The following is a 144,179-nucleotide window of genomic DNA, read 5'->3' as shown; positions in this document are numbered from 1 at the left end:
GGGGAGGCAGGCTAGATGAAACATTATATATTATTTTCATGCAAAATATATTTTTTACAAAATTTTTATATTTATATTCAAAATTATAAAGTGAAAATACATAATCCAAATTAAATATTTCAAATCACTGGGAGCAGAATTCCCTTTCTAAAGTGGATCTTAGTCTTCCTTTAGTGTGTGACCCACCTCATCTGCTGAGTTTGCCAAGAGCAGGACGCCGTTACCCACTCCATATGTAGCACAGGAATATGTAGCCAGGCCTTCCAGCATCTCTGTGTGAGAGTAGTTGATGGCTCACAGAACAGCTACAAATTGTGCTCTATTATAGAGCTTCAAAGACTGTCAAGATCATGTGTAGTTTGTCTAAGAGATAAAATGCATATGGTATTTTTCACATCAAAGCAAGTCTTATTTGTTCCCTTTAATTTCCAAAATAAATATATATGTAGCTACATATTTGTATATTGCATTATTTTTCCTTAAAAATAGACCATTATCAGCTAGTTAGTCTCAGTTTTGACCTCTGTGAAGTCAAAAATCATATGTATTTCTTAGAATACATTTTTGTGTATACTTTATGAAAGTATTTTGTTCTTATGGAGTTGATAAATTCATTATACAGAGACAGCTTTGAAATAAATTTAGTAGGGAACTCTCTGTTTATTACTACATAGATTACTTGCTGACAGTAAGCAAGTTTTTTAGATAAAAGGACTTTCAGTGAGGGTTAAAACTAATTGACTTTTGTTTGGTTGGTATTTCATTGTATATTCTTAGGAAGCTTGAAAACATTGCTTTAGTCAATTTGCTGAAGAAGGCTTTCATTAGAGATATACTGAGCAGAGCTTTAATCAGTACATAAATCCACCAATTTCAGATAATTGGTGCTAATCATCATTTCTCAACATAAAAGGACTCAAGCAAGGACTTTTTGTCAACAGCAAAGTTGAATGATGCACAAAGGCACAAGGCCTTTCATTCACCTTGCAAGCTCACCTTCACATGTAGAACAGAGCTGTTCACTGTGCTGAATTTGTGCTAGGTATACCAAAGGTCACAGGCTAAGAAAAATCACATACCTGGAATTATGCATTTTGGCCATCTTGCAAGAAATCTCTTGTCCAGTGTGTCCAGTGCCCATATGCATTTTCATAACAGGAAAGCAGGGCAGGTAGCACCAAGTGGCTTGTGTTCAGGCAACTATGCTTACTCCCTCCCTACCAGAGCAGGATAATTGCATCCAGTCTGCTTTCTTTTGGATTGTCCTCAGTTTCTCCTCACCCTTGAGCAGTGACCAAGAAGTGTTTGGAAAGCATATGAATTTTGACTGGCCACAGTTTTGCCATGGACTCTGCCAGCAGTTCAGCACTGTGTTTTGTGTTCTATTACTTATGTGGCCCCTTTTCACAAAGACCAAGGTGCCTGACAACTACTGTCCAAGATACTCCAGCCATTAAAAAAAATGGGAACTGAGGAGAAACTGGAATCTGTTCTCTTCTATCATGGAGTAATAAGACATAAGGATAAGAAAGTCTTTAGGTTTTTTTAAGAAGTACTGGCTATCATGTTTGAAGATATACTTGTTATTTTGAAGACCCTTTGCTTGAAAAGAATACTGGTGAGTTCAGTACCTTTGTTAGCCCTGAAAAAACTCAAAGGCCCAACTCTGTCTATTAAAGACTATGCTTCCCTCAGGTCATTCTGGAATGAAAAAAAAAAAAAAAAACCAGACTGGATTATCTTGCCTTGTTCTCACTAAAAATGGTCAGTTGTACAGCAAAAAGATTTACTTATATGCGACAGAGGAGAAAAAATTATGTTACTGCACAGTGGGACATCAGATTGCAATAGGACAGCTGTGAACTAACCAACAGTTCTGGAATGCAGCCTTGCCACCCACTCACATTGAGAGCCAGAACAGGAGGCTCCAAGAACACCTTGTACCTTCCTGCACACCTTGCTCATAAGGTTTGGGCTATAATTGTCTAAATGGTTCTCCTCATCTGACCCAAACAATAGGCTTTTGGTTAGGATTCTTACCAGCCATGGAAGTATTCCAGGTTTGAATCCTTTCAAGGCTGAAAAGGGAATTCAACTCGTCTCTTTTCTTCAGATAAGTGCTTTAAATCATAGTTTATGATATAAAAGTTAGGAACAGTATATTTATGTTGTTTCAAAGGTAGATCCCTATAGTGAGTTTTTCAGCCAACTCAATCAAATGTAAGTTTTCTAGGACAGGTAGAAGAGGTCTCAGCAGACTTGGTAAATGAATGCCCAGTTAGTAGACATGTCTAGTCCATGAAGCTGGATTATTGAAAGCAGGTTTTTGAAAACAAATATGCTAGATTTTAAAATGGAAGTAATTTTTCACATGGTTGAGTATTAACTTATTTCAGTCTGGCTTTATACCTCTCAGATGCCATCTATGAGAAACAGATGGCAGAAGTCTAACAATAATGTACAAGACAGTCTCCCTTGTTAAGTAATTTTAAAAATTTCAATCACAGAATTCAAAGACTGGCAAGTGTTGCACCAGCATTTTCTAGTGCACCAACAGTTTCTAGATGTTGTTTCACAGGATAGAAAGCATTCTTCAACCAGATTTTAAGGCATATTTTAATGTTAAGATCAGAAGAATCACCTTCTTGGAATAGATCAGTATTCCATGCTTTCTGCCAGGGAGCAGTGTTAGAGGCATAATGTCCCAATGTTGCATCTGAAAAATCAATGCATAATTATTACCAGTGCAAAATCATTTGATTTTGACTATATAGTAATCTGTCCAATGTCATATTCCTCTTATATATCATCTTATATGTGCTTCATTTTTTAGTTATCCACTTAAAATATAAATTATCCATTTAAAGTATAAATCTAGTTTCTGGGCGAAATACCATCTTCTCCAGAATCAGCTATTCTTCTGCAAAACGAAGTAATCACCTCTCCACTGCAAATATGCCTGAAATGCTATGGTCAGGAAAAAGATAGGTCAGAATAGATGGCCATTGTTGTGTTTCCTGGTGTAAAATCTATGCTACATAATACTGTTCCCATGCATTGTGTGATCTCAAACTACCTGAAATCCACATGGGCTTAGCTAAATTAATGCACTGGCTTTACAGCCTATGTCGTATTCCATTTTGTAAAGTTCAGCTGGCAAAATATAACAGGATGAATTTAGGGCTTTGTTAGGCATATCTGAATGGAGAGAACATAATGTTTCTGAAGTAGAATGTGGAGCTTTAGCCACCTGTCTCCAATTATACTCAGTGTGACTGCAAGATTAAAATGCCATCTAGCTCACTGTGAAAATATGTCCCATAGCATCTCCTTTTAGCTCAGGAGCATTAATGCTAATAACAGCCCAACAGAGAATCAATTTTATTTTGATATTCTCAGTGATTAAATATTTTATACAGAGCTCTGGCAACACTTTCAAAAACTCTCAAACACAAAATTGGAGTTGAAAACATGTACTGGCACTGACAAAAACTGCACGTGAAAGCGTTTTTGCTAATTGAATGACTAGCACAAATGGTAGCCAAGAGAAGTAGATTCACCTGAAAAATTCATATGAAGCAGAATACTTAATCAAAAATGCTGTGAAAATCAAAAAACAAGTATTGATTTCAAGTTAAATTATCAGATTGGGATGGTATTGTTGTTGTTGTTATTTTGAATGCATGGCTACTTTGCCCTTTGAAAGATATATGCAAAACTGGCCAGTTCTTTGGTTACTATTGTACATAAAATCCTATAACTGGTATTGATTACTTTCTAGATTACTTTCTAGACTTCCTCTATTTTTATTCTGAGTTGCAGGGCTCCAAGGTCATAACACCCTTGAGAAATCAAGTGCAAGCCATAAAAAAAGTCATTCACAGTCTTTCAAGTTGATAGCTAAATATTATTTCTGACAAACTCACAACCTGAAGGTAAAAAGATTAGCAAACTTGGGCCATCCTGACAGAAATGTTAACTATGGAGATGCTGCTGAAGGTATTATTATTATCTTTAGAGTGTTTAAACATGAATTTCCATTTTAAGTTTCAGGTGTTTCATTTCAAAGTACAAACAGGTACATTTGCATTAACTATAGCTGTTTAAGATTTTCTGCATTCTTTAACAAGTGTTCCTGCTTAAATTCCTTTATAGAAGAAAAAAAAGGCCAAAATAGACTCTGAAAAGAATCAAACCCAGAAATTTCTACCTCACATTCTTCATGCAAGATTCTGATCCTAAACAGGGCAATTTGGAATGTCTTTACTACCTCATACAGTAATATACTTTTGAGTTGTTAATTCTGGAGAAGGTTAACAAGCCAAATTGTAGACTTTTTCACAACAGGGATCTTTGAATTACCTTTACATCAATGCCCTTTTTTTTAGATAATAATTCATAATCAGTTTATGGAAGAAATCTAACAGTCTGAATTTGTTATATAAAGCACTAGAGATGCTAATTTTATAGAAGCACTTATATTAGAAAAAAAATATTGTTTCTTTTTCTGCTCCTTAGCTGAATAAGAGATTAAATGCTGAAGCATTTAATCTCTTATTGTCTTTGGAAAAATAACATTTTCCATTTGCAAGTGGGGCAGATGAGACATGCAGAACTGAATCCCTGAGTGTCTAGAAAGTACAAAATTTGGCTTCAGATCTTGTGATGCCCTGTTCCAGTTCTGCAAACAGCAAAGACCATAAATTACATTACATGTTGAGAGTTACAGTATGTAACCTCCCCACATGGTGCAAAAACACTGTGGCAGAGATAGAAACAGACCTCATATCTTTTCTATACCTTTACATCATGTTTCATCCTTCAGCACTGTACTCTACATAAAAGAATAAATTTCAAAAGGAAAGGACACAAATGGTCTATTTTTATTACCATTATTTTGCACAACACCAGAACCCCAATGCCATTCCCTGTTAAAAGGAAGCCTATCATATAAGCCAGGACAGTATTCAAACAAATTGATCCAAATGATCAAGTATATGAAATACAATTCAATGCAGCACAATTTAGATCATTGAAAATATAAAAATATAGACAACCCTGTAGAGACAACTAGCACAGCTGTGTTCTGACCCTGATGAATGAAGGAGTTTTCCATATCTTCTAAATGTTAGTGGTGCTGTAGAATTGCTCTTAGTACATTCCTTGGCATTTTCTTTCAATATGCCTTTCTGTTTTTTGGACTTTTGTCCAAAAAAGTCCAGCCCACTGCCACCTCCTCTGCTCACTCTGACAGCTTTACTCTTATCACTCATCACCTGAATTTTTCAGAGAATCATCAGTACTGGTAGGATTCTCATACTCCTGTTGAGGAAAGGAACTTTTTATTCTTGTGCACCTGAACATTTTTTTGCCTTTCTTTACAGAAGATTTATCTCAACTCTGGAAAATATAGACACACTCCAGTTAAACTACATAGGGTCATAAAATATCCTGAGTTGGAAAAGACACAGAAAGATCATTGAAGTTCAACTCCTGGCCCTGCACACCCCAAGAGTCACACTATGTGCCTGAGAGAATTGTCCAAACACTTTTTGAGCTCTGTCAGTCTTGATGCTGTAATCACTTCCCTGGAGAGCCTGTTCAGTGCCCAACCACCCTCTGGGTAAAAAACTTTTTCCTGATCTCCAGCCTAAACATCCCCTGTGTCACTTCATGCTGTCTCTTTTGGTCCTGTTCCTCGTTAAATAATACAGTACTGGGCACTGGGCGCCTTGAGTGCTGTGTCCAGGTCTGGCCCCTCAGTTTAGGAAGGACATTGAGACACTTGAGTGTGTCCAGAGGAGGCAACGGGGCTGGTGAGGGCTTGGAACACAAACCCCATGAGGAACAACTGAGGGAGTTGAGATTGTTTAGCCTGGAGAAAAGGAGACTCAGGAGTGACCTTACCACTCTCTACAACTTCCTAAAAGGTGTTTGTAGTCAGGTGTGGTTGGTCTCTTTCTCCAGGCAGCAACTGACAGAATGAGAGGACACAGTCTTAACCTGTGCCAAGGGAAATTTAGGTTGGATATTAGGAAAAAGTTTTTACAGAAAGGGCAGTCAAGTACTGAAAGGGTCAGCCTGGAGAGGTGGTGGAGTCACCATCCCTGGATGTGACACTCAGTGCCATGGTTTAGTTGAGGTATTAGGGCATGAGTTGGACTCGATGATATTGGATGTGTCTTCCAACCCTGTGATTCTGTGGTCACCACAGAGCATAGATCAGTCCCTGCCCCTCCTCTTCTCCTCATGAGGAAATTGTAACTGCAATGAGCGCTCCTCTTCATCTCCTCCAGGCCTCACACATCTTCCCCTCCAGACTCTTCTCCACCCACATTGCCCTCCTTTGGATGCTCTCTAATATTTTTTTGATATTTTGCACACAAGGATTGAGGTGAGGCTGCATCCACATAGATGAAATGGTTATTTTGGAAAATATCCCATTATTTTTATTAATCTGATGGTTTTGCTATTATAAAATTTTCAATATCAAGTGCTCAAATGACAGAGGTAAGAGGGTTACTGTGGTCCCTCTTATGCTCTTTAGTATTGCACCATTATTTTTTGTGAAAGAGGACAATTTCCCTGGCGTCTGTGCAACTTTTGTAATTGAAAACTTAGGTAATAGTTGTGAGTCTGGACTTATGTATCATGGCCCTGACTAAGTCACTTCACTCTTATTTATCCCCCTGCATGACATGAAGAGGAATTTTTTTCTCCATTAATTCGATATACAGGAGTACAGTAGAATATTTCCGTGCCACATATACTGACCAACATCTGTGTCACTACCCTCTTACTGGAGGAATTCAAGGAGTAAATGTTATTAGTCGACAATACCCAGACAATAAAAAGATGCACTATTCACCATCCTTCTGTTCATACCATTTTTCCACATTCTTATTCATTCTCTGTCTAATCTCATATTGCTATTTCTCATTGCACTTTTGAACAATGAGAACCAAAAATTCAGATTGTCTGCTTTAAATATTTATGAGTTATGATAATATGAGGCTTTCTTCAGCATAAATAGAAGAGCAGCCTTTAAGAAAAATTCAAAGCTAACTTTAGATGAGAGTCCATACTGCTGGCATCTTTGCAGAATTTCAAACCTACCCTTGCTACAAGTCACTGGGACTCAATGCCATGATCACTTCCCTGGAGCTGATAAGATTTGCTTTGTGCTTTACCTCACAGTCACTGGCTTCTTTACATGCAACGTCTTGGGGCATCCAGATGTTTGGGAAGTAGCTGGCTCACAGATGTCTGGAAAAATGTGTTCTTTGCAATGATATATCACCAAAACCAGGCAAAAAAGCTGTTCAAGTTCCTGCACTGAAGGGCCTTCAAAAGAAAGAATGGAGTCTGTAAGCAGGCTGACCAAAATCACCTGCAAGGGCAAGGACTGGCTGTATAAACTCGTATCTGACCTGTTAGACAGCACTGACCTGTTAGAGAAGAACACATAGTAATTTTTTTTATTTATTTTGAAGTTCTTTTACTAGGATACCTAAGCATGATGTATAATATATGTGTCTGGCTTGCCAAAAAAAGGGACAAAAGCAGAAATATTTAACATTTTGCCTTTCACTTTTTTTCTGGACTTTTGCTTCAATCAGTTTTTGCATTTACCTGGAAATATCTTGGAAAACATTTATATTTAGTATTTTAGATGTTCCAGTTTTAAAAGGGGTAATGAACCTGTGTGTCAGGCTTTTACTGTTATCTTCAAAATTCTGCAATCTCTGCTTGTGGAGTCTCAGCTGCAGACATGGGGGAAATGGGTGCAGTCCAAAGACTTCAAGAAAGTTACAGGACAGCTGGTTCTGGGAAAACAAAACAAAGTCTTGTTTGCATGGTGGTACATCCAAGGAAAATTTGTAAAACCTATTTCCAGCACCACGGCACCACATAGATGTCAGAGTGGGGTTGGTTTGATCTTGTTGGAGCAACATTGTGCACTGCAGATATATTTCATTCTAAAAGAGCACTATGACCATTTTTTTACCTTAAATTGGAGGAAATTACAAGAACACAGAGAAAAGGTTGATATTTTAGCTTCTATAGTATTATACGCTTTTGCAGCCCTCCTACTGTGAATAAAAATAGTTCTGCTTTGCTCTCCAGCAGTTACAACCAATCATTCATTTTTTTTCACTCAAGGAAAATGGTAAAAAAATAGTAACCTTTTCAGCAATCAAGATGGCACTCTGACACAGGTTCCTTTTGGTAATGCCATAATCCTAAAAGATTCGCCTCATTTACAGATAAATATAAAACCAAATAAAAGATAATTTAATGTCTGGAAAATGTATCAACTGCCCAAAGGATATTTATAAAATAGACAGGCAATGACAATTTTGGGATTTTTTTCTGACTTTCTGGGCTTTTAGTCATTTACTTTTTTCTGCTTTCCCTGCATATTGCTGTAAAGTTATATGTGCCTCAAAGTTGGAAAGGACTGCAAGGTGCTCTTGAAAGAGCTGTGTCTGCTGATTTTGAAGCTGAAGCTAAAATATCAATTTTTTCTTCCTCAGAAAGTGACATGCTAGTAATGATACAGTTGTTTTCTTGAATCTAAAAATAAGAAAAAGAAATGGTAAAGCCTACTGTTGTAAATTTTGGTGACCATAAACCCCCATCCAATTAAAGAGGAGACCTCACTGCAGGGGTCAGCATTTATAGCTGTCAGTAAATTCACATATGAAAGGAAACCATCAGGTCAGAGTTGGCCACTGTGTGGAGGATCACTGCTGGCAATAGGACAGGAATAGTTCTTTTTTTATCTGTAATGCAACTTGACTTACATCAATAAATTCAGTTGTAATGTTAAGACTTAGTGTCCCATTGCTTCAGAATGAAATAAATATTGTGCCTCATGAAACATCTCTGTACAATATTATATTTAGAGATCTACTTATTCCCTAGGCTCAGTCACTGATCCAGGGTAGACTTGCAAAATGGATTATATCATCTGTATGTCAAGGGATCAGGAACAATAAAATACAGGTCTTTTGTCACTTACTTTCTTTTTCTCTGAAACTGAAAGATACAAAACATAAAAAAAATATAGACAAACAAGTGAAAATACCTGTAAGCAAGTATATATCATAGTAAAATGCACAAGGTGAGCTAAATATAGAGGGAGATGACTTGAATCCCTGATAACTGGACAGCCATTCCATCCCATTGGAAGTTCTTCTGGTCTGAGCCTCACACCAGAATAAAGAATCATCAACTCCTTTAACTTTATCTAGGTGTTTTCTGATTTATAATTTAACTCTTCTATGTTTATTGATGCATTGATGCATTGGCAAGTAAAGTCTTGCTATTTTGCTACTTTTTATATCGTTTATCAAGAATCATTTATGATTCATGAGATGTTTTTGAAAATACAATGTAATTGAGTAATTAAGGATTTTCAGCCTCTTAAAAATAAATAGGCAGCTTTTGCTGCATTGCATTTTCAAGTTCTAAAATTTGCAAACATGAAGTGAACCTTTATATATGGAATTGAAAATTAATGCTATTGAATGACCTGAGTGATATAGCATCTCAAGAAAGGGAGATTTATAATAATGGTTAATACTCCAGTGGAAAAAGCCATAATGGAATCTAATGATTGAAAAATGAAGCTACAGGGATTCAGATTAATATTGAAACATAAAAGTTTAATCAAAGACAATTAATTGCACAAACTAGCCCTAAACCATTTGTTGTAGTTTTAAATCAAAACTGAACATCTTTCAAAAGTCTACAATGTAGATACAATATTGCAATTATGTGCCTGAGACAGATATTCATCAGTTCTTCTGTCCAGAGAAATCTAAGAAACCACTAGTTTTTACAGTGTTTTGCAATTTAAGTAATTAAAACTGTCATTGGTATTTTGATTGATGGAGATTTAAAAATTTCATTAATGAAGTTGCATTGTTAAACTTTGGAGGCCTCAAAGCTACAAAATGTCAAAACCCAGTTTGCCAGCATAGATTTGGCAAAACAAACTGGGCAAATACAGTTACATTTTTGTGTCAGCAGTCAATTATATCCCTCAGGCTAACTAACACAGTGCAATATTATATAGCTTTTCCTAAAGAGGGCAATAGGGATTGATTAAAACCATCTTGACTGATTTATATGTGTGTGTATATATATATATATATATATATATATATGAGGAATGGAATATAACATTGTAAATTTAATTTTAGACATATCAATTTTTTCTTGGTTGAAACTTCAAAAATATTCATGGGAAATTTCAGCTTATATCATTAAGGTGAAAATGCATTTTTTACAGAAGAAAGTCTTAATCAATCTTTAGATAAGCTTAGGTGCAAGGTTTTGCTATTTAACATCACAGAAATTTTTCTTAATTCATACTGAAACAAGACTGTATTTTAGTCTACCATGTTTGCTCATTTTGAGAGGGATTGGTCTTACCCACCGTGCTCTCTCAGGCAGTCCAGTCCAAGCAAGCCATGCACCCTCAGCAGGCAGTGATAAGTAGTAAATGTCTTCAGTGATTGATTTGTCCTGTCGAGGTCTAGAGATCAGGGTGACAAATATACAGCTTCTAGAAGAGCTTCTCCCTTGTTGACTGTAAAAACAGTATCCGTGATAAGCCTAAATTGAATTCCAGCTTTTAAGTTGCAAAAGTGATATGTGAAATTCCAACAGTTTATAATCTTTCTTAACAAGCCATTCATAAGAAATATTTGGCAGATCACAACCCAGGCCTCCAACATATGTTTATGTGAATAAATTCTAATTCATGCAAATGGTTATGTACATGAGTGTTTGCAATGGAGCTGTTCCTTCTGTAGAGGAATGACAGTGGTTGGTGGCAGAGCCAGGACTGTAGCACCAACCAGTCCTCATCTGCCCTCTCAGACCCAACAGAAGTCCTGTGATAGAGATCAGTGTTTGCTTATATAAACAACTTTAGATTTTATGTGCATACTTCTCTATGAACAAAGTGGTGATACAGCACTGAGCCTATTTTACAGTAAGTTCAACAATAATGACCAGCATCAGATTCATGGAGGATTCTTGGTTTGCTGGTAGCATATTGAGCCAGATGCCCTTCTAAAGCCAAAATAATTAATCTACAATGTTTTCAATCTACCTATGTTGCTTTGAGTTATCCTGCAATTTTGCTGATAAACTAAATATTTGAGTTCTTGAAGTAGATTGAAAAGATAATTAATAGAGTCCCTCATTATTGTACTAGCAGCTTACACACATATATGCATTTGTGCAAGTTGTCCTTTAAACTTTTTATAGCACCAAATAGAAACTAATTGTCATCTAAATTTCCCACTGACAGCCACTTTATAATGCCAATTCACCTATTAGTATCCTCAGTTATGCATGAACAAAATAACAGGTGGAACACTGCAAATGTTAATTTAGGAAATATCAAAAATGTTTTGTGAACAGAAAATATTGCAATGATTGAAACCATTCACTGATTAGATGATGAAGGAAAAGGTGAGAGGCATGTTAACCTTGGTACCTCAAAAGTATTATTTCCCTTACTGAAGGTGAGTACAAAATAGCCATAAAATCCTGTCCTCACTGAAAGGTAAACCTGTCATATCCTAAAGAGAAAATTAATTAACTTTGTATCAAATATTTGTCAGCAAATGAACTAAAAATTATAATTCAAATCAATCAGCAAAGTACAGAAAAATAAAGGAGTAGGGTGCAATTTTTTCAGTACGTTCTGATCAGGAATTACATTTGGCAGTGATAGGCAGTCTCAGGGCTTGCCTGAGAATAAGACAATTACATCTCCTTCCTTCCAAACTGGTTTTTCTCCATGCTAAATGTCAGATAAGCTTAAAATGTCTTAGGAAGGAATGGTAATAACTGGGGGTTTGCTTTGATTTCTTGGTCAGCATTCAATACAATATCTACTGATATTCTTAGAAGCTCTGAAAATTAAATATGACTACTTTTCCTTTCCTCTGCTAGCATATTTTTGGTAGCTACTAAATTAACCTTATTTTTTTTCTTAAATCTTATGTTTAAAGTTTAATTTTACTCTGTAAATGTATTTTTCTTTCATAAATCTCAAGAGTCTGAGAAGCCATCCACCTCAGACAGTTGTCCAAAAGGTGGTAAAACCTCAAAGTATGTGCTGTCCTACAACATTAGCTGAAAATAAAAAACTATCATCCATGATCATTCCTGGGCCCTGGTCAAAAAAGACTGCTTCAATTTTTGATGTTGCCCCAGGAAACATCAAAGAACATATTATTCGTTTTTCATCCATTCTAAGCTAGTGAGGAGCATTTATAATATAAATGCGTCTGCAGTTCCTATAGGTATATACAATATGCCTGTTCCTGAATGGGATATTTCCTGAAGATAATAGTTGACATTTATTTTCTAAAAAAAATTATTTGCCCTGTATGAAGTGAGGGGAGAGGATGCATGATCACACAGAGAGAGATACTGAGATGTGAAGTAGTGAGTATGCATTTGGCAACAAAAATAATGCAGAATTAAAAAAATATTTACTTTATCCTGTGGTGTTGTGAATGAGGGACTTACAGAAATAAATCCAGGGATGGAAAAATAAGGAAGTGAGTAATTTATATTTACGTAGGGGGAATGATGAAAGGGATGATGTGCATTACTTTGATGAACTGCCTTAGCAGATCTGTTGAGTCATCTGTGTGGTACCGTGTTGAGTGTGTTTTTAGGTGGCACTGCAATCACAGAAAGACTTACTGAGCAGAAGTAGATTACATAAGAAAATTAACTAAATCCCCATTAGAATTCTGCCTGAGACAGAGTAAATTCAGGTTGTGTGCTCACTGTTTGGAAGACTCTCAAGTGACTGACAGCCTTGGAGTGTAATGCAATATTTGGGGTGTCTCAGGACTACTCTGCTGGGGATATCACCACTGCAGGGTGCTCAGCTGCTCTGTGTCACACAGCCTGAAGTGGGGGCTGGCTGGGGCAGTGAAAGCTGCCCTCCTGGAAATCCCCTGCTCTCCACACACAGCACAGCAGAGCCACAAGCACTCACGATGTTCACTTGCAATAGTGAGTGAACAAAATAAAGCAGCAGGACAATTTATGGTATGTGTTGTAAACCAGTTTAATGCACTACTACATTGTCTACTGAAAAAAACAAGCACGGTTTTTCTTTTGTTTATTATTAAATGTGGATTATAGGTTAACTGAGATGATGGCATGAAGGTCAATGGCTGGATTTGGACTAATTTTCAGTGGGAACAGAAGCACAGAGGAAACCAAGCTATATGAAAACTGTAGGCATACCTGCAGCTTTTTATCCCAGGAAATCAGTGATTCCTTATGAATTAAAACATTTTTACTGCTTTCCTTTGAGCAAAGATTTTATAGAAGATTAAGTAGACATGCAGGCATTGCCTCAACTTCTTTGAGGGTAAATTTGAATTCTGACAGTATAGTCAATGCAGTTTACCTGGTCTAAGGACAAGACTTCCTGTTGACACTAAATTCAAGATCCTTTGTCTGGATAAAGTAATAAATTATTTCAGTAGAGAAAGCACCTTATTCTTTAATGAAACAGACCAACAGTAGTGGGCTTTTCTGTTCTTTGGTTTCAAAATAACTTTGTACAGGCTTTCAGAATAAAACCTTTAAAATCTTAACCATGATTCAGGGAGATCACAAATCAAAAGGAGTTTTGTCTGAGTTAGAGTTTAAGCTTTAGCATTTATGTTTCTTTCCTGTATTATATTACTTTCCTTCTTTTTTAGGTTTGGATGCACTGTTACTTGACTGCTGAACAAAATTACCCTAAAGGTTTTGCACATTGAGAAAAAAAGATAATTAGCTTTTTCTGGCTTCTCTACTCACTGAGCTCAGTTGCTATGACAACCAAAATTTTACCACTTTCTTAATATCAGTTCTTTTGATTTCTGCAGTTTAAATAAAATACCCAAACATTTAAACAGTGTAAAAAATTTTATCATTTCAAATATATAGAGAAACATTGTTCACCTTCATTAATATTGACCATGCGTAAGAATTTTCTTAATGTCTTCTGAGAGTCAAAGAGGTCTTCTAAAAGTCAAGGAGGTCTTCCAAGGGCTACTGATAGCTCAGTGAAACAAGTGTTAGTAGCTCACCCTTGATCCTATGAGCTCACTTATAACGGGATAATACAGACACTACAGTTGAAATAAATAATTGCTGTAGCTCTGATGTCAGAAAAAAGCGTGCAGCACATCCTGGTTTGGTAAATGGGGAGCTTTCCTTATTATTTTGATTGCACTTGGAAAATACAAGTAATGAGGCATTTTTGTGATGGGGTGACATGACGCTCTTTTTTTTTTTTTTCGATACAGCTTTTCCTGGCTGGGAAACTTTCAATTTGGTTCCAGCTGTTCTTCACACTACTGTAAAAGTAAGTTTCATTTCCTATTTGAAAACAAAACAAAAACAAAAACAAAACCCTTTTAGAAATAATTAGACCATATTTTCACAGCAGACATCATGTTAGAGATAGAAAGGAGACAAGACACACTCTTGTTTATCAACATGAAAAGGTCCTGTCTATTCTTCCTCACAGCTCGGCCATCCTAACTCCAACTCTTCACAGACTCCCACTGCAGGCTTCCCTTGCAGACTCTGACTACAGGCTCCAGCTGCAGACTCAGACTGACCTCACAGCAAACCCCTCATAGCAGCAATTCTCTCTCCTGTTTTGTCTGACCTCTCCCAGCCAGCTAACCCACTCTTATCACACTCGTCCTTATTGGATATAGCTCTGACTTATCAGGGGTGAGGATGCCTGTAATCCATTCTCCCACACCATATTTCTCTTTTCATTTAAAGAGAATAAAGCACTTATGTGCCAATGGCTAGAAAATAGAGGATTGAGTTGTTAATCACTGGAGATTTGTGCAAGATCTTGTAGATTTGTGAGGTCCAAGAAAAAAAAATAAAAAATTAGAATGGGCATCATTCTACTCCCCCCAATTAGTCACATGGAGAGTAAACCAAAGGTTGATGATTCCATGTCTGCATTCCCTAAACACGGTCTGGACAAAATCAGGTACTTCAAAGTACAGCTGCATTGAAGTGCATAGAATCATAAAAAAAATTAAGTTGGAAAATACCTTTAAGGTCATCAAGTCCAAGTGTTATCCAGGCAGCACCAGGTCCTCCACTACACCATGTCGCTTAGCGCCACATCTACACACCTTTTAAATCCCTCCAGAGACAGTGAATGTATCATTTCCCTGGTTGAAATTGCTCTGCTAGAGAAATATCCATGAGATATGCCTTTTAAAAAAACTTTTAAGTAAGTTTTAGGTTTTGAAGTATGGTAGCCCAAAAATGATGACAATTTGGCAGAACTAGATATACTGCTCCATCTCTTCCCATTCTTGTTCTGGAAGAGATGGAACTGTATCAGGTGGAACTTCAGGCAAAGCAGCTCTTTGTGACTTTTTAACTGTGTGGCAGTAAATTGGATTCAAGTCCAATTTTGCCTGTGAAGCAAGGGCACACTTGAACACAAACATAATTGTACATATTGCTTAATTTGCACCCAGTTTCTGTCACAGTTTTGGCCTTTGAATGATTTCCTCTATTGTGTTTTAATCATGGCAGTCACAGAGAACATAGCTGGTCCTTCTCTTCACTCATCTTTCCTGTTATTTTCTTTCTGCCTCTATACATGGTTTCTCAAGCTGAAGGCTGTGATATTTAGTGAACAGCCTCAATGCTTTGCTGACAGAGAGATCAGACTCACTGCAACCTTTCCAAATGCATTGCTTCTTCATTTGTATGCACCACAGCCACCTCCTTCTCTCCAGACTAGATCAATCTCAGTATTAAGGAGATTATACTGCTGTCAGTAAGGCCTCAGCTTTTGCCTCACATTGCTCTAGCATGAGGCTACATACTGAAGACTAGATGAGCTTGTCATTTCATTTTACCCATTCAATATACCAAAAAGGAATTTTGCTTGAGGAAAAAGTGATTCCAGTAGAACCTTGTGTAGTTTGTAGGGAACAGTCCCTCTTCTTTGTGATCTAGTTAAAGACAAAGGTCCTCCTTGAGTACAGGTGACCAAGAACTCATTTAGTGTTTAGCAGAAAACAACCTGCAAGTGTTATGGAGTCCTTTAGGGAATATTTGGTAGAGCAATGGAAAAAATGGGGAAATACAGTCAAGATTTCTGAGTTCTGATCCTCTCTCTGATTCAGTCTATGATGTGGCTTAACCGGTCACAAATATTTCTTTCTCTTCCCTTCTAAAACTTCTGAGAAATTTGAAAGCCTTTTATTGATTTTTGATGAAAGCTTTACAAGTATTTTGATATCAGTGATGTTTTAAAAACTACAAAGCTACATAAACTTACCAAATCTTTCTCCCCAGCAAAGCTGCATAAACACTTACAGCCTTCAGATTTCTGGTGCCTATAGTTTGGAATGGATGATACAAATAATAAATTTCAAAAGAAACTTCAAATTTGTAAAAGCACTTTTTTTCAAAATAAATCACACATTTACTCAAGAGCTGCAGACTAGATAATAATGTAGGTCTGTTCTTAGTAATGGCTTAATGGTTGTTAAACCTTTTTTTTTTTCCTTTTCACTCCTGAGGGGAAAAGAATCTAAACATTAATAATCTCAGCTATGTATTTAGGGAAGAAAACCCTAAAAAAATAGAGAAAGAGCAATGAGAAGAATTGCCCAAGGTAATAAATGGACTGGATCATTTCCAGTGGGATTAAAAGAGAATTTAGGATGTAATCAAAAGGGAAAACAACACTTAATTTAGAGATATTTATTCTGTAAGGCAATATTCGTCTATCTTTCACTGTCTCACAGCATTCCTAATGCCTTAATTTTCCCACTTGGCTTTATCATTTTGTTCTTTTCATTTAAAAAGTAGAAGTTGGAAAGAAAAAGTGACATGCCAGTAGCCTCTCAGAGGATTTTTGGCTGCATCTCCTGAAATCATGTGTAATCTTTGTTTATGTAAGTGGCTCAATTGCTTTTTTAATGCGTCCATTTGAATGTGTAAGAATTGCCAAAGTGGATTCCAGTTACCAGAACTGGCAGTAAATTTTGCATTCTTGGTTATTTTGGGTGACTGTGCTTGGATGTGAAATAAATCCAGAAATCTGGGGCAAATCAGGGTGGGCTGTGGACTGAGGAGCACAAATGTATAATTAAAATTGTGCTGAAGCCAGAGGATACCAACAGGGTGTTCAGGAAAGGTTGTGAGGGGCCATCCCTGAGCTTGTGTAACTGACAGTGCTGTTAGACAAATTATTTTCTTATATTGAGATTAATATTATTAAATGTCTTTACATTTCTTACCAGAAGGGTTCCAAGGAAGATGGAGCACACATCTACAGTCAGATTTATGATGAGGAATATTGCCTTTTGTTTTATTTTCTTTTGTGGGATGGGATTGAGTTCTTTTTCACCACCTTCTTTTTACATTTTCTGTTTCACAGCTTCTGTTAGTTCTGTCTCACCCCAGCACTTCCTTCTCTTGAACAGTTCTTCAGCCTTTTGGATGTTCCTCCTACTTCTTGTTGATTTGTGTAAGGGCAGCATTTTAGTAATGATTGATAGTTAAATTCATTGCTAAAGACTAAATGAGGCCACAGAAATCTGTTGGCCAGATGTCTGACCTCCAGAGCACCTGTCATGTGAAGGGTTTGGGGTTTTACTTCTTTGTTTTGCTGCATTAGAAAGTTTTTAATTTGTGGTGAAAATGCGGAAAGAAATGGGAAAATTTAATCTTATCTTCTCCATTGGTATTTCTGGCAAATATGAATGGGAGTAGGGCCCTATTATAACAAGGAAATTACTGTTTCTGTCACTTTTTCCAGATCTGAACATGGAATAAGCAATGGAGCAGAGCAGCAAGACCACAGAGGTTCAGGCACAGCTCTGGAAGGCTGGTTTAGCCCTGGAAGACAAAATGTGGGCTGTTCTTTTGCCACACGCCAAAGTGAGCAGAGCAGCAAAACCCAAGCCATGTGTACAGGAAACAAGCAAGAAGGACATTTAAGTGGAGACAGGGTTGACTTGCCAGAGGAGTGAATTCTCTTCCCATGCACTTGGTCTCACCTGTAAGGCACATCAGTTCTTTGTCCTTGCCTTGTCCTTTCTATTGACTGCATGTGATGAGTTTATTGTTAATTTTATTTTAAAATATCTGCAGAATTATGTGATTTTTAATTTTGGGGAGCTGCATATTTGGTATAATTTTTGAAATTATCATTAGTTTATAAATGGAAATAACTAATTTCTCGGCAAATTTTTCCTAAGTGTCTATGAAATATAAATAGGTTAAATACTCCTTCGAGCTAAGGAAAGAGGAGAAAAGATGCCAAACCCAAACTGTAGACATTAGGAAATACGGTATGTCAGGAAATTTTGGAATAATTTGATTTCTGTGCCAACTTGTGGTTTTTTTTCCTGTTTTTATAGATTAGAATTTGATCTAAGAAGAGCTGACTGGGTACTGGCTATTTATTTTTTAATTACATACACCTCTTGACTTGAAAATAAAACTGCTCATTGAATAGCTTACACATGCCTTTTCTCCTTTTTACCTGCAAGACATTCACAAAAGCATTTAACCCAGTCATATTTCTTCCAAATCTGCAGCACTCTGCAAAAGCCTGGCTTCACAATCAGGAATTGCAGATGAATTCTCAATTCCCATCCCTGAGCTGGAATGTCAGAAGTTCTAAACCATGATTTTCTCTTTAGACTGATGATTACACAAGGCAGGAGGTAGCTGGGGAAATCTGACCAGTCATTGTCTGAATTCAATTACTTCCATGTGGACTGAACTCTGCCAGTTAAAAGATTTTTTTTATCGTAGGCTGTTTTGGGGTTTTTTGTGTTGACATTACAACCCATGATAATAACATTACTTATAACAGGCAGAAAAAGATATCACAAAAAAAGCAAAAAAATAATTTCAAGAAATATTATCAAGATCTCTGAGTTAAATGTGTTGCATAGGTCTGACTTTCAAAAGAATGGGGCAGCATTGTTTGTTTTCCACAGTGCACACCTGTGATAGTGATGTGGAATTAGAGAACAGTCTGTTGAAGTCACACTCACATTGGTGACTCACTTGTATGAGAAGTCCCATCAAAATGAACAGGGCCCATCTGAAGTTACCTCTTACCATTATTTACTAATAATATTTACTAATAGCGCTTGAGATTTGACCTGAGCTTTTTTTCCTTCTTTTTACAAGCAATCGGCTCTTACCCAGATTTCATTCACAGCATCATCCTTTGAAAGTAGTGATGCCAAATGCCTTCTCCTGTTCCCCTTTTAAACCATGGCTACAGAGTACAGGAGCATTTGCATAAGCTATTACACAAATACAACTAGGACATTTTCAATTTAAATGTATATAATACATTTGGCTTATATGAGCCATTTCAATAAATAGAAGAATTGATGCCGTTGCAGCTGTCAATAAAGCCACTAGCTTTAGGGAAATTACTCACTGAAGCAGGATGTGTTTTGGATTCCACAGAGGAAGGGAAGATATGAGCCACTGGTTTTTCACTGAAACAGCTCCCCTGATACCACTCCCTAAGCTGTTCGTATTAAGCTTGTGTTTTGAAGCACTTCAAAGCTGCTGGGCTACTTTGAGGAAAGCACATGCTGGGAATCAATAAGTTATACTACAGTTAATAATGTGGTTTAAGTTTTGAAATATATACCAGAGATATGAACTCATACAATTTTATTTTTTTTTCTAATGACAGACTGTGCTCCCACAACTATGAAGTGATGTTCTTGCCTTTGGTCCAAACACAGTTTTTTCCTTATTACTTTAACATAATTAGGTGCTAGTCAGTATAAGAAAAAATCACAGATTTGAGTCTACTGGTTTTGGAGAGGAGTACATAATCTCTTGTTTTACTTGGAAACGAAAGAATATTTATATCCAGAGGCCAACCCTATTCCCTTTTCAGCTTTGATTAATTTACTTACATATTAACTTACAGGTTATCCCTTAGTGGGTCTCTAATGTCAGTAGCTGTTGCAAATACTAATCTTGTGTTGTACTCTACCCTGTGCTGATGGATCTGACTGCCACACACAACATTGTGGCCTGAATTCTTTTCCATAAAAGTCTGGGCATAGGATGTGGCTCACCTTGGAGCTCCATGTGGATCATTGCTGAGCTGCACTACCCATGCTCTGCAGGAGCCAGGCTGAGGGCACTGCTGTCACATTTTGGGTTTTATCAGCATTTTGGAGATGGCTGTAAACCTGCACAATCTCATTAAGCTTCTTCCTGTGATACAACATGGGACAACAATGCTCTTTCCTTGCCACAGGGGGAAAAGGAAACTGGAACATTAATTAGTGCCTGAGAGTATGCTTGCATTGTGGTAGATTCATAAGCAGCAAACTTTACCATGTCACTACATAAGATCATTACAATAAAGTGACAAACTCTGTATAAATACTAAAACATTATTTGCTGTAACACAGCTCCTCCTAGACAGAAGTAGAGCAATTGTATTTTTGAGGATAGATACTTTATAATTTCCAGAAACTTCCAGTATTGTGAAGGGAAAAAGGAGTTCTGTAAAGATTAAATAAAAAAAATAATAATAAAACCACCCCAACTTATTACTGTTGCTACTATGGAAACTGAACAAAGAACAATAACTACTTGCCAATTTCTTCTGGCTCCTACAGTGAATAAGCCTAAAATACTGACATTTCAAGGACAAGAATTGCTGTCAATAAACTAAATATTTTGCTATTCTAAGACTTACCAGCACATTACCTTGGAGGTGGTTAGTTTCTAAACCTTTGTGAAATTCTGTTTGTTTTTTTTTTTTTTTTTTTTTCTGAAGTACAAGACATTATAAGTAAGTGATGCATGTTGTTATGGAAAGGCAAATAATTTTTACATGGGTAAATCAATTAAAGGGTCAATCTAGTCCTGAAATTAGGAATGAATTCACTACATTTTATTTATATTTATGAAGGACAATGCTTTTATAAAAAGAAGAAAAGCATTAAATCTGTAGGTGTGCCTAGCCCTGCACATCTGGGAACCTAGAAGGAATGAAACATCCTTGTTCAGATGCTTATTGACACTTAGTTATAATATGCTCAGTGCAGCTGTATCTGTATAAGAGGCTTCTGCTGAGACTCCCTTCTGATTCGCGGGTGGTTTTTTTTCTGTAAGGAGGAAGTAGCCAAGGTATTTCTGCCCAATAATAATATAAGGTTTACAATGTATTTTTAATATTCTGCAGTTTGGACTTTATCTGGAAATGAAGGTGCAGTTATTTTAGGGCACAGAATAAGACCTTCAGTATGCTTTCACTATGTTGTCCCACTTCAAAAGCAATAATTGAATTCTAAACTTACTGGAATGAAATGGCAGCATTCTTCGCTTGGCTTGGTAAAAATTTTTACTTGTTAAAATTTAGAATAGCATAGGCAAAATTAACCACAGAAAAGTTTGTATCTGTGGGGGGAAAGGTATCTAGACTCTTCTGGCAAGTAAAAGGTGAGAGAATTCACTTCTGTTCTCCTTCGCAGTGGGTGTTCTTGTTGAAAAATATCTCTTCAGTGAGAGATGGACATTCTTTTATTCAAGTTCCTCAAAATATTCTCCATCTTCATCTTTCTTGGTCTGTGTTTAAGGCATATTATATTCTTCCAATTCTCTCTGTCAGATGTTAATTTGAGTATCCTCCTATGTGCAACAAAAAGAGATATAACTTAATTATCTTTCAACTTTATCCTACAACATCTCAGTGACAGGAATATTCCTGATGTGAGTTGGAGAGAAAAAGAAAAGTGATGAGACAGAATGGATGTTGAAGGTCTTTCAAACCTGAACAACCAGATGGGATCCATCCCAGGGTGATAAGGGAGCTGGCAGATGAGCTTGCAAAGCCACTCTCCATCATTACCAACAGTCCTGGTTCACTGGTGAGGCTCCAGATGACTGGAAGATGGCAAATGTGATCCCCACCCACAAAAAGGGTGGGAAGGAGGATCCTGGTAGTTATAGGCCAGTTAGCCTGACCTCAGTACCCAGTAAGATAATGGAATAGTTTATATTGAGTGACATCATGCAGCACATACAGGATAGCCAGAGTATCAGACCCAGCCAGCAGGGGTTTAGGAGGGGGAGGTCATGTTTGGCCAACCTGGTCTCCTTTTATGACCAAGTGACCCACCTGGTGGATGCAGGAAGGGCTGTGGATGTTGCCTATTTGGACTTCAGCAAGGCCTTTGACACTGTTTCTCACAGCATACTCCTGGAAAAGCTGGCAGCCCACAGCTTGGACAGGAGCACTCTTTGCTGGGTTAGGAACTGGCTGGATGGCCGGGCTCAGAGAGAGGTGGTGAACAGTGCTGCATCCAGCTGGCAGCCAGTGGCATCCCTCAGGGGTCTGTGCTGGAGCCAGCTCTGTTCAATATCTTTACTGATTATATGGATGAGAGTTTTGAGTCTTTCATTAGTAAATTTGTGGATGACACTAAGCTGGGAGTGTGTGTTGATTTACTGGAAGGGAGGAGGGCTCTGCAGAGACACCTGGAATGGTTGGATGCATGGGCAGAGTCTAACAAGATGCAGTTTAATAAGTCCAAGTGCTGAGTCCTGCATTTTGGGCACAATAACCCCCTGCAGTGTTAGAGGCTGGGGATTGTGTGGCTGGACAGTGCCCAGGCAGAAAGGGACCTGGGGGTTCTGGTCAGCAGCTGGCTGAACATGAGCCAGCAGTGTGCCCTGGTGGCCAAGAAGGCCAGTGGCACCTGGCCTGGATCAGGAATGGTGTGGCCAGCAGGAGCAGGGAGGTCATTCTTCCCCTGTACTTGGCACTGGTGAGGCCACACCTCGAGTGCTGTGTCCAGTTCTGGCCCCTCAGTTTAGGAAGGACATTGAGACACTTGAGCATGTCCAGAGGAGGCAACGGGGCTGGGGAGGGGCTTGGAACACAAGCCCTGTAAGGAACAACCGAGGGAGCTGGGGTTGTTTAGCCTGGAGAAAAGGCTGACCTTATCATTCTCTACAACTCCCTGAAAGGTGTTTGTAGTCAGGTGTGGGTTGGTCTCTTTCTCCAGGCAGTGACTGACAGAAGGAGAGGACACAGTCAAAAGCTGTGCCAAGGAAAAGTTAGGTTGGATATTAGGAATAAGTTTTTTACAGAAAGGGTGATCAAGTACTGGAATGGTCAGCCTGGAGAGGTGGTGGAGTCACCATCCCTGGATGTGTTTAAAAAGAGATTGGATGTGGCACTCGATGCCACGATCTAGTTGAGATGTTTGGGCATGGGTTGGACTCAATGATCTTGAAGGCCTCTTCCAACCTAGAAATTCTGTGTGTCATTCTGTGTTTGACTCCTTAATTATGAACTCTACAAAAATTTATACAATTATCCAATACCATTTCTTAAGGATCTTTTCAAGCAGAATGAATGTTAAAAAAAACTAGTCATGAAATCACAGATGATAGGGAAGGCCACTTACTGTCAGCAACATTCTCTAGAAAGAATCAGTGATTTTCCTACAGTATCATTCCTAAATGGTTTTGCAAGTGCACTTCAATCATAACGGGTGTGATAATCTGGAGGAGGAGATGCTATGTTTCAGAATACTATCAGCTATAAATACCAAAACACTCAAAGTTAACACCTAAAGTCCCAAGCACTTCCAATTCAATTAAGTTTCTTTCTTACAGAAGAGTTTCATAAATTCATTTCAGGCATTTACAGGAGCCACTGGACTTTCTAGTATGTCCTTTAATGCAAAATTTTCCTGAATATAATATAAGCACAATGCAGCATCTCCAGTTGTTACTCTGTGCTTTTATTGCTTACTTATTTTTAAGACAGACAACTTTAGACCATTTTCCTGTCAAGAGTGCATAATTCTGGAAATCCCTTGCTGCTACAGTATATGGCATCAGAAGCTTCTGCCTCAAATTAGAAGGAGTTTCCAGTTGTATTTTTCTTCATCATTTCCCCAGTATAGCAGTGAATGCAAATGACATTTCTGCCTGGGGCAATCAGTGCAATCTGCTTATGACACAAACCTGCCTCTCATTTGTCACTCTCTGTCCATAGACAGCAGTCAGTCCTTCAAATATGGAAATTAAAATGATCTATAAAATCTTAGAATTATAGCATTGCAGAACCACTATAGTAAGTGGGGAAAACAATGTTTTTAAACCACAGAATAATTATCTTATTGTTTTAACATAACTGCAAAGTATCTATCACACATAAAGTTATATTTTAAACAAATTTGCTTCTATAGCTTATCTTTGTCTTGTATTTCTTAGTAAATTCAGTTCAATCATTTTGACAGGATGAAAGTACTAGTGGATTTTGTACACTGAATAAAGATTCTTTCTTGTCTTTGCTCCAATAAATAGAGCTACTTTTAAAATTTCTGATAATTTATTTACAAGTTAATAGAGAGAGAGTTAGGAAATATTTACAACTCAGTTCACCTGAGTTTTGCCATACCATGAGTGGAAGGGAATAGATAAACTCTGCAATCTTAAATATAGGTCCATTAAAGTTGTCTACAATTACATCAAGGCTAATTAGGATTTTGTCTATTACAAAACTTGTCTATTGCATGGTAGCAGCTCACTTCAACACTTACAATACAACAGGTGGATTTTTTTTGCTGTATGAAGCTGAAGGGTAAAATACTTGTTATTTATAAAGAAGCCAAGATTACACACTGCATTTTTAGATGTTTGCAGAATAAAGACATCAGGAATGTTCATCTGCAGGAAGTGATTTCCCTTACACCAGACTTCCTTTAAAAACATGTCATAGCTTGAAGTGAAGTCAGAGCTTACAGTCGTGTAAAGTCGTGTTATTGAAGAAATCATTAGTACCAGACTTCATGGTCTGTAAAATGAGTTCAGAACTATGTCAACATATTACACAAGTTGGTGTCAGCAGTTTTGAATGAACTTGAAATTTGATGCATATCCTACATAAACATAACACAAATAGGATTTTTACACTATAATACCCAAGAATGGCCATTCCTTCTCCCCAAATGAGAAGTAATATGAAATGAAGCAGTAATGACACTTTCAGTTAGAAGTGTTCAACAGTTTAAATGTCACTCCCATTTGCTGGATGACCCCTCCTTCCCTCTGGAGCAGATACAGTGGAACCATGGAGGAAACCCTTTAACTGAGGTCTTAAAGGGTTAATAAAAACGTAACAAATATTTTTCTAATGAAAACCAGGGAGTTTTGCATAAATGTTTCTATTTCTATGCTTCTACAGTGAATGGGAAATACAGATAATTCTAGGGGGTTTTCTGACAGAAAACACAGTTGGTCTTGTTGCTTCTGTGCTGGTAAACTGAGCAGGGAATGTACCTGAGCTCTGTCACTCTGTCATGGGATCATTCCAGTTCTTAAACCAGTAGGATCCATGGCATGGGTCTTGCTCCAGCTCACTAAGGCTTCCTCAGACAATGCCTGGATGTGCTGCAAGCTCAGCCCTTGCCAGGACCATGAGCAACAGAAAGTTTGGGTTTGAACCCCCTGTTTTGTGGAAATGAGGAAGATCAGCTGTAAGGACACAGACTGCATCATGATCACAAATGTGCCAAATCCTTTTAATTTGCACAGATGTTGCAAATGAGAAGAGAAGGGAAACCTTCTCCTGGAAATGTTTTTTGTAGAAGAATACTATTCATTAGGTGAAAACTATACTTCTGTGAGAAGACTTGCAAATATTTCATTAACAGTAATCAGGTTTTGTATAAGATTAAACTGAAAATCACTAGATCAGCCTCTGCTTTTCTGCCATGTTTGCTCACTGTGGCCTGAAAGAAATGAGGAATGTTTGAGCTACTTGCAAGTGGGATCAGAAAAAGACACTTGGTCTTCTGTTTGTATGTGAAGCCAAAAAAAGAAGAATGGTAGTAGGGGTATGTGTGCTGCTAGAGGATAAATTTGTCATGTCAAATAGGTAAGAAAAAAGGGGAATCAAGAACAAAAGGACATTGTTGCGTTGTAAGTAATTATCTATTTATCTCTTTTCTTTTGTTTGCTTGCTTGGTTTTTATTAGTTCTTCCTAGGCACTAATTTTTCAGCTCTACTTATTTTTTTCTTTTTTTTCCTCCTACCTGTTGATTTTGCCTTTATCTTTTGGAGGGAAGCTGTGAAATTGTTGCTTTCTTATTGGCAAGCATGAAAGCTTGGTATTTTATCATCAGTATTCACTGCACTATTCAGATAAGAATTCACTTTGAATATAACCCTGTGTGAGGAGATTTACTGCAAATTGCTGCTCTCTGTGCAAGGTTACAAATGCCAATAAGATACTGGAAGCTCAGAGATAGTGCTCAGCCAACACGTAAGGGTCAGCTAGATAAGTAAAAGGCAGATTGCTTTCCATCACACTGATAATTTCTATTTCATTTGGCATTTTGTCCCTGCTTAATTATATACTTTATCTTAATCAAGTAGAATCTGAGAAACTTTTTCATTAAGATTTTTGCATTTAAATAAAAAATAATTTAAATCATTTCTATGCAAATAGTGGAAAATTTTGAGTTTGTATTGAACAGATCATGCTAATGCAAGCAGCCACATGAAAAGATCTCTTTCTCTCAAAGTGCAAGCAGTCACAGTGTCAGCATATTTCACTTGCAGATTCCTCACTCAGATCATAGCGTTTTTCAATAGCATTCATCTCCAAAAAGGATCAAAGTGGTGAATAACCATCCATTTCCTGTCTCTAAGCTCTTAGAGCTTGAAGTTGTATTAGATTTGCTTCCACTGACTCCTCTTCTCCTACATACATCAGACCCTGCAAGTGTCAAACATCAACATAAATAACCATGTGAAGAGTAAATATATTTGGGTACTATAGCACTTAAATCACAGATATTTTCAGTTTAATTAATGAGACGACTTCCCCAGGCTATGGTGGAGATTGTGCAGTGGGAGAGAGAAACCAGTTAGGTTAACATGGGTACACAACCTTTTTCTTCCATGTGAGAGATGGCACAGTGCTGCTGGGAGTCTTGGCAGTGAGCACAGGTTCCTGCTAGGAGGCTTTCATGGGCTTCTCCCTGCTCCATGAGTCCCCTAGATGGAGAGATGATCCCCAAACCTGGAGCATGGCTGGGGGACTTTCCTCCCTAGAGCTATTTTTCTGACACTTTTGGTTATCCCAATACCCCAACACACTTAAGTGTCCTTATCTTTATTACTGGCCAAAGAAAACCTTGCTGATGATCAGATTGTTCAGTTTTGATTTGCTGTTGGTTTCTGATTTGCTTCACTATTGCTGGCACTCATGATATGCTTGTTCTGGACACTATGAGTGGGACTTCTTGAAGACCTACAAGTCGTTTTGCCAATTTGGCTACTTCCTTGATCACAGCAAAACTATCCTGCTGTCTGAGACAGGGGGATGATCATGTATTCGATCTCAAATATTAGACCTCTGATTGATGAAGAATCTGACTGAGGTTCAAAACATAAATATATTTTATCCTGTTCTGGAAGGAGATCTAGAAATTCAGTCTGGACTATATTAACCTGTATTCTTTTAGTCTGTACTTGACCTTCAAATACTAATGCCTTAAGGAGAGAAATCTGTAACCAAGGAAACAAGAATTATTTCCTGTATTATTCAGTAAATTTGACACAAACTACAGAAAGCATCCATCCATTAGCACTCTAAAGCTAGAATGTTGTCCTACTTCCTTTCCTGTAATTTTTTTCTGTCTTTGATAAATTACTTATAGCTTCAATGTCAGATATCATGGATATACAGACCATAGTAGAAAAAATAAAAAGAAAAAAGCAATTATGCTCCTTGACATATATGAAGAAAGATTTATGATTTCTCTTTCCTCTGTAGATGAAATGTTTCTTGCAGAAGTATAGAGCATTACCCAGCAGTTCCCTCTGAAAAGGGTCGTGATGGGAGGGGGTGGCGGTTGTGTCAAGGATCCCAGATTGTTATGATTATCTCTGGTTTTAATTAACAGTTTTGACACCTTTCAGACAGAGCTAATTCTGAGAAAGTTCTGATAGGAATAGTGATAATGTTATGATTAATGCACATAATCAGGACTAGAAAGACCAAAGTTAATACAGAATTGGCTACAGAATTCTCTGCTCTGTTTAAAACAATGTTCAAGATTTTCTAAGCTTAGTTAGACCCCAGCCAGGCTGAGTATTGGAGAAAGTATGAACATGGCTTTTTAGTAAAAGAGAAAAGGTGATTAGAAATAATCAGTTAATGCCAAATGAACTCTTTGGTTTCTACTGCAGAAGTAAAAATAACCCTGCATGGTTTTTAAAGATAATACTGAATTTTCCATTCTTTGGGGTTATATTTTCTGGGTTTCTTCTTTCTCTGTTCACAGCCATCTAAAGTGTACCAAATAAACAAACATTTCCTTTCACAGAAAGGAAACTTTTCTGTGAAATTTCTAAATAATTTGAGTTGTAATTCAAGGTGGCAAACTGTGAAGGTGAAAACAGCAATGAAATTGTTTCAGAGCCTTTTACTGTAAGTACACAATTTATTATTATCTGTCCTAGTACCAAAACAATTGGTGATTGGGGAAAGAGAAGGAAACTTGACTTGGTATGCATAGAAATGAAGATTAGTTTAAAGCCTTCCAGTGTAACTATATCAGATTGGCAAAATTATATGATTTATGGACTGTTAATTAAATCTCCTTTCTCTGTGTCATTATAAATATCTTTATCCAGACAAACCATGATTATCTGGTGACTGTACATGGCATACTGATGAAAAACTAGACTCAAACAACTCAAAACGTATCAAATATGACAATAAAAGACAACCACAAGCAGAATATTTATCAGCTATTCACAAATAAAATTGAACATACAATCAATAAGTAGTCCTTGCATTTTCTGCAATCATGTAATGAAAATACTTTTATAAATATATTGAGGGCAACCTCAGCCAGTTTTCCAATGACACTGACACCAGGCTGTGTGATGTGATTGACCACGTGTGCAAACCTCATGAAATTGAATCAACAAGGCCAAGTGCAAGGTCCTGCACCTGGCTCAGGCCAATCCCAAGCACAAGTACAGCCTGGGTGGAGAATGGATTGAGAGCAGCCCTAGGGAAAAGGACTTGGGATTGTTTGTGGATGAAAATCTGGACATGTGCACTCACATCCTAGAAAGCCAACCACTTCCTGGGCTGTATTCAAAGATTATATGGTTCAGATTAGATAATGGGAAAAAAAATCACTAAGGGAGGGATTAGACACTAGAACAAGCTGCCCAGGGAGATGGTGGAGTCACTATCTATGTAAGTCTTCAAGAGGCATCTGGATGTCACTTTTGGGAATATAGTTTAGGGGTTGACAGTGGGACTGCATTATCTTCCAGCTTCAATGTGTCTGTGATGAACACTGTGACCAGTGGGTCAAGGCTCTCAGGAGCCCTCACCTGGAGTACTGTGTCCTGCTGTGGAGTTCTCAGCATAACAAGGACATGAATCTGTTGAAGCAAGGCCAGATGAAGTCGCAAAGATGCTCAGAAGGCTTGAGCACATCTCCTATGAAGACAGGCTGAGATGGGGTTGTTCAGACTGGAGAGAAAAAGGCTTCTGGGAGATCTTATGGCACCTTTCAGTACCTAAAGGGGCTTCTAAAGAGAAGGAGGGACTTTTCAAAAGGACAAGTAATGATCAGATAAGGAGAAATAGCTTAAACTGAAAGAGGGCAGGTTTCCATCAGATATAAGGAAGAAATTCTTCATTTTGGGGTTGATCGGACACTGGCACAGGTTGACCAAAGAAGTTGTGAATTCCCTATCCCTGGCAGTGTTCAAGGTCAGGTTGGATGGGGCTTTGGGCAACCTGGTCTAGTGGAAGGTGACCCTGCCCATGGCAGGGGGTGGAACTAGATGGTCTTTCCTGTCTCTTTAAAGCAAATCTATTTTACAGTTTTATGATTCCACATTCAAACTATTTTATTAAGGTAAAGCCACCTATGGTAGTTGCTATAATAATATGAATTCCTTGATTCGATCTGGCTGATAAAGTTACCAAAGGTAGAGTTTTTATTTGAGAATAACTTTAAAAAATAGCTAATGTTTGTTACTATATTATGATTGATCAATCTAATGACAATTATATGGGAATTAGCTTTGCTCAGCAAATAAAAGCTGTGTCTGTGGCATTCAAGTCTATATATTATAATGTAGGCAACCTCTTCCATAAAAAGAGTTGTGCAAGAATGCATTTTTCATCAATTGATCCATAAAAGGAAAATACTTTCATTAAATAGTTTTGAGCTCTAGCAGCTCTAGATAAAAATTCAGTACTCTTAGAACAGAATTGGGTTTTTCTATACAGTCTCATCATCTGGTCCATAATTTCTAGTATACATAACATTATTGGACTCCTTTACAAGAAGCATTAAAATGAAGCACTAGAATATTTTAACAGCTAACATGCAGAAGAATATTATAAAAACCTCGATTTTTCTGCCTCTGTAAGTGCTCACTAAATCCTGATTAACTTATTTGCTTGAGTAAATAAATTTTAATTGTTATGAGAGTTCAGACAGCTGACTTCTTTTTGCTGTAGTATTCTTTATTTTCATAGACCCTCGTCCTCTAAAAGGGTGACTACATGTGACAGGTAAGTATTGCTTATATTTCTGTCTTTCCTTTACCCTTCAGCCACATCATCTTGGCCTCTATTTCGTGTTGTCTACTATGTTACACTCTATTCAGCATTATGGAAGGCCTAATGCTGATGGCATCGCTATTTTACTATTTATCAACAGACAATAATTGTGAAATAGTAAAGGATAATAACTAAATGTCATAATAAGGGACAGGTGAAAGCATTCTATAGTTTTGATATTACTGACATTACATTTTTATGAAAAAAAATGAAGAAAACTCAAATTATTTTTCTTCACAATATTCACTGGTTCCAGTGCTATCACAATTTCTTTTGTAAAAAATTACAAATAAGCACCTTAAAGTGCTCAGATAATTAATTCTTGAAAAAGTACACGGGATAGAAAGGGGAGTTTTGTCCGTGGTACAAAACTTTTATCACATCTACACAACATCACCATCCATCACACCAATTTCACTTGGTTCTCTGTGAATTTATTTGGATTTATTTTTTATGACTTCTATCTCTTTCTGTGGTGGTTTGGATGCCCATCAAAGCCATTCTATCAGTCCCCTCTTCACAAGGGCAGGGGAGAGAAAGTAAAACAAAAGGCTCATGGTTGAGATAAGGGCAGGGAGAGATCACTCCCCAGTGACTGTCATGGACGGAACACACTTAGTCTGGGAAAATTAGTTTAACTTATTACCAATCAAAAGCAGAGCAGGATAATAAGAAGTAAAAAAATCTTAAAACATCTTTCCCTTACCCCTCCCTCCCTCTCTGGCTTAACTTTATTCACAGTTTTTTATTCCTCCCCTCCCAGCAGCTCAGTGTGGAATGGGGGTTACAGTCAGTTCATCACGTCTTGTTTCTCCTGCTGCTTCCCCCTCAGGGACAGGAGCCCTTCCTCTGCTCCAGCACGGGATCCCTCCCACAGGAGACAGGCTTCCAAAAACTGAGGCCTTCCCATGGGCTGCAGTTCCTTGTGAGCAGATCCATCCCTAGAGTGGATCCCTCCCATGGGCTGCAGTCCCTCAGGAGCAGCCTGCTCCAGCCTGGGTCCCCATGGGGTCACAAGTGCTGCCAGCAAACCTGTTCCTCTATGGGCTCCTCTCTCCATAGGCCACAGGTCCTGCCAGGAGCCTGTTCCAGGGGAGGCTTCCCACAGGGTCACAGCCTCCTTCAGGCACCCACCAGCTCCACTGTGGGCTCCTCCATGGGCTGCAGGTGGATCTCTGCTCCCCCATGGTCCTTCATGGGCTCTGGGGGCACAGCTGCCTCACCATGGGCTGCACCAGGGGCTGCAGGGGAATCTCTGCTCCAGCACCTCCTGGGCCTCCTCCTGAACTGACCCTGGGTCTGCAGGGCTGCTTGTTCTCACCCCACTCTACTCTTCTCTGACCAGTTACTTCTGTCCAATAACTTTATTTTTCCTTCTTAAATATGTTACCACAGAGCTGTTACCACCACTGCTGATTGGCCTGGCCTTGGCCAGTAGTGGGCCCATTTTGGAGCCAGCTGACCTTGGCTCTGTTGGATGTGAGGAAGCTTCTGGCAGCTTCTCAGAGAAGCCCTCCCTATTGGACCCTCTGCTAAGAGAACACTGCCATGCAAGTCCAAAACATTTGCTCTCTACCCAAAACAGAGAGACAACAGACAATTCAGTTGTCTGAACATAAGCATTCCTGTCTATCTGAGTTAGCCTAGAGATGCCTCCAGCTGCTGCTACAGAACAGTGAGAGACTTGCCAAGAAAAGTGTTTCATTTGTCAACACCATGCAGGTGTTTGGACAGAGTGGGACATCCCGAACCACGTGTTTAAGGGTCTGAATTGAGACCACACATATGCACATTTTCATAATATAACTCATCCTCTTTGTTTGAACCATGTAGCTCATAATGATGAAGTGCATTAAGAGGACGTACCTACCCTTTCCCTGCATTTAAAAGAGAGAGTTCAGGGAGTTCTTTAAGTTGGCTTCTGTGGCTATGCTCACCACTAAATATGTGTTCATCATAACTGACAAAAATGGAAAAAAATATTCAAACTAACATTTCATAATATAGCTTTAAAACTTGAACCCAAATTAGAAGCACTACCACCACCCAGTCTCCCCAAAAGTGGCAGTAGGATGTTAAGGTTATCCTCCTATTGTGAAACTTAATCTTCTACTTGGAGAAAGCCATTGGAGATTAATTAGAAGCAATGACCTATGAGAAAGTCTTTAAAAAGAAAACTAGAATATTTTTTATGTTGCTATTGCTATTGTCAGATATGTCAAGACAGAGTATAATGAACTTTTAGGGAAGAAAGCTCTACTGGATATTTTTGCAAATATGTTAATAAACCACACCAAATGGTATCTTCCATGAAAAACTGGCTGAAGTCCATGAAGTCCAAAACTTCCATGAAGCTGGCACTGAAGTGCCAGCAAATAAGTAGTTCAAAAATTAGAAAGTTAGACAGCTTAATTTCTTCCTCCAGTTTAGGCCTTTTTCTTTTTTTAATTTGCAATAATATCTTGACGACTAGTATACAATATCCTTCTAATCTTTCTTCACTGATCTGTTCAGGTTTGTACAAACATATCTTTATAGTCTTTGGAGCCTGGATTAGAAAGCAGGTATTTGACTTCTCAGGGGCTTGTCCTAACCCCCACCCTGCAGAGTTGGTCAGGTGCCCCATTGCAGACTGTGGCTGCTTCCAAAGATGCTCCAGAGGCAAGGATCCAGTACAGTGACTGAAGGTAAACCCTATCATTATTCTTTTAGGTAGTATGAAAAGAGGGAAAAGAGTTTCATCATTATGCTGAATCCAAAGCAATTACTCAAACAGCTAATAATCCATTGCTTATTAGTACAGCATGTTTTTTTTCAAGCATCTGGATGTGGGTGTTAAATCCCAAACAGCTGTTAGTGATTCCCTGCTGTATTCCTGTATTTTTATTATTGTAATCCATGTATCTCTTGAATATTAGAAACATTTTAACACATAGAGTTACCAAGCAACTGCTCAAGATAGCTTTATTATAGGCACATTTCTTGCATGCTTCATGAGGCTGCTCTGTGAACAGAATTATCAAAGCACAGGAACAGACGACTAAGCTGGAGAAAGACCAGCTAAAGGAGACAGCAATTTTAGAGGACTAATTCTATGAAACTCACTCTATTTAATAAACATCAAAGACTCAAAGAGCACAGAGGCTGTTAACTTTCTACAGCTCCAGGCTTCACACTCTGACAAGTGAGGCTGGCTGCAAGCTTCTTGCCACAATCAGGATTTTAAAGACTTAAATCTTTCTATCATGGCCTTAGAATTATACTTGTGTAGAGCATATTCTCAAACATTCAACCTTGAGTATAAATCTAATGACCCCAACATAAATGAGCAGCTTAGTATGACAGATTGTATGCAGTAGCAATGCTCCTACAATGCAGTGTCAGTATTCCTCGTTTTATTTAGTCTAGATTTTGCACCCTTTAGGCTGCACCTTATCATATTTTTAGGCCTTTTCTCCAATATCAAAGAGCTCAGACTTTACATCTTTTATAAAAGCCAGATACTTCCTGTAGTCACATGATTTCCCAAAGCTGCAGTGCTTGGAAGCAAGCACCTATATATTTATTTTATATATTCATCAGCATACTTTGATTATGGTAAGATTCTAAGAAACTGTCATGCCATGGTGATTTTAGTAAACTGCAATTTATATACACATTAATGCTTAAACTACCAAATATACAATTTAATTAGAGATATGAGGAGAAGATGGTAATGTTCCCTTCCAGAAAATCAGGTGTTTCTGAGAATGATGATACCAAACTAGACTAGAGCATTAAAAAAGTGGGAGACATGAAATGTTGTTCATTAAAAGGATTTGGGCTTTAAGGCTAAGTACTTCATAAGAAAATATGATTTCGTTCAGTCTGAAAAATACAAGCTGTTTTTCTTTCCTTCCATACTTCTAACTCCAAGTGTGCTATGGCATTGTAGAATGAATTTTCTGTAATTTTTTTTTTCTAGCTGTAACACCCACAAGAGGATCTGCAGGAGTTAGCACATCTCCTGCAGAGCTTGTGTTCAGGCAAAATTAAGAAATCTTTCTGGATAGCAGCTGACATGGAATAGAGCTATTTGTCTTTTCCCTGTAACCTTGAGAACTCCAGCTTTCAGGAACACAGCTTACTGCTATGCTAAACAGGTCTGTTACTGACAGGCAGCTGTCTTAGGCTTTGCTGCTTGCCTTGCAAGCAAAATAAATGCATTTACTGGCTACTATGCTTGGACTCATATTGAAGTTCAAGCAGAACAAGCACCAGTGTCTGATCTACAAGTTGAATAAACTGTTTCTGTATAAATGAGAGTTTTCATGTAGAAATGCAGCATGCTTTCACATAGCTAATCAAATGGGATGAAAATATGTTGAAAAGCTGTAGCATCCATATTTCCCATTAAAAGGATGCTCACCTCAGAGTTAAAGAAAGTGAAAAGTTCTACAGGATAACTTGAAAAAAATAGTTGCACATTATTATCAAGGCAAATGTGATAGTTTTTCCAAAGTATACTTTGGAAAAACTGATTTCAGATTACTTGGCATGTGAATCCACATCAAAAGCTGTGGCAATCCTTTCTTGAGCAAGTCTCATACCAGCACTGACGTTGTGGTTGCCATAAATTGTCACCAGAGAGAGGGAGCACTGAAGAAAGGGTGGGATGACTTTCTATCCCACACCTAAAACCATAGTGGGAACCATAGCAACAGCTGAGCATGAGACTACAGCATGTTTCATATGACATAAAGAACATGATAAACCAGGTAGACTCACACTGGGAGTTTTTAAAGTGGATTATCACAATATGCAAACCCTATTTTATGTTGAAGAAGAAGATTTGCTTTTGGGATGCCTTATTTGGTTCATTAGTAACTGGCCACACAATTTCAGACATTAACACCTGCTTCTCTTCCACCAAGCAGCTGCAAAGTTAAACCTGCAGTTGTGTGTCATAAAGCATTAACCCCTCAACATTATCTGAAAGACTCACCTTTGTTAGTAAATAGGTCCACTGATTTTTGAAGATGGACTAGCAAAAGTCAACACTAGTAATATGGAGGATTTTTATGAATATAAAAATACAAGACTTTAGAGGCAGCTTTTGGTGATTTTGTAAAAGTAAAGAAACAGCTTGTACTGAGAACACATAGAAGATGAGCTATTAAGCTGGGTTGTTAGGTAGTTATAGTTAGAAGTCATAGGTAACATGTATAATGTTGAAACTCAGTAAAGTGGGACCTAGGTATTTGTCAAAAATCAATAAAGCAGAACTTCATGGCTTGAATCCAGCAAAATCAAGCTCCTACTCTTTGGCAAGAGCAAAGTGACCTGAAAAACAGCCAAACCTCCACTGTGCCTGCCCAGAAGCAAAGATCAACCTGAGGAAGACATTGGCCTTCCTCCCAAGACCCCAACTCATGGGGACTCATGACAGCTCATTAGAACAGGAAGTGAGAGAAGGCAGGGAGTGGGCAGGTGTGGAGGTGTGGGTTTGTGGGATCAATGTGTATTTACAGAATCACAGAAGAATCACAGAATCACAGAATTTCTAGGTTGGAAGAGACTTTCAAGATCATCAAATCCAACCCATGCCCAAATATCTCAATTAGATCATGGCACCAAGTGCCACATCCAGTCTTTTTTTAAACACATCCAGGGATGGTGACTCTACCACCTCCTCAGGCAGACCATTCCAGTACTTTATCACTCTTTCTGTGAAAAACTTTTTCTTAATATCCAACCTAAATTTCCCTTGACACAGCTTAAGAATCTGTCCTCTCCTTCTGTCAGTCACTGCCTGGAGAAAGAGACCAACCCACACCTGGCTACAGCCCCACTTCAGGAAGTTATAGAGAATGATAAGGTCACCTCTGAGTCTCCTTTTCTCGAGGCTAAACAACCCCAGCTACCTCAGCCATTCCTCACAGGGTTTGTGTTCCAAGCCCCTCACCAGCCTCGTTGCCTCCTCTGGATGTGCTCAAGTGCCTCAATGTTCTTCCTAAACTGAGAGGCCAGAACTGGACACAGCACTCAAGGTGTGGCCTCACCAGTGCCCAGTACAGGGCAAGAATGACCTCCCTGCTCCTGCTGGCCACACCATTCCTGATTCAGGCCAGGATGCCATTGGCCTTCTTGGCCACCAGGGCACACTGCTGGCTCATGTTCAGCCGCTGCTGACCAGAACCCCCAGGTCCCTTTCTGCCTGGGCACTGTCCAGTCACACCATCCCCAGCCTCTAACACTGCAGGGGGTTATTGTGCCCAAAATGCAGGACTCAGCACTTGGACTTACTAAACTGCATCTTGTTAGACTCTGCCCATGCATCCAACCATTCCAGGTCTCTCTGCAGAGCCCTCCTCCCTTTCAACAGATCGACTTAAACCTGGACCTTGTCTTGACCAGGTACACATGGTTAGGAGGAGGTATCCTCCCGTGTGTCCCAGCTGGAAATAAAACATACCTGCTTTATAATTTCTAATTGTAATTCTGTTTCAGGCATCTTCTCTGGAAATACACTCACCAGCCTTTCCCCACTCACCTGAGGAATTATGCAGGATAATAACGATCATTTAAACTTAATTTCTTCACACTGCTCTATTTCAGCTGTAGAAGGCACATGGCATTGTTGATAGAATATGCTTCTACTAAACTGCTTTTTTGTGTAATATCTGGAAAAAGAAACCAGCTTTGTATTTCCTTTTGCATAATACATTAACACCCTGTCACCTATAAATACTCAGACTCAACCTCCTGTCAGATTCCATTTGTATTTCTATTTAATATTTTCTTCCCCTCCTTTCAGCACACTCTTTGATACTCTTCACCCTTTTAATGGCTTCTTGGGAGCTTGTCTGCACATGAAATTAATTTAGCAACTCCTTTTGAATATTCCTGGGTTTAAATCTTATTTTTAGATTGTTTTAATTTCTGAAGTAATCTTAATAGGTGATAAAATATCCTAATGAAGATTTCCAAATACATTAGTACTCAGGAAAAAAATACTGCAGATTACAATAATTCTCCATCTTAATCCAGAATAACATTTTACTTCTGGTTTTAAAATAAAGTCTATTGCTACTGAGACTCTCCTTAGTGAAGTGAGACTATGATTGATGTTGAAAATATAATTAAATGAATAATATAATATAATGTAATTTGTAATTGTAACATAGTTCTACCATAGCAGTCTTTTTTAATTCTATTTTAATCATATTTGATATAGTTCCTGGAAGCTATGAATGATTCTGGGAACAGAAGAATTCTCATCTGATAGACTTCCCACTTTCTGCATGACCATTGCAATACAGAAGGGTCCAAAGATCTTCTACATTGAATACTTTTAATATGATTAATATGGTCAGTTTAACTGATTTTGTTTCATCTACTTGTTGTACCTCTCATCACTTTGAGCCACTAACATGGAGGTCCCCACATCATTCCATTGGCTATGGATGGAATCTGGAGGGTTCAAATAAGGAAAATTTGTTTCTCAATTTCTGACTCTTCTTTTATCACGCAGGCTGCCTCATCTGGACATCTCAGCTCTGGTGGATTGACCTCATTGTTTGGATATTGCATCCACAACTGCCTCCTCTTCATTCTTGTCCTTCTCTTCCTCCTCCTCCTCCATGGTGTCTTTATATATCTGCACTCCAGAATAAAAAATGTCCCAAGAGGGACACTCAACATTGAGAACTCTTTCCTACACTCAGCACTGTTATGTTCCCTGCCTGTTTCTGGAAATTTCCAACAATACATCTCCAAGACAAATCCCAGGGCAATCTTGGGATGCAGTCTACCTGCTAGGAGGCAATATCATTAAATCTACCTGTTTCCCAAAAGAAGGCATCCCTAACTCTCACTCATGCTGAAGCAGCAGGCAGGTTGCACCACACCTGCAGAAAAACTACAAAAATGTTTTTTCTGGGCCATAAGGTCATCAAATGTGGACATGTGGGTTAGTGCTGTGTTATATGGTCACAGGCACTCTGTTACAGAGGGAGCTAGATCAGGACTGAAGGTTTTTTTAAATAATGAGTTTAAATTATTCATTATTCTTACTTCTTTGCCATCACCCCTCCAAAACGAAGAAAAATTTTATTATTATCCACTTCTACCAGTGAAACACTTCTTAGGATTGGCCTCAAAGAGATAGATAATTACCTCAGTGCAATTATATAAATTGTTGATGCCAGTCCCAGAAATCTTAACATTTCTTTTTGTTTGAAAAGTACATATGTGCTTGTATATATATATTGCAACTGAGAAAAGCTACTGCTTAGCAAATAAAAGCATATTGTCAATGGAAAATTTGTCAAAATCACAATTTTCTACAGGCTCTTACAATGGTACATTTTTCTAGCAGCTTTTTTATGTCACCAATGCACTTGCTGAGAGTAGACAGATTCTGGGGGTTTACACAGGTTAAATTACCTTATGACATTGTATGATTGCTTTGGAACACAGCAATATATCTACGGTATACAGTGCTTGGGTTCTAGGCACTGGCAACATTATTTAAAGCAAGAAGCTGTCATGAAGATTCTGCACTTGCTCTTTGCCCTAATACAGTTCAAGAGGAGCATACAGCTGCTTCATGCTTCCAAAGATTTTAGCAAAAGATGTATTTTTTGTTCATCACATTTTTTTGTTCCATGCTTTTTATTCTGCTTCTGCTATCTACATAGTTAGGATACAGACTGAAATAAAGATTCCTTGCATTTAAAATGTAGTGAGATCTGACCTCCTACTGAAGGGAGAGGGGTCAGGAGCTGTAGTTTTATTATCAGTAATTTTGGGCATCTGCTCCTGATCTTTCCCTGGGACTAGAATTATTACAGTTATTTTCTTTGTTGATGGAGGAGGAAAAGGAAAAGAGGAACAAATGTCAACACAGTGATGTGTTTAAAAGGTCAGAATTAAACATGAAGTTAATCTGCCATGGGACAGGACAGCAGTGCACTAAAAAGGGAATGACCATCCCTGAGGAAGTGTCCTGGCAGTTCTGCACCAGGGCAACAGCCACGAGTTTTCACTGTTTGCCAGCAAGGATGCAGCTCCCTCCACAGTGGCATCAGGGACAGTGAAAAGCCACTTTCTGTCCTCTACATGGACTCCACAACTCTGCCCAGCTGCCTCTGCACTGCCCCTTGGGCATGGAAATGTCACAGCTCCAGCCTCCCGAAAATCTGCTAGGGGGTTTCCAAGCCATTGTCAGATCCCATTGACAACAGACCTCAAGGCTCTTCTTTCTTGTACAAAAACAAAACAAATATCTGATATATCCCTGATTTTACTTTATAATAACTGACTGAAAACATATCACATGTAAATATGGAAAATATTTGACTTAATTTTTATTTTAATCAACATCTCAAGGCATATTCCCAATGATTTTTGTTAACACTGTCTTTAAGCAATTAACAGATGTGATTCTTCTGCCAAATGTCAATTAAGGTAGTATAGGGAACAATCTGTACTAGGACTAGATCTCTAAAGGATGTACAGAAATTCTCCTAAAGATCTGGTGCTTTTCCACAGCAGTTAACAATCCTTTCCACTCATGTTATGATGAAGCCTTTAGGAATTTTTAGGAATTTCAAAGCAGTCTGGACCTCAGAAGAGCCATTAGGGAGCTTGAAGAAGACCTGCTAACAACTAGTCAATACTCCCTCTCACCCATCCACCACCTAAAACTAATTATGAATAAACATCAGTGAAATTATAATATTTGCTGCAGGATGATAAATCACAAAAAAAAAAAAAAAAAAAAAAAACCACAACAACAAACAAACAAACAAACAAACAAAAAAAACCACACAAAAAACCCCACAAAAAAAAACCACCAAAAAAAAAAAACCACAAAAAACAAAACAAAACAAAACAAAACAAACAAAAAAAAAAACCACCACCCAAAACAAACAAAAAACCCTCCAAAACTAACAAATTTTAAAAAACAAATAAATAATAAAAAAAGGAAAAAACCACAACCACCAAAAAACACCCATAAAACCCACCAAAGTATCTGTTAGTCACAGGGAGATATAAACAACAACCTTTCCCTGCATTTTTTTTCCCTAATATATTTCATTTTGTTTGTTCTGAGCACCATCTGCTGGATGTTGCCAGCTCGCAGTAATATCCCTCCTTGGAGTGAGAACAGGTTATTCACACACACAAGCTGAGTGAGGGAGATCCTGCTCCCACATACAAAGACACCACCTTTTTTGTGTAAATATCCTCCCAATCCTCATAAAACATAGGCAGCTGACTTATGTTTTATCATTTATTTTTAAATACATGAGAGGCACTCAGTGGGTCATGGGTTGTATCATTTTTGGAAGTGCTAAAATAAATCAGTTGGTCAGTGGTACAGCTGAGTGCTCCTGTATCAGGCATTAATCTGCTCCTACCTCCAGACAAGCAGAGTATGCCTGGACAAAGACAAGCTCTAATCCTAATTATCAGACTCATGTTTACTTGGTGTTAGAAGGTGTAAAAAGAGGGGTTTAACCTTCTGCTTTTGTTTTAGGCTTTTTACCCTGCCTTGTGACCACAGTCTGATGGGTTTGCTGCTTAGAAAATCCCAACTGAACTTCTCCAAATGGTCTCACTGACTCTGGTACCTCCCCATTAGAGCCTATTAGACTTGAATAAGGAAAAAACTCATCTCATCTTGTAATTCTCAAGGCACCTACTTTCAAACTGTGCATGTAAGTTGTGACACTAAAGTGTCCACACTAGTCTTTATTAGCTATTGCTTAAATTTTTTTACATGAATTTTGCAAATGTAAGAGGATTTTGGCAGGTATTCATATAAATCTTGGGGAAAAAAATAGCAATATTATGAATTGTTATCTGAGTCACTAACATACACTTATTATCTGTGTGGACCTGATATGGTTATGAAGAGGACTATACCAAACATTTTTGACCAGAAAAGTATCCTTGACTGAACTATACTTTGAAGGCAATGGTATAAAGAAGGAACCACTCTTCCAGAATTGTCTTTTATTTTTTGCCACAACCCCCCTGATTTCTTCCTGAAAACTGATAAGAAGTGGGGATGTTGCTAAAGGCAAGGCAAAACTCACTAGTGCAGAGAGAAGGAGCAAAATAGATCATCTAGAATCAGATTTGAGAGAGTGTCTCTCCATGTGCCCTAAAATGCAAACCTTTTACTCTACAAAGAACACGTCAAGCTGAAACCACTTCATATATGTAGATCAAATTGAATATACCATCTACAGTGTTTACAATAAATAAATTCCTTCTACCTTGAATTTTATTGTGACTATATGAAGAATATGGGAGTCTACATAATAGTATGTGTCTGCAAAGAGTAGATCAAGAACCATCATTGTGATTGTTAAAGCACCCTCATAATTTCCTTAGAGACTTTCTTTTCTGAAATGAAAAAGACTCTGAAAAAGTTGTTGTTTTTTTTCCTTCCTTAGTCCCAGTGCAATTGCTCTAGCATTCCAAAAGATAATATTCAGCGGTTTATAAGCAAAGAAATAAAAAATTTTTGGGGGACAAAATAAAAAAAGTGAGAAATATTTAATGCCATAATCAAAATACAAAATCAATAGCTCTATAGTTAATAATTTACTCCACATGGCACAGCACTATTGCCACTGTGATCCAATTGAAGTGGAAACAAAAATATTTAAGATTTATGGAAAGATGGAGGAAGCCGATGTTCGTTGCCTGAGAGTGTTCTTGCAATGTCTGATAACATTAAAACACATTTACTGAGGTAAAATCAGGGAGTTGTGCCAAAATATAGGTTGAAATGGATCTTTAGAAGTCATGTATCCAATTCTCCACTCAAAGTAGAACCAGTAGCAAAGCTGAATCTACCTCTGAAACCATAAGGTTGTCAGGGCTTTGTCAAGCCAAACTTTGTATCTAAGGATCAAGATCCCACAGTCTCTCTGGGTAACCCATTCCAGCGATTTATCACCCTCATTATAGTAATTGGCTTTGTCTCACTTCTTAATTGGGATTTTAACTGTCTGCAGCTTTGCCCATTTCTCCCAGCACTGGAGGCTGTGCACGTCTAAGAGGAATCCAGCTCCATCATTACTGTAATACTCACTAAACCACTGGAGAAAAAGCAGTTTCCTTGCTCTTCTGTGGGCTGGACAAACCCATCTCTCTACAACTGTCTCCATGTCACATGTACCAGTCCCCCAATCATCAGTTAATCAGTGTCTTATTTGTGCTGAGAAGCACAAAATTGGACATAGCACTTCCAAGGCGGTCTTAGGACTGTCACACTAAATAGACAGCAGCAATCCCATCCCTCTTCCTGTGCCTGTCATCTTACTAGTACAGTCCTTGATGTTCTTAGGCTTCACTGCAACACATACAAACCAGTTGCATATAAACTGTGGGGGTGCTGAAATGTTATCATAAGTTTCTTAGTTGTAGGTTTGATGTGATTTGGACTTTAACCCTAGCCTGGTAAAGTTCCTGTCTTGGATTGTGCTTATCAAAGGTTGATAAGAGTTGCCAAGACAACTCTAATCCTCTGCCCTGGGTTTCGATCATCCTATTGTATTTTCCCCCATCCCATTGTATTTCTCCCCCACATGTCCACCATCCCCCAGGCCCCAGAACCTTCAGGAGAGGTGTCTGACAGGGATTGGTGGGTCTCACAGGACCACATCCCAAATTCACCTGATTTGTTAATGTTGTGTATTGCATTTTGACCTTACCCACCTGGCCTTGTTTCATTGGTCTTGTAACTTGTATCCACCCCTGAGATTTTGGGGGAACAAAAACCCCCTGTAACCGAGGCCAGGGGTCACTCCCCAGAGGCACAGGCCTGGAACCAGGGGCTGCCCCTGAGTTACCCGAATAAAACCTTTCTCCCTGAGCCTCCGGAGTGTCCCCTCTTTCAAACCACGGCCGAGACAGCTAAGGCAAAGGTGCTGCGGAGCCAAAGACCCACGCAAAGGTACTGTTGAACGTATCAGAGCTAGCAGGGTGGCCCAGCTGACGCTGAGCTGACCTGAGAGACAGATACGCGAAGCAACAATAAACCAAACACTTCTGAGTATTTTGTTACTCTAATATAATTGTAATGTTGTTGTGTCAGACTGTAACTGAATTTCCAGAGAAAATATGTCATTAAGTGCAGTTGTGATTTAATTAATAAACATATAATGTAAGCCATGTTATCTGTTTTAAAGATAATAACGAAGTTCTGTAAGCTGGAGAATCCCTCCTATGAGCCATACAACAAAATACCATGTGGGAAGACACAGCAAATGCAACTGCAGTAGAAGCACACCCCTTTGCACTGCTGCTGTCAGTTTTATCCAACACTAATGAAGCTTTGTAGAACTCCTACAGAGCAGATAATTATTACATTATGCAGAAGGGAGGAACTGTAGCATAAATAAGCAACCAAACTAATTTTTAAGTCCGCAGTTATGGCCTAAATGACCTCTTACTGAGTGGGAGTTTTAGGAATGATTTAATTAGAGGAGAACTGGGTCAAGGCTAAATGCTTTTGAAAATCCCAATCTACCTTTTCAAACTCAAGGTCGAGCAGAGAACAGAAGTCAAAAGCAGGCTCCCCTCCTAATCCTGTAATTTATTTATGCATATCATACTCATAAACAGTGAATCAGATTCTTCCTACCCAGGCTCTAACATTCCCATTGGGAGCAACACAGAGTAAAAAAAGGGGAAAATTGGTTAGTTCCACAGTTCTGGGGAATAAAAATAGTCAGCTAGATAGGATATGGATGTAATATTATATAGGTTTTTCTAAACCATTTTTTAATTCAGATGTTTAGTGTTTATGTACAATACATGGTATCCAGAACACTTTTCACATATTGCAAATAAATTATACCCCATGAACCATTTTTATCAGGGAACTAGTCAAGTTACCTTCTCAACAATATATTTTCACAGTATGTTAAGACAGTTTGCTTACTTTCAAATCATGAAATGTCTTTTAGGAGATGTAAGGACTTTTTCTTTCTATTTAATGATATGAATTTTTTTTAAAGTTAAATAAAAGATCTCAAAAATATTCCTGGGTGAACAAGGAGATTTTTTTCTTTTATTGTTTTGTTAGACAACATTTCAAGAATAATCTTAAAGACCTTAAAATTAGGGGTGTTTATTGTATCACAACAAAAATTAACACTCTTGAAAATGTCAACTTCATAACAGAAAAATCATAAAATAACCATACAAGTGATGAGTGCCACAAGATGGCACTGCTTCATGCCAGCAGCTTGATTCTAAGTGTACAAATTTATTAACAGAGATTATAAAATAAAACCAGTAAAAGATACATATATAGGCTTATAAATATAAAATTAATATTAATAAATGAAAAAATATTTAAAACTTTGCTAAATAGCAGATTCCACAGAAATAGGGTAGAACTCGTTCAGCAATGACATATTCGCATCGATGTTATTCAGAGCTGGAGAGGGCCTGGAAATAAAGAACTCATTAAGATTGTCTAGTATTAAAGCCTTCATTGCAAGACTTAAGATTCAGGAAATATTTGTCCCCACAGCACTCCTCAACATTTTTTTTTTCCTTTGAAAGATAAAATTCATCTACACTGGTTTCTCTGGTTAGAAGAAGCATTTTGCAGAAGAAAGGAGTTCTGTAGTATGGGCAGAACTTACACATTTGTGCAGAGTGTGTGCACAAATGTATTATAATGTATTAACATTATTGACAGGCCTAAGAAGAACTGTGCCCAAGCTTCCCACAACAGCAGCATGACACAAAGCACAGTGTTTCCATCCTGGAGAACAGGAATTTGTTTCAAGCTGGGAGAAAGGTGGATCAAAAGAACTTCTTGGGCACACCCAATACATTCAGTTTGGTATTGTTGGTTGAAACTTAAGACAGCTGATGCTTATTCAGACCTAAAAAGTTGTGTGTCTTCTATTAGTGGTTTGCTCCATAAAGCTCAGGTAGCTTTATTACCCACATTCTTTCATGAATGTCAAGATCAATTTTACCTGGAAGGTCTTGTCCTGGAACTTTGCATTTCTCAGGGAACATTGTGTTCCCAAACACCTATGGAAGAAGGCATTCATTCCCACTGACTTCACTGGGAAAATGGAGGCCATTAAATCTTTGCCTGGTTAGCAGTCTTAAGTTCTACGTACAAGTCCTGTTGGGGAGCATGTCACCCAGTGTACAGCCTGTCTTTATGTCAGTACAGGGGAGAGCAAATTTCTCTCTTGTGGGAAAATGTCAATTTACAATATTTTTCAGGCATGTCTTAGAAAAACACACCTGAAATATTCAACTGAGTTTTGAGCTGTAACTCATTACAAGTAGAGCTATGTCTTCAAATAAAGCCAAAGAAAAAAGGAAAATCTATGCTGAATTTAAAGGGATGTCTGAAATTCTTTCCTTTATGGGTTGCTTAAATATTACCCATATTTTTTCTACCTCTGTATTTGGAACATGCAGGAAAAGAAAATATTTAGGTATGAAATGTGCATGTCTGTGTACAACAATATTACTTCAAGTATGAAACATCAAATTTGATAAGCATTGCTAGAAGCTATTCTAAAATATTTCCCAGCCCTTTCTTAATAGTAGGATCATTTAGGTTGGAAAAGACTTTAAGACTGTGTTCAACCATCAATCCAGAACTGCCAAATCCAGCACTAAACCATGTCCCAAACCACCACATCTACAAGCCTGTGCAGGGATGGTGACTCACTTCCCCCCAGTCCTAACATTTGACAACTCTTCTGGTGATTAGATTTTTCCTAATATCTAATCTAAACCTACCCTGGTGCAACCTGAGGCCATTTCCTGTCATCCTGTTGCTTGTTACTTGGGAAAAGAGATTGACACCCACACCACGGCCCACCATGGCGAAGTGCATTGGCAAAGTCTGTCTATGACTTCACTGATCAAAGGTCCATTCACCTCTACTATTGGGAAAATTATTTTCAGGCATTATTTTAGCAGCCTTCATGGAGAAGGAAGGCAGAACAAAAAAAGGGTGAGTAACATCAGAGATTTGGGATACTTTAATCTATTCAAGACAGGAAACGAATAATAAGTGTGAATCTTGGCAAAGGGTTTTTCAGCTCAGATCTTTGTGTGTTTGCTGGGAAAGGAGGAGAGACAGGAGGGGGAAAAAACAGACATAGTATTTGGAAGACTGGCTCAGGACCCTGAAATATGTGTTTGTAGAGAGTTCCTATTCTGCAGATAGTCCAGCCTTGTCATGTCTCTAAGCAACAAGATCTATAAAATGCACTTGCAGTAACAGAGAGTAAATTGCCTCAAATGTGCATAAATTTTAATCCATATCTGAATCTTTATTTAGTGATTGCTTTCTTGTCACAGTAAGGAAGGGAATAAATATTGTCATGGCTTTAAGACCTTCATAAAGCTTATTATTTTTCAATATTGATATAATATCTAGAAATTATTTATATTCAGTGTTCTGAGTAATGCTCAAAATTGTGGGCAATGCCTTTTACCTGAAAAATTCACCTCTTGATAATTTTCAGAGGGTAGTGCTGACAAAATGTAGAAATCCCTGGATTATGGAATATTCATTTGTGTTATACCTTTATGTAAAATACACTTTTTTTCCCAGTGTTTGTGATCTAAATGACAGGAAACATTTACGTAAATAGTAATAAATGCATACTCTAAATCTAGAAATAAATTGAGTTGAATTATGAAAAAAATTAATAATTCTGTTAGAAGTGCACTTCTAAATTGCCACATGCAAATATGAAGTATGTTACCTCTATTCCATGCATATTTACAGAATTATATTTATTTTTTTATTAAAAATGTCACAAATTAGATTTAAATCTTTCTGTGGAAAACCAATGTTTTGAAGATTAGAAATAAACCAGTATTTATGGGACCTGAAAACTGGATTTATTCTTTTTTTCTATCTGCATTAAGGTAACTGGTAACATTTCAATGTGATCAAACAAGTCTACTATAACTGACTGAATTTTATAGCACAGGAACAACATTCTATAGCACAGAATAAAGGGAAGATAATAACAGCTCAAATGAGGTATTAAAAGGTGTGAATTTGGCCATCATGATAAAGTTGGTGCTATTGAAGATATGGGAGTTCTATTTATTCATTAAATATGCCAAGGTAGGTTTATAGCAACAGCATTCTGACTTGGAACATTGGAGATCAATGTGTAATCAATACAATTTGCTACATAACTCTATGTAGAACAATACAAATTAGCTCAGTTGGACAGGAACCTGGAGAAGGTTCAGTATCTGTACCTCTCTTGATAAAGTCTCTTTCATTGATAACAGCCTCTGGACTGGATAATCTTGTCGACTAATAATAAACACCAAGCACATGTACAGACTCCTACAGACATAAACATAGGTGCCTCCATCTCGAGCTGAATTCCATCCTAGATGTATTTCTAGGAGACCATTAGAGAGCTGATGTGATTGTCCACGCCTTGACTTCTAGGATTGGTAGATACGTGTTAGTGTTGACTTGGTCCCTACCTGCCACTGCAGAATGGCCTGGATCACCCTTGTGTTTGACACATTTCTTCAAGGATTCCAAATATGCAAGGCATCCCAAAAAGCAGTGAATATTTGTGTGTGAGCAAGTGAACAGAGGGTATTTTGAGTTTCAGTATCCCTTTACAGCACAAAAATGGCTCAGCAAGCACTCAACATCTATAATTTTCTTGGCACCGAGTAGCTTTAGTGTCCTTTATTCCCCCTCTTTCTTTTGTGGAATGCCTTACATAGTCTGTTCTCTGCTTTCAGATAGTTTAAATGGCATTCATCTGTCCCATTTTACACATTTTTATATGGTCTGATCTCTTAGAATAATTTTCTAGTCAAGGAGGCTACGACACATTTTTAGACAGCAATTAAACGCGTCCTAAAGTACGTGGTTAAAATAGGTCAGATGAATCACATGCCCATTTCTCCTGATTATTTATACAGTATGGCTAACTCAGGTGTATGCATCTAAAGTCAGGTCTGATGAATCATGCAATGTGGTATCCCTTAAGGACAGATTTGGAGGGAGGAGCTGCATTCCTTCCAAAGTGACTTGTTACCACAGTGTTGTCAGAAGTCAGAAAGATTAATTCTACTTGCATATTTGTAAGAAGTATGATCACCATCTTGCATGTTGTCGTTTGTAAGTCTCAACAAGTGAAAAGTTTCACCGTGGGAAAATAGGTATATCATCATCAATATTCAACCGAGCATTTTAAAATTATTTGGTTTAAAAAGAAGCAGATAATCACACTTTCACAACATTAGTCTCAAACATATGGCACAAAATTTGTTGGCTTTATGTCTTTCTGCCATTCTGAACACAGAACAGCAAGCATTTTATGCAGCACAAGGGGAATCAGATAGACAATGACTTACTATGCATAAAACCTAGCAGTGCAAGGTCCATGCCTCACATAAATTAATCACTAAAAGAGGCTTGAATTTACACAGCTGGTTTATACCAGAATAATTATTATTATCATGTGATTATTTTGTTCTGGTGCCAGGAGTCCTAGACCTAAATTTACTCTGTCCTCTAAACAAAGACTGAGAGTTGAATAAGGCCTTGCTGGGCTGAATATTTTAGCAAATGCTTTGTTCAGCATAGAATAATCCTCTTCACTTTTGATCCAATTCATCAAATCTTCCTTTATGCAAATACAATTCCTAGTGAAACTGGACTGTACACAGATCAGTGAAATTATGGAAGCTAGAAATAACTGACAACATCTAAAAGTTCAGCAAACATGAGCAGAAGAAAAAGTAGAAAGCAGGGATGAAGGGGATGAGGGAGCTTCTCTGTCAAACTGGCTTTGGTGTCAAGAAAATGCCAAATGTTTACTGCTAGGCAATATATGACTGCATATGGCCATGATATATGCATATGCAAGTTGCTAAAGCTCAAGGGGCTGAACAACCATGAAATGACAAGAAAGTTGAAAATACCTTCCTGATTGAATTGAGGACCAAGAAATTTTTAAAGAAGGAAAAGACATGAAAGACTAAACCTGAATATCCTTCAAAGGCAGTTCTGAAGAACTGCAGGAGTTCTGCTTTGGCCATTTCTTGTGCAGCCTGAAGATTTAATACTGAAGGAGGTACATACATATCCTTGGCCAGAGGACTGTGAAGCATCTATAAATTACTCAGATGAAGGATGAGAGAAACCTTTAAAATCTAAATATTACATAAATGTTACATAAATGTTACTAGTCTTTACATGTAAAATTGTGTTTCCTAAGCCTTTATGGCAGTATTGTTTACCTTTGCTCGTGTGCCTTCTTAATAAGAAGACTGCTCACGTTAGCAACTCCCAGTTGGACGACCTGGTTCCACATCCCCAAAGCCTGGAACTTGCAAGACTTGGACACTGCAATTATGGATTAAGGTTAAGTTTTGTATACCACCTTGCTATTTCATGTGAATGGAAAACCAAGAGACCTGGGAAAAAGGGCTTCAAAGACGGGAAAAAGAGATAGCAAAAATAAACTGTGGTTTGCAGTAGCCAAGGAGATGTGAGTCTTTATTAAAAGGGATGTTATGTGCCTTAGGAATGCTTTTTGGCTCTACTTTTAAAGCACAATAATGACTATCATAACATGATATTTTTTGTTGCACCTCTATGCATTCTATATTATCTATAACTATTGTGTCTCTGGGAAAGTTATGAATAGTGAAGTTATTTTACTACCTTGAATTTTGCATCCTAGCTTTTTCACGCCCAAAAAAGAAAAAAAAGTAATAAAAAAAAATAAAAAAAAGGAGAAAGATATGAAGGGAAGAAAGGCTTTAAACATGTATTCAAATGAAAGATAGTATCTATAAAAAAGATCATCTTGAAATAAGCCAGTAGACCTCCCAGGAATGTTCTATTACAAATATTGTAGCAGTTGGAATGAATACCTCCTGCAGCCTAAGCCTGCTACCATAACTGGTCTGACTCGGTTACAAGGCATCCCAACAGGGAAAAAAGAAAAAAAAAGTGTCATTTTAAGGACGTGCAATGACTCTTAAGGGCTGTCCTCATTGACTATGACACAAACATCTAATGTTCCTAGTGTCACTTTCTACAATCAGCACTTTAGTATGTGCAGTAATTTTTTTTTTTTTTAAAGGAGATCCTATTTCACTAGACCTTTTGTAAGGGCTTTTTAGAACTGGTTGCACAGAAGCTGCCAAGACGCATATTTGCCAGTTCTTTGAACAGTTAAGCCTTCTCTCAAGTGACCTCTCTGGTCGCAGTTGGGCCACCAGCCCTACACTTTGTTCCTTTTCTTTTAGCATGCCTATAAAACAAGAGTAACTGCAAGTGTGTACCTATAAAGAAGAAAAGCCATACAAGGTTTGATCAAGAACCAACCTGTACCTTTACAACTGACTACAAACATTTGACTTGTGACAGACTTCACATTATATTCAAATATCTGTAGTGGATATGGAAGTCTGAGGCAAAAAGTGATGAAATGCTCCTGCAGGCATATGCAGGTCTGACAGAAATACTGGCCTCTAATGAAGATTCAGAACAGATATGTATGAAAAAGAGCCACTGAATTTTTAAATAACTGTTAAGAAAAATAATTACTACTTTCTGATATAATCAGTGGGAAGACAGAAGTTAAGACCTTTGTTTTTCTCAGAAAGCTTTTTGCTTGAGCCTAAGATACACTAAATTCCATTTTCTTACAGAAATATACTGCTAAATAATTATAGCAGGACTGCATTTTGCTGGCCTGGGGCACGTGGCACCATAGCAGGGGCCATGACTGACCCTGTTCCCATTGTGGGCTCTGGCACTGGGGAATGGTGGAGCTGGTGGAGTGAGGGCACCCTCAGTGCTCCCCAAACCAACCCCTGCCCTGCACCCCACTGCTCATTTAAACACTGCATTGGAAACACAGAGACCCCAGCCCTTCCCAAGGTCCCCTCTGCAGAAAATGAATGAAGAAAGCTCAATATGCCATGTCCTTTGCAGGGGACCTCCAAGGGCAGCTTTGATCCCAAGGAGAGGCTGGGCTGGCAGGCAGAGCTCTGCTCCCACCTCAGTGGGCACCAGGAAGGTGCTGACAGTTTGTGCTCATCGCCAGGCTGAAGCAGAGGGCCTATTTCTGATTCCTAGGATGGGCTTGATCTGTGAAAAGAGGGTGTAGATGTTTGCTCTAAAATTATAGTAATTTTAAGGAAAGGCTTAAACCAAGGCCATAGGAAGCACAACTGATGAAATACTGAGATATCTGTGAAATAAAGTGGGGATTTTGCAAACTGCTTTCCAGATTAAGATGCCTAATTTCAGCCTCAGCCACAAACACAACTTGCACTCATCACTACGGCATCACCTATATGTTTTGAGGTGACAGCTGCTACAGAAAAAAAAAAAGATTTCTATAATCAGAATACAATTTTGTGAAACACATTGTGAAATTTCTTCTTTTTCTTTCCTTCATAGCACATATCACTGCTATAGCTATGCCAATTAACCCAGCCCTTTATTGCTGTTCCTAGCAACATATCCAGGCCACAACAGCCATTATGACTTGCTGAGATGCACATAGCACAGCACAGTATTAATGGTCCAGCTGTGAATGGGAAATCAGAGATGGAGCCACATTTTTCCTTACTGCATGCAGGTAGTAATTAACGCTACCAGAGATTTTCTTCACTGGATTCTCCCATGGCTCCCTGAAGTTCCATTCCCAAACTTTATTAAAATACAATCTGTGCAATGTTTTTCTGTGCAAGGTATAAAGTCCCCTTGAGAACAATTGTTTGTGAAGTGATGGGGTTTTTCTGTGCTTTAAAGTAGTTCTAATATTTCTGTATATACAGGAACACACGTCACTGTACACATGCAAGTACTTTGTTTGCAGTTTGGGTTTTATCAGCCTACACTAACATAAACATGCCTTTGACAGGTATGGGACTATGTAGATACAGTATCATAACATTTTAAGACTCTCACTACTAGAGGGTTTATGGGGTTCTATCATATGCACAAGAAATGCTTACAATCAGAAGGAAAGAGAATCAGAATGCTTGGGTTTATTTAAGAAAATCTAAATAATAGTGCTGCTCATTTTTCAGCTCTTACTTTACAACTTCATGCTTCATGTTTTCTACATAAAATCTCCTCTTGGTATATTTGTGACTTTTCTAAACACTGCAGACTAAAAATTCAGTGCCAGCTAACTTTGCCTTCTATCAATTTTTTCAATGACAAGAACGTGTGCACATGTGTTTCCTGCTCGAGGTGAGATTCATATTTACAGGATATGGAAAGTTAGCAGGACAAAAGTAATGACTGTGTAGAAGGAAACTCACTTTCGTTAGCAGGCATCCTATTTACTCTACTGTCACCTCCCATGATATGCTACATACCATTTCAGACACCAAAGTTCTTTCAGTGAAAACTTCCTGCACAGAAAATGGAAACTCTGACAAAAGAAAGCTGAGTTTACCCTGGGAAAAAACTTACCAGTCAGATCTTTCCTCAGATATACCCATCCAACATCTACTGAGCCCAATGATCACATATGAACTTGATCACAGACGATTATGACAAATTATTTGATGTAATTAAAAAAAAAAAAAGCACTTGTTTTTTTTTTTGTTTGTTTGTTTGTGGTTTTTGGTTTTTGGCTTTTTTGTGTTTGTGGTTTTTTGTGGCCTTTTTTTGGTTTTTTTGGGGGGTTTTTTGGAGGTTTTTTGTGGGGTTTTTTGGGTTTTGTTTATGTTTTTTTTTTTTTTTTTTTTGTTTTAACCCACTGGATTCTACTCACTGAAGGACTGACTGTCTTCAAAATACTTTTTCCAAAACCTTTTAATTATGACTGATACTACATTTTTCTGGCAGCAGCTGAGAAAAGATTCCTGGACAGAGGAATAACATCCAGTGGGATTGGACAATGATCCTCAGCAACGATCTATAGATTACTGTGGGATAAAGAAGGACAGCAGTAAGTTTGCATTCATAAATCTTCATAAAATGGGCCCAGAGACCCAATCACTGTGTTGGAGACACCACATTCAAGCCAGTGGCTGGATTCACAGCAGTGGGGGAGTTGCAGTTCTCACGGTTGCTCTGCCTACATATGGGCACCAAAAGAACTGGAAATTTAAGGGAAATCATTTTCCATGCACTTAACTCTCCTGCAAGTCCTTTGCACTTAAAAACTGGGCTCCATGTGATTGCAACTCAAAGTACTGAAATTTATATAAAACCAATTCCCATGAATTGGTGCAGACTACTTTTGCCTAATTTTTTTAGGGTTTCTACAAAAAATATAAGAAAACAACTATTATTTGAATGTTGCAAGAAATGGCAAGCTTTGCATCTTTGTTTAAAAAATGAAAGTTTTGGATGCTGATTTCATCCCAGAATCACCTGCAACCATTCTTTTGCAAAGGCTGTAACACTAAAATTTAAAAGGCTGTCATTAACCCACGTGATAAATTATATTCTGCGAAGCAAGATTTGACCATAAGTCAGCTCATATGAATTACTGAATTTAGAATCATGGAATAATATTCTTCTCTGCTTGGTGATGCATGAATTTAATTTTGCACAGTGATACGGATCACTGAAAATGACCATTTCCAGGGTTATGGAAGATCTTGCCACTGATTAGAAAACATTGAGTGTGCCTGAATATAGGAACAAAAAGGCTGAGAATCAGTATAAAGATCTGAAGTTCTAGCTTCTGAGGAAAAAAAAAAAAAAAGTGTGAATGGTTCACTAGTTACTAAAATAGATCGAGTGTTACAACAGCAAGAGCTTGCAGACGTTATTTGTGTAATAAAAATATGGGTGGTAGCAAATTATATTGCTGTGAAGAGCAGATGAGGAGAGACGCCTACTGAAACCTGATGCTGCCTTTGAACTTTAAAATTTTGACTTAATAAGCTTTGCAGTGGTGCTGCTTAGCAAAGAGCTGTCACGAAGAGCAGACTTGTTTCAGAGCAGAGTTGCTTTATTAAAAATCCTCAGCATTTCCATAAAGTCCTGATTCAGAAACAGAAGGAGGAGTTACACTGAACTTGACTGCTGACCTGCCAGTGAGAATGGCGCTATTGTGCCCAGGACTGAATATGCATATCTGTGCTTCTCTGCCGAGCTTCACAGGCAGCTTCCCTCCAAGGGAGAGGAACCCTTTACAGATCTGAAAGCTGCTACTGCGAGATGCTAAACCCTAAACTCTGTAGGTTTCATAGACATTAAGAGGTTAAAATACAACTTTTAACCTTCTCCCTTTTTTTTCCTCTGTTTGCTGTAGGGTAATCAATGGACTGCAAGCCATGTGCAGCAGCGTGGGCCATGGCGTCATCTTTGTGCTATTCAGCAAACTGCAAGCTAGATGTGCTCAATTAATAGTGAAGATTGTCAGGGAAGCAGAGCTGGAAATGCTTATTTGGTACTGCATGAATTGAACCTGCTTGTTCGAATAAAATACTAATTACCTCACTGACTCTTTTGCATTAAGCCTTCTCTTTATGCTGCGCTTTAGTTGGTGGGAAGGAGTTAGTACAATTCAGCACAAAATGCGATACAAGCTAATGCTTGGGAAGGAAAAACTCTAATGGCACATTAAGTGTTGTCAATTGCATGCCTTTCTCTATTATTGCTGAGCTTTCAGGATAAAGAAAATACCATCTGTAATCATTGGCTGCGCAAATAAAACACACAGAAAGGAAATTCATTCCCTCATCTTGAACCACAGAAAAAGGCAGGGCTCTTTTCTGCTCTGCATGTGTTACTAGGAAGACTAGCATGCAACTAAATCACATTTTTTCCCCCAGATTTTAACTGAATTTCAAACTCCGTGATGCAGATAGACCTGCTTGGGATTTGATCTAGTAATGATGACAAGAAAAGTTATTTTAGTTGACTTCTTCTGTGCCATCCTTGAGACACAGAAGCTGTCTTCTCTAGGAAATTTTTAAATCCTTTTTCAGTCTTCATCTGTGGTTTTCTTTTGTCTTCATTCTGATGGAAGCTGTGGTCCAGTTAAGCATTTTCTTGTAGGAATGCACTGAGACAGAGGTCTCAGTTCTAACAACTGCTTCTAAAAGTGATATTAGCAGCAGTAACCACTTATTTTAAGCAAAGACATTCAGAAAATACACTGAAAGACTGAGAGGATATGCTTCATTCCATTTTTATGTTTCATTTGTTTTATGCAAAATTAATTGTTCTATAAATATAACAGTTTCTCCTCTAACAACAGAATAACAGAATTTTTGTCATAAAAGAAATAGTTTTCTATTGCCACCTATTAATGAGCTAGAAAAGACTGTTTGCATAACCTGCTGTCTGAAAAATACTTTGTTTTGCAATACAGTGACAAACCAAAATCTCTCTACAAGGTAGAACTGCAGGTTGTCTAACTAGAACCATTGCAAGAAGCAATGCCAATGCAACAACACCCTCTGAGCTCTTGTCACCAGTGGTGAGAAGCTCCTCTCCCTAGAATGAAAGCTCGAGACAACATCATAATGGAAGATGGCTTTCTGGGCTTTGGGATGAATGGATCTCAAAAGATAAAACAGGGAGGAGGATGAGATTAGGAAAGGTGACGTTATTGGGTAAACAGGAGAAAGTGAGATGGAGTAAGATACTAATTTCTTAATCATAGAGTTTGATGGGAAAAATGAGGCAAAGATTTACTCTCTATTGCTTATCTCTACTAGGTGGGAACTAATAGCAGCTTTCTAATGTCCTTGACAAGGTTATCAAGAAGACCCATCCCTTCTGCACCCCTGGAAGTTTTCAGGGCCAGGTTGTATGGAGGCCTGAGCAACATGGCCTTGTAGAATGAGATGATTTTTAAGGTCCCTTCCAACACAAACCACTCTGTGATTCTAAGAGAGGGACAGGCTCTCCTGAGTGGTGCATGGTAGGTGGAGGGGTTCCAACAATGCATGTATGTTCAAAAGAGATGTTCAGACTGGTTGTGAGGCAGTGTCCTCAACATGAGGACAGTCGTGAGCAGAACAGCTTTCACACAGAGGCTGTGCAGTTTACTTTCTTGAGGCTTTTCAAGATCCAGCTGGATAAACACCAGAGCAACATGGTCTGATCTCATAGTTGACCCTACTTGGAACAAGACGTTGGACTAGACACTTCCTGAGGTCCCTTCCAACAGGAATTATTTTATGATCCTGTGACCCTATGATTTTTCAATTTTTTGTGGACACGGGTCTTTTGCCACACATATAAATGAACCTTCCATTTATTCTTATAATTGACTCAGAATTAACTATTGTTATCTGTTATTATCAGTTTGACTGCTGACTATTGACTTTCCATAATTACCTCTGTATTTATCTTTCAGTTTAGCGATATTTTATTTCATTTACATATAGACTCAATGCTTGTAAGAAGAGATGTAAGGTTATTTAGAGAACTCAGAAGAACATGTTCAGCTTTTCTAGTTCAGATGCCAGAAAAGGCCAAAACAGTTTACTAAGAATATTTACGTTTTTAAAAGTAGTTTTAACATAATCTAGTTAAAGGATAATATATGACCTATAATTATTCTAATTCTAATAAGACAGAAGAAACAATAATGCACTTTTGGGAAGTGAGGAAAGCATTATCTCAATGTTCCTAACACTTCTGTTGCTGTGCTGTTTGTATTACGTGCTAGACAAATGATAGTCTAGCCTTGGAATGTCTAAATTGCAGAGGGCTTAAATTGTTTTCATGTTGGCATCATCTCAAATGGAATCTAACAGTACTGATACACTTATATTTTCTTTTCATTTTTGCATTCCTTTTTAAAGAGGTAGTATTCTTGATTTTTCAGATTTTAGGTGAAAAAATAATTGTGGGAATGCGAGGATTTTTTGTCAAATGACATGTAAGACAGTGTTAAACTTATATTCCTTGATCTCAAATAAATAAATTATATTAAAAAAAGAAAAACAAAACAAACAACAAACAAACAAACAAAACAAAACAAAAACAAAAACCCCAAACAAACAAACAAACAAACAAACAAAAAAAGAGGCCAATCTCCTACTGGCTTGCATGCAGAATAGATGTTCTACATTTCGTGAGACATGGACAAAGACAACAAAGGGTCCTGCAGGAAAAACTCACTAGATTTACACCAAGTGATTTTTATACATCCTGATACATCAAAGAACAGACAAATCCAAGTGACTTTAATAAAAGCTATAGCATGCCCTTTAAGTGATCTGCTATAGCAGAAGAGCCAAATAATTGTAGGAGAACTCATTTGTTTAAATTCCTTGAGTTTGCTGGGCACTAAGCAGATGCCTACTCCAGGAAAAATCAGCCCATCTCTCTCCACACTGTGCTGGAGGCCGTCACATCTACTCATATCTTCTTCTAGAGCTGACAGGTTGAGCACATCTTAATATGTTTCAGTCAAAAAGAAGTGACCCAAGAGAGAACTACTACTTAAACTGTTTAATCTAACCTGTCTCATTTTGGCTACAAGAGACTACAAAAGTCTTTGGGGACAATAAACAGAGGCAAGGTATGAGTGGTGATGGGGTGGTACCAGTACAATGGAACTGAGAAGATGACATCCATTCACACCTTAATGCAAAGGAGGGTCTGGACCCTGCAAATCCTTTCCAAATAGTCTATGCAAGACAGGGTATCAGATCATATTTGGGTTGATGTATTCTTTAAACAGTGGTGATGCATACATAAAGTATTTGCTAAAAACAGTATTTAAAGCTGCAAAGATAAGATTTTAGGAATTAGGAAATATCAGAGTCAAATTTTCATGTACGTTTCCCATAGTCCAGTTGGGACCTACCCTTCTTTCTGGCTGAAAAGCAGAGGCTTGGAGAATTGGTTTATAAACAATGGGCATTCATATATATGGATTTTGCAAAAGTTGGATGCACACTGATATAATATGCGAAATTCAAAGCCTGGCCTTTCCTATTACAAAAAACAGGAATTTAATTTAGCAACCCAACTGTTATTTCAAAACACTTGTGTAATTTCCTATAACAACTGCTCATCACTTCATACATCTTCAAATTGGAGTCCTGGCCTCCAATTACCTACAAAGATTTCATCTTGATTGAAGTTTGGTGACTGCCATGTAACAATGGGGCAAAATTAGATGTCTGAAATTTCCATTTCCATCAGTTCTGTCCTCCTTTCCTTTGGAAGAGCCTGCCATACTCAAGGAAAGCTCTACTGCTTATTTCCTAAAGCATATTCTGAATATTGTGTTGGTCAGCAGCTATATGAATGTAAATTGAAAGGAGAGTCCAAGGCCACCTGAAAACTTCAGTAGCCCAGGAGTTGCTTCAGAAACAGGTCTCTTGTTATATGTACATTTAACTCTGACAAGGGCACAGGAAAAGTGACTGAGGACCATTTCAGTTCTCTAATTTGAATTTATTCTGGGTGTAACTGAGTCCTACTGGTCAGCAGAGGAAAATAATGTTAGGAGTAGAACAACAATTGCCACTATGTTCACTGAGGAGTAGCTGTAGGGTTGTGGTTCAGCTTACCAGCCATGCTGCTAGAGAAAGCTTCATTTATTGTTGTTGCTTTGAAAGGAACTACATAGGCCTGGCTGTTCAGAGTATCCAGACTCTGTGATTTTGATCCAGGCTGAGAACTCTTGAGGAACAAAAATAAAGAAACCATGAAAGAATAATCGACTTTTATAAATGTTCTGCATTTATAGGCATTATACATGGTACATTCCTATAAACAAGCTTTGTCCCTGATGAACTCCATAGTTCACAGAAACTTACCAAAATTAAAAGAAAAAAGTTTTGTAATACTAGAATATACCAAATATACACAGGTTTCGGTAAACTGCCTTCTATAGCAAATGTAAAAAAAAATAGCTGACACATAAACACCAAAACCAGAAGATAGCTCTCTGAAAAATGTCCTTTCAGTGACATTCACACATGATATGATAATATATATATATATATAGCACTTCAACTTTGTGTTGCTATAGATGCTGTGTTAGCTTCTCAAGCTTTCGAGTCAGCATTCCTATGTGTGGGAATGTTGGGAGCCTTTGCTCCTCTGCTTCTCTCCATAAGTTCTATGTGTTTTTGGTGAAAAATACAGGATTTTCAACACAGAAACTAACAGAGAAGATGCAGGGCTGTGGTTTGGGATAATCATGACTTCATGGGACACAGGTTGGATGGTTACATGCTTTCCATGTTTGAGTAAAAAAGTATGTGAATCATGCCAGATGCACATTTAAGCTGAATAAATACACTGAAGAAAATGTCTAACAGATTATTTAAAAAAAAATCTAACTCATATAAATTCCTAATCATCTATCTATAGCTTTGAAACGAAAGTTATCTATCTTGTATTCTTGTGATTCCTGCAGTATTGGTTACCCCATTTGCATAAAATGAATAGAATAAATTGTTACGAATCCAAAAATATACGGTTGCCAGGATACATCTTGCTCGATGCAAATGAAAATGGGTTTGTGCCGACCAGCTTAAAGTAATTTGGAACTTAGACATTTTCTTATTAATAGTGATAAATGAAACATTACATATACAGTGAGTTATTGAAATTATTAATATTTGTTTGGCAAAAGGAATGTTACTTCAAGCAAATCTGAACTAATGGTTGTACAATGTAATTCTACTAAGATACCCTGAGGTTTTACTGTGGAAGTATCATTCAGAGTGAATAGTCCATGCCTGCTTCTTTATTAACTTTTGAATGTAAATGATAAGTTTCTTATTAATTGCTTTTTATGATTTTTCAGTGCTACAGCCTTAACAACAAGCATCTATCAGTGTATAGAAACACTACTATTATGCTTTTTCCATGCATAATATGTGGGTAAAATAGTTATAGTTGACAATCATATACAAAAAAAAAGTCTTAGGATCTAACCATATTTCTATACAATGACACAGACAAACTCCTATTTAATGTACAGTATTCTGACTTGCTAAAAATGACAAAAATATAATTTGTTTTGATTTTAAGCATTATATTTTATAAATCTCATTTTTTAAGCTGTACACATGCATATCAATATTTTAAAAGCCTTTCCCAGAAGTTAAACTATATTGCTTTTTTTTAGTAAATTTGTTTAATTTGCATTGAATATCTAATGAAGACAATTCATCCATAAAATAATTACATTTTTATTGTTTGCCATTCAAGTTGCATCCATGTCTTTAAAAGGGGGTTATATATCTTATATAGTGACTTCCAAACAGGTAGATAAACAGAGATCAGATTTCCAGCTGTATTCAGATGAGACTCTGGTGTTTTTGGTGAGTGCTGTAGCTGCTCTAATGTGCCGTGGCTGGTCCTTTGTCAGCAAAGGGCTGCCCAAGCCTCTGCCAATGTCATGTGCCAGCTGATACAAGAGCGAAACTGGGGGTTGCAACTATCAAGGCTCAGTGTGCTCTGAGAAAAAAAAAAAAACTCTTTATGCTGAAGATACCTGAGACAATTGAGATGAGGAAGTTTTCTCTACCCCCTTATTAATGGCTGGTTCTTTGATAGGAGACAAAAATACTGACAAAGCCAGAGCAGCACTGTTCTTTCATAGGAAACAATTTCAGACACAATTCAGAGTTGTAAAATTATAGATTAACTCCCTCCTCTCCTCTTCTGGTTGTTTCACCTTGAAAGCTACTGGCTTCACTCCTAATTTTCAGTCACATAACTGAAAAAACTTATGTCCCTAAATTATAAAATAGCACTGAGGTTCCTCTTCACAAGTTGACATTACAAACAATATCAGTGGTACTGTGAATTATGCAAGTGATGACAGGATCATACTGAATATTCATATAATTTACTTCATAGACTATATAATTATCCTTTTTTTCTGTGTTAACCACAAAAAAAAAAAAAAAAAAAAAAAAAAAAAAAAAAAAAAAAAAAAAAAAAAGGCTTCCAGACGGAGGAAATTATTGAGGGGCTGATGGAATGGGCACTGGAATTAAAGACCCTTTCCTTTGAATTTGGCAATTACTGAAGAGAGCTCTAAACCTTTCTTTTCCTGAAAATGCTCTTTGTATTAACCTGCTTCCTTTCAGTCTGCACAGAGCTAAAATGAGCATTAAGGAAGATTTCCTTTTATTCTACAAATAAACTCTCACATGTAATACTGGAGAAAAGTGCTAGATAAATACATTAGTTCTGCTCAGCAAGTTAAACATCAAAAGCTGAAAACTCATGTGCCCATCTGTTCTGAGACTGCTGATTGCATCCAGGTGATTTTGAATGCAATTCTGCATAAAGCCACGAGTTTCAAGACTTGCAAGGCACCATACCCTACAAAAGACTAAACAACACTGTTCCAGGTAGATAAAAATACAAGTATTTGCCAGTATTGCAGATGACTTTATGAATCATTCCTGTTTAAAAAAAGAATCTATGTCACCATTCAAATTTCAGCAGATGTTATAAGGCCAGCACCTAAAAAATTTCAGAGATTGCTGCTGCTATGCTGCTATGTCCCAGTTTAGCCATGGCAACTGGTTGTGTATATATTGTCATAATCATGAAATAAAATGTGTTAAAATCCCCTCAGATTTCAGATTGCAAATTGATTTGGATGGGATTCAGTGTGAGATTCAGACTCCTAAGTTTTAGATGTCTGTCAGCAGGTGTCTTTAGCTATTATGTGACTTAAATTTCCACTGCAGTGATGACAGATTCACTTGGGTAGCAATGGGCATTCTGACCTACATCTACAGATCACAGGATCTAGAGATGCTTCTGGAAGACCAGTAGAAAACAAGGCAAGATACCCAAGAGTAACTTAAAAATCTCTGAATGTTTGTGCTCATCCCACCCATGGATCAGGACTGGGGTAGCTTTAAGCTGTGATAACCAGACTGTTACTGGCTGGCCCATTGCATTGCTCACCAGAGAACTGATTTTAGGTGCCCACCTGCTCATTGTGATGTGTGAAACAACTTCATGAAAGCACCAGACCTGTACTTTAGTACTGCATGTAATGGGAGATTAGACACCTGAATAATGTCTAAGGAATTAAGGTGTCTGTATATCCAAACTTAGAGGCACAAATCACCTCTGTAAATGCAAGCACATCCTTTCACCTGAGAAAGTTTAGGGTGCTTGAGGTATTGGGATGGGGCCAGTAAAGATGAGACAGAAATTTATGGGTGTCCTGCATCTCTTTACAGAAAAAAAAAATGGGTGATATGTGAGATCACTTAGAGAGCCTAAGTGATAAGAAATTATTTTACTGAGGAATCTGATCCCTACCCAATGTGCTGCAAACTGAATTTGTCTCACAAAAGCACTAAGATAACAGTTTCACACAGACAGTTATGGCTTGGCTAATATGCCAATAGGCAGTTAAATAATTGTTTCCTGGTCTCTAACGTCATCATCCAAAGCTGAGAATCTGAAATCTATCACACGCATGCCATTTCCCCTACAGGCTGATCAACTTCAGTCTCATGGTAGTATGTGACACTACAGTTCATTTCATCAATATCTAGCAGCCCCTTTTTTTTGGCAGAATTTAAAAGCTGGATTTTTTAGCTCCTAAATATTACCTGAATTCAGAATAAAAATATTCTTCTGGCTAAGTCCTTGATGCATTCAGTGCAGACAACTTGAGACCATACATAGCATGCAGTCATAGTCAGCATATTTCCAAAAGATGGGTGACAGCTGCCTCTTCTTCTGTAAAAGCATCCAGTCCAAGACACGACCATTATAAAGCAGTCAGAATGCATGCCCCAGAAAAATAATTAAAAGGGGACATTACGTTGCTAGCTGGGAATCTGAGGTTCAGTTCTTTCTCCTGGTTCAAGTTTTCCATGTGACTGTTCTTCCCGCTTGAAAGTGGAGCAACGCTATTTACTTCTTTTAAAAGGTACTTTGAACCTTGTGGATAAAAAATGCAAGCCAGCAGCTCAGTGTTCTGCTAAGCTGGGTGCTGTAAGGGTGGCTACACTGAATGTGCGACAGCACAGACACACAGCCTTTTAATAGATTAAGTATGTCACTTGAATTATTTTCTAACTAGACAATTTGGAATTTTCAGACCAAAAAAAGAACAATTCAAGGACATCTGGATGCAGCCTGGGTAAAGAGAAGAAGTTAAATCATGAGAGTTATGCTGCTCGGAGGGAGTGACAGGCCGGAGGGTCAGGGCAGCAGCAGGCCCTGTCCTCACAGCCCCACCAAACCACCCCATTCGCAGCTCCAAAACTGCCTTATTCATGAGAATCACACCTCTCAGAGCACACAGCTCTACTCGGCACATTCGCCCGAGGCAGGAGGCAGCTGTGAACTCTCGGGTTCCCTGGCACAGAGCTGTGATGGCTTTGTGGTCAGCACCACAGCTTCTCGCGTTTAAAGGGCTCAGCGAGCAAAGCCCTTTGAACAAACGAGCAGGTATTTCTGTACTGGACTTCTAAACTGGTCACTTGTGGGCTTTTTGTTTTGTTTTGTTTTTCTTTTCTTGCTTTCTCGCTGTAAATGACGCACAGGCTGACTCTTGGGGAAGGGGGAAACCAAGGGCTGCACAGCCATTCTGGGGAGTTTAACCTCGTTTAACCCTCAGCACAGCAAGAGGAAGTACAAAGTATTTCACGAGCTGTGAATAGGCTCAGATCTGTTTTTGACGTCTTGAGGAAGCGCTGCCTTTCTGTAAAGCTAGAAATACAAAAAAAAAAAATGTACGTGAAGTCCCGAACTCCAGGGCTAACACACCGTCCCGTCCCAGTCGCCCCACACCAGAACAGGCCCACAGAGAGAGGGGGCTGGGATCGCTGCGGGACGGGGAGGCTTTGGGTCACGGCCCGTGTCCCGGGGGGCGCAGCGAGGGCGACAGTCACCGCACCCCTGCCCTGACTCCCGAGCGGGCAGCCCAGCGCCCCGACCCGCCGTCTGGGGAGCCGGGGGTCCCCGCGCACGGTCCGCACGGGGTGGGGACCCATCCCCATCACCCCCGTCCCCACGGGAGGGCGCCGGGCCCCGCGGCGCGGGGGGCGGGTCCGGGAGCCGCGCCCGGGGCGGCGGGAGCCGCACGCAGCACCGCGGGGCGGGGCGGGGCTGCCAGCGTCGCGCTGGGCCGGGCGGGCTGGGCCGCGCCGCAGCGCCCGCGGCTGATTCGGAGGCGGCGGCAGGGGATGGACGAGGGTACCTGCGGCGGCCAGCGGCGACGGGCGGCCCAGGTAAGCGCGGGGAGGCGCGGCGGGGCCGGGGGCTGCGCGGGGTGGGCGCCGAGCCGCCTCTACCGCTCCTGCTCTCGGCGCCCGCATCGCGGCGGGGCGGGGACGCTGCAGCCCCGGAGTTTCCCCCGCTCCCCTCGCCCTCCGAGCCGCCTTTGTGCCCGCTCCCCGGCCCCGGGTCACCGCGGGGGCTGCGGGCGGTGGCGGGGGGACCCGGAGGGACACGGACAACTGTTGCCTGGGAAGCGCCGGGCGCGGAGCGCTGCAGCGGCCCCGGGGCGGGGAGCGCCGGGCCGGGTTCGCCCTCAGCCCCCTCGGGGAGGCGGCGGGTGCGGGGCGAGCCCGAGCGGAGCTCCCGGTTGGCCTCGCCCCGCCGGGGAGACGCTTCCCCGGGCACTGGGCTCTCCAGGGTGGAAGTCTCTGGGTTTTCGCTGCCGGCCGGTGGATGCCGGAGCCGCAGCGGTGGTACCGGAGTCGCTGTGCCCGCGGCAGGGCCCGGGGAGCCCGGCAGAGCCCGGGGGAGCTCCGGGGCCGGTCAGACCGCGCCTCGCTGTGCCCGGCTGGACCGAGTGCAGGGGGGAGGGGGGAGGGCAAAGAGCTTGACTGAGCTTCAAACTTTGATTATACCGAAAACTTTCTGTTCCATCTGCCGGTGATTGCTGGATGCGGGGTGCCATAAGCGCGGTGTTGCCAGAGGGATGTACCTCGACAGGAGATGAAGGACAGGCTCTGTAGCGCTGCGTTCATCTCGTTTAAATCGCTGTCCATGTTGGGAGGTGTTACAGCGAGCGAAGAGCGCGCTTGCATCCATTCTTTCTATTATTTTTTTCTCCTAATTTGATTCGAGGACAGTTTAGTTTTATTTATTTTTATCTGGGGCTTGTTTTGCCACGGTCTCAGTAACACATTGTGCCGCTGTGTAAAATCGAATGGCAGCACAGCGAGGCTCTGAAGGGCACAGGCTTTCAGTGGTGCTGCTCATAACTTGCCGAGGGTGGTGATGTGAGTTGATTTCCAGCCTGTTCCTGGTCTCTAATTGCCATACAGACCATCTTTACGCTCTCTGGTTTTGTAACCAGTCCTGAAGTCACTTCATGTGTGTTTGGGCAAAGGGTAGGTTAAGGGGGACAGAAATGTCTTTGCTTTTTCTGTTTTTACCACCTGCAAGGCCATAAAAAAATAAAGTTACTTTGGCAGTGAACTCTTAGGGGGAAGATTTGGAATGAAATGCTGTCGTGACATGAGGTTGCCTTGTGGGGAAAGATTTTCACATGCTCAGCACAGCTCTACAGAAATACCCCAACTCCTGTTACACAGGGAAGAGCTGAGCTGCGACTTCCTTTTTCCTCTGCTATGGTAACTTTCGTATTTCTGTTGCATGTAAGGAAGGCTGTTACGTCAGCAATGCACGTTTTTAAAAAGAATTTAAAAAATAAGCCTTGTAATTTCCCCCACTCCCCATTCTCACCAGGCCCAGATTAAAAACTAATGATAAAGTCCTACTATTTCCTATGGTAGGCTTTAAAAAAAATGTTTTAATGAAACTAAATTACAAATTATGGGAATATCAACAAAGGTTTGATTAAGTTTATAAAAAGCATAAAGGATCAACTAAGAATAAAATTCTAAAAATTTTATTCTTCAACTTAAACTACTGTAGTATAGTTTAACTGCTGGTCTTTGAAGTTTCACTTCATATAAACTGTGGCAAGTATAAGCAAGGCTTTCTGAGTTACTTATATGGTTTCTCAAAGACTTTGCAGTATTTTACTGTATTCTGCTCTGTGCTGTCTGCCTCCCTGTGCTGCTTTTGCAGTGATGCTTTGTTTTTCCCCCGTGAACTTCTGCTCTTTATTAGAAACTGAAAATAAACAAACCACAAGTGATTGAAAAGACAGTGTATACCAGTAATTAGAATAAAACCCCCTTGATTAAGTCATAAAGGAAAAGCAGTGATCATCTTGGATACTATTGCATAGTTACAGTTGTCAGATGTCGTTTTGCCATGACAGTGAGTCTGCTGGTGAATTTTACAGTGCTGAGAAAATAATTCATTGTTAGTGTGCTTAGCTTGTCCTCATGACATCATTTTGATGCTGTTTTGTCAGGCTGAAATATCTTGTCCTCAGCAGTATGGCAGCCTTACAAAGACACTGAGGATTTGCATGTGCAGTATGTTGCAGATTTCCACATTGTGTGATACACAAAATGAGCTTGAATACTACATGTTATTTAGATGAATAATAACTCCTGTACTTTGATAGAAATAATACTTTGTAGATGTACAGACTATAAGTAAGACCTCTTTATTATATTTTTATCTACTTCCAAATGCCATTCTAATTAGAGTTTTTGGATAAACTGTAAAATATTTTTTGTGGAACTACTGGCATTCTTTAGCATTAAATGTATATTATATGCAGTAGCACATGAACTTAATAATTCAGTTCCATTTATACAAACCAGAAAAATGCTATTCTGTATCCAAACCCTGTATGTGATCCAGACATCATTAAGTCTCCTGTAAAAATCCCTGGAGACAAACAGGATATTTTACTGGGACCTATAATGTCAGTGGATAGGGGTGTATGGATACTAACAATATATGTTAATTTGAAGCAGCCAAAGCTCTTAGTATTTCCTCTGTACTGAATTCAGTATGTATTTGGATCCATTTCAATATTATCAATCATTCTTTTAGCAGTGCTTTCTACTCATGTTATCTAGGAATGCAAAACAGTAATACTAAATCAGAGAAAACAGTTTGAGAGGCATGAATTAAAATATTTAATATATGGGGCGGTTTGAGAGCTGCAAAAATGCAGTCATAAATTTGAATTTTGTTGTTTAAATTAAAATTGTAATAGAAGCTGCTCTGCACTCGTGTGAATGATGATGAGAGCAACCTGAATGATTTGAGTTGTACAGGTCCTACTCTTTATGAAGTACCAGGAATTTACCATTCTTCTACTTAGACAAAATTTCAATTCCTACTTCCTGTTAAAATGAAAAACACATCTTATTGTCTGTCTTTACATACTGCTCAGTACGAGTTTTTGATTTAAACTGGTAGCAGCAGTTGATTCTACAGAAAAGATAACAGTAATTGGTATAGGACAAGAACCTTTTAAGGCTGATGTGACCCAGTGCAGCACTGACACACAAGTGCTTGAAAGATTTTTATTTAGTATTGTGGGTTTAAAATGTTTAGAAATGATGCCAACATGAAGATACCAACCATTAGATTTAATTAAATATCACCCAGCCTTACCTTAACTCAGGAACAGTTACTTTGGCATGCTAACAACTGAAATACTCTTGTCTAATTTATGAACTTGTCAATAGACTAGAAAACCAATGCTCTGAGGGACTTCTTTGTGCATACTACTGTTTTTTTGTTTTTTTTTTCTTCTGTCCATGGCACTATTTCTGTAGTGCTTTTCATCATGGACAGGTTGACAATTTTTAATAATATGGTTTAGATGACCAGCAGTGCAAAAGGTGAAGCTAATGCGTAAGTTCTAGTCTTATCTTTGAGTAAATCTGCGTAAGGAATTTATTTTGTTTATAATGTGTGAAACATTAATTTTGAAGGTTCCAGTAGCAGTGCAGCTTGTGCTGCTGTGTGCGCCCATCATAAGTCCTAGTCTGGTTTGTTTCAAGTTTGGGGTTAATAAATGTGATTGGTGAACTTGTGTTCCTCAGGCCTGGTGAAGAGCATCCATAACATCCATTCAGCATGAGAGTTGTTGTGTCTAGAATATGGCATGGAGCACACTGAAATCTTGAGTTTGATCTCATTTGTCTGTGATGAGCTCGGGATGACAGAAAGCAAGTCTGCACAATATAAAAACAGCGTGGATGTGGTTTGGTGTTTTTAAGGGAGTGCGTAGACCTAAACTGAGATTTTAGATAAAAGTAATTCTCTACTGTCCTGCATCTCTCTGGTACACATAGGTTTAACTTAAAATTTAAATAGTTGTTAGAAGCTTTCTTATGTATAATTTATGGGATTCGGGCCGGGAGTGGGTTCTCTCTGCTATATTACTGCCTGAATTCATAAATTATTTGAGTGGCCTATTTTACAATTAGATACCTCAAAGCTGAGGTTGATGGTCCTAAAACCCATGTCTGAAAGCACACTTTTCTACACTTTTTACTGTGAAGAAAATGAGATGCACAGACCTTCTGTTCTGCATCCATCCATAGCTGTTACCACTGAGACTGTTCTGGAGAGTGGAATTTCTCTCCTGCCTCACTGCCTTTGGCATTCAGAGATGGGAATGTTCCCTCAGGATTAGGAAAGCTTGTTTTGCTAAGAAATAAGTGTAAGCTATTTATTCAAACTTGAAGCATTTGCAATGATGTTAATCTCTCTTCTCTTCATGTTTTATGGTGCATTAGTTGCATCCCATATTCATTAAGTGTGACAGTTTATTCTCTGTTCTTTTTAGCTTTAAGTACCTTGAGCTCACGCCACCCTCTTCCCAAGAGAGTGAAACAAGCAGAGTGTCATAAGCTGTCCTTTATTTCACCTGCAACCTTTGGAAAAAAAAATAAATAAAAAAACCCAGTAATTAGGCCAGAGGCCTAGACTCCTGCCTTATGAATAAGACATTCAGGTCATTCAGGTGAGGGAAATCTGGTTTCTACAGTGTTTCATTCTTTCATCTAGTAAATATTTTTCCATTTCATAACTTCTGCAGGGATAGTCTTAGGACAGACAATAGCCTGTGGTTTAGGGCACTACCCTGGTGTGCAGAGATGTGGTTGGGAAGCAGTCTCTCAACCTGAAAAGATCCTACCACCCACTTCTACTTCCTCTGTGGTTGCTTTCCTGATGCTTTTAAATGGCTCGGTGGTGCTTGAGGGCATGCTCCTGCCCTCTCATCCGAAACTTCAAAATTGCATGACGCCTTTCCTCAGGAGCTTGTGAAAGGAATGACTTTGTATCTTGCTTCTAGAGGAGCCTGAGGGTTTTACTACCCTTTTTAATAACATAGGTACCTCTTGAGCTTCCAGGAATAGGTGACATCAGTTTAAGGTACAGCCTTAACAACTTTCCTACCTATTAGGTTAGGTGGCTTCCTTCTTGCTATCCCAGTTATCTTACTTTCCCTTATATACCTGAATTTGTTGGCAGCCATGCTAAAAATTCTCCTATGAGTCCAATTTGGGTTTCTAGACTTACATGGATTAGTAAATATAAGAAAAGCATAGATTTTGAAGGGATGAGGCCAGACTTTGGCAAGACTGAGGACTTCTGGAGAGTCTTTCTTTTGGGTTTAGGGCGCAGTTTGAGTCTGGTTTGATTCAGTTGTTCAGTGTAAATGCTTTGTCCTGCATGAGATGCTTTGCAACAACTGTTGCATCTATACTTGGTTAGCAGGCACAAGGAGGCCAGAAGACCCATGACCTGCATAGACCCATGTCCTGGAGTGCCTACTGGGATATTTCAAAACAGCTCAGTATTATTTGCCTCTGCAACTGAACTGAGCCCAGTAGTGTCCTAAGACTCTTGTTGCCTAAGCTGTATGTGGTTATTCTGAGAAGTGGGAGGAAAGGGTTGTTTTCATGTTTTTAAAAGATGTTTCAAAGCAAACCTGCTTTCTGTTTTATTTTCTTTATTGTGAGTGTATTTAATACCTAGCTTGATCATTATAATTTTCATTTTGCAGCTGCCCCAGATAAAATCTGGATGGTTAGCTTTAGTTAATGGCTTTCGGGGAAGAGGGGAGAAAGTTCATCTTCTGGTTTCTCTTGCGCATGTTAATAATGGTGTGCAGCTGTGGGACAAAAATTAATTTCTGTTTTTAGCTGGTATCGAAATGCTGAGTGATGGTGCCACTTACAGAGCAGAATTAGTTTTGGAGAAGAAGGAAAAGTCTCTCTGACAACTGATCCTTATGGTTCTATCTCCAGTAAATTGATTCCAGAATTGTGTTTAAATAGCCTCCATGGGAGACGTACAGTAGTATTTGTTGGGTATGGATGGTCTGTTGGTCCTTATTTTTCAGAGAGTTGCTATAATACTATGGAATCTGAGGAGGGAAGCAGCGGCAAGGGGAAAAGTCTATAACATTTCTCAGAGTTGCTGTGATCTGTTTAGATTTGAAAAGGCTAGATTGTTGAATTTGTTATGTTTTATTTCCAGGAACAGTCTAATTTTGTCTCAGTTGTACTTTGTCCTACCCACGTACACACAGTCTGACTCCCTGTACTGTATTGCTCTGTAATTGCTGTGTTTTGCTTCAAGGATCATCTGTAGGCAGTTGGTGACTTCTTCAAATACAGATTTCGTGATGGACGTTGGCATCTTTAGAAGCTTCTGGAAATAAGTCTGTAGTACTCTCCCTAATAATTGATGGTGGCAGAGGAAGTGGGTTCTGATATTTTGTAACCGTTTTCCCTATTTTTTTATTATGAAAGGGTCAAAGCCCTGTAGGACTGACTGGAATGCTTCCCTCACACTCTCACAAGGCTGTGCTGCAGCAAGGCTCTGTAATACCAATTACTGCGGGGATGGTTTTGCTGTTCCAGATGAGATCATGATGGAGGTGCTGGAAAACGAGTCTCCCTCAAAATGTGTTTTGTGCTCTGACTACATTAGAGATTGTGTTATTTTAGTGCAGTACTTAAGTCTTTGGTTTATGTTTTTAGTTAGTCAAGGTGTTAAAAAATCCACTTAGAATTTTTTAATCAATGTCTCTTGTATTCAACAGGAAAACAGAAAATATTTCCTGATCTTGAAGTATTTTGGGGCTGTGTTGCCTGTAGAACTGATTTGCATGTCTATAACTAGATAATCTTACTGGTTTTATTTATTTTATTTTTTTTTCCTCAAAAGACAAGGACAGAGCACACATATTAGTGGTACTAGATGTATAGGTAATACGTTTGTCCGGTTTTATACTGTGAGCAGAAAATGATTGGGGTCTGACTACTTACGCCTTTGTTTTACAGAGGTTTTGATTCATTAAGGCACAGACAGTATCATGTTGTCCTTTACTGAACTAAAAGTAAAACTGCCAAAAAAAATCCCCTTTTGTTCTGCTGCTGAGGAACACTGTGGGCTGCCAAATCCTGACAGTCTGAGTCACCACAATTGTAATAAAGTGTTTGTACTTCGGCGGTTGCTGTTATTCAGTGTCTTCTAATTTATTCATAAGGCAAGGGGACACCTACAGATTTAAAATACTACTTTTTAAAGAAATAGTCCATGTTTATAAAGAAATCACATTTGTCAATAGAGAATTAAATACACTCTGGTAACACTTAAAAGCTTCTAAGGAGTACATTGTTAATCTTCAACAATAAGAAATATACTTATATACATATATTTAACAAATTCCATATTTTGTGCAAGAGCAATGCTAGACTCCGAAAAACGATGGGGTTATTTTAAACTCCTTGCTGAACTGTGGTGTTTTGGCCATCTGATCTGACCTGATAATGATCTGATAACCAGGAGACTGCTTCCTTCCTAAAAAAAAACCCCAGAAAAACAACAATAAAAAAGTTTTAAGGACAAGGCCTCTGACCCTGGAAATGCTTATCTACATTTTAGCTTTGAAGTGTGGACTGTGACCCAGCAAGCACAGCTCATGTAATTGAATTCAGTTGCTTTCAGCATCACTTCCAAACAAAGTAGTCAAGTTCTAGTAGTCAAATTAAGTTGTAATAGTCAAATAAAACTCAGAATGAGCGCACATGAAGGGCTGGCGGGAAGCAGGGTGGCTGTGACTCAGTGGTGGTACCTGTGAGGCTGACAGGTGTGTTCCCAGACTCCAGCAGGTGCTCTGCCCGTGCCCATGTGCATGCTGGGGTTCTCTGGCTGATAGATCCTGCTGCCTGTGCTTGGGTGGGACATGGGAGTACTTACAAGTTCTTGATCCCATCACCTGTGCATGGAGAGGAGGTGGGTTTCTCTATAATTTTTCCATACTGTAACTGTTTATGGATGTGACTCCTCATATTGTCTAGTATCAGTTATTGAAGCAGAAACAATGATTCCTTTCTTTCCATTGATAAAATAACAATAAGGCTTTTATTCTTGATACATAGGGAATTTTGTGTGTCATTTACCTTTCCCTAACATTGAGCTAATGAAATTTACACAGTTCTTTCTCTCAAAAAAGCGCCAAATTTGCTAAACTGGGTTATTAATAACTTTCCCTGCTTTTACCTTGTAGAACTGCTAATGAAAAGAACCGAGGTGGGTGTGGGTGGTAGGCACTGGGGCAGTGTGGAACACATGGAAATTCTTGGAGCAGAAAGTACTATAATTTTAATTGCTGCTCAGTGTCGTACTACCACTACAGCTGTTTTCCAAAGAAGAAGTTTGCCTGCTATTGACAGGACATTCACACAAAGGAAGGAGATGATAGATAAGCAAATGCAAATATATTACATGCCTTCTATCCTTTGGTTTTTAATACATGCTGTGGTGACAAGTTCAGCGTGAAACACTCAGTGACATGTAATTATATGTGCATTAAGTGGAAGTTGATTCATAGTGTCCCTCTCTGAGAGTACCTATCCATAATGCACCGAGGTGGGGATGTGAGAGGAGCAGCATAGCTCTGAGCTGCTTAATTCATGTGGCACTGCAGTCCCGCTCGGCTGCTGACTTCCTTTCTCCTTTTTCTTTTGCCCATAAAAGGAGAAAAGTGCTGCCATATGACTCGCTTTAGAGAGAATCACAAGATGAGGTTGGGGCCGGAGGGAGGGGGGCGCGGGGGGGGGGGAAGTTATTCAGGTAGCTTTTTTTTTTGTGCATGATACAAAAACATTCTGCTTTCTGTGTTTAATGTGATATTGCCAGCAAAGTATGTGATAATATTTCCTTCAACTGACATGGTAATCAAACATTTCATTCTTATTATAACTTCTTTTTTTTTTTTTTTTTTTTTTTTTTTTTTTTTTTTTTTTTTTCTTTCTTTCTTTCTGCATGGATGAGAGATTCTGAAGGGAAGGGATATAAATGAGTTTGGAAGGAGATAACTTCTGCTCTTAGGGATTAGGCTGCCCTCCAAACCTGCAGACACTTTCCTGCTGGTTGTTAAGGAATAACTCTATGTGGTATTCTCCCATCCTGTGCCAGTGACTGTAGGTAGGCACGCCTGAATTCCATTGCCTAATTTCGCACTGTTAAAAAGCTTCATCTCCAGTTTTTTCCAGAAAGCAGACTAATTGGGTGATTCTCTGAAGATTTGCTCAGAGATCAAATCTGCACAACTCTGTGCCTTTTCACAAAGTCCTTGAGCTCTCTTACTCTGCAGTCTCACAGTGACTCTCTTTTACCATAAAGCAAGAGTTGCCTGACTTGCTTTGACATATTCTGACAAAAAGCACAGCCCTCCCACTCACGAGGGTCACAGTTTCTCCACAGAGAGGAGGCAATTAGCAGCTCTAAATGAGTTCCACCCAGTTTCTGGCATGGGTTACTAGATGGTGTTTGATGGGCTCCTAATTCTGCATCCGAATGCACAGCAAGCACCAGGGTGGTCAACTCCAACCATGCTGCCAGATAAAGTCCTGTGTGTGTGTGTTCAAAGCCATCTCTGAGTTGATGATTCACAGTATTGATCAGCTCGGGTTTAGTCAGCCCTTGCGTGTTCCCTTTATTTACTGATGCTGTGAAGTGATTTGACATGGGGGCATACAAATCAGCTGTCTCTCTTCTTGCGCAGTCCAACACAAGATGTTTAAGAAATCACAGCAAAATGGATGTGTCTGTGCAAACCAGATTTTTTTCTTTAACAACAATGAAAAATGGAGATCTTTGCCCCAAACATTTACTTTCATATGCAATGAAGCATTTTATCAAGAAATCCAAAGGGGGCTGGAGAAAATGAAGATCTTAGTAATGAACAGCCATTTGCTACATTTCCTAACATCACCTTTTTCTAGTGTCACTGCAGGTATCCTGGGAACAGAGCAAAAGGATCATACTAATTATGAATCTAAAGTATTTTTTTTTCCCTCTAGCTGTTGGGCTTTGGTCTTTTTTTTACATCAGAACTAGGATGTAGGCCAAGATCTGTGAAAAACAGATGTCTGTCTCATGCCTGTAGTGTTATCATCACTGGGATTTAATAAATTTGTTACTTCACTTATGTGGGTGGGTTTTTATTGTGTTGTAGACTTTTGGTTGTTTTTCTTGAAAGATCTGACAGTTTAATGGTTTATTGGATGGTCTTTAGTTGAGTGTTGATGTCATTGTTGAGATATATTTGTCATCTTTTCATCTCTTTGGAAGACTAAAATTGTACCTGTAGTTCAAAGCACTACAATTAAAGTATTCATGGGTAAATCAGAGTGTGGGAGTTCATCTGGGTCTACTAGGTTGAAGCAGATGGTTATTAGGTAGATTATTAGGTGGACTCACTGGACCAGATTGGCAGCTGGTATTGCAGCAGTTATAAATGGGTGCTCAAGGTTTTACAGAGTAATAAGCAGTTTTGTCAATACTGATGTGGGTTGACTCTGGCAGGTGCCCACCAAAGCTGCTCTGTCACTGTCCTCCTCAGCTGGCAGGGAACAGAAAACAATGAAAAGCTTGTGGGTTGAGATAAAGGCAGAGAGAGATCCCTCACCAGTGACTGTCATGGGCAAAACAGACTCCACTTGGGGAAATTAGTTTAACTTACAGTGTAGGATAATGAGAAATAAACCGAAATCTTAAAACAGCTTCTACCCACCCCACTCTTCTTCCTGTGCTCAACTTCACTGTCAAATTCTCTATTTCTTTCCCTCAGATAACACAGAGGGACAGAGAATGGAGGTTGCAGCCAGTTCAGCCCACCTCTGCCGCTCTCTCCTTACATTCTTCCTCTTCTCCAGCATGGGGTCCCTCCCACAGGAGACAGTTCTTCATAAAATTTTCTAATCTGATTCCTTCCTGTGGCCTGCAGTTCTTCATTAAGTGCTCCAGTGTGATCCCTCCCATGGGCTGCAGTCCCTCAGGAGCAGCCTGCTCCACCCTGGGTCCCCCATGGGGTCACAAGTGCTGCCAGCAAACCTGTTCCTCTATGGGCTCCTCTCTCCATAGGCCACAGGTCCTGCCAGGAGCCTGTTCCAGGGGAGGCTTCCCACAGGGTCACAGCCTCCTTCAGGCACCCACAGCTCCACTGTGGGCTCCTCCATGGGCTGCAGGTGGATCTCTGCTTCCCCATGGTCCTTCATGGGCTCTGGGGGCACAGCTGCCTCACCATGGGCTGCATCAGGGCTGCAGGGGAATCTCTGCTCCAGCACCTGGAGCACCTCCTGCCCCTTCTCCTGCACTGACCCTGGGTCTGCAGGGCTGTTATGTTCATGCACTCACTTTCTCCTCAGCTGCTCTTCTGCAGCAGTTCTTTTCCCCATTTTTAACTCAGTTTTCCCAGAGTACTGCCACCATCACTGTTGGGGTCAGCCTTGGCCAGTGGCAAGTTGTATCATCCCATCCTGTTCCCCTTCATTGCCCTCCCCACTACCAAAACCTTGCCACAGAAACCCAGTACACAGTACCATTGCACTTAAAGACTCTAAAGTAAGGACTTGGCGCTAAAGATGATGGTCTGTAGGTCAACAGTTGTGAAAGGGTTGTATGCTTTTGTCAGGATGATTTCTCAGTCCCCTATCACACTGCATAATCACATCTATACAAAGTTATATGTGCAGTAATTCTTGCCAAGTACAATATTTACATCCATATTTGCACTCACGGTAGTTGTGTTTTCCTTTGGAAAGTTTTATGTGCCTCTCTTGTCTTTACAAGAACTTGGTGCTTACGTTCTTTTTTTGTGCAAAATGAGAGTAAATGTTTTAAATTCAGGTTTGCATGAATTTCTTAAAAGTAATTAATTTGGGATTTCTGACTTAGACAAAAAACAAATTTGTGAAGGCATATATAACTTTGTGAATTACTGGAAAATCCCCACAGATTTGTTCCTAAAATGCTGATCTTGTAAGATGGGTTTCCTCCTTGCCCATCACTCTGATGTGGGTGAAGTTTGGAGAAGCAGAATCTCAGCTGTGTGTTGGAATGCAGTTGATATGCAGTTCATATGCCCGTTTTATACCAGCTGACAATCAGGGCTGATGTTCTACTGGCAGCAGTCCGGACTTGGCAAAATTAAGAAATCAGATGCTCAAGTTCAGTCCATCCGAACACATTAAGAAGTTCCAAAACTTAGAGAGTGCAGATTGTCATGTGTGCTGCAAATGATACTCGTGGAAACACGAATGCTCAGATGTTACATGATTGTGTGGTTTTGTTCCTCTGATTTGAAAGCAGCAACAACCTAGGCGAGGCTGGCATGTTAATTCTGAAACGCATTTGGAATTAACTTCTAAAAATGATGTTCTCCAGAAGCAACTGGGTACTATATTTCTGATGTATGTTCATAGTAGGAACTAAATAAGGAGTGGGTATGGCATGCAACTCTACTGTTACATTTTTAGTCCTGCTCATGACACAGTTTTGTTCTGTGCCAACTAACACTCTCCCAGATAATGCCCAAGCATAGTTCTGGGGTTAGGAGAGACAATGGACTGTTTCCAAAAGGCTGTTTGGATCTGGCTGGGCTGTATGGAAGAATAGGATTTTAGTTGTCCAGCTACAAGCCGTTACATGTTTGCTGGTTCCAAGCCCAGAATGTGGCTATTCGCCCTGGTCTGTTTTATTTTCTGACATACATGTGGCCACAGATCCTACTTTCCAGGAAGCTGGGATTCAGCAGCTTCTTTGGGAAGGCAATGGCAGCGTTGTCATTGTGTGCTTAGGAAGGTAGAAGAAAAATTCTTTCAAGCCTGGAAGTGAGAAGCTGTCTGGAAAGCAGGAAAAATGAACCAGAGCAACTTAAAATCATAGAATAATTGAGTTTCATATTTCTTTTATAAGACAAGCCCCAAAGAATACTAAAGTATAATCAGCCATTTTGAAGTACTTGTTAAAAATATGTATATATTTGAAGAATTATGGCCTGGCATTTTAAATGAAAATGAATAAACTGAGCGTTAAGCAGATGGCATGTACAATGTTCTCAACTGGAGGATGGATATCCTGGCAGTAGGGTAAAATTTATCCCTGACCTAAGCTTTGCTTTCTGTTAGCTAAAGGAGCAGTGCTAGTGCAAACCTGAGTTGGCATAATCCTTAGCTTTGCCGTGGGGAATTCTTGTCTTCAGCAGATGTCTCAGCCCTCTTCTAATTGTTTGCCTCCTGTCTAGGAAGTGCAAGTCTAACCTTATATTTAGCAAAAATTGTAGGGTGTGAAGTTTTGTGTGTGGGTGTTTTTTTTTCTTTAAGCAGTGTTAAAGCTATTAGCATCCTAATGACTTAACAGTGTCTGGTCCAACAGACAACTCCCGGGTTGACTCTAGTCCGTGGAGCACAGCCATCTGTCTCAGCACTCGCTCCTACAGGACATGAGGAATAGCTGTTGGGGTGGCATAGGCTTCTTGGTAACCTTGTCATGTGTTCCTCCCCCTGGAAGTGCTCCAGTGATCAGAATCTGAGCTCCCAGTCCCCACATGGACAGTGCTGTCCCTGGGCTGGGAATTCCTGCTGCAGTTTGTTCTTTGAGGGTTGCATGGGGAGAGAATCAAAGCTCAGGTCAGAATGCTCCAAGGATGAACTGCCCTGAATTACCTGTAATTACCAGTATTGCCTTTGACATCTCTTGCATTTTTCTGCATAAGATTTAAATAGTGCCAGCTTGGAAGTAGAGGTTTTAATGAGTCTGTGCTTTTTCATTGATAAGTGTGCTCAGCTGCTGCTCCTTTTTTGTTTTTTATTTTAAATCAGAATAAAATTTGTTGCTTCATTTTGGAACTTGTACTTTCTACTTCTTGAGTAAAAGGCTTCTAAAACATGAAGTAGTGTTGTGGTTGCATAGTTAGGATAGAGAGTTTGGCCTCTGACTCACACTTCATCTCATTTAACTCTTCTCTTTTGCCTCTGAACCTTATGTAGTCCATTCTGTAATGCAGCTTCACTTAACTCCTAATTTCCAAATAGAATTAATTTAGCATCTCTGCTATTTATGCTTTGTTGAATACTGATTGTACAGCCTTAATTATTTCTTACACAGCAGGAAACTTTCAAAATAGCAGCTGTGTTTTTCCTTAAGTCAAATTGGTTGTGAACTACGACTGCTCAAATCCCTGGGTGGATAATAAGCTTTACTCCCAGCAGGTCCCCCAGACTACTATGCTAAGGGAACCAAACTGACTCCTGTGTTTCATTGTATAAATGCATTTTAACTAGAGATAGATTGACATGCTGGAGCTTCCCAAAATAGTAGAAGAGAATTTTCTCTTCTGCATAAATATGTGATGGTTTGCCTCCTTGTTAATATCCTTCCCTTAGAGCAGCATTAAAGTTTTTACTAGAGTTTCCAGAGTGCCTTATTTATTTCAGTCTATTTTTCATCAGGCTGGTGTTTAAGAAATGAACATTTTCCTTTATTTCTGATTTGCAAATTCTCCCAAGAACAAGAGCAGTTGCTCATAAATAGCTTTCTTTACCCTGTGGTTAGGTCACAATGTTGTAAGAGGTATCTTGATACTTACTTTGTGTTGTTCTTCTTCATTTCCCTCAGCTTTCCTATGGAAAACTCTGATACCAATCTTGGGATGTTCATCTCCACTTTTAAAGGATTATTTTAAAGATACCAAATTGGAAGCTCTAAACTTTTCATAGTAGTTTATCTTCCTTTCCGCCCATGCCACTTGATGGCATCTCTCTCACTCCAAATGTGGTACCTCAGTGAACTTGCCTTGCAGCCCATTCCATGTTCACAGACCATAAATACTTTCTGGCATCTGTTTGTAGTCTTTTTTTAATGCCCATTTCATAGCTGCTAATCACATAAATCCTGCAAATTACACTGGCATTGTTTTTGCATCCCATTTGATTTTGTGTTTCATTTTGTTTTAAACTGAATGAAATTTAGGTATCTGAGATAATTTTTTTAAAAAATTAAAAAGCAGACTTCCAGAATGTTGTGTGCATTTGATTAAAAATCTAGTTCAATCCTAGTTATTGCTTAAGTTGTGCTGAGGGGTAGCTGTTCTGTATAAGTTGCAAAGATTTTGTAATTTTATAATTCAGCTGATCAGGAGCTTCTGCTCAGTTGGTGCTCCTGCCACAGTCATTCACTACCCTGGTGTCTGTTAGTATGAGATTAATTGACCTTTGGCTCTGGGAGTAATACACAGTAGATGACAGAGTACTCTTTGCTTTTGAAAAAAGGAAAGTTATTCTCTATTATAGAAGGCATTTAAGTAACTTTTCTGATTTTTACCCATTAATTAAAACAGTTTCATTAATAACGATCTTTTAAAACAAATTTTAAAATCCACAGATTGCAGCCTCTGCCTAAGTATTGGGAAGGCTCTGGATCATCCTCAACAAGGTAAGAAGTCAACTCTGGTACTTTCAGACGTCCACAGAACAGCTGTGGAGCAGATTTGAACATCATCAATGATAAATGAACTCTCAGCCCCCATTGAATACCATCCTTTATTCAGTTTTACTCTTGCACCTCTCTGACGCTTTCAGAATTTTATCTGGGCATAATATTCTCGCCTTGAGGGTTTTATTTGTTTGCTTTTCTTATTATAGAACAACAATTGAGAATTCTTCTTCCCATGTACTTTATTCATTTACTCCACTGTTTGTTTTGAGTCGTTTCACTGTTATTGTTCTGGTCTGTCTAAACCCCTGGGACAGAATTGGCTTAGGCAGAGAGCAGGATTTGTTCACATCTCTTTTGAAGTCCTGGTTCTGTGATTTTTATGGGTCTTCTACTGCCATAGTTTTTTTTCCAAATCTTGACTGAGTTCCCATCAAACTGTCCAAAATATAAGTTGCAAATACCATGCATTGCTGCAGAACTGGAGAGAATTTGCAGCCAGCAGCAAAATAAAGCAGTGCTTAAAAAAAAAAAAAAAAAAAAAAAAAAAAAAGTTTTTCCTCTAGAGAAAGGGAGTTCCCTGACTTGACCAGCTACTAATTGGTACAAAGATTTGTTTGCACAGAGGAGCTATGCCTAATTAGATCCCTGTGTGGGTGTTCTACTTGGGAAATTAGTGTTACATTTTGATATAATTTAATCTTCTTTTATGATGAATTGTTACAATTTGCATCAAGGAACCTATTTTTAGGGGAAAAAAAACCCCATCTGCACCACAGGAGTTTCAAGAAATAATTCCTCTTTAGGGCAACAATCAAGGTTACCGTTTTGAAGTTAAATTAATAAAAGCCCATAATTAGATTAAACCTAGTTTTTAGTCACATATTTAGAAATATAGCTGCAGAAACACAACAGTGTGTTTTTCAAAGCCAGAACTTAATTAAGCTGATTTATGAACTGGGTGGTTTGACCTCTGAGGTTGTGAAGATAGTGAAACTGAATATTTGGGAGAAGTATTTGTGGAGTTACATTAGCATTATTGAGGTTATGGTTGAAATTGAAGTTCACTTCCAAGCTTTTCTGTAGTGGCTTTATTTTTCTTGTTACCTTCACCTTTATTCTGGGAGCAAGCTTGCATCTCTCTTAAGTTATTTTATTTAGAGACTTGAAAAAGTAACATTAAAATAGCTGTCTGTATAGAACCTTATGAAGGACCTGGTCCTCTTGTTTTTCTAGTGGCCTCCCCTGCCCCAACGCTTGGAAGATGAAATGATCACTATTGGGCATTTAAATTACATTCTTTATTTCAATAATTTCAAAAGATTGGCAAATTAATTTCTGAACTTAGAACTGCTTTAACTGGATTTTTCCAATATAAATATTGTTTTAAATAAATAAAGCCTTTATACTAAATTGCTAAATGTTTTAGAAATGTATTTCCATGATTTCATTATTATATCTTTTAATTCTTAATATAATGCATGCCATTACCAGTGCATATTATTTTCTTTTGACCGTACCACTCTTGGCAACAGCTCATTATGAAATCCAGCTTAAATTGAATCTATGCAGTAGAATTTTATAGGATAAAATTTAGTTTGAATACCTGATCATTTCAACCCAGCTGCATTTTTTAAAGTATTACTACAAAAATGTTTGCATGTTACACATTTCACTTTGAATAGAATAACTTCCATTTCTCATGGCAATTTCTTTTTTAAACTAGAAAGTTTTGTTACAAAATTGAGATAGGGAAGAGCAAAGCCGACTCCAAGTGTAATCTTGAATGTTTTTCATGACAGACGGACGTTGAATGTTTAGCATCACATCTTTGGAATTTTGAATGTGAATTGGAATCACTTTATTTCTAGGTAAGACATAACTGTGTGTTTGTGTTAAGTACCCTCTTCCTTTTATATATGGATTGTGAGAAAGCTAGAGAGTGCAATATACTGGACTTTGCTTTGTGTAGTGTTTATGTATTTGTTGAATGGATCCAATGTTATTTGAGATTTTAAGTGCTAATAGTTCATTTGTCCTAAATGTCTATGTTCCCTGAGAGAAACCACACCAGCCGCTCCATATGTACCTATGTTAATTTTGTGATCAGGTGTATAGTTGCTCTGTTAGCTCATTGCCATCTAGAGGGGTAGGTGAGTGCTCTCTGCCTCTTCTCTTGCATTAACACCTTCACTCAGCAGGATGGGGAGGTTTAGGGAATTTGCTGCCGCAAATCTGTGGGATTGCAAAGGCTTTCCAGAGGATTACTCTTCTGTCAGTTTAGACCTCTGCATCAGCTCACTGCAGATTCACACAAGTACTGGTATCAAGGGAGTCAGTGCCAGTACCTGCAGCAACAAATTGTTTTGTTGGCTTCTTATTTCTCTCTGCTCCAAGAAAAGGTTTGATACATGAGAATCACTATGAAGGGGTTGTGAGCAGCTGCAGACTTCAATAGCTGAGGGGGAAGCAGAGGGTCATAGAGATGAACTAGAAGGTTTTGATCTATAGATGTAATTAAAAGAAAATTTGTCACTGAATACAAACTACTTCCTAGTGAAATACTAGAGGTTATGCCAGTCTGGCTTCTTGTGTTTACTACAAAGATTATAGGGATCAGAAAGGCCATCTCTGTCACACTTCACCTGCAGCCGAGTTGTGGTCAGCACTGCGCTGGGGCTGCAGGAGGCACAGACATCAGTTCTGGTTGTGACCCAAACATGCTGTTTGCCAGCCCTTCCCTGGGAAGCTTGAGGCAGACAGGACATTTGAGCTGGAGTGCAGGTTAACATGTAAAATCTGAAAGGCAACAGTATCTTAACTGTACTGTGGGCAGTAAGGCTGTGTGACATGGTGGCTTTGATCCAGTGGTTATTCAGAGAGATAGAACCCACTGAGTATGGAAAGGATTCTTTATGTTTGCCCTGCTTTAGTAACAGTGAATGCTGTCATTAATTCAGACTGCTGTGAGAGGCATCCAACAAGTGGTGCTGTGGGCAAAAGACCACAAAAACTTCCATTCGTTGCAGGTGAAAACAAGCCCAGCCCGGCAGCAGCCTGACTTGGGTTTCTGTCAAAGCCAGTTCACAGTACCCAGGTGAAGTCGGGGCAGTCGGCCAAAATAAAGGTTTTGCTGATCATGAGGAGGTTTGTTCAAAAGAAATAAAGTCACCTGCAGAGGTGGAAGGGGTAGGGATTAGTCACTTTAAGGTGGGAATGTGGGACCAGCATAGCTGAAAGCCAGCAATATTCCTGTTTCATTTCATTGGATGGGTGAACAAACTCAGGTCGGGGGGAGGAGGTGGATGGGAGGGGTGGCAGGAGAGACTTAAGATGAAAGGCTGCAATCAGAGCTTTGACAATTTCTGCAGGGTAGAATATTATTCTCTGTGTTTTAAACTACTGGTGTGAACTTGAAAGGACTGTATACACAACCAGCAAAGCTATTTTGCCTTTTTTTTTTTTTTTTTTTTTTTTTTTAGGTTTTACTTTATCCCTTAAAAGAGCGTCCAGCCTTCTATTTTGTTACTGTCATATAGAAGTTGAAATAGGAATTATGTACATGACATACCTATTAAATTTTATAATGTCATTTCAATTAAAATTAGTGGTCCAGGACTATCCTTCTGAGCCAGAGGAGAGAATCTCAAAAGCGGGTGTTCAGCATGGGCTTATCCTTATCCACTCCCATGGCTGGGACTGAGATGAGTTGAAGAGAGGTCTTAAAGACAGGACAAGTAGAATGAAAAGGAAAAATGGTAGGAGTGGAGATGAATACTCTTGACGTGACAGAAGAAATAGGAAATGGGGAGAAAAAAAAAAGAGTGAAATGAGGAAATAAAGATTTGTTAAATTAAGGACTATTTCATATTTATTCCATAAAAAGTTAATACTACTACAGCCTGGTTCACTGTTTTTATTTGGTTCATGGGTAGAAAATAATAAACTGATAGGAATTACACTGGGCAAGAAAATTAGTCAGTATTTTTTTTTACCTGATATATTTTTGAAGTCCTAACTGATGGCTGTTGGAGACCTTTTACATTTAAGACCTTTTTTTCAAAATGAAACCCTTACATATGATTTTACTGATCTTAAAAACTGATTTTTTCAAATTGACCAAATACAAGCTGCATAAGCATATGAAGATTATTTTTTTTGTGTGTGTGTAAAAGGAAAGATTCTGAAAATCAAATCTTAATATAAAAGTGACAAGCCAGTAATAAATTCTAAATGCAAATGCAGCAGAAGCAATTTTTTGTGCTCTTAGGTGTGAGCTGTTTGAGCTGTGCTGGGAACTTTACATAATAAGGTTTTCATTTCTGTCAGTGCAAAGTGGAAAATTGAATCTTGTAGACTGTTTTTAAAATGCCCAGTGTCCCTTACAACTTTCGAAAAATGTGACATGAATTACTGCTATAGTTCTCCAGAGTTTGAATTTGAATGTCCTTATCAGGTTAAATAATAGTGTAACTGTTTTCAGAGATGTTTTATGTATATGGTGATCTCTTACTGTTGTTTTTTTAAATGACCTTCGGAGCGGGAGAATTTGGGGTGGGAAGAGAGAGTAAACTAGTTTTCATTTTCAATTTCCTGTTTTCTAAGAATACATTTGAACCTTTCTTAATTAATATCATAATAGACAGTTGGAAGATGAAGTATGATGATTATATTCAGGTCTTCACATGGTATGTATGTTCTTAAAATAGTAACAGCTTGACAAGAGTTTTCCACCAAAAGTAGTGTGAACTGTTTAAGTTGAAGTTAGCAATGCAGGGAGAGCAAGATCAAACATTTAACCTAATCCAGACAATTAAGTTGGATGTCTGAAGTAGGCTTCACTAACTACTTAAGGATTGATGTTGAGTGCCAGAATTAATATCTAAAGCTGAATCTCTGGAGTGAATTTGTACTTCACATACAAATGTGTCCTCAGTTTACCTTAGGCCATGATGACTTACTAACAGCTCAGGTATCTTGATAAAATGAGGAGCACTGTGGTCATAGAATTTCAGAATGCATTTCAGACATTTTTTTAGAAATTAAAAGTTTATAAACAAGATGATAACATTTCACACCTGTTGCTGTGCAGTTTTTGAGATTGTTTTTATCTCACAGAATATCTTGTATGGGCATGTTCTGTACAGTTACGAGGAGTACCAAATAATGAAGTTTTTAATGTAGACCTCTAAGTAATTAATTGCCAGGTATTTTACAGATATAATCCATCAATGTGTTTCTGGGAGAACTGTGAAAAAAAGTATTCTGGTAATTGTAGGGGTTGCCTTGTATTGTTGGCCAGATGTGTTTTCCCAAGAACTGGGCACATTCTTAATCTGGAATTCAGCTTTATGCCAGATTTTGGTCTGTAGTGCTAGACTGTGACTCAGAGCCTAAAATTAAAAAGGTTTTTCTCAGTTTTACATCCTCAAAAAAGGATGGTTTTTCAGCAGGTGTTAATGATGAGATGTTGGCTAATTTACAGACACCTCATTGAAACTTCATTCAGATTTTGAAATTAAGGGTATAATTTTTCAAAAGTAACAAAAGACATAAACTCAGTGACTTCTTCTGAAACAAAGGCTCTAATTTTTCACTTACAGGAAAAAATAAGGCCTTGGATTATCTCTTTTTTAATAAAAAAGTCTTTCAGATATATTTTTCTTTCATGAAAAAAATTGCAAGCCCTTTTTTTGCAATGTTCACCTTCATTAACACAACTTGCTGACTTCCTTCCTCAGCTGCAGTTCTTCCTACACTCAGAGGTCAGAAAAGAGCAAGATCAACAAGCCACACATCTGGCTGTCTCTCTTTCCAACTGGAACAAAAAACAATTTTTTAATGGCTTTTTGAGTTAATTGTAAACAATTTGGTTTTGGAGTTGCTGGCTTGCAGCAAATGTTTGTCGTAGGCGGATGTAGGGAAAAAGGACTATGTCCTAATGCAATTCCTCTGTGGCCAGCGAGGAGAAAAAAATCACTTTAAAAAAAAAAAAAAAAAAAAAAAAAGAAAAGGAATGTCTTACTCCTTGTAGCATTAAAGTATGCTGAGAATTTTGAGTGCATATATAGGATATTTCACAAGCTTAAAATATATGCTTTGATGATGCAGAGAGACAGAAGTACTTGCTCATTTAATTTTTCTGTAATCTTGTATACACTAATACTAATTTTTCCACCCCCTTTATTTTCATGAGCTGTTTATGTATGAACAAACTGACAGTGATAAAAGACTAGGGACAAACAATAGGAATAGGGGAAAACTACTTTAAAGTGAGAGTTCTGTTCTAATACTTTTCTCTGGTATTTATATTGTTCCTAAAGGCATTTTTCCAGTAAACAATTGCCAGAACCCTATATTTACAGTCATTAACCCTTAATTAATATTTTGAAAACAAATCCTTTAATAAGTGACGTGTAGTAGTTTTCTTACTTTCCCAGTTGTCATAATCTTTTATACTGTCTAGAATCAGGTAGCATCAGTATATCTAAATTATTAGAATTATCTTCTTTTTTTTTTTAGTGTTTTATGTCAAGCAGACATTTGCTGTGGCTTTTATAATTTTACATTTCACAGCAGACTTGTTGATTTACAGCACTTCTGAAACTCCAATTACTTTTAAAATACCTTGCTGTAGTTTTGTGTCTTAATTTAGATTCACATTGCTCCCATATTTTTGTTGCTTTGTTTATTAGGTTTTGTCATGGTGGTTTTATTTCTCATCTGACCATCCTGCTAAATATTTGCAAATGTCTTAATCTGGAAAGTAATTTGATAATTCTGTTTGGAATTGTGCCAAAGCGTATGACAAAACTGAATAAAATGAATCATTCAAAGGAAATGTTTTCTGTCGATTTGTTTGTAGGAGGTAAAGTGTTCTGTGTTATGATTATTTTTTGTCCGAATTAGGTGTTTGGGTTGCTAATGCCACTTAGTGGATATCTGCCTTAACTGCAGCCTGTCCCAAAGCCAAATCAGGTGCCACACAGCTCTTTATTTGTATGTTGGAGTTTTCCTTCTGCCTGGAATATGTTGACTGTAGCATGTGTTCAAAAACTTAACTATCAGGTGCATTTTAAGAAGTTTATTATAGCTAGTTCAGTTTTTTGATTAAATTTATTAAAATGTAGGAATTCTTATTACAGAATTTTGAACTTTGAGGAAAATAAGGATCTTATTTGCATATTTAATTTGATTTGAAACAGAAAACAACAGTCTTTATCACTTTGCACTGATTCTTTAGGTTAATGAAATACTAATTGATAGTAAGGTGGTAATTTTGGTGGTTTAGGCAATGCTTTAAGCTCTTTTGGTTGGTGACTGGGCAAACACTGACCTGGAACAAGCTGATAGTTCAAGATCTGAATTGAAGGAAGTAGTGAGTGCCTTTTGTTTGATGTATCCCAAATGGGAGTGGAATTGGCCCTGCTGTATTTGGGCTTTTTCAGACTTCAAATAGCGGGTGAGAGCAGGGTGCTGGTAATGCCAGAGGTGGGGGTTTGATCCTCACATGGGCCATTCATTCAGAGTTGGAATCGATGATCCTCATGGGTCCCTTCCAACTCCAAATATTCTGTGATTCTCTAATTCTCCTTTGGAAGATCAGAAAGGTGAGATAGATACCAAATGTCTGTTCTACCACCATCATTGAAAGTTATCATTTCCTGAATATGTATTTTTAATAAAGATTCTTTTCCACTAAGTAGTTGGGATGGTAGTAATAATAACTTGGTGTATTTGATACAAAATGTAAATGTATAAAAAAATCTATCTTTTATCTGATATCAATCCATATATACAATATACCATAATCTACAAGGTATGTTATTTAATAAATCTATATAAATACTATCATCTATATAGTATTTTTTCCTAATATTAGTGTTTAAAAAATCTAGTCTATACAAAAAGAATATCATCCTTTTTGCAATTTAAAGGCTTTTTTAATGGAATTTTTTTTGCATTTTTGAAATGTGAATTGATTAAGTCTTTTAATTTCTTTTTAATCTGTAAACTCTGTTCTTTGAACCTTTTTTGACTTCAGTAAATTTCAGTGAAGTTTTAAAATATTTTTACATTCCCTATTTAAATAGTTGTTTATAATTTGAAATTTTCTTGGAAACTAATGAATAGTGCCTTTTCAAGGATGTTTTTATTTCAGATATGACCTGTCACCTCTAAGTGTGATGGCAAGTTAGTTACAAGTGACAATAAAACAAGGTTATGCAAAAGTAAAATTTTAAATTTTGCTTTAAACCTAAATATAGTGTATTTTGTATAGTTCCTAGTTCTAGAAGGCATGAATTGCCTTTGAAATGGGATTCAGCAAAAGTAGTTAAGAAGGTCTTGGATGTGACTGCTGCCTTCCATTTTTGGTAGCAGGTAATGAATTTTAATATTAGAGATCTCATCCTGTGTACCTCTGCTAATCAGACTACAAAACCATTTCTTCATTCTGAACTCTGGGCTGCTTCTTGAATTTTAAAGTAAAATGTTAATCCATACTTCTTGAAAAAGTGTAAATAAACCCAGTGTTTCTGTCCAGATTTGAGGGTGCCAGAGCTGCTGTGGCACATGGCAGGTGCCAGGTGGGGATGCCCTGCTGAGAGCCCTCCCCAGCCTCAGGATCTCACTGTGCCAAGCTGAGCAGCCCCCAAGTGCTCTTCAACCTTTGAGTGAAGTGACACTTCTGGTAATTTCAGATGTACTCACAGTTACTTTTAAGCTAAATTCTAAGTTTCAGCATGAAGAAAGGGAAAGCAATATTATTTGGTTTTTAATATTGGTATTAGTTCTGAAATGTGTTTATTATAATATTGTCTGGGTTGGTTTGGGTTTTGTTTGAGCTGTAAGGGTAGAGGAAAAGTTAATCCACTGGAGCTGAAGCTCATGCAGAAATGCTGGCTGATGGTGCAGAGGGAGGTTGTTACTGTTGGGCTGATTTCAGCTGCTGGGAGGGCTCCATGGCCTTTATTTAGGTGGGAAGCTGGGCTGTGGAGACAGTCAGGGAACTGGTGCACCCCATCTGTGAGGAAAGGCTGAGGGAGCTGCGGCTGTTTAGCCTGGAGAGGAGAAAAGTGGGAGTACACCCACCCCATCAATGTGTGTAAAAGGGAGGGTGTCAAGATGATGGACCCAGCTCTGCTCGGTGGTGCCCAGCAGCAGGAGAGATGCAATGGGAAGAAACGGATGTACAAGGGCATTCTACTTGAATGCGATGAAGAACGTCTCTGTGCGGGAGCTGTGGATTGCCCGGAGGAGCTGTGGATCGCCCAGGGGAGGCTGTGGATTGCCCGCAGGGGCTGTGGATCGCCCAGGGAGGCTGTGGTTTGCCCAGGGAGGCTGTGGATTGCCCACAGGGGCTGTGGATTGCCAGGGGAGTTCTGGATCGCCCAGAGGGGCTGTGGATCGCCCAGGGGAGGATGTGGATTGCCCGGAGGGGCTGTGTATTGCCCAGAGGGGCTGTGTGTTGCCCGGAGGGGCTGTGGATTGCCCAGGGGAGGATGTGGATCGCCCAGGGAGGCTGTGCATTGCCCAGGGGGGTGTGGATCGCTCTCCCTCGCTGGAGCTGTTCCAAAGCCCGGGGCGGTGCGGTGGCGGCCGTGCGGCAGCAGGGGGCGCTCCCACGCCGTCCCGTCCGCACTCCGCTTTCCATGGAAAATGGATAATCGATAAGGGATAATGAGCCTCTGCAGGCCTGTGCGCCTCCCAGGGTGGGGAACCAACTGGCATAAACGGGTCTGGGACTGGCCACCATCCGCACTGGTCACTCAGCAATACATACATACAGGGAAGTGGGAGTAGGGTATAGCGTCACTACCATGCATCAATTTTATTGTCTTAATAAAAAGTTACTGTGCAAATTTCATTACTATACTAGGAATGGCTTCCAGGAGTGATTGGAGTTAATTACTGCAGAGCCTGCCAGGGTCAGTACATGCTTTCAATTTTCATTTGCACTTACAAGAAATCTAATTTTTAATTAAAAGGATGGTTTTAATTCTGCACCATCCATAGTAGTTGTTCCCTGTTTGTCATTTTAGGCAAATGACAGAATTGTTAATATACAAAAAAAGTTGCAGTGGTTTTAGCAGCTCATGGTGAGGCACAAGGCTTGTTTGCCAATCAGTGTAAGGAAAACACATTATTTGAAAATAGATTTACTAGGGAATGTGCTTCTTAAAGTATTAGGCACAATGCAAAATTAAGAATCTCTTTGTGTTTGCATCATTAAGAGGGCTAATGTACTTGTCTATTAACACAATTTTCAAAGTAGGCTCTTTTGCAGAAAAATGCCACACACCCATCCTGCCCTGCATGTCTTAATGATTTGAGTCTTTAATTTGAAAGTGTGTGCACTTTCAAAACAAAATAATATCAGAAGGATTAAAAAAATTACACAATTAATCAAGAAAAAAAGGAGGAGCTTTATTGAAATTTGTACTTTTCAGTAACTCCCGCATACTTACAGGTTAGACTAGTGTTTTGGAGAACACCTTTTATTCTTCAATATTCAGTCTCCTCATCCCTTAACTTGACTGGGAGAGCAGTCATTGAAAAATTCCAAAGTTCAGCAACTTTCCAACATGACTTATGTTTAATTTATAGTCCAGTATAATGATTAAATATTTTTTCCTTGGTCTTTCTGCTTACCAGTCTATCTACATTTGTGGGATTGATTTGGTTTTATCATTGAGTGGAATAATTTACATTTGTATTAATGGAATGTCTTCTGGATGGTATCTTCAGTTTATTAAAGTATTTTGAATTATGAATCTATTTTCCAGAATATTTTAATTCCCTTCTAGCTTAGTACTTATTTTAAAAGGGTATTTTTTCTTTTTCTCTGCCTGTTGCTAATTAAAAGTATTGAGCAAAACTAGATCTATACAAGAGATACGGTTTAAAAGTACCATAGTCTTTTTTTCTTTTTGCCTGTAAACTGCTGACAGCTACTTTTTCAGATTTTCAGTGTTCTAGCAAATTTATGGTAGCAAATAACATTTTTTCTCTCCTCATCTCTAGTGCTTTGGTGTATTGATTTCTGAGCCTCTGTTTTGTCTCTCTTGTCCATCAGAATAACTTGTTGTGTATTTTCTTTTCTGCTAAGTTTCTTGCACTCCCTTATCCCTTGAATCGACTTTCCAAGAGACCTGTCCTTCCAGGTACCTGAGATATTACTGAAACTGCTTTTGTGAAATCAGTTTAATTTGCTGTTTTCTCCTTGTTTAGTAACCTCCTCTCCTGTTTCTATCCTTATATTCAGTTAATTCTTCCTATAACTACCATAGAACTCAGTAATAGCCTCTAGAAAGGACGTTCATTATTCCAGAAACCTGTAGAGATACATGGTTAATTAATCCTCCTGAAGCTTCTTGGCCCATTTTGTTACTCATATGCCTCCAAGCTTCAGCAGAACCTTCTTAAACAAATGCTTGGGTTACGTGGTCTCACAGTCTCTCACTCATCTCTTTTGGGATGTTACCTATTCTTTTTTTTTTCCTCACCCAGACACACATAGAAGTTTTTCTTTTACCTTTTTCTGAAATTTTAAATGCATTTTTAAAGTATACATTGTCCTCCAGTTTATTTACAGTGGGTTTTGATTTTTTTTTCTAGTGGGAATCTTGCTATTTCCCTCAGCAACCTTGTAAGGGCCTTGTAATGGGTCAGCAAGTTTTCTTATTTTTGTAATGAGATATTAAATAAGACCACTATGACAAAATTTTAAACTAAAAGCAGCAAATCCCTGAAAAGATCCACATTTCATCTTTAATTCCTCAAATCTTGAGCTCTTGGTAAATATTTCCAGCCATAGCTGTCTTAATTCCACTAATGTCAATATCTTTGATTGAATTAATTGCCTGTTTAGTATTTTAAGATGTCCTTGAATTTATCTCCCCTTCCCTGGGAAACCATACTTGTAAAGACTGCTTCTGATCCATATCTTATAGATTATTACCCTCCAAACCATAAATACAAAATGGCAAAATGCATTATATCCTACATACTGACACATTCAGAGCAGATCACTAGGAAATATGCACTAAGAAATCCAGTCCCTGTAGAATTTATGTTTGACTTACTGAAATTAGATGTGGTGTTTTAGCATTTATGTATTAAAGTGAGAAGTAAAATAGAAAGAGAAGAAAGCTAGCATGCAAAGACTTACTCCTGTTATCAACTGACACAAGAAATAATTGGAAAATACAATCACTGAGGAAAGTTTTTACCATAGTTGCCCAGAGAACTAGAACATTATGGTTTTCATCTTATTTTTCAGACACTTGCGTTGGATTTTCTTTGCATATAATAAAAATACTTTGTGTGGCATAGTCAGAAGACTGAATGATCATCAGTCATGTACAGGCAGAAAGGACCAGGAACATTTTTTTTTCTGTTTCTGATTTTTCATCCAAAACTCCTGTTTCTGATTCTAATTCATATCTGATCTAGTGTAGATTTTTCACTCATTATATTCACAAATATTGAAACCAGATACCTTCTCAAATGTTCAAATCATTACGTTTCCAAAACTGGATGTGTTTTAAGATGGTTTATTTCTTTTCTCACTGCGAATTTGATGAGAGATGATGAGGACAAGAAAACTTGTAAGAGGAGGATGATGGTATGGCTCTCTTACAAGATCTTGGAGGAACTAAGTCAAACTCCACTTGGAACAAAATACAGTGGTTTTATTTTGAAGGAAAAAACACTCAAACTAGCCAAACCTGTCCTGTATATTTTAAAGGTGTCTAGTTTTTGCCAGTGAACTGCTGGCAAAAATTGATAGAGGCTCCATTTGTTGTGTTCAGAGGAATTGTGTTTCTGGATTGTGTAAAGCATCTGTGCAGGCAAGGCCATATTCAGGCTAGGTTACTCTATGCTCAGGCAGAGGGATCAAAATGCAACAGTGCTTTCTTAACTTCAAATATAATTTTACTCTAATTACTTAATTTGATTTCATTCTACATTTCTCTTGGTGTTTGTTTGTCTGGTTTGTGTTTTGTTTTGATTTTTATTATGACCAGATATCAAAATCCGTGTGGTTTTCTTTCCTTCATGATGGCTGCTCTGACACTATATACTTTGAAAATATGCAGGAGTTCTGTTCAAAGTAAATTCAGGTGTGAGGGTTGGCATGTAGAAAAATCCCCCCTGCTGGATAAGTTTTAGGTTCATCTAAGGTAATTTTTTTTCTTTTTTTGCCTTTTAATTTTAAAGAAACCACAGGCCAAGCTCTGAAATCCTTGGGGCTACAGATGCTAATGTTGGCTAGCTCTTTAAACATTTTGTGATTACTGGAAAACATATTTGTCATTACAACCCATTTATTAATTCCCTTTGACTTGCGTCACTTTTTTTTGTAGGTTTTAATTGTGTCCTGCAATCTGCATATCAGTTAACAGCAAAAGCTCTTGGCTGGAAGTGTTCCTTAACTAGGAATTTTAATAAAATGGTTGTTCAAAGAGGGAACGATTCTTTTATCTTTAGTTACTTTTACCTTGAGCAACTTTTTTCTCTTATTGCACTTTTCACTTCTTTATAGCTGTTTTCTGGCTTTGAGTTTTGTTGGGCTTTCTTTTTGTCTGTTTATACTTCACCTGCCAAAGGAATGTGTGGCACTGATTTTTCTTTGCTTGTGTATAGGTTGCCGCTTGGTGCACTTTATGTATGTAATTTCTATTATGAAAACCTTATAAATACAGTGTTTAAAGGCCAGCATTGGAGATAATTTCTTTTTTCTGGAAAATGAATATAACTTGCCTTCTGAAAAAAATTGGATTACGTTTTTGTTTTATCTGTGCCTTTGTAAAGAGTACTGTACATACTTTATTATCTAATATCTTTGGGGGTTTGTGCAATTATCACCTCAACACAAAAGTATGACTATTTTTACTTTTTCCTTAGTATTACAATACATTCTTTAATGTATTTCTAAAATAAAGTCCATAGAGAAATAATACCATTTTTGAAAACTAACTGGATTTGCACAACTGAGATTATTAAAGTCAGTTGTTATATTTTTTTCTTCATCAATGCAACTGCAGTTTATATGATTTAAACACTTAGCAGTAAAACAGCTGAAGACAGTAATAATACTATATCCATGCAAATACTCTCAACTATAAGAAAATTTAAGAGATTATTTAAAAGAAACCTACTGTGGAATTGATGGGAAGAAGTAATAGAAACATAGAATCATTTAGGTTGGAAAAGATCTCCAAGTTCATTGAGTTCAGCTGTTGACCTGATCCTGCCAAATCCACCCTGTCCCTAAACACAACATCTACAAGTCTTTTAAAAACCTCCAGAAATGGTGACCTACCTGCTTCCCTGGGCAGCACATGCCAGTACTTGACAGCCCTCTCAGAGAAGAAATTTTTCCTAATATTCCATCTAAACCTCCCTGGCACAACTTGAGGCCATTTCCTCTTGTCTTTTATTTCTCATTACCACTTCCCTGTGGTCCTGCTGGCCACTCTATTGCTGACCCAGGCCAGGTGCCACTGGCCTTCTTGACCCCCTGGGCACTCCTTCCTCACATTCAGCTGCAGTTGACCGACACCTCCAGATCCTTTTGCTCTTGGCCACTTCCCAGCCACTCTTCCCCAGCCTGTAGCACTGCAAGGGTTGTTGTGACCCAGGGGCAGGGCCGGGCACTTGGCCTTGTTGAACCTCATACAATTGGCTTCAGCATTAGTCCAGCCTGTCCTGATCCCTCTGCAGAGCCCTCCTGCCCTCCAGCAGATCAACACTCCGGCCGAATTTGGTGTCATGTGTGAACTGAATGAGAGTTCAGTCACAGAATCATTTAGGTTGGAAAAGAGCTCCAAGATTATAAAGTCCAACCTTTGATTGAACACCATCATGCCAACCAGAGAGTGGCACTAAGTGCCATGTCCAGTTGTTTCTTGAACGCTTCTGGGGTGGTGACTCCCCCATCTCCCTGTCCAGTCTGTTCCTGTGTTTAACCACTCTTACCATGAAGAAATCCTTCCTGGTGTCCAACCTGAGCCTCCACCAGTGCAGCTTGAGGCTTCTCATCCTATCCCCGGCTGCCTGGAAAAGAGACCAACCCCTACCTGGCTACAGCCTCCTTTCAGGTGGTTGTAGAGAGTGATAAGGTCTCTCCTGAGCCTCCTTTTCTCCAGGCCAAACACCTCCAGCTCCCTCAGCTGCTCCTCATCAGACTTGTGCTCCAGACCCCTCCCCAGCTCCATTGCCCTTCCCTGGACATGCTCTAGCACCTCAATACCTTTCTTGTAGTGAGGGGCTCAGAACTGGACACAGCACTTGAAGTGTGGCCTCATGACTACAGATCTTGTCCAGATCACTGGTAGATATATTAACTGGGACTGGCCCCAGTACTTAGCCCTGGGGAACACCACTGGTGTGTCCAGCCACTGTTTGGATCTAACTCCATTCACCACTACAGTTTTGTACCCTGTGCACCTGTGCAAGCCCTGAGCAGCCAATTCCCCAAGATCATTTTTTGCATCTTGCACTTATGCTGTTTTATTGCAAGCACTTGAACAAACTGTATGAGTGAATATCACAGTGATTGGAATCATGCTTTTGATCTGAGAGATCTTGAGTTTGTTCAGATGCTGGTGTATTTTTTGAAACCACAATTAATTATTCATGCAGTAAGGTTAGTTCCAGTGCTTCAGTGATGCTGGTGTGCTTAGTACATTTCCCTCAGACTGTGGACTGTTTGCCTCATGTCTCAACAGCCTTAGGTGTGCCACTAGAAGTTATCATTCTGAATCATCCATTGCCACTCTTGAGCTTGGGAGCCTCTGTTTCTCCTGAAACTCCCAGTGGAGCTGCTCATGTAAACATGCAGAGCCCTGCTTTCGTTAGGATGATCTAAATGAGGTTAAGCAGTAGGTATTTGCTGATCCAGCTCATTTTGACAAAAGCCTTTCCGACCATGTTTATGTGAGTAGACAGATTTAGGAAATATTATCTGTCAAAGGAGCAGTGATGAGTTGCAAAGGCTTGAGCTGGTGAATGCATCCTTTTTCACTAACACAAAGTTTTAAAGCTTTGTCTCTGTTGCATCTTCAGTGTACTGCAGTGCTGCTGATGGTGTTGAATTAGTACTGATTAAATTAGTCCTATGAGAGAAGTCAGTCAGTACTTCTCAAGCAACTTGTATAGTACTGTAGCTGTTACATGGAAGTGGTGCAAAACTCCCCACTTGAAAATTGTGTAGTTGCTTAAAACAGTGTGTAAACCAATATTTTAAAGAAGCATTGAGTAACATGATATTCAGTGTTCAGTTAGTAATACCCAGTTTGGGAACACTTCCTAAATTTTCAAAAGTGGATTTAAGTATATAATAAATATATTTTAGTATACTTTCAGTGTATGTATGTAAAATCCATGGCAGATTTGAAGGGTGGAATTCTGATTTGTTTTGGGGGATAGTACTTTATATATCACAATTCAGAAATAAACTGATTACTTTAGTGGGGTGGAAGGAATTACCATACAAGGTAATATCTCTAGAATGTTGAAATTAAATCAGTGACATTTTAGGAACACAGTTATTTGTTGGAAAAGCAGCCTGTGATACTTTGTTCAAAGCTCAAGTTTTAAAAAATGCTACTGGATAATGGTAAATAAAATCCAAAATGCTAAATGTACCTTCCTGTTCATTGCTTTGTGGTTTATTTATGTCTGTACTACTAATTAAATGTTGAGCATCAAAAATTAGGCGATGAGGTTTAAAATGTCAACAGTAGCTTAAAGCCTGTTTTTTTATATGCTTATGTAATATCTTAGGGTTAGGTTTAATGGTTTGGAAAACAATAGGGAAAAATAAAATGCAAACATTGTTGTCAACGTGTCATAATTTTTAAAACATAGTTAAAAGTTGGAATTTTAAGGGATTTAGACACTAAAGAGAATCTGCTAACACATAGTGGTGCAGTGTCAGCAATATTTTTATATATGCATTGAGTCTTAGTTCAACATTTAAACTGATTTTACAGTAAGTAAAATAAAATGCTTTCCAGTTGAGTGAAACAGAATTTTATGCTCCTACTTAAACCTTTATGATTTGCTTCTGTACATCAGCTGTTACGTTTCTCTTGCAACTACAGTATGTGTATATATATGGATCTGCTCAGAATGTGTGCTGTTAGTTACTTTGAAATCTCATTAAAATTATCCTGGAGGTGACTTTCAGTTCCTGAGGTTTGGAATATGTTATTTAGAGTTTTTTGGGGAAAGACAGTTTAAAAGAGCCAAGTACTGGGAAGCAGAAGGCTATGCAGAATAAAATAAATCAGTTGGAGGCAAAGACTTGTGTTTATTAGCACTTCCTTTAAGGTGAAAGTTGGCCTTTTAATTTGAAATTAAAACTTAGTGTTAAATTATGAGTTACTTTTGAAAGTTTCTTGGAAGCAGATGTTGCTTTTAGTTTTGATTTTTAGGAAACCATAAAGAAATTATATAAAAAATAACTAAAACATGTTTAGTAGCTGCCTGAACCATATTTTCTGTATGCTGATGTTAAATATTACTATTTTGGGGGTTGATGTGCTTTGACAATGGATGGTGTCAAACCAGAGCCTTCAGGATCACTGGAAAATGCCACCTGTATGAACACGTGTATATGTACGTTTATGGTAGGGTTCTGTTCCTTACTTGTGACCTGAATAGCTGGATCAGTTTCTACACAGGGATTGAAGGAGAGGGAATACAGTGAAAAACAAGCTTGGAAATGTAAGAAAAGTTCCAGAAAAATGCTCTGAAATCTCCCAAGCCGAGATGTGCTGTACTTGTTTAAGAAGGATCAGAGGCAGAGCTTGGGCACATGACCTCAAGCTACTCAGTGCAAATGAGGGAGCGTATCCTCAGGTTTTTGGCACAAAGGGTTTCTCTCCGTTCAAAGCATGCTATCAGCTAAAGCAGTTCTGGATGCAGTGCAAGCTTTGGCAGCAGAAGAAATGCTTGGGCACTCTCTGAAGATTGAAGGCGATGAGGTAAGATACGGCTTAAAAAGAGTTGAAAGTGAAGCATCCAAGCTGAGTCAGTCATTTTGATTGTGATAATATTACATAATATAATTGTTTTTTTCAAGGTTATGAAAAACAAAATAAGTGTGTGTACTTTATCATGTTTCTCCTAGCTGATGCTGATAAAATCTATTATACCAGTGTGATGAAAATATTAAATTATTGAAGATATAAATTTTAACACTGTATAAAATCTATTTTGCTCTGTTTGCATGTTTTTCTCCTTTCTAGGCTAATCAGAAAGTCAGACTAAGTTTATAAGGTGCTGATCTTGCTCTGAAAGTAAAAGTGTAAATAATTTTTCCTGCATGTAATGAATGTAACTATGAATAATGGAAAATGTTTCTTTGTGTTTCAATTTTGTATATGCAAGATGTTGCTAATTACGAAGGGCTTGACAGTCTGCTCACTGGATTTGTTCTGGAGAGAAAATTTTGAAGCATTTAATGCAAAACAAAGCCATTTATTTAACAAAAGCTTTGTTTACATGAAACTGCATGTTCTGAACAGATTATAGATTAAATTTATATCATTTTATGGTATGAGTGTGGCTGCTTTGAAATATCCAAGCCTCACATTACTTTCCTAGGTTTTCCTGATGTAGAAATACATCCTTTATATGCACATAGAAATTAGGGTTGATGATACTTTTCCTACTGTAATGCTTGTGGGAAAACTTGAAAAAAGCTTTGTCTCCTCATGTGGAACATCAGCCATGTACATGCTTAGAATAATTTTTTGTGGTCTGATTTCTTAAGTGAGAAAAGAACTAAACTGAATCACAGATGAACATCAGATGTGAGAGCCCCAAGAGCCGTGGTTTAGAGTAATGAGAATATTTCTCTTTGAGGCAAAAATCAGTTTTCAATCTGTGTTTTAAATCTAAAATTACATTTTTCTACATCCCTCCAGGCAGATCTCTTTATCCTGATATGTGCTTTTCATGGTTTAATTTTTCTGTCTTCTGAGAAAAAGTTTAAGTTTGACCAAGAAAGCTCTACTTTTACACAGTTTTAGAATAACTTATCTTCCTAAAGACTGTACTGGCAAAAAACCTTTCTTCAAATCTCTTTCCTTTTTATCTTCCGTAGAAACTTGCTTTTTTGAGAACTGATCACTTTTCCTTTTGGGAGTTGTTCGTAACTTGAAATGCAAAGAATTCCAAGATGATAAAAGAAAGGAATAACAGATAAAATGATAGAGTTCAAAGCTCCACTTTTTACTGTCTCTTTTTTTTTTTTTTAATACATACATACACTTTTAAAAGCTAAAAAGCTTTTTCATAGATTTTTATAGTAATATATTATAAAATCTTACTGATTAGAAACAAATAGGGTGTTTTTTTTAATTACATGGATTTTTGCTGAAGATCTAAGACGAGTGGTAAGATGTCCATTTTTACTTTGAAATGGTATTCAGTAATCTGGAGTACAGCAATTTAGAGAATTAATAAACAGAGATAGCTCCAAGTTTATTTCTCTTGCTAAGTAAATAAACTCATAAATATCTGTTTATACACTGGGATGTTATCCTGATGTTTAAATTCCAATTTGTTGAAGAGAATTATTTCTGTATTTATCTGAAGTCTTCCTCTTTCTGCATATGTATCACAAAATTTACCATCAAAATGTTTCTCATTGTCCAGAACTTGCCAAAATGTTGAATATATGATGCAGACTGTGTCAAGCTCTTAGCTGTAGTATTCTGAGTTTACATGTATAACTGTTTATGATTTTGTTGCATTTACTAGGTTTGCTGGGATGGGTAATCTTCTTAAGGTCCTTACCAGGGAAATTGAAAACTATCCACATTTTTTCCTGGATTTTGAAAGTAAGTTGAAACAATTTCAAGACAATAAGACAATCTTTTCCCTGATTTAGCAGCAAACTGAGGGAAAACTTTTAAAATCTGATTGCTTACAGTGTGTATTTTCCAGCACAACCAATCTGTCCAAGTCCTTGTCTCTAAAATCATTTGTTCACTCAGGACTCCTTTTCTCTTCCTTTTCTATTTTTCAGGAACCAAATGGGAAATCTTTTAAAAGTTCTCACTTGCACAGAGCTTGATCAGGGGCCAAATTTTTTCCTTGACTTTGAAAGTGAGCAAAGCTTCTTGCCTGGCTTGCCTTCTTTGCTTATTATTTCCTAATGAACTGCATGTGCTTATGCATCATAAAGCAATTCAAAAGGGATTTGCAAACAAATCAAATTACACTTCAGTAGAATATTGCTTTCTGATATTTATAAGACCATACAAAATTACTTCATTCTGAGCAGAGAAAGGGATAGAGAGGTAGATACACAAGTCAAACCTCATCTTGAATTAAATTCAAAGCATTTATAAGCCTTGTTAAACTTACATATGAATGAACTCAACCTCAACTTTCTTTAACAAATCAGGGTTAACAAAAATTATGATTCTTCCTTGAATGGAAATGCATGTTGGAAATAAAAAAATGGGGAAAAAAACCCAGTAGAGGTGGAACTATTTTTGTTCGGTTTGGTGATGATTTAGCTGGGTTTATAGTTTCTAAAAAGTAGAGAAATGGTCAAAGTGTATGTGCTTGATTGCATCTCTCTTAATTGCGTGGTTTTCAGTTGCAGAACAGTGTTTCCCATTCCAGTTGTCTTGTCACATCTATATTTAATTCAAAGCTGTTTTCACTTTTGCTGACTACAGTTTCCCAGTATGTACTTCTAGACACTGTCACCAAATCCTTTAATATGGGTTTAATCTGTCTTCACTACATATGTGAAATGTGCTTTTTTGGAAACACTGACAGTGTGTAACATTTTCTCCCTTAATACCTCTATTCTAAAAAAAAAAAAAAGCCAACCAAAAAGTTTCAAGAAAATCCAGTGTCTTTAAAATACTTTCATTTGTAGCATGGTTTAAAAGAGCACTTCAGGTGATTAAACACATATTTTGTCATCTTGAAATAGTTTTGTTCTTTAATAATTTATTCCTGAATTATTTTCTGAAAGAAGTAACTGACATGCTATGAATGTGTATGTCTGTGTACACTCAGAAGGACTGCTTCAAAAAGTCATTTAAATACATATTTAAATCTGATGAAATTGTTCAAACATGCTTTCTTAGATGAGGGCTAGAATGTATGACTGGAACTGTGCACATACCTTAATCTTCTCATCTCGAGCTTAATTACCTTACTATGAAAAATCAGTTTTAAATTATGAAAAAAAGGTTCATAAAGGTAAAATTTAGCTTTAGGAGAAGCCATGTATCCCTTCTTCTCTGTCTTTATAATTTGAAAATTTTACTGTCATCCCAGGATGTCAAATTTCTATCCAAACCACCACTTAATTTTTTTATACCAAACTTTTGAGGGCCTTGGCAGTGCTCTGTGGCTTTGCCAAGCTACTGTGAAAGCTTTCAGCTGCTCTGAGCTTACAGGTTTAATCAGTCCCATTGTGTCTTTGTTGGCAAGAAAGTGTTCCTGACACGGGCTGCAGGCTTGGCAGGAAACAGGTGCTCTGGCAGTGAGGAGCCTTGGTAGAAGTCCTGGTGAGAGAGGGAAATACTGAATTTGTTGCCTTGGCAGTGAAGGTTGTTTTTCTTTCCAAAAGCACGTGGCCAAGAGCTGAATGAAGTCCCCTCTCCCACGGGAGGTGCCAGTGGTTAGGACACACTAGTCAGGCACACCTACCTGGAGAGGAACAAAACTGGCAGCTCCAAATTTCAGGGACTTTCATGCTTGTAAGTGGAAGTTTGAAAGTTTTTCTCACCACGCACTGTCCCAGAGGTTTTTAGTGGCAGAAAATCTGAATTGGCTCAAAGGGATGTGACTCAGAAAAAGGGCTGTGGTTTTGTGCTTTGGTCTCACGTAATTGGCCATCATACAGTGGAAAAGGACACTGAGTGAGTGGACATGGGTCAGAATCTGGTGTGGGCTTGGTGGATGTGTGGCTTTCTGTGGCCTAAGCTGTCAGTTCAAGCTCATGGGTGAACACAAGTCACTATAGTTGGCCATTTGGAGGATGATGAGCTGATGTGTTTACTGCATTCATTATTTGCATCAGCATCTTGCTTTTTAGTTTCTGTGGGCTTTTTCATTAGCTGGCTACAAAAAAAAAAAAAAAGTTTGCCATCATCTCTTTTCCCCTACTTTCATGCAGGTGTCCACACTGTCAGTTGCAGTTCTTTTTGACACCTAACATTATTCTTCAATCCAAACTGGAAACCAAGTTTTGTGATTCCATGGTCATATTTGAGAAAAACTTGAATCCAGCATTAATTTCAGTTAATGCTGTATAGCAAAAGCAGTTCTGTTTGCTCCCCAGTACTCATTTTAGAGTTGGGCAGTTACTATGGGTCTGTGTGGAGAATAACATTCTCTGTGCAGGTGGAAAGGCCTTTTCTTTGAGGGGTATTGCAGACTTAATGCATTCAGCCAAATTATTCTTTTTTAAGGTCTTCTGAAAGGTTTAAATAAAAATAATTTCATCCTTCTTAGAAAGTGCACTATATTACTGTTTTACACTTGGATCTTGATGGGAGTATTTTTAATCAAGCTGCTACCACTTGGGTTTGATTATATACCACTTACTTTACCTTAATTCCTTCTTACCGCTCAGCTTGAAAATAATGTTAGGAAAAGTGCGTGCTTGGCAAGTCTTGAGCATCTGTGGATTTCAGGATTTCACAGCAAATTCTCTTAAAGTGGATTTTGTCAGTTTAAGAACTGTTTTGTACTTTAAATGTTGACCTTATTTAAATTAGTTGCAGGTAAATGAATTCTGGGTATTTCAGCTCTTTTTGTACAGTCTTGCTATTTTTTTTTTGCAGAAAAGCTATGGTCAAATCACTGCTGCCTTTTTCAGGCAAAGTAAGCAAATAATTCCACATGAATTCTTGGAAAGAACTTGAAAGTTAGTGCAACAATTTATTTTCAATCAAAAAGACTAATGCTTACAGATTACTTGGAGATGTCCTTAAGTGACACCTACAGAGGATGGGTTCTCTCCTCAAATACTTTTTATAAGACATTTCTAACCTCAATGTAAGCAGGTTCTTTTTTTTTTTTTAGTGTTAGCTAGGTGGATTTCACTTGATCCTAGTTAAATCCCTCTCATCCCTCCAAGAATCTTATTTTCTAGGATTCCCCCACATCCCCAGAAAGGTTCATGAAATTTTCAGTTATTATTCATGTACGATTAAAAGGGTTTATTATTAGAACATGTCTGGCAGCAGAGCAACTGCCTACTTTTCACATAATAGGCTATTAATTAATACCCTTGTTGCACAGGCAGCAAGGCTGGGGATATAATCCGGGTCCAGCCTGCGGGAGGTTGCACTCAATTCCCGAGCTGTGGAGTGCCCTGAGCCAGAAACTGCAGCTCTGTCAGAGAGGTGCTGTGTGTCCATCCCCCACCCATCGCAGAGCTGAAGCTGGGCACTGGTCTTCCTGGCACAGCACCCTGCCTGGAGCCAGTATTAACAATTTAGGGAGCTTCACTTTATTGTAGCTAGTTTAGAAAGAATGAAATTTAAAAATCCCGTGTAGCCTGGATAGCGTACTGTTTCTGTCCAGTACTGGGGGTTCTTTAATGTATGGAGTGTAAGAGGTGCTGGTACCCTCTAAAGTGCTACTCACTGTAGTTATAATGCCTGTGCTCATTTCTGAGTTTTTCTTTTCATTTTGTCCCAGATTGGCGTGGAAAAAAAAATCATTGTCATGGTGACAAATCTGAAATAGGACTTCAGCATTATGCAGTTAAATATGTGTACTGCTCTTTAACTTGCTGGCTGATGGAATTATTTGCCACATTCAGCAGTGGGCATGACAAGAAAAGCTGAAGGCAGAACTCGTGAAAGCTCTTGTTTAACTCACTTTCTTTTGCTATGCTGTCGAGGCCAGAAGGGATGGTATTTTTATGACAAATATGATTTTACACTCACTGAAATGGAAGAACTAACCAGCCTCAGTGAGAATCTTCTTAACCACCTAAGGGTGGAATAAAGTTCTCAACTTTTGGCCTGCATTTCAGATTCAGAAAGGCTGTGTGAGTTGGAAGTGCTTCTTCTAATACTGTTCATAGTACTGTTCATAGTACTGTTCTTTCTTCATTAAAATTAATTACTGAGATATTGTTACACTTCATTTGATATTGGCAAAGGCATCACATCTTTTCTATATTAAATCTTGTCCTATGAGTGTTTTACCTACCTAGAAGTTTCTATGGTTTTTTTTAACTCACATTTTTTTGAAGGATGAGGTAGATACCTTACATGCTAGGAAGGTTTTGTGAAACAAATGGCAGGTATTTTGCTAAGAAAATAATGACGACCCCACTTTCATGCCCCACTGTTCACCTGAAATGCTTATTGTATCCACAAATGAACTGTAGTGGGTCCAGGTTTCCTCTTGTTCTTTGTGAAGTCCAAAGTTCCATCCAAAAACATGTGAAAATGTGAAAAAGAGCATGTGTTTATGGAATAGATGAATTACCACGTCCTGGTTGTTTCTGATGGAGCCAATGGAAGTGTATTTCTCTCCAGAGCTAAAATTTTCAAATTTTGCTGGTAGAGTCTGTATATGGGAGATTCAAGCATCATCTGACTCTTGCATTAATTTAATACAAGATTCATGTAGTTGTTTGGTTTAGGGTTTGCATTAGAAGCATTTGTCCAAAGGGAGGTGAAAGGGTTCTCTATTTTGTTTTATTAAAGATAGAATGCTCTGATTGCTATTCATGAGTATTCTAAAAACTCAGCCTTGAAATGCAGTGAGTCTGGCTATTATGGTATTAGAGAGAGGGCTTGCATTCATCGTGGGTTAGTCAGTAGAAGTGGTTTCATTTATAAATGGGCTCAGGTTCCTGAAGCATGTGCTGCTTCTCTGTTGGTGTGGGGATAAGAGGTGAGCATAGCCAGCCAGCGGTTCCACATTGCAATTCTTGGCTGGCATTTTTTAATTCAGAGCAGAGAAACAAGCTTTGGTTTCATTGGAATAGCAAGCCAATTTTAGAAGTCAAAATCTGTCATGAAGTCTTGATTGCTTTTAGTCGTTGTTGCTATTATTATTATTATTATTATTATTGTTAACAGTAAGATGAAATTGTTTACAAAGTGATCCATTATGGTTATTTCAGCTGACCATTTTTGGCAGGATCTTCTTGTAAAATCCCTTTTGAAACATGGCCATGGTATTATCAGAACATCTGTTTGCGCAACTTCTATTTCATAAATAAATGCATGGGGTTTTTTTTTTAAAAAAAGCCTGAATCATCCTCCCTACCTTTCTTTTTAAGCTAAACACTTTCAACATAAATATAAACTGCTTCTGCAAATGCAAGCTAAGCCTGTTGCTCCTGAGCCTTTGCTGCCCTTTTCCTCTCCCTTCCCTTTCTTTCCCTCTTTCACACGCCTACCTGCCTCTTGCTCCTACTTCCCCAAGTGCTGGGATACTACAGAAAGCTCATTGAGTTTGAAATATTCCTCCTTCCACTAACTTCCAAAAGATGAATTGGGAAGTTTTAAAAAATACTTACAGTAAAGGGTGTTACTAAAGGCCTTTTTGAAATCCCAAAGTGTTGTGTAGTCTATAGCATTTGCATGCCCCTTAAACACTAGAACTTTTAAAGCAAATAAATTGTAAAAATTAACATATAAGTACCTTGTAACCAACAAAGTTAAACAAGATGCTTCAGGTGACCCACACATGCAGGTTTTGCATTCATGAACTGCACTAACAAGTTATTTATTCTCTTTTATGTTAGTATTCACTGAAATGTTATTTTCATTAACTTATTTAACTGTTAAAATGCCAATACTGATTTTTATGTGACTCCTACCTTTCCCTGCTCTGTTGTTGTATGGTAGGTAACTGTTTCTCAGGATCATTGCTTTCCCTTTAAAGTCAGAAGGGTTTTCTGTTTTGCTTGTTTATCACAAGATGGCAAAACCCCTTACGGTGTGTACCTGAGACTTCTTGCAGCTTGAGGAAAGAACCAGTCTGGAACAGTGTACATTTAATGCAACTGATGGGCCAGTTCAACAGTCCTGTGGGATTTTCCTGTGGGGCCAGTTTTCCCTTTCAGTGCTCCTTTTCCTCACTTTTTGAAGGATAGAGGAATTTTTTAGTTATGTGAAATATTTTGTCTATAAAACCCAGCTAACTAAGCCCACTTTATGTTTATTTTCACCTTTTAAATAAAAGAAAGGAAAACTTCCAGAATAAAAGGAAAGTCCAGTCAGTATTACATGTGCACTCATGTGGGACTCATGATGCCATAGGAATATGGGAAGAGTTTTAAGTACAAGTTGCTTTGAAGCTACAAATATGTAAATCTCAGACATCTGTGTCCTGTTCATGAAAAGTCCATAGATTACTTGAAACATTTAAACAAATTATCTGAACCTGAGACATTGTGGAATGAATGCCTGTTTTCCATACGCTCCGGTGTGAACCAATTAATTTGTTTCCCATAGGGACTGGGTAAATGAATCTCATACTGATGCATGGGTAGAAAATTCTGTCAGTTTTCTTAAGGACAGTGAGATGACTAAATAGAAAAAGTATTTTTAATATTTCTTTTCTATTAAGGTAGAGATCAATACAGTAGCTTATCTTAATTGATGAGTTTTGAACTGAATTTATGTCATTGCTTTTAATTCAGACAAGTAGTCTTTAAGTTCTAAGATTCAGCTTCAAGGTAATTTTATTCTTTCATAAAAAATAGCATTCTATCTTTACAAGCTAATACAAATCTAAGGGGGAAAAAACAGTTGTGTCTCTGTAGAAATCTGCTGGGACAATATCATTGTTCCTTCACATATAGACTGCAATCCCATATGTAGGTCATCCAGTCTTTTGGTCAGTGCCTGTCATCTTTATGTTTTAAAGCAAAAGAAGACAGAAGATCTCTACCTTGTCTAATGTGTTAGTGTTCTGGGGATAACATCACTCCCTAGTGTCACACTGCTGTGAAAATCCCATAGGAGGAGATTTGAATAGGAAAATTGATCTACTTTCAAATATCATTTCTCTCAACAATAAAGGTCTACAAGTCACTCACACCCTGAAAACTGATTACTGACAGAGCTGGATTTATTTTAGTGGCAGGAATGATCCCTGACATATATAAGAAAAAAATTATTTTTAATAGTACTGTATCTGTTTTACAAAAGGAGAAATAAATTACCGTGGTTAAGGAAGCCTGGAGGAAAGTCAAAGTGGAACAATATCCCACTGCTCCATCCATTGAAAGGCCTGATTTTATCCCCAAGCTGCAAGAAAAGTGAGCAATTCTTTGTAATTGAGCCATGTAGCTTGTGAAAGAGAGGGACTGATGCATTATCCTATTTTCTAATAATATTGCTTTATGATACTGCTGCTCTTTAAAATGCTGCGTTTTGAGAAGAGGCATTATGAGCCAGAGCATACAAAAACTGTACTGTTTTTCCTTTCTTGCTATAAAAAGCAGAAGCTTGGATGTTAGCAGAATGGCAGCATAATTGTATATTTGGAAAAAACTACATCAGAATGGAGTTACAGATAGCCAAGCTGGATATGGTATTGTTAAGTAGAACTGAGTAATTTTGTCATTTGTACTGCAGCTTCCTTTTGACTTTGTGCATTTTGCTTTTCTCTTCTTAGATGCACAGCCCACGGATGGAGAGAGGGAGGTCTGGAACCAGATCAGTGCAGTTTTACAGGACTCAGAAAGCATGCTTGCAGATCTTCAGGCTTACAAAGGAGCTGGACAAGAAATTAGAGATGTATGTTTGTTAATGACAGTTCTTCGGAAGTAAAATCAAGCAAAACTGGATGTGTTCTTTGCTTCTGTTCTCTATCCAAGCACATTCTATGAAGTCAAGGGAAAATGTATTTCTAAAATATGTAACAGATTATGCATAACATTCAGTATAAAGTTCTAATTTGAAATTATAAAATTATGCCTGCTGGAACTTCTTTCAGGTTTTCTGTTAGTAATTATTATTTTTCACTTCAAGTAACACCATTTCATATACCTTATTTCATGTATCTCATGGCAGAAGTCAAATTTGAGGACATGGAAGAAGTAATACTCAGGTGTCAGAAATACACGGTACAGATAGTTGTTCTTTTGTGTAAGTGGAATAATGAACAACAGTAAATTATAACTTTGCATCCATTTAGAGGCATCTTATTCTGTGAGACTGATCCTGAAGTACACTTTTGAACTGTAATTTAGGATTTTTCTCAGGTGACCAAAACTTTTGCTGCATCAGATTTGCAGATACTCTTAGTGTGAGGTGTTGGTTACTTAAAAACCTCAACATGTTGAAGATTTCAAAAGCATTAAAACCTGAAGAAAAGGCTACTTTTGCAACCAGAAGTCACACAAAAGGTTATACCTGATGCTTTTACAATAGTTTTGCTCCCAAAATAATATGCTAGAACATATTTCTAGATGTCAGTGGTTCACTGTAGCGAATAATTTTATTTCAGTTACAGGGGGAGAGGGAAGGTGAAAAACACAGTATTTTTTAGAATCTTGTGCAATATAATGTCTCAGAATTCTTCTACGTTTTACAATACTTTTCTTAAAAATGTAGAAAAATTCCAAACAACCTCTTGCTTGTTATTCATTTATCACAGGTCTTTACAGTAATATTTTCATTTCAGGCAATACAAAATCCCAATGATATCCAGCTGCAAGAAAAAGCGTGGAATTCAGTCTGTCCCCTGGTTGTAAGGCTAAAGCGCTTTTATGAGTTTTCGCTCAGATTAGGTGAGCCCTGTTTTAGTACATCTGTTTAATTGTTTTTTTATATATAATGAAAGAGGAAGTTTTGTGTTTCAACACACTTTTAAAGAGTTTTAGAGTTAATATTATTTGTTTGATATCAACAGACATTTAACAGACATTTTAGTAAATGCAATTGCATTTATCAAGGCATCTCTTTAATCTTAATTTCATCATTTGTTAGTTTGTCTATATTACTTAAATAGCATACAAGCAAAAAGCATGATAAAACTACAAAGTTTTTCTCTGTTTCTTGCCGTGTTTCTGCACTTCAGTGGTTCATGTTGGAGTAACGCAATTTATTGTTTTGTAATTTGGATCCTTTGGAGTTTTAAAACAAATGTAAGCCAATAATATTTTCAGACTTTTTTAAAGCAAGGATAATGGGGAAAGTGTATCAATAAACTCTCTCACAGGGTGAAAATCCAAAGTTGGATGTGTTGTACACTGACTTTGTCATCCCAACAAACACAAAAGGCAATGTAATTACTCTTTGAATTACGACTCTTGAATATATGTATGAAGTGAGAGGGCTCCTACTGCAAGAGGATTCTTCTACAACATCCTCTATATCTTTCACATTTTGAGTTATGCTACTAATTTCAGGCACAGAAGCTGATGTATATTGCTATCTCTGTTACTAGAAGTGCCTAAGAGAACACCTTTAGTAGCAGAGATGCCAGAATAATCTCTATACTGATCTGTTGATAATTGAGGAAGATGAAAGTGTTGAATATCTGAATGCAAGAAAAATGCTTCCTCTAGAATTTTTGATAGGGATCCCAGATAAAGAGTGACAAAAATGGAAAAGAGTTCAATGATACAAAATGGAGAGAAAATGGCAGTGCCTGAAGAGGCAGGTGTCTTTAATTAATGCTTCTCACTTCAGAAAAGTAAGAAAAAACACTTCTGTTAGGGCTTGGCATGTTTGGAGGGTTTCTTCCCTTCAAATGCAGTATGTTTAGATATGTAGTTAAAACTTTGTGTGGACTGACTACAATTTGTGCTTCTGTTTTTTATTCAGAGAAAGCCCTGCAGAGTTTACTAGAATCCTTGACATGCCCTCCCTACACTCCAACTCAGCACTTGGAACGGGAACAGGCTCTAGCAAAAGAGTTTGCAGAAATTTTACATTTTACTCTCCGTTTTGATGAACTTAAGGTTAATAAAGTCTTTCAATACATGTTGATTTTTGCCATATATTTTGAACCAAAACTGATTCTTTCCTGTTTATCTTCCTGGAAGATGAGAAACCCAGCAATTCAGAATGACTTCAGTTACTACAGGCGGACAATAAGTCGCAACAGAATAAACAACATGCATGTAAGTAAATAAACTCTGATGTGCTGCATGCAGTGAGGAATTTATTTGTCAGGATGCATTTATGCCATTTGTGGCAAAGTTTTTGGCTTTTGATTCAGTAGCTGTCATGTTCTCTCCTTCACACCAAGAGATAATCAGCAGTCTGGATGAAGTGATTAGAGAGGACTATTCAAGCAACAATCTGCTTGCTGACATGAACATGTACTGCATCTTTACTCTTGCTGCTGGCAAGATTTTAAAGAGCTTTACTGACTATTTTTTCTCCTGTTTTCATCAGCTAGACATTGAGAATGAAGTGAACAATGAAATGGCCAATAGGATGTCCCTGTTCTATGCAGAGGCCACACCAATGCTGAAAACCCTCAGTAATGCAACAACACATTTTGTATCAGAAGTATGTAAGGGGGGAGAAAGGTCTAACACAGACATTCTTGATTTTAGTTTTACAAGATACTTTACTGAACATTGCCTTTTTCTTACCATTACAGAACAAAACGTTACCAATTGAAAATACAACGGACTGTCTAAGTACTATGGCCAGTGTATGTAAAGTCATGTTGGAAACACCGTAAGTTTTATCTTAAATCTTGGGGGGCTCATATGACAGAACTTATATTTTAATTAACCATCTGTGATGCTATTTTTTCAAGTGAATCCCTGTATGTTTGCCTTAAGTTGCTAATTTTTTTGTATACAAAGCACAACCTGGTATTAGAAAGCCTTGCCTGCTGTTCTAACCACTCAATGATATCTTTCATGAATCAATGTTAAGTTCTGTTGGGAAGAGCTTGCATGGCCAGTCTGCATTTCAACAAAAGGTTAAAATATGAGTATAATAATCTTATGCACTCACAGGCTTCAGTGTCTGTGTCTTGTCTAACCAGAGCCAAAGGCTGACTGCTGCCTCCTGTTTGCCTGTGCTGCTCAATTATTAGCACACAGAGGGCAAGATTTTGGCTTTTCCAAGCAGTACTTTAGGAAGTACACAGGGGCTATTTCAAGGATCATTTAAGTAGATCTTTTTTTGGATGCAGCCATCTTATTCCAGATATGAAAAATTCAGCTGTATGAATTTTCATACATACAAATGTACTCAGCTGTACAATTGTGTTTGTATATGCTACCGTAGATAATAATAGCCAGTGGGATTCTTTATTATTATTTTGGTATGCATTTACTGGAGTTTATTTTAGTTTAGATGTCTCTTAGACTGGAAAACACCTCCAAGATAGAGTCAAGGTAGTCGTTCTGCCAATGAGTCATTTGTTCATGGAGCCATGTACAGGATAGACTTCCTGGGGTTTGAGTTTGTTCATGAAAATTCTGGAGAACTGTCTGTAGGGGTGGGACTCAGCTCACAATCCTGAGACATCATAGAAGTAGTAATTGAAAAGTTGCCTTATGAGTCAGCTCTTTTTTTGGCAAAAGTGGAGAAAAAAGGTTGTGAGTCATCTGGAAGATTATCTGATATTTAATTCTAATTGTGCGATAATCAAGCATTTTCACATGAAAATTTCTGTAGCCTTTGAATCTATCTGTTCATGTTACAATGCTCTGGAAGAATAAAAGTTGAAGTTATTGTAGGTTGAGAGGTACTACAATACAGAGAGAGAGAGAGAGAGAGAGAGCGCACAAATGACTATTACAATCCACTTTAGTGAAACCCTGAACTTCTGAGCTGCTGAACTTAGGTCCCACTTAACTATCCAAAGTAGGAATTGAAGCAAAAATAGTAGCTTTCCTTTGAGGTCCCAGCATGTGGTGTTGCTGAGATTAAACTGAAGTATGATCAGTCTCCATCAAATTTCATTAAGTTTTCCATGAAGCCATCATCAGATCATTTTGAGGATCTCAACTGCGCATGGGTGTGACAAGAGGTTTACATGTATCTACTCTTTAACCATTCTTCTAAATTCTTTTGGCACAGGCTTCTGGAATTCACAGATATTTAGTGTCTTACTAATGTGCATCTGCAACCTTAAAATACACTTCTGGTTCAGATTTCACACACTCACAGTATAGTTTTTAAAATTGTCTAGTAAAAGGTCCAGAATGTTTGTTTCTTTTGTTCTGTTTTCCAGAGAGTACAGGAGTAGATTCACCAGTGAAGAGACTCTTATGTTCTGCATGCGAGTAATGGTGGGAGTTATTATTCTGTACGATCACGTTCATCCTGTGGGAGCTTTCTCAAAGACTTCAAAGATTGATGTAAGAGAGGCCTTTCTTTAATACTCTGTAGGTTTGAGAATACTAGTCTGCAGCTCTTTTTCAACACAAGTTTACGGCTTGGTATGAATAATTCTAATTACTTTTGAATGGCAAAATTTAGAATTTGTCATCACCTGTGCACTTTAATACATCAGTTTGTTTGAAAATAAGGACTAGCTTTTTTACTTTTTTATTTTCTTCCAGACACAGATAATAATTTTTCTTTGTTAGCTCTGCTTTCTTGACAACTGTATAGTTAGGCTAAAATAATTTAATACTACACCTAGCCTGGAATATATTCTGTGGTAATAATTATTTTTAAATCATGTAATCTATTGATGCTGAAATGCTCATTTTTCACAGTAGTTCTCTTGTAAATAAGTAGATATTCAGTGTTGTCTTTGCTTTGTTGGAGATCTGAAGTAGCAGAACTGAAATGGTACTGTTGTAATGTTGATAAAGATCCCTCAGTTTTATCTTTGGCGTGGCCAGTCACAGAGAAATCTTTTTTTTCCATTTGAGAAATTGCAAGCATACATGGAAAGAGTACTCTTGTTTTTTCTACATGTTTTTACAAACCTTAATCTCATGCACCACTTCTTTCAGCAGAAATAAGCTGTTATTAATGAAAAAGATGCCAAGTGTTTCCCTTTACAAGAAAGCCTGTCTGAAAAGAAAAGAAAAAAACATATTATTGCCCTCCATGACACTGGGTCTTCATTAGCATTTTGCGTCTGTGGATACCAGAATTTTACCACATCTCCTCTTAGACTCTCTACAGAGAGAAAGAATTGTCACAGTGAGGTAAATAGATTTTCTCAAGGTCATGAAGCAGATAGAGCCTCGGAGTCGAATGCAGATTTCTTGACTGCTAGTTCAGTCTCTTGCCTACAGAAGCAATACAAATGAAATTCTGATAGGACCAAATATACATTGTGTATACTTTGTTTCTCATATTTGTCCTAAATCCCTGTAATCTTACAGGAAGGTTAGCTAGATGTAAATGGGAGGAAGGAGCTGTATGACTCATTTTAAAAAAATGAATACATGGTCCCAAATCTTGATTTGCATAATTAGTTCAGTGATTTTTTTGTAATTAAAAAAGTCTCCTAATGTTTGAGATGATGAGTTTGTTTAACTGTGGTAAACAGTTATTTTCTCCAAACTATTCACTTTAGTCATTCAAGCTATTTCAACAGAATTTCAGGGGCAGTGCAGTATATTGCCCTTTCCTTATTCTTTCAAGACTTGAGGCTGTATTTTGAGTTAATTGCAGTCTCCTAGCTTAGACAACTGTGTTGGTTTGAAAGACGGGTGTTGCCAAGGAAGGTGGGAACCTCCCTTGGAATGGAGAACATGACCCCCTCCCTCTGAATTATTATGACTTTGAAATCAAAGAGCTTTCAGGCAAAGATATGGGAAAAGGAATAACAGTTCTTTACAAGTATGTGTGTATATAACAAGACAGATGAACAACAACAATGGCAGCAACAACTAACAAAAGGAAAAGAAAAAAAAAACCAGAAAACCCAATTGAGTCTTTTCCCCCTTTTTGAGCACTTTCCCTTTGGTGCAGTTCTGGTCACAGCCAGCGGGGGCGCTGGTGGCTCCCGGCGGGCAGGGCGGATGCAGTGACTTCCCCGCGGCTGCAGGGGGCGCTGTGGGCGGGCTCAGGGAGCACGGGGCGATGGCGGCTGAGCCCAGACAGGAAGGGATGGAAGAGAGGCTTTGCTTCAGAAACCCTGGGGCACCAATCCTGGTGCTCCAGCAGGACTCTGGGAAGCAGCAAGCTGAAACAACAGGAATGAGCAGAAATCCTGGGCTGGTGGAGGAGTTGTATCAGAAACTCTTCAGCATTAGCTGGAACCCTGGGGCGTCCCAGCAGGGAGGGGGTGCAGGGCTACGGTGCAGCAGGAAAACAGAGCAGTGGAAGAGGAACGGCAGGACTGGGCAGCAGCAGCCCAGCCCCAGGCAGGGTTGGCATCCCGGGGTTTCCCCTGAGGCGCCCCAGCAGATGGCAAAGGGTCCTTTGTTTGGTGAGTGGGGTGTTAAGGTCCCAGTGCAGCAGCTGCTCTTACAAGCAGAGCTCCACTCACGGTAGAAGAAAGGCAACAGGAGATGGAACCCGACAGTGGTGATGAGTTCTCCCCACAGTGACTGCAGCCTGCTTGTATGCAGACATAGAAATAAAAGTCGAAGTTGAAACACCTCTTCTTAGAATTGTTAATAGCAATGACATGGAACTCTCAAAACCTCTTTTTTTGGCTTATATCAGATGATCTTTTTTTTTTTTGTATTTTTTACTTGGAATTGGAGAAACAGTGTGCAAGTTAAAAATACAGAGACTTGATACATAATTTCCTCTCTACAAATGCTTTTTAAAGTCAATGTTTTCTCCAAAGTCAGGTTTTTAACTTTGAGATAATTTTTAATAAGTTGTAATGCTTTTCTTGTGTCATGTAAAGCTGCATTAACACTCAGTAAGAAAAGAAATCTGCCTGCATATGGTGAAATATTTCCTTGTTTTCAGCTAGTGCAATTCATATATTATTGTTCAATAGTGGCATGCTTCTGTTCCCAGATGAAGGGATGCATAAAAGTTTTAAAGGAACAACCACCTGACTCTGTGGAAGGACTTCTGAATGCTCTCAGGTATGTGTGATTCAGCCTTCGAAAATTCCTTTATTTTTCTCGCAATCTCTTTATATTTGAGAGTCTTCACTTTAGAAGATTGGTTTAATAAGATTATGCTGTCAAGTTTGCCTTCATCACCTGCAATTTTTTAATATTAATTTCTTCCCATTTCATTTCACTTGAATAAACACTAACTATTAATGTTATAAACAGTATATCTTAGCTAAGATTTGCTATATAAAATATACACTAACTATTAATGTTATAAACAGTATATCCTAGCTAAGATTTGCTATATAAAATATCCCAGCATCTAGAACAGTTTATAAATTAAGTGTTAGATTTCTATTTCTCAAATCCTAAGTACTTCCCTTCTCCCTTTCCATCTTTATAAGACTTTTTTTTTTTTTTTTTTTTTTTTTTTATCTTGCTAAATTGTACCATTTCAAGAAAACAGCATCCTAATTCCCAATCCTGTTTATGGTGCTGTCTTGGAAAGGAAGACACACAGGGGTCTGACACTTCTCTGAAGCTGAGAAGGGAGTCAGTACCAGATTTTTCAGAGCTGAGTTCTCCTCCAGCTGTTAAATGCTTGGATAGAGGGAGAACTGCATATTTGCTTATTATGTCTTTTGAATTAAAGTTGATGTGGAGTTAAATCCTTCAAGTATCAAGAGTGTTTCAAACTTATGTTATAAGCAGTCTCCCTATTAGCATAAACAGTGGAGAATGCTTGGGTTTAAATGGAAAACACACACTAAAGCTCTGTAGTCCTCTCAGAATATTAGTCTGATTAAGTCATAGATTATGGCAAAATTCAGTCTAGATTCCTAAGTGATTGTAGTATTTACCTTATTTCTTATGTCTTTTCATGATTTTGCTTCTTTTGAGGCTTTTAACTAGAAAAATGAGAGATTTTGACCCAAGATTATGACAATGTCATAGACAGATACCAAACACAATTTAGCCACAGTTCTCCACCTTTTAGCAGGGAATGATTTATTGCATAGGGTATTTAGAAGACAAAGAGCACCAGATTCTTGCCAGTTGAATTGTAGTGATCAGTAGAGGAACATGTGACTTTATGTAACTGAATTGTGCTGATTTCAAAAACAGGCTCAAGTGTTCAGACTTCTATTCCTGTTCATTTTATCAATTACTGTTTTAACTTGTAATTTCTAGGTTCACTACAAAACACCTGAATGATGAATCTACTTCAAAACAAATTCGAGCTATGCTGCAGTAGTATCCAGAGACAAGTAGATGTTTGTATTGATCCACAGAAGATGTGTATGTTTACATAATTTAATACAGTTTGATGTTAATACTTGTGTGTATTTACATAACCATTTTCTTCACATTGCTAAAATATATGAATCTGTTCATAACCTGACTGACTTTATATAGTGCAACCTAAGTTTTTATTCTAGCCTTTATCTTTCGACTTTTAAAATACTTTTTTAATTAGATACTTCAGTTATGACAGTTTATCTGTGCATTTTAATCCTTAAACACCTTCTCTATCAGAGAAGTAAGTAGTAGTGAAGACAAAATGGAAATCAAACTGAAAAGTCAAAGGTACCACAGAAAAGGAACTTTAAAGAAGAAAGTTACTATAAGAGAAAGCAAAATTCATTTGGTATGTTTTAAAGAACATGTGCCCAATTTTTTGGTCAGTTTTAGGATCTTGTCAAACTAGTATGAATAGGAGAATACCTGAATGTTCATCACTCTCATAAAATGCATTGTCTTTCCTGTAACAAGTGGAGGTCACCTAATTTACAGGATTGTGTGCTGTCTGACATCCAAAAATGTATTTCAAACACATAATTTTACTTTTTTAATTAAGTATAACCCATACCTTTCAACAACTGAGGAAATTAATATCCTTTTTCAGATGCAGTATAAATAAACAGAAAATATGCTTAAAGATCATGGATGGATTTTGAAAACTCTGAAATTTTACTGGATTTAGAAAGGAAAGAGAAAATACTAATGTCTTGAGTTAACTGGAAAAGGTTTGTCTGTAAATATATCACAGTGAACATTAACTACCAGACAGCTCTAGTCAGTAAGTAATTTTTTGGCTGATCTAAACCAGTGCACTCTCCTGTAGCAAGCTTCCCTGGTGTCAAATAGGCCACATCAGATTAGGGATGGTTTAAATCTAAGAGCTGATCTGTTCTTAGGAACTCCATTAAGTTCCTGATAGTGTTACTCATTATATGATTCAAAGTCAATACGGAAGTATTTATCAGCTGACTGCTCTTCACTGGCTTTTGAGATGTGATTGATACTTCAAAAAGTTAATTTCCTTGCTGAGTTGTTTGTTCTTACTTTCTGATAAATTTTCCAGTTAATGGAGTAGAAATACTTTGCCAAAAGCAGCCAAGTGCTCATGCTTTGTTAAGTGTGTCTACTGGGTGGTCTGCAGTTGCTGTACATATATTCTTGCAGAGGTCACGTTCTGAAAATGTGTTTGATTTTGTGTACTTTGCTTGCATGTATGTGTGGAAACTCCAGTGCTTGTGCACAGATTCAGATTGTATTTGCTTATTCCCATATAGATAAATCAGGGTTTGTGTGCTTTCACTGGAATTTTCATGCACATCTCTTCTAAAAACATTACCTTAAGACTTTGAAGATGCATTTGGTCTGCTGAAACTTGGCTGCACTGTGACAAACTGTGTGATTGAACTCAGTCCTTAAACAGTACTAATGTCACAAGTTGTCTGGAGTAGGGATTGACTTGAGAGCTTATTTCTGAGCAGAGCAACCCCTGTGAGGTTTCTCAGGCCTGATCAGAACCCACAGGTGCCAATGTCATGCATGTCCTGATACTGGGCAGCACCACAACTCCAGCATTCATGTCACCCCTCTGCAGGTGCAGCAGCCAGTTGCTATGTTGTTGTCAGGGAGAAAGTTAGAACTCACTCACATTAGATCTTTTTCTGAAAGCAGTGACCACACTTTTTTCACAGTAGTAAATCCACTGTTTACAGGCTCCATTTTTAATGGAGGGACATTTAAAAATGTATGTTAGGGAAAATCCTGCTTTGTTCATTGTCACTTCCAGTTACGTAAATTAGGTGGATGACAGGCCATTCTGTTGAGCTTTGATAACTGAAGTTAATATATGCTTACCTGCAATTTTTTGTCAAACAATGAAGTCTTATCTTTAAGTGGCCCAGAGCAAAACTTTGTCACTTGTATAATAAAAATGTAAACTTTAAAGCATTCTGTGAGTTGTCATGTGCTGTTTGCTGAAGTCACAGAATTTCTTTGCGCGCTTTGATGTTTTTGTACAGAACTTTGTTTGAAATAATAAAAAGTTTGGTACAGTAAGCTTTGGGACTCCCAATATTTAGTGGCAACATAAACAGGTTGAGAAATACCTCATTTAAAGTTTTGATTCATATAGTAGGCTCACCTTTATGTGTCCAGTTTGTAGTTTATTTTAAAAGCACTGGTTTCACTTGTATACTACAACAGTATAACCTCACATCACTTAAAAAAACTTGTGTTTTTCTGACATATCTCAGCACTTGTTTGTCATCATGACCAAGGGAGATGTTGCTACTGCTGAGGGCATGAATCCTTTCTCTGACTTATAAATCTTCACATTAGTCATCCTGACCTATGGGGGCCATCTCAGGTTGTGTTTATAATCAATAAGGTCACCAGAGGATTATTCATTTGATTGGAAGATAAATTCAAATTAATGGCTTTTGGAAGAAGAGCTGTGTAGACTAACGGTCGAAGTTATTGATCTCCATTTTGTCAGTGCTTCTTATTTTGTCTCATTGTTATGTAAGAGAACGTGTTTGTGTATTATAAATATTTAAGCCTCATAATGACAGCACTTCAGAATGCTCATAAATGAGCATGAATAGTTTGATTCAGAAGAGCCCTAAAAATTTTGCTAGTTTTGCAGTGGAAGGAAGTACTATTTTAGGGTTGTATGAATTTGAAAGACTAAGATTTGTCACTTCAAACAATAGAATGTGTTTGAAACATAATTTATGACTTCTAAGTTTTCTCCTGCTACTAAGTGGCTGTCATGAAAGATGGCTTCTGAGATTGCATTTAATGGTCTCTGGTAGACCACATCACTCAGATAAATTATGTTTTCTATGTCTACTAAAATTTACAAACCAACAAGAAGTCCTCTGTGTTGCTTTCTCTGTTGTATTTCAGCTAAATCTGACCTGGAAGTAAGACATATATGCATGAAATTGCTTGCATTCTTATATTTATTCTGAATTAAACAATGTAGGACATAAATTCTTCATATGAAATGATCTGTCCTTCCCCCTTCCTCATTTATTTCTTGAGCAGTTTAGTGGTATCAATATATTCCTATGACAATACAATGCCAGTTCAGTAGATTCCCATTTGGGAAATGGTGCATCACTTTTTCATGCCACATCTTAACCAAAGCAGTACAGATGTCCAATTCTCAGTGTGTCAATGTCCCTCTGAATGGCAGCACAATCATCTGGTGTATCAGCAACTCCTCCCAGCTTTGTATCAGCTGCAAAATCCCTGAGGGTGTATTCTGCCCCACCCTCTGGGTCATTTATGAAGGTGTTAAACAGTATTGATCCCAGTACCAGCCACAGGGGAACACCACTAGTGACTGTCCTCAAGATGCATTTTGTGCTGCTGATGACATCCCCTTTGAGCTTAAAATGCAGCCAGTACTCAGTATACCCCACTGCCAGTTCACCAGTTTGCCTGTGAGGAAGTTACAGTGCCAGAAGCCTTGCTAAAGTCAAGATAAACGAGACATTGGTCACTCCACATTCATGGTGCATCCCATCAGGTCCCACTGATTGTGTAGGTCCAGCTTGTTTAAAGTTTCCACCCTAATCCTGATCTGGCCAAAGTTAAATCTTTGTTCCTCCATACTTTCTGGTTTCAGAGGACGTGGGATTCCTGAAGGCAAATCCTGCAATTAAAAGACTGAGGCAAACTGGACACTGAATTCCTTGATCTTTTCTTTATTCTTTGTCACAGGTCCCATAGCCCATTTAGAAGCAGGCACACATTTTCCATAGCTTTCCTGTTGCTGCTAATACACCTGTAGAATCCTTTTTTTATTGACCTTCGTGTCCTTCACCAAATTTCACTTAGAAGGGCCTTGGCTTTCCTAAGTCCAACCATGCCTCTTTGCTTAGTTTCATGCTTGTCAGGAAGGACCTTTTTTGCCCTTGGAGGAGGTGGTCATTGAAAGTAAGCCAGCTCTCCTGGACAAATCTCTCTGGGGCTGTATTCCATGCAATGCTTCCAACCAGATCCCTGAACAAGCTAAATTAAAATTCCCAAGTTAAATCTATTTTGTAAATCATCTTGTGGCTGTGTAGTCAGAAATATGCTTTTAATGTTTTTGGACTCTTAAAAGTGTGTAGTTCTGTGAACATCAAAAGTAAAGAAATACAAAACCTTGCATATCCAAAAGTTTGCTTGTAGTTGCAAATAGTTAGAAGAGGTGGGGTCTTGGTTCTTCTTTAAAATGTAGGACACTAATTACTGTTTCCTCAGTAACAGAGGAATGAATGATGAATTCTCTCATCTAAAATTACAGAATCTATCACTTCGTGCTGTGAAGCACACTAGGTAATGCAATGCAAGTGAGCAGGCTGAAGCAGTGATGTGAATTTGAATTAGCAATAAGAGAATAAAACCCAGTTTTGGTTAAAAAAAGCTAGTATAGCAAACTAGTATTTTAATTTAGCAATCTGTCATGCTTCCTGCTACAGACGTAATAAATGTGAATTCCTGGCTGCCACATAATCCAGATTCAGCAAACACAGAAATTTTTCATACAGATCTGAGTCAAATATAACTCAGTGGACTTCAGTAGAGCTGTTTCTGATTGACACAGGTGTAAACAATGCCCTTTGTCTTTTCGCAGTTGTGACCTTTGACCCAGGTTGCTTATTACTGAGCAAATTGAGTCTTCTTGTGAGGATCAGTGGCGTAACATGATAATCTTGTAGAGATCTCCTGTGCTTGACTGCTCTGCAAATAAAGCTAAAATGAACAATGAGATAGGTGTTCTAGAAAATAAGTATATAGTTAAAACACAGGCATAAGCACTATTCCGTAGTTTAAGAGGAAGAAGCATCATTATTTTCCTACACATGTTAATTTGGGGTCGAACTGGAATTAATACAAGTCTCTTGTCTTGGGTATTTTGGCTGTTGACAGTTAAATATGTAGACTTGGGTATTAAGAACCTGACATACCTCTTGACATTTAAAAATTGCTCCCAGAACTTGAAGATTAGAATATTTGTATGTGGCTTGGATCAAAAGTGCTATTACAGCTTGTGATAATTCTTGTTCTGGATATATCCATTTCATGTAAGGTGGAGATTGGTTTGGTTTTTTTTTCTTTTTGTTTGGTTTTCGTTTTGTTTGGGGGATTTTTTGGTATTGCATATAAGGCTGTGGTTAAATACAGGCACTTGCATTATCAAACTTGGGCTTAAATAATGTGCAGCATCAGAGCTCAAAGGCTCTTTAATAGAGACCTTCCCAAACAAGATGCCTTATAGGGCAGTTGAATTAGATTTCTTAGATGAACTTACTGAACAAGTAAATGTGGTCCTAGTTGCAGAGATACTGAATATATCAATATGAGACTGAAGCAGGTATTACATCTCTATGGAAATTTTTAGTTTGGGGAAAGAAAATTTGTGGTAAATCGCTAACCTGATTGAAGGATTTTGTGGAGATTTTTGCTGTGTATCAAATGTAATGGACATATTTGTTCAGATTAATTTTGATTTCCCCATATTCAGGTATACATTCATAGTAATATCCATGTTACTTATACAGTGAGAGATTTTTTGTAACCACTGACTTAGCCTCTGTATTTGCAGCTGTGTTTTGAAACTACAGAGTGAATGCCACGTTTGTTTTACACAGCTTGTAAGATTGACATTTGCTTTATTAAATTTGAAGCTTAAGATTCCTTTTGTTCAGTGGTTTCAGATTCACATTGAGACTCACTGTTCTGATTATATGTTGTACATCTGTAATTAATTTGAGATACACAGATAAGACCATTTTTTCTTTATTCTTGTCATTTGCTATATAATTGGCCAGAGTTTAAAGTAATACAAGATTAGGTTAAATAGAATCAGCAAAAATACTCAAGTGCATGCTATGCAAAAATTACTTTAAATTATTTTCTTGAAAAAATATTACTTCTGAGACAAGATTATTTTTCAAACAAGTAACAGTATTTTTGTATTTTGCTTTTTTTTTTTTTTTCAAATAGAAACTGAGAGTTTACTGTTACAGATATTGCCTGAGTATTTCAGTACTTTAAAGCAAGAGGTACAGTGCAACTGAGCTGAGAAAAGACAACAATTTAGTTAGAGTTTGACAAGGAGCCCAAGACACTGATAACTGTTCATGTTGGAAATTTAGATTCCTCAGTTCTTTCATACTGATTAAATTAGAAGGGGGAAAAAAAAAAAAAAGTAGTTTGTCTTTGACCCAAAGTACAATTTGAAATGCCATAGTTAATAAAAATTTGCCAGTCTAACAAGCAGACATTATAGATTTTAGCTTTGAAAAGCACAGGCTTCAATTTAATTCAGATTATTGTCATGACAGGTACTAGTGGAGCCATTACCATGTGAAACAAAAGGCCCAGAAAACAGCAGAGATTTGGCCTTGCCAAAGTCAACCTGGGCTTTTGCATGTATGTGAAAAGTTAATTCTCTTGGGGCTTTCATTCAATTTTATCACAATTGTATTGGAAACTTCTGCTGGAAGAATTCTGGGACATCTTCTATTGACTATGGGTCAAAAAACATAAAAATGAAAGATGGTATTCTAGACTTGGCAGTATCAGGTCATTTACCTCCCTGGTCTTAAGAGCAGAATTCATGGTCATAATACTGGTATCAGAGTTGCTAAAATGTCATCCTCTCGCCTTCTTTTTAATGGCAGTTTTTTTTTTCAATTCTCTTTTCAAAATTAGAAAATGTATTTTCACCTCCATTTGAAGTAGATCAATTCTTCCACAGCTTTGCTTATATAGATATTAACCTGATATGCTGTTTGAAGCACAGAATTTTTTATCCTGCCTGACACAAACATCTTGAAAATACAGGTGACAGATGTTACAAACTTGTTCATGTGACATTTCAAGGCAGAGCACTTGGGACAGCCATGGGTTTTAAACACTTTTAAAATGAGGTAGTAGATTATGCCATATGTACAGTCCTCCACAGAGTTTGGAGAGAAAGACCCTTAATGACCCTTGTTCTTTGTGTTAGGGTAGACTAAATTGTCCCCAGAAATCATAGAATGGTTTCAGTTGCAAAGGACATTAAAGTTCATCTAGTTCTGACCACCCTGCACCCCTACTTGACCAGGTTGCTCAAGAGCCCCATCTGACCTGGCCCTAAACACTTCCAGGGATGGGGCATCCACTTCTATGGGCAACCTGTTCCAGTGCCTCACCACCCTCACATGAAAGAATTTCTTCCTAATATCTAAACTAAACCTACTCTCAGTTTGAAGCCATTCTCACCTGTCCAGTCACTACAGGCTCTTGTAAAAAGTCCTTCTCCATCTATTTTGGTGGCACCTTCAGGTACTGGCAGACCACAGTTAGGTCATCCCAGACCCTTCTCTTTTCCAGGCTAAGCAATCCCAACTTGTCTCAGCCTTTCCTCACAAGAGAGGTGCTCTATCCTTCAAATCATCTTGGTGGCCTCCTCTGGACTCACTCCAATAGGTCAACAGCCTTCTGCTCATGCAGACTCCAGAGCTGGATGCAGCCCTGCAGGTGGGGTCTCACCAGAGCAGAGCAGAGGGGCACAATCCCCTCCCTCACCTGCTGCCCACAGAGCTTTGGATGCAGCCCAGGACACCTTTGGCTTTCAGGGCTGCGAGGGCACATGGCTGGGTCATGTCCAGCCTCTCACTCACAGCACCCCCAAGTCCTCCTCAGCCAGGCTGCTCTGGATCTGTTCATCCCCCAGCCTGGATTGATACCAGGGGTTGTCCCAGTCCAGGTGCAGCACCAGCACCTCCTGAAGCTCATGAGATTTCCATGGGCCCCATTCTGTCTCTCCACTGTCGCCTCTGGAGATCTTGGGTTATTATCTTGGATGCCAGCTCTTACAGTCATCTTCAGGAGAGGCAACAAAGCATCCAAGTGTTCTCAGTATCTGAAAGTTTTTGCTTTGAGCAGTATCTCTTGCTATCCTGTTCTGGGATTTCTGCAACAGCAAGAGGGAGGCAACACAAGCAGCATTATAAAATAAATGACACGCTTTTAATTCTAATTTAGTTTATCTTTGAGGATCTGATTCAAAGTCTGTTTGAGTCATTAGCTTCCAAATTGCCAAGCTGAAAATAAACCTAAAAAAGGCCAAGCAAAACTTCTTCACTCTTACAAATTGTACCTTTTTCTTCATGTGTGCTTATAAATCATCTTCTCTGTCTAGTAGCACTCAGCTACCTGACAGCATCACCAGCAATGCTAATTTCCTCAACGGGGTTCAGCAGTTCAACCTTACTGGGTTACTAGGAACTCCTTTGACTTACTCTCTCTGGTCTCTTCCATCTGTATCCACTTAGAATAAATGTCCTCTAAATACCATGTTTTAAGACATGTTACCTTACATTTGCCAAAACATGAGCTTTTTGCTCTGCCACAGTAGTGGAGAGTTACCCAGCATTTCTTTAGTAATGTCTGGGTGCAATTCTGTGCTCATTGTATGTCTTAATTACAAGAATCTTAATTGTAATTACAAGTCGTTTTAATTCTAATTACAAATAATTGTTCAAATGGAACTATTCAATAGATACTCAAAGCATTTACATCAGCAACTATGCAACAACTCATAAAATCACAGAGCTTTTTTATCACATAGATTCTAGAAATCTCAGCACTTACTAAAATAGAATTAAACAAAAAATATAAATAATGTCTATTTATATTATTATATTCTGGTAGTTTGCTTGCATTTTAAAATAAATATATTCCCCATTTTATGCCCATTACTTGTGTTTGTTTTCTTTGAGATATAAGGAGTGTTTGCTGACAGAACAAGGTCTAAGTGTGGATTCTAGAGCACCAGAGGAAAGATTTGCTCCTGAAACCACTCCAAGTTTTTCTCATCCTAACAAAGAATAGAAAATATTCAGCTCAACTGGAGATCTCAGCATCAGAACAAACCACTGTTCAATAACAGCTTTCAAAAAAATATTGATATTTTGCATTGGAATCCACTGAAGAAATTTACGAACTACTCGTGGAAAAAAAATTAGAAAATAATTCAAATTTGAGCTTCAAATTGCATTCAGTAGAAAGATTGCATGAATCTTGTCTGACTTTGGACCAGGTTTAAGCTGACTTTTAATGATTATCTTTGTTTTGGTCAGATCAGGTGCAGCTAAACATACAGCTCATTCTCAAATTTATTGATGGTATGAGTGAGATTTTTTTTAAGCAAAGTGGGGACTGAATTGTTTAGTAAGAGTGAAATTGCTTTTATTGCTTGTATTTTTCCCTGAGTTAGACTTGATTACTATAAACTGCAAACATTCTGCCAAACATGGGCAAAGAACTCAATGCTGGCATAACCCTATTAATATAAGTGTCCTAGACATAAAAAACAGCCTTTATCACACATGTGGTGTGTTTCATGAAGCAAAGGCTTTCATGTGCTATTTATACATCATAAAATGCAAAACAGCATAGGAAAGGACAGAATTTGGGCCCGAGTTTAATCTTATTAGGCATTTCTTTTTTCTGGGGTTTCATTGTGAGACAGATTTCTCCCTTATTACCAGTCCTACTCTGGCAACTTTTTTTCCCTGTACTTATATTTCATATAACTTTTTTTTTTATTTTTCTTCTACTCAGATCTGCTTTTGTCTTATAGGGAAAGAAAAATAAGAGACTGGTCCGTTATCTCACATTTCAGTTAAGTCTAACATATATTTGCTTAGGGGTAAAAAAGGTTGAGGAAAAAAGGGAAATGTCAAAAATGAATAATAAATGGCATATAAACAGAAGCAGATTTTCTGTGATATGTTACCCCTGATAAACTTGATAATGTTTCCCAAATGTGTTGCCTTGGTTCAAATCCAAATCTACTGGTCAGGTTTTACGTGGTATTTTTAATTTTACTGCTTTAAAACCTTTACATCATCTTGTAGGAATTCCCTCCTACTGCATAGCTGTATCTAGTTATTTGTAGGTTAAAATTCATCTTAATATAGATTCATATAAAACATGTGTCACCACAGAGGCAGCAAAAAGGCAGATCTGGGTGGGTAAAACAAGCTGGATTTGCAAGGAAACTCTTTTTTCTTTTTAATGAAATATGTTTTCCTTTGAGGTCACTCTGCTGTTTGATATTGTAGACTCCAAGGTCTTTCCATTCAGTAAACTTACCTTGCCCTTTAAACAGTGAAATCAGAACGTGAGAGGTGAATACAAACAACCAGGGACAGGGAGACCTGGAAACATTTAAGATCCACAAAAAGCCTCTAGAATTAGGCAGTGAACTTGAGACATTGCAGAGCAGTTCAGCTTTTTGGAATGCTTGAAAACAGAGACTGTTTCCTATAAGCATTCACTTGGTAGAGCTGCTCTACTTCTACATGGATAGAAGGGGAGATATTTATAGAGAAAGAAACTTTCTCAATATAAAACATTAAAGATGTGGAAACATTAAAATGGATGGAAAAAGGAAAGGAATTATGCTTCCAGTGGCACAGTACTGAGATCAGAAAACAGAACCCTGGTAACAGAAGAGCTTTGTAGTGTTACTTGCTGCTCAGTCCATTAGCTAGTGTTTATTCACCATTATCCCACAGCAAGTAGGAGATACCACAGAATCACAGAATATTTGGAATTGAAAGGGCCCCACAAGGATCATCAAGTCCAACTCTTAAGTGAATGGCCCATATGGGGATCAAACCCACAATCTTGGCATTATTAACACCCTGTGCTGACCAACTGAGCTGATCTCATATGTTGCAAGTAATATCCTTAAATATGATTCCATGCTTCCCAGCCTTAGCTAATTACAATATTTTAGGGTAGGATGGGCCTGATGAACTTCATCATAAGGAATTTGATGAACTGGGATAGCACAGAGGGTAATTACTTCCAAAGGGGAGGTGAGTCATGTGCCTGCCCTTAGAAATCAGGTAAGGGTTTGAAAATAAGCCTGCACAGATAACAGACCATGCCAGACCATGTCAAAGCAGTAGAGTTTCCTTAACAGAAGGAAGTAGCACAAAAAGAGCAGCAATATCAAGTTCATTTGTCTCCATGAGGGCTTTTGATACTACCCCACACAGATGGCCTGAAAGCAGCTAAAGCAATATGGTCTAGATAAATCTGTCCCAGGGTGAATAAACCCCCATTCTGGAATGCAGACACTCCAGCTGTACAGGGCATAGGGTGAGGACTGAGAGCCTGTTCAGCCATGCTGCAGTCCCACCCTGTGCCCCAAGAACCCACAAAGGTCTATGTACAGCTTGAGCCTTTGCTCTCTCAGTTGGGACAGGGTTGTTTTGGAGGCAGAGGCAGAACAAGGGCATGGCTGTAGCCACATCCTGCAAGTCAGACCCCTGACCAGAGACTGCAATGTTCAATTTATTGGTAGTGATGCAGCCTTTTTGTGTAGACACTTTGGATCTTACTCCAGGTAACTGGTTTAAGGAGACAGAACTGTTGGATGGGGAAAAAAATGGTTCATCCGACATGTTTTGTATTTCATTATACATTTTGTGTAGTTATTCCTTTAAACAAACACCAAGATCTGTTCATTTGTATTAAGGAAAATGTTCCAGTAATGGTTAATTATTAAGTGGTATTATATAAAAATGTATACAGCTGATGAAATACAACCACTCCAATGCAGTCTAAAAGGTGAAGCACTTAGATGTCATCTCTTGTACCCTGCTGGAACACCATAATTGATTTAAAATGTAAGAGTTTACCCTGACTGAACTTTGTGAATGTTAAGGCAAAATTCTAACATTCTAACAGTAATATTTTTAAAACTTCAGTAGAAATTAATGGAGAAGATATTCTTGTGCTGGCTCTCACTAGGAAAGCCACGATTTTGCCTTTATTTACCAGTTCACAGAACAGGAAAAACTATCCAAGGCTGGATCATTTAATCATTGGGCTAACAGAGCTTGCATTAATACCCTGGAGTCAGAGATTACATTTGTTTTTCTTCCTTATTTGAGTGCCCTTTAACTATGAGTGGTTTGTGAAAGCCATTAATTATAATGAATATAATCTGGGAAAGGTGAAGTGTAGCATAATTGAATATGGGTAAAATGTTACTCTCACTCTCCTATTCCTGCTACATAATCTTTATCAGCAGATAGTCAAAATAAGTAAGACAAGAAGAAATGAAAATCTAATTGTTATATTGACAGGTTTAATAAACATGGATGCCAAACAACAACAAAATGTTGTGAACTATCCATCAGTGCTTGATCTTACCTGGGGATGAAAAGACTCCTCTCTTTTCATCATAAACTGTTAAGAACAATGTTTTGGCAGCAAACTTAAGTATTACACTTTTTTTTTAATGCTCTCTTCCCCCCCCCCCCTTTTTTTTTTTTTTTTTTTGTTGTTGTTGTTGTTGTTGTTGTTGTTGTTGGTTGCTTTTGGTTTGTTTGGTTGGTTTTGTTTTTGTTTTGAGGTGGGTTTTTTTGTTTGGTTGTTTTTTTTTGATTTTTGTTTTTCTCAGTATGGCTGTTGAGTAAAACCAGGGCACAGGAGTTACGGCTGACACTGGCTAAATGCTGAGCTGTGGAGTTCCCCACCCTGTGGCTGACTTTGCTGCCAGCAGCCAAGGGTCTCAGGGTCTGCCCAGGGAGCTGCTGTCTCTGGCCAGGGCTGAGCCTGCAGTGTGTTCCTGTGGTCTGCAGGCTGGTCTTCGTGCTGGAAGGCAGGAATCTGAGCTCTGTTACATCCTGCAAAGAGGCCAAAGAAGAAAGCAGGACACAGCAGCAGTAAGAATAAAAGGAGGAAAATGGACTGTGTACAGGACTGTAGGAGAAGAAAGCAGCAAAAAACACAAAAAAGCCACTGAGTGAGTTGGAAGAGGGAACAATACAGCTTTTTACAAACTATACTCCATGGAGAATGATGTGTGTGTGGCTCAGAACAAGGGTTTCCTCACTCAGATGCCTGTGTAAACATGGCTGAGGAGCCTGAGTCTCTTCTTTTGCATATTGTTTATATTTTTATTTAATTCTATTAGTTTAAATCCCATCAGAAGACGATTTTCAAAAAAAAAGAAAACCCAAACAAACAACCCAATAAGCCTTCCTTTTAATCTAGAAGTTAGGAAAATAAATTATTATCCCTCTGGTAAAAGCCTAAGAAGATAAATCTCTTCTGTTAGATACACATAATATTGCTCCATTCATAGTGCGAAGGTAATAAGGGCAGTGCAGTATAGAAATTATACATGTTGAAGCATAGAAGGGTGCAGGTACAGTTTTTGAGTGCCTATCTATGAAAGCAAGTTCATATAAAGATAGAATGATATCAAGAGAAGGCAGCTGAGATGTCTGGTGAACTGAACCCTTCCACAAGTTTTCCACCTGAGGAAGGTCTCCTTGAAAACTGAGGTAAGATCAGTGTTAAGTTTAATTCTGGATATACAACAGGAGAGATTTGAAACCACTTAGCCATGTCATTTAGGTTGTGATTTCTGCTTGGGAGAGGAGACTTTTTGCTTGTCTCCTGCCTTGTTTGAAAAGGCAGAAGCTGTAGTCTGTAGGTGAAACAATTCTATAGAACACAGGGATTACTACAGGTTTTATGTGCAGTAAGCATTGGCAGCAGGTTTAGTATTGGCTCACTGACTTGTGGGACAGCCTTCTCTCTGTTTTGCCCTGCTACTTAATCATAACCAATCTGGAAAGACAACCCAAAACCCACATAGATAGCACAGAAGCACAGGATCAAGATGGTGCAATCAGAAATCACTATGGGCATTTAAAAATAAATAAATAAATAAATAAATAAATAAAACCACCACCCCAAAAACCACCCTCAAAGAGGGAATTGCAGTCTTATAAGCCATCTACAACGGACATCTGTATTTCTTAAGTACCGTATTTTACTCCTATCCCATTTAATCTTGCTTCCAGAGAATTTCCCACTTGTCAAGATTTTTAACTCTGTTTCTGGTTTTCAATGCAAGGGTGGCAAGGTGCCTTTACAAAGTCTGTGGCTGAAAGGACACATTATTCTGAGCCAGGTGTCATGTCACTTTCCCATGTGCAGTGTCAACTCCTGTATGAATGTGTCTGAAAGCAAGTAGGGGGAAACAGCACCATTTTTCAGTAGCAAGATGTACCTGAGCCTTTTTGTTCCATTCTTAGTCCAGCCTACATTGCTATTACCTACAAATGTATTGGAAGTATTCTCTAGTCCATTTGCCATGACTTTTTTCCCTTGGGAGAAGAAATTGATGCCCACAAATATTTTGATACACACCTTCCTTCTGGCATGGAACTACTGATTACTGATTATTTTTCCTTTAAGCGATTCATTTAAGTGAATTATTTCGGATTAATACGGATTTTTCATTTATTTTAGGTTTTTTATTTTCTTTTTTATAGGCAGATTTGTCTACAATAATGTTCATGCTAAGTTGGTAATTTCTAAGGACAAGTATTGTTTTGCACTTTTAGGGTATCCTTGGACAAGAGGAGCTTTATATGTGGAGAAATGTTAAATCAAAAAACTGTCCCTGCCAACTGTGAGAATATGTTCCTTCAGTCTTCAAGGATGCTGTGTCTAATTTTTAGGAACTTTTTCTTCGTATCAAAACATCTCCCAATTTGGCACAAATCAGAATAGCTCTGTTTAATGAGTATCTCTAATTAATCCAAGTACAGGATATGAACTTACCAAGCACTGCATTCTGAGGCAAAATATGGACAGTTTATGCTTGAACCCCATGGAACTATGTTGTCTGTGTAGAAATATAGGCTCCTATTTTTGGTCTTCACTTATGTAACTATATAAAAAAAGGCAAAAATAGAAGATATGGAAGATTTCAGTGTGAGCTGAGGACAAAATGTAATTTTTACCTAATAGGCCACAGCACTTACAGAACTACCCACTCTAGAAGTGAAGATGAATGGGGTCCCCTGGGCATCAGCAGCACCTTCATCAGTGCCAGGAAAGCTCCACACACAGAATCTGCAGAATGGGTTTTAGCTGTGCTAGTTTTGTGCAAAGCATGGAGGATTTTGGATGCACAGGTCTCTGAGGTCAGGTGATAGGTGCTGCAGACTTAAAGTGTGCTCATGCACTGCATTCTGCTCCTCAGAGATGGTAAAATAAGGGATGGGTACACCATACTGACCTCTCAAAGAGGAATACAATTTCATTATCACATCCTCTTTCACCACTCTGCCAGAGTGGACAACAAATTCAGAAAGCTTTGTCATTCCCATGAAAAAAAAGTTGCAGTACCACTCTTTTGAAGAGTGAGATTTATCTGACTCTGATGAAACTTTTTATGTAACTTTTTAAAAAATTAAACGAGAAAAACCAGGAAATGGGTAAGAGTTATGCTGTGGGCTGGTGTGTCTCAGGACCCCTGTCTGCACTGCCTGGCCAGCCCTGGCACCGGAGCTGCAGTGAAGGTTTTGGGTCTGTGTCCTGAGATACCTCCTGATCCTGTGGGTTCTTGCCTTCGGCAGAAGCATGAGCAATGCCAAAGGAATAAAAGGAGGGACTCTGGTGGGGAACTTCAGCTGGTTTTTATAAAGTCCACACGGGACCTCTTCCCACCAGAGAGTCAGCCCGCCAAAGCCGGATTTCCTCTCTGACAGCACCTTAACTATGGGGATGGGGAAAGGGTAAGGGGACAGCTTGGGACCAATCCAATGGGTGAGGGGAGTGGCTCAGAACATAAATGACAGTCAGTAGAACCAATCCATAAATCAAGGGTGGGAAGAACCAGGACCCTGCCAATCACTCGACATCCTCACTAGAATCTTCTAGACCTCAGGGCAAGGCTGTAAAGTGATGGACAGGACCCATAATTGTGATTGACACCTGACAATCACTCGAGGGAAACCAAGAAGGGTTTTACATGGGGGTATGGGACAAATCATTGTAAAAGAAAGAACAGATGCATACAGAAACTGGTAAAACCCAAATAACACACCACAACAGAGGTATGTGCAGCTTCACTACAAGAAAACAAGGCTTTTACCTGAGAAGACCCTGGTTTTGGAGGAAAGAGATCTTACATGTATGAGTGCGAGCTGTGATCTTTGGCATGGTTTATTTACAAGCACAGACATAGGCTGAGGTCATCAGACACATATTGCCCACTTCTTTAATGTCCAATCTGTAGATCAAGTTGAAGAAATGTGAGTTGCATTTACCCCCTCTTCTCCATCAAATGAAACGTGTGTGGTGGGGGTAGGACTGTTGTGGCTTATTTTGCATAGGCAGCAGCCCATGGCTGGATCTGAGATAAGGGAGGGTGACATAGAGAGTTTGCATCCATATACAGCAGGCCCATGGAAATAATTAAGCAACATATTTGGGCATATCTGCCTTAATTTTTTAATTTGTATCAGGGGAATGGAGTTTTTGAAGCAGTTCTCTCACCCATATGGTGGAACTGTCTTGGAGCACACAAAAAAACCTACTTTGCCCTGATAACAAACCAGGTGATGTGCTCCAAAAGCTTGCTTCACAGCCCTGGCTTCTAATGAATATTCATTTCATGTTACCAGAATAGATCTGGCCTTACATGAAACCTCCAAAATGCACATACAGGGGACACCATTTCAGCACCATGAATTTTGCTCTACACATTCATTCCTTTTCATCCACAAAAATAAATTGCATCAAATCCATTATTATTTAACACTAGTCAGAGCTTTACTATACACTTATTACAATGCTTTTTACCACAATCAACTGGACATGGTGGTAAAAGGCTCAGCCACTTCCCTGATCTCCCAGCAACCACAGGAAGATATAATAGAGAATTATACCAAAAACTAGCAAATCCAGTTCCCTACAACCAGGTGAATTCCTGCCTGTGAATTTCAGTGAATAAAGCACACTACTATACAGCAGCTTTTTTCCAAATTAATTTCATAAAAATGAACTTCCCTTTAAAATTCTGCTGTTGAAGAGTTGAGTAATAAGACAGAGTCCCAAAATTCTGTAAAACTTAGAATTCCTAGGAAACCAGTCTGAATTTTTGCCCATGTCCAAAGGTGTGCTTCACTGGAGGCAGTTTCACCCAGCTGACTGAGCTGGGATCCTGTTTAGGATGATCATCCCAAGGGGCCAAACCCCAAATTCTCTTTCCATTTTTTCCCGTGTTCATCTTCTTGTTTCTAGCAGTTGCTTGTAATAATTTCCAAGTGTGGAAGCCTGGGTGAAATAATGGAGAACCTTTTGCTGTCAGCAGCAACCTGAACTAATTCTGCTTTATTAGCATTGTTCATGATAATTTCTTGCCAAATTGTAGAGGCTTCCTTGGGAATATTTTTAACAAAATCTTATAGAAATTGGTTTCATCATGAGATACAGATGTTTTCCAAATTCTCTACTGTATGTTTTCTGTCAGAAATACTTAACAGCTGATTATGATCTCATTAGGCAATCTCAGTAATCCAAAACTAATACATGTGTATAGAAAATTGCTCATAGCAAAGCTTTTCATCAGTAAGAATGGTAAGGAACAAGTTAGAGTTTCAACACATGGACAGGGACTGTACACAGAAGGATCAGGTACTATAATTTATGGGAGCATATTATCAGGACAAATAAAACTAAGTACTGTGACACAACAAACTTTTATCAGTGCAGGTAACCAAACATTAATGGTATGATATTATACCCTATGGGTAGTGTTCCTCAGAAAATGGGATAAATGTTGCACAATTTCCCAATGTGAATAGTTTCATTAAAACCATGAGGAACACATGAATGACAAAGCAAGAGGTTTTGGTTTTTTTTTTTAATTATAATTTAATATTTTGACTCTGCCCAGCAGTGCTTCTCTGAGTCATAGTGAAGAGAGGTATTCCCAGGGTTTCAGTTCAGCTGTATTCACTCATCCAAGTCAAATTCTTTGGACTGGATCCAGCAACTTTACACAAGTGCAAGTTCTGCCTGCTGGAAATGTCAAGATCACCTGTGATTTCAAAGCAAACCTTATGTGCTGGCAAACAGTTGTACTCCAGAACCCCAACAGCCTCATTAAAGCTGGTCTCAGGAATGCAGAAATCCAGCACCAGAAAATGAGCAAGTTAAAGGGGGTGCAGGAGGAATCTGTAAAGCACCAGTTAGGGAACTTCACCAGGGTGTCAAAACTACTTCTGTTAGTTAATCACGGTAAAATACAAATTGTTTAAACCACTTATTAATTAATTAGAACCACTTTTACTTTCTGCAAAGTATCACAGAAAATTATTCATAGATGTCACCAGTTCATGCCTTAAACTGAGCACTGGAGAGAGTTTGCATCAAACAAATTCATTGAACAGCATGGAAATGCCAGCAATGGTTTGAAAATGAGCAGTTTGAAATCATCTGTTGCAAGTTATAGAAATAAAGGAATTAGGAGGGGGTTTTGTTGTTGTTTTGGTTGGTGTTTTTTTTTTTTTTTTTTTTTTTTTTTTTTTTTTTTTTTTTTTTTTTAATGTAAAACTATACAGCTTGCAGCTGGTTTATTCAACAAGAAGGGTAGCCTTTGGTATACAATGCCAATCAGAACTTGAATTTTTTGAAAGTCTCTCTAATACTGTATTGAATTCAATTTTGTTTAAAATTTAAAATAAAAATATCACTGCCTAAAATTACTTTACTGCAATGCTTTTAAATGGCCTGTTTATATGCTGACAAAATCTAAATAAAATATGACCATCAGCAATATGAAGTGCATCATGAAATTAGCAAGAGAAGGTTTGTGTGTTTTGTGAGGTTGAGAAATTGCCAGACTTAGGAGTTAAAAGTTGATACTAGGTTTCCCTTTTACCTTTGAAAGCCAGAGCACTTCACCTCCACTTTCAATCTTGTTTTTTCAGTCCCTGCAGCTGTTGTTCACGACTGCTGCGTTGTTCAGTGTCTCGGTGTTATTACTCATGTAGCAGCCTGCATTCCTCCTTGCTCACTGGAGTTTGAATGTATGAGCTGTGAGCTGTGGAACACTGCAGACTCAGAGGCCTCTCTGTCAGTCAGTTTAGCTGTGTTTCACTGAAGCATCAGTCTTTGTGTATTGACTCACTTGGGCTATACTGGGTACATTGGGCAAGGCCTATGAGAAGCAAGCTCAGAGCACTTCTTGTTGCTTCCCCAAGCTTCATTTTATGTCTCTGAATCACCATCTACAGGTGCAACTACTCCACCCTATGTGCACAATGAAGATGAGCATTTAGTCCTCTCCCTAAAGCACAGTCCCCTCCTGCCAAATAACTGCTCAGTAACTCTTTGCAGGGAAAGCACACCCCTATGCTGGTGCATTAAAAAGGCCATGCATGTGGTATTTCTAGACTTGTTTTAATGACAACAGCTAGAAATATTCTCAATTTTGTACACAGAACTCTCCGTTAAACTCAACTCTTTTATCCAAGGCTAACTAATTACATTATCTCTTTTCTAATATTTGTACTTCATCATTCATGACCCTTCTTGTCTCATTATCTGAAATATAATAGAAAATGAGTGAAAAAAATCCAGGTTAAACTTCAGGGTAGCTCCTGCTTTCTAATCAAAGATCTTTTTTAGCTTAAAAGTGACACTACTGCTGTGCTAACAGAATTTTTAAAGCTTCAGGGGTTTTTTCTTAGCAAGTACGATTTGGAAGTACAAATTCAAGAGAACTTTAGATATTTCAGAGCATCAATAGGGCTACAAAGATGATCAGGGGAGGGGAGCATCTCTCTTAGAAGGAACACCTGAGAGAGTTGGGCCTGTTCATCCTGGAGGTGACTGAGAGGAGACCTCATCAGTGCCTGTAATTATCTGAGGGGAGGGTGTCAAGAGGGTGGATCAGGCTCTCCTTGGTGGTGCTGAGTAATAAGAGACAACAGGCAGAAACTGATGCACAGAAGTTCCACCTGAACATGGCAGGTGACCACACACTGGAACAGATTGTCCAGAGGCTGTGGATGTCCCTCACTGGAGATATGCAAAGCTACCTGGGCACAACTCTGAATGATGTGCTTGCTCCACGAAAGCCTGCTTGAGGCAATAGTCCCTTTCAGCCTTAACTATTCTGTGATCTTAGACACTTTTGAGGGAAGCAATTCAAATCACATAGTTAAATGTTTTTTGTCACTGGAGAGCTAAACCAGTTGCTATAGAAGTGTGGATATTTACACATATTGAAGCAGCTAGACTGGAAAGTCTTGGCCTGCCAAGGAAGTTAGATAGTGTCTGTCTTTTTGGACAAGAACCATAACTAAACTAAACCAGACTAAAATCTTCTTGAGCTGGGACTTGTAAAAGACTGGATTCTATTGGCCAGCAAAGGATGGAGCAGGAGAAATTCACCTCTTGTTCTCTTGTTCCTCTCCAAATGTCTCCCTCTGTGAGCCTTGTAATAATACACTCCATAATATTTGTGCAGCAGTCACATCTGACTGCAATGACAACCACAAAGCGCAAGACTACACCATGGATGAGAATGGCATCCAGTGCCACCATGGACCAAAAGTGTGAGGGGGTGATGGCAGCCAACACCCAGGAACATGGATCAGAGAAAGGTCCACAGGCTTGGGTGCCCTCAGCAGACACACAGAACACTGTGACACCCAAACAGCACTGTCACACCCCCCAGCACTGTCACCCCCCAGCACTGTCACTTCCCAGCAGTGTCACACATCCCAGCACTGTCACTCCCCAGCACTGTCACTCCCCAACAGTGTCACCCCCAGCAGTGTCATCCCTCCCCAGCAGTGTCACCCATATCCCTGTCCCCCCCAGCCGTGTCCCGCAGAGCTGCCGCCCGGGCTGTGGCGGGCGGGGATGGGGCGCTCCGTGCCGGGGAGCGCCGGGGCAGCCGTGCCGGACCCTGCTCATCCATCTCCTGCCCGGCCGCCCACTCAGTGAGAGATCGTTTTGGGATACATGTTCTGTTGCCTTCCCTGCGATTCCCTCCCTGTCCTGCGGCTTTGGAGCTTTGCCAGACGCGCCGAGCGTTTTCCCATCACCGCCGGGGCTGCGGGTCTGGCCCGGCTGTGCCCGCAGTCGCTCCCCTGGCACTGGGGTCACTGACGAGATGGGCTCTGCAAAGCCGCACACAACTCCCTGCAAGCTTTTTGTTATCCGTTAAGCACATAATGAATTTTTAAATTATCTACTAGACATGAACTAATAGAGTGTAAGGAGAGGTGTCTCAATGCTCAACTACGGGGACAAGAGTCTGCATCTTCAGTTCTGCAAGGAACACCTTGTCCCAGTAGCAACCTGAACATGGGAAAACTGTTCTGGAAGCACCAAGAGTGGTGATGAACGATGTCCCTCAGGGTCCATATTGGGACCACTGCTGTTTAATATCTTCATTGATAACACTGGGATCAAATGCACCCTCAGTGCAGATTGGGAGAAGAATTCATTGAGAGCAGCCTGGCTGAGGAGAACTTGGGGGTGCTGTGGGTGAGAGGCTGGACATGACCCAGCCATGTGCCCTCACAGCCCAGAAAGCCAAAGGTGTCCTGGGCTGCATCCAAAGCTCTGTGGGCAGCAGGTGAGGGAGGGGATTCTGCCCCTCTGCTCTGCTCTGGTGAGACCCCACCTGCAGGGCTGCATCAGCTCTGGGGTCCCAGCACAGGAAGGACATGGACCTGTTGGAGTGAGTCCAGAGGAGGCCACCAAGAGGATCAGAGAGATGGAACACCTCTCCTAGGCTGAGAGCATTGGATTGTTCAGTCTGGAGAAGGCTTTGGGGAGACCTTAATACAGCCTTTCAGTAGAAAAAGGGGGTGGATAAGGAAGATGGGGACAAGAATTTTTAGTAGGGTCTGTAGCAACAGAACAAGGGGTAATGATTTTAAACTTCAAAAGAGTGTAGATTCAGTCTAGCTAGAAGGATGAAGATGATGAACCAATGAAAGAAGTTGCCTGGAGAAGTTGCAGATGCCCCATTTACATTCAAGGTCCTGTTGGACAGGGCTCTGAGATACCTGATCTAGTGGAAGATGCCCATTTGCAGGGGGCTTGGACTAGGTTACTTTTCAAACTATTCAATGGTGCTAAGAGTAAAAGCTCAGTGCTGTGGATACAGTCACCTGATGCTGGTTGACCTGCAAGCCCAAGGACAGGACTCTGTCCCTCTTGTGCTCCCAGGATTCCTGTCTCCAAGGAGCCCACATGAAGAGGAGAAAGTAAGGCTGCAAAAGGTCCATTGATACAACAATGTACAAAAAGTGAAGGCTATTTGCAAAATTCATACTTTCTTATAAGATCTTGAACTCTCTTGTATGGAAAAGCATAAATTTCCCAGAGGGCTAAGAGTTCTGGACATAAAATACAATCGTGGTTTCAATCAATATTACTCCTCATATCACCTGCATGGTATGGTAACAGAACTGGAATTTAAATGCTATGAAAATAATAAAATGTCTTTTTCACATTAATTAGCCTCTTACTATTATTTCTTCACCAGTCAAAACAGGGGGGTTCTGTCTCACTTTAAGTCATTTTGCAGTAATGGGCAAAGGAGTTCTTGGTTAGTAAGTTAGTTAGTTCTTTGGATTGTTTTGGATTTTCTCTGAAAATCTACCTTTGACATACCTCTCCTCTTTCTGGAGTTTGGTTTGCAATATTCACTTAATGACATCCTTTTTGAAATCCCACCTTAGAATTTTCACTTATAAGCTGTTGGAAAAATCAGATTTTAGTGGGAAACAAAAAAAAGTTGACAGAATGCAAGTAATGCATATATTATAAGGGAATATGATGCATTTTCAATCAGTTTTTTACAAGAACTGGAAGAGTGGGAAGAGTGGACTTGCAGAAAGACTTCTACACTACAGGTTTTCTCAGTGCAACTAACCCAACCAAAGGTAAGTTTTGTCCTTAGTGCACAAGAGGTCTGGATACACAGGAGTCACAAACACCTGTGCTGTGCTCTTGTATGCTGCTACCTTGAATAAGGCTCAAGGTGAGATTTCACTTCTCTTGGCCCATAAGAAGACTTAATTCCCTTAGAACAGTGAGGATGAATTGCAGCTGCACAATAGCAAATTAAGAACAATTATGAACAGCCCCAAGTCTCATTTAAGTGCCACCCATGAAATGTATGTCAGGGAAGGAATTCTGAAAGCAAAAATACAGTGCTTCTTACACCCAGTGGCCCATTGATACTTCTCTCCTGTCATTTGTGTTCATAAACTTTTGATGGTCACTGTAGTGTAGTATGTTTTCGTCCTTAGCAATACCATTTTAAGACTGTTCAGTGGTTTATGGCCCCTGAGATCACACAAAATGCCAATTACCTAGCAGTATTCCCACTCCCTGCTCCCAGCTGGCTGGTGTTATCTAAAATCAAAATACTTCTTGTGGAGAAACTCCACATGCCATTCTCTGCAGTAGCAATTAAAAAGAAAAAAAAATAAAAGCACCCAACAAATCCAAGTTACAAGTTACCCCCCAAACCCAGAAAAGCCAATTTTCAAGACTTCTGTGTGTGCATAAACTTGATATTGTTTAAAAGCTTGGTTGTGCTACCTGTTGAATAGGGGAAGAACAGACTGAGACATCTTACTAAGATTAAGCTGCACTGGTCAGCAAATAATCTCTTCATTCTCTTGCCAATAGCATGGTGGCAATGCAAAGATGTTCTGGTGAGAAACAACATCTTTTGGTGTGATATACCAGCTCCTTGGGTGGAGGGGCAGCTTAGGAACAGAGCTACTAAAAGTAGAGCTCAGCATTTACTGAGGCTGTTTTCTTGACAGCTGAAGGATGTCTTTTTAAACTCAGGAGATATTTGCTAGGTTTTTTTGTACTGACAACTGACATTGCATTTCAGAAGTGCACGAGCAACTTTGATGAACCTGACTCCTGATTTCCCTGTGTCCCTTGTGACCAGAGATTCGTGGCTTAATGCCTGTCAGCAGGGTGGCTATAGCTCACTTTTTGTGTGTGCATTTAGTTTGTAGCAAATGTGGGTAAAAAGAGTCACAGCAGAGCTCAGTGAAAAAGGCAATACTTGTGTGTTATCCTTGGTGGCAGCAATGGGCTGCATTTAAGTGCACAGGAGCTGCTGTGATTCTGCTGATGCAAGGTAGCTCATTAATATTCAATAACTTGATCATGTGTCAGAGGCCTCTTTTTCCTTTAGCTGCTTTAAAAATTCTTAGGCAGGCATTGTACCTCGGGAAGGACCTTCCACCTTGGACAGGTATGATCTTCCCAGGAGTTTAAGCTTGCAGCAGCTGGAGGGTGTTCTGCCCTTGAGATTTTGCTGTGAATCACATCTAAGCAAGAAAAAATTTCAAATCCTACCCTGGCCTATGGCTGCTGCAATAAATCTGTAAAAATCACTCCTGCTGAGCTGTATGGATCCACATAGGCCTGTGCAGAATGTAAATCACATAATTCTGAGAAAACTGCCAGGGCCGCACAGGAGAGAAGTTGGGACATGCACAGAATATGTAAGTGTGGAAAGGCAGACTCTTCCCCCCACAGGTGATTTGTGAGAGTTAACATTTGGGTAGTGAGATATTTAACCAATGCCTTCTCCTCTCTCAGACTGGTAAAGGCTAGAGGGGAAGATGCAAGTAGCCCCTTGAAGTGTAAAAAAACCCTGAGCTGGGGGGAAGGTGAGGGGGGCAGGCAAATATAAGTTTTACAAAGCAGATTTTTAAAAATAGGCAATTAAACTCAGGATATTATACGCCTTCTGTCAGCTAAAGTGGATTTTTATGGATATCGGCTCATGGCACTTGACTGAAGGTATGCCAGGAATGCTGGATAGGTCGGCTGGGTGATGAGCTGACATGTCCTAAAGGAGTGAGATATGATGCAAGAGCAATACCACCATTAAAACATGTGTTAGGGTATGTCAGGACAGAAAATTATCAACACCTCCTATAGTCCTCAGTCTGCACAGCAGCAGTGAGTGGACCATGAAATGTTTTATTGATGACACCAGGCACTGTGAGACAAACTCCACAGATAAAGATTTTCAGGTTTGCTTTACGGCCTTCCCAATAAGGAGTAATCTATTTTTCAATAAGATAAGAATTATTTGCAATCCTTTAAATTATAACGGATGTCTGAAATATACCTTAGCTAATTTTGCATTAATAGGAAGATAATTACAAAGCCAATACATACCTATTGATTGCTCCAATTGTGTTTACTGACCTTCATCATCTATCCACTCTTACATGCACACAGTCTGCCAGATCTTTCAATTAATTTTTTTAGTCTTAGAGGGGGACCCATATTAAGGATATTGTTATGGTTATTAGGTATTAAGGTTAGAAGAATTTCTGCATACAGGAAACCAATTTCAGTTGTTTATAAGCTTTCCTATTTTCTCTGCTAGTTTTTTTTAATCCAAGAGTCTGTCTTGTATAGAATTCAGTGCACATGCATGGAAAGTTTTATTGAAAATTCTTCAGCTGTTTTTGAAAACTAATACATAAGTTTTAAGAAAAGTATATGTTTTTATAGCTGTTACAGTGAGATGATTTACTTTAAGAAATCGAGTTACCCACATGCCATGAGACTTTAAATATGGAAGAGGGGGGGACTGTGCTTTTTACAACATCTTGGTCTTCATCTTCCCACAGCAACACATCACCACATTCTTCCTGGAAAATCATTCCTTTTCTCATTTCATTGTCTGCACTTTTACAGACCCACATGTTCTCAGGCCAAGGCTTTTTTTGTGCATAAGTGTGAGCTTGGACAGAAACCTCCCAAAGGCCTGGCCCAGGAAGCTGATTTTGACCTCTGTTTCTCTCTCCAGCCTCAGTTCCTCTCATCATGATCAGAATTCCCTCCCAGTCTCCTGCCACAAGCTGCTGTATTATTGTTGCTGTTATTGTTATTATTATAAGGATGTTTTGTTGTTTGGTTTTGTTTACAGAAACACTGTGTCAAGTTCAAATACTCATTTCATATTCCTAAAGCTTTGCTGTTTGTGAACTTTATTGTGGATTACTTTTCCCTTTATTTTTTCCCTCAGTTTTCCTGGGATCTTTTCTGAGGCACATTTAACTCTGCCCGGATGTTTCTAAATTCCTGTAGTGCCAAGCTAAAACTGCAGCCTTTTTCCTATAGGGGGCTAAAAATATTAGAAAGGGTGGTGAAGCTCCTTGAAATTTCACCTGCACACCTGCACAAGGGTGAGGCTCCATTTTCTTCCTCAGGGCTCACTCACACCTCATGACCTCATTAAAATCCTCACTCAGGTAAAACCCCCCCTTGAAATCAATGGCTATAGAGACTAAGAACTTCTGGACTGGAACCAGACATCTTGTAGGAAGCTAATTAGGGACGATTCAAAGTTGATTATGGCAAATAAAATAGGCATTCTTGGTTTTCTTTTCTGCTCTTCTGGGAAAGCTGAGAGTGGCTGCAAAAAAAAGTGTTTGTGTTGATGTTGTGCTTCAAGTGTGGCTGTATGTAGGTGGCTTCTCTTTGTCTTTGTGACTGTTCAACACTGCTCAAAACTTCTTGCTAAAAGAAAGAAACAAATGATAATAAAATTTTTAAAAGGCGCTAACATTCTTTCAGTGACTGTGTCTGGTCTGTGTACAGTAGGATATAGTTCCTGTAGACACGAGAATTCCTGTGGAGTTGAGATTATTATTCAAGAAAATGTGTTCTCTGGTAACAACAAAAGAAACTAGTTTATATTTAGGATGATGTTGTAGAAGCCTAGGTGCTGATGCCAGGGAAGTTGGCTTGAGTATTTACACTGCACTTTGAAATATGTAATTTGTGTGAGAAATTTTCAATGAATACCAAAACACTAAAAATTTTCATTTATAACCTTATTTTTTCTCTCAATGACCTGTAGAATTTCATTCATGCTGACATTCATGGACAGCAGCTTTCAAAAAATAAGCACAGAATAGTAGGGGGTTGTGTGCACTATATTTCAGATGTGGTAATCTTTCTCTGATTCCATTTCTTTCCTTGACCAAGTGGGGGTGTTCTTGGCATAATATTTCTCAAGAATACAATCCACAAATACATGACAATTCTCTGCTGCCACCTGAGAAGAGTTGGTTTCAGTCTCTGTTCCAGCTCTTACAGCAACCAGATCACCACTTTGATTGGATCTTAGAAATGGTCCTGTTCTGAGAGTCCTATTATAACAAAATCCACAGCCATAGTTCTGGAGCAATGCATTATAATTAACATAATCATTGGACACAATGTGAAATAATTGCCCTGACAAAAAATGTTCTGTTTAACGTTTAAATCTCTAGCTGAGGGAATATTTAGAAAAAAAAAAAAAAAAAAAAAAAAAAAGTCCAAATAGTTTCCTGTAGTCTGTAAAAAGTTAGCCTTTTCTCTGAACTCAGTTGTTTATCCTATCTCTGTGAGTGACTAAATAGCTCTGGAATTATATTAACCTTGACTGGATGTTTACATGAGTGTATATAGACTTTTATGCTTAGGTCATAGTTTGCAAGGACCCTGTTAGACAGGGTAAAAAATGGTACAAGATTTCAAGTCACAAAGAAAGGCTGTGACCAAGTCAGGAAATGAAGTCAGGGTAGTGCCAAATATAATACCATCTTTTCTATTTTCTTGTCACTCTTTAATGATCACTAAAAATAAGAGTTGAGTAAGTAGCTAAAAAAACTGATCCACTTGTCCCAATTCCAAGAAGAACTGAGCATGAAGAAAATTAATTTTAATTTTG

The 144,179-nt window shown here is 38.6% G+C and overlaps 1 protein-coding gene across 4 annotated transcripts; it reads left to right on the top strand.

Annotated features, from left to right (window-relative positions):
- The first annotated feature begins 64,806 nt into the window (after positions 1–64,806).
- On the top strand, positions 64,807–118,612 carry CYRIA (CYFIP related Rac1 interactor A). Of its 4 annotated transcripts, XM_083856466.1 has the most exons (13): positions 64,807–64,919; positions 80,269–80,319; positions 82,122–82,190; positions 100,102–100,181; positions 107,971–108,092; positions 108,982–109,087; positions 110,127–110,263; positions 110,348–110,425; positions 110,703–110,819; positions 110,914–110,993; positions 112,507–112,633; positions 115,215–115,285; positions 116,450–118,612. In XM_083856466.1, exons 4-13 carry the CDS (start codon positions 100,112–100,114, stop codon positions 116,511–116,513), a joined length of 972 nt encoding a protein of 323 aa, XP_083712592.1. In that variant the 5' UTR covers positions 64,807–64,919; positions 80,269–80,319; positions 82,122–82,190; positions 100,102–100,111; the 3' UTR covers positions 116,514–118,612. The 4 variants fall into 4 exon arrangements, with proteins under 4 accessions (XP_083712592.1, XP_083712594.1, XP_083712593.1 ...); XM_083856468.1 differs by lacking the exon at positions 100,102–100,181; XM_083856465.1 differs by lacking the exons at positions 64,807–64,919; positions 80,269–80,319; positions 82,122–82,190 and adding an exon at positions 98,220–98,318.
- Positions 118,613–144,179: the final 25,567 nt, after the last annotated feature.

This window comes from Zosterops lateralis (genome assembly GCF_965231275.1).
Source record: "Zosterops lateralis genome assembly, chromosome: 3".
Lineage (NCBI taxonomy): Eukaryota > Metazoa > Chordata > Aves > Passeriformes > Zosteropidae > Zosterops > Zosterops lateralis.
This window is presented reverse-complemented; position numbering and strand designations above follow the sequence as displayed.

Bases quoted from the DNA above. Each gene is read 5' to 3' on its own strand.
- CYRIA (XM_083856465.1), top strand. The intron at 108,093-108,981 runs GTATGTTTGTTA...TTTTCATTTCAG, and splicing joins CTGGACAAGAAATTAGAGAT to GCAATACAAAATCCCAATGA. The intron at 110,994-112,506 runs GTAAGTTTTATC...TCTGTTTTCCAG, and splicing joins AAAGTCATGTTGGAAACACC to AGAGTACAGGAGTAGATTCA.